This window comes from Lytechinus variegatus, chromosome 7 (genome assembly GCF_018143015.1).
Source record: "Lytechinus variegatus isolate NC3 chromosome 7, Lvar_3.0, whole genome shotgun sequence".
NCBI lineage: Eukaryota > Metazoa > Echinodermata > Echinoidea > Temnopleuroida > Toxopneustidae > Lytechinus > Lytechinus variegatus.
Genome location: NC_054746.1, coordinates 23,225,893 through 23,330,377, shown reverse-complemented (window position 1 = coordinate 23,330,377; position 104,485 = coordinate 23,225,893). Strand labels below are relative to the sequence as shown.

The 104,485-nt window shown below is 34.7% G+C and overlaps 2 protein-coding genes across 20 annotated transcripts; both read right to left on the bottom strand.

Annotated features, from left to right (window-relative positions):
* Positions 1-3,132: 3,132 nt before the first annotated feature.
* Positions 3,133-81,426, bottom strand: LOC121418790 (kinesin light chain). Of its 18 annotated transcripts, none has more exons than XM_041612914.1 (20): positions 81,271-81,426; positions 70,034-70,480; positions 55,753-55,983; positions 51,937-52,006; positions 50,506-50,740; positions 49,954-50,041; positions 46,875-46,976; positions 44,216-44,299; positions 36,934-37,176; positions 29,577-29,644; positions 29,093-29,216; positions 28,133-28,138; positions 27,268-27,471; positions 25,795-25,878; positions 25,081-25,110; positions 16,402-16,520; positions 15,546-15,587; positions 12,130-12,190; positions 8,782-8,833; positions 8,012-8,177 (listed from the first exon to the last, which is right to left on the bottom strand). In XM_041612914.1, the coding sequence occupies exons 2-19, from the start codon at positions 70,298-70,300 to the stop codon at positions 8,819-8,821; spliced, it is 2,073 nt and encodes a 690-aa protein (XP_041468848.1). In that variant the 5' UTR covers positions 70,301-70,480; positions 81,271-81,426; the 3' UTR covers positions 8,012-8,177; positions 8,782-8,818. The 18 variants fall into 18 exon arrangements, with proteins under 18 accessions (XP_041468840.1, XP_041468843.1, XP_041468841.1 ...); XM_041612915.1 differs by having other exon boundaries at positions 12,136-12,190; XM_041612918.1 differs by having other exon boundaries at positions 12,166-12,190.
* A 4,443-nt stretch (positions 81,427-85,869) lies between these two features.
* On the bottom strand, positions 85,870-104,244 carry LOC121418789 (eukaryotic translation initiation factor 5-like). 2 transcript variants are annotated; one of them, XM_041612903.1, is made up of 11 exons: positions 104,134-104,244; positions 103,817-104,021; positions 96,892-97,153; positions 96,537-96,618; positions 94,775-94,947; positions 93,134-93,355; positions 92,373-92,531; positions 89,647-89,808; positions 88,935-89,099; positions 88,243-88,359; positions 85,870-87,254 (listed from the first exon to the last, which is right to left on the bottom strand). In XM_041612903.1, exons 3-11 carry the CDS (start codon positions 96,961-96,963, stop codon positions 87,135-87,137), a joined length of 1,272 nt encoding a protein of 423 aa, XP_041468837.1. In that variant the 5' UTR covers positions 96,964-97,153; positions 103,817-104,021; positions 104,134-104,244; the 3' UTR covers positions 85,870-87,134. The 2 variants fall into 2 exon arrangements, with proteins under 2 accessions (XP_041468837.1, XP_041468838.1); XM_041612904.1 differs by lacking the exon at positions 103,817-104,021 and having other exon boundaries at positions 104,134-104,224.
* Between the last annotated feature and the right edge of the window lie 241 nt (positions 104,245-104,485).

Below are 104,485 nucleotides of genomic sequence, written 5' to 3'. Positions count from 1 at the left end.
CATTCGAGCGCCACAATTTAGCCGTATTCAGACTAAGATGTGACTCAGGCCTCGAAAAAAGTTATAATTGTGAGTCATGTAGGCCTACTACATTGAGGTACAATAATAATCATTGGTCTTTGTAAAGGTCACATTCTGTTAAGGTAGCCGATAGCAGCTATATAGGCTGCATGGCTGAATCATATCATTGTCAGCTATTTGGGTATCTGGAAATATTGAGTGGGCGGGAATGTCCTTTTACTTTCCATATTTCTTGAATATTAGTCATGAGAATGCAGATGCATAATAAAGCAGGTAAACAAAGCCTAATTGCTATGAGTCAATAAGCGGCCTGATAGTTATCTTGTCAAGTCATTGACTATCCATGGAGCTCTATGGACTTTCACTAAACAACTGGATCACAAATGAACAGGAATTACATGTATATTGGCATTACATTCATAATCAGCATCATAATCTTCTTCATCATGCATCATCAATTTTGATATCACTGAGTATAATATTATCATAATTCTAATGAATATCTTAATTATTGTTAATACAGTATAATTATAATTATCAGGCGCGGATCCAGAGAAGAACTTTATAACGGGGGCAAACTTTCCTGGAAAAAAAATGACAAGCCTACCCGCTTAAAAAAAAGAAGTCATCCCTCATTTTACGGGATGCTTCATGCTGCATAAGCCTGCATTAGTAGTTTATGGGGTTTATCTTATCCCCCCCCCCCCCTCCGATTAAAACAAAAAAAAAGTTTTAAAAGTGTGTGTGTGTCCTTTTTTAGTAATCATTCAGTGGCGGATCTACGGGGGGGGGGGGGGGGGGGGCTGCCAAGTAAATAAAAGTCATGATCTACATGTTGTAGCCACTTCATTTTATAGTGAACCCTTTTTTGTATCAAAATGCCCTTCATTTTATTTACCAAAAAACTTTCAGAATCTATTTTTTTTTATCTGCAGTGTAGATTTTTAAAAATAGGTTCTGAAAATGACGGGCATATAATATCATTATGATTTTATTTTCATGATATTATTGTTCTTATTTTTGTTATTATGACATTATTATCATTGTTATTATCATACAAATAATAATCATTATTATCACATCAACATTATTATTAGTAGTTGACTACTACTACTACTACTACTACTACTACTACTACTATACTACTACTACCTCTACTACGACTGCTACAACTGTCACTACTAGTATACTACTATTACTACCTGTACTACGACTGCTACTACTAATACTTCTATTACTACTACTATTCTTTTTAATCTACAGTGTAGATTAAAGAAAAATAGGTTCTGAAAATGAAGGGCCTATAATATCATAATGATTTAATTTTTATGGTATTATTATTATCAAAATGATATTATTATTCTTATTATTGTTATTATGATACTATTATTATCGTTATTATTATAATCATAATAATAATTATCATTATCACATTAACATTATTAGTAGTAATTGACTACTACTACTACTACTTCTACTACTACTACTACTACTACTACTACTACTACTACTACTACTACTACTACTACTACTACTACTACTACTACTTCTACTATATACTACTACTACTACTACTACTTCTACTATTACTACCTCTACTATGACTGCTACCGGGACTGCTACTACTACTACTACTACGACTACTACTAATTACTAGTACATCTACCACTACTACTATACTGCTGTACTTTTACTTCTACTATTACTGATCTTGCTGGTGCTGCATCTGCTATTACTGTTATCATGATAATGCTCTCTCTTTATTAATATCATCACTACTATATCATCTTAACCCTGTCTAGGCCAGCCCCCCCCCCCCTCCATGATTCGTGCAATATTTTTGCCATGCATATTTTTTTTTACCACACTGCCCACTGACCTTTTACTTTTAATTAAGACTTGCATATATTTTGAGACCAATTTTACTATGCAACATTTTGTAAGTGCATGTCAGACCCAAAATTGCTCAAAAACATGATTTCGTGTACAAAGTCAATGCAAATTGTGTTCTCAACCCCAAATCATACATGTATGGTTATTTTAGTTTGCTGGTCTAAATGGATTTATCTTATGCTGTTTATGATCTCAAGAGTCCCTAATGAAGCTCATCGTAAAAACAATGAGAAACAAAAGGAAAATACATAGGAAATTGCAAAAAAAATATAAGAGAAATTGATCTGATATTGCATTTTTTTTGCATACATTTGCTAAGAACCACAGAGTCTCAATACCAAAAATTAGAACATTTGGAGCTTTATTTAAGGAGTTAGAGGAAAAAGTATGATTTTGCATACTATAATAATACATAAATTAGCATAATCACTAAAAATTAATTTGCATGAAATTAATTACTATGCAATTTTGTAGATTATGTCTCGGGCAACCTTTTCAAATTTTCGGTACAATCGATGGTCGAGATCTCCATGGCCATATATGATCTCCCAAACTACCCTGGCCAGATAGGGTTAAAACTGCACTTTTTGCAGTGCAACCAAAATAAATAGGTTTACAAGAAGAATCACAGTACAATAATTACAAACTTTGTCCTACGTATCTCCTTTTCCTAACCAGCCGTGAAAAACAACCCTTTTTACATGTTTTTCTAGATGAGCAGGGTGTCCACCTTGTAATGACAGTAATGATGGTGAATTTAGCTTTTGCTACCAGTTACTACTTACAAAATGAACAATGATATTACTAGCTCAGATTATGATACCAGAAATATTCCATGAAAATATTCCATTAGATATTTGAAGGAACCCTATAAAGTGGCATATTTCTACATCCCATATGAAGAAGAGCCATCCAATATAATAATTATTATTATCTTCATTACCATCTATTATCTATTACTATTTATTAAACCATCCAATATAAAACAATACTGAACAATAAGTCTCATGTATAATAAGCCTGTTTGGGGAATTCATCAGATTTTGGAGCATCGTATAATGCTCTGATGTTGCACAATAAAATCTTGCAGACCAAAATATGCATGTTAATGTACGGCTAATAGGCCCTAATTATAGAGCATACTTGATGATTATTTGATCAACTATTTACAAAAAGATCAAGAGATGACAGTTTAAAAACTACTCAAGAACAAACGAATCAGCATTTACATTTATCTCTTTATTTGCACATTGAACTTAGTTTTTTTTTATTCCATACATTTTGTGTCATCAATGTATTTGCAAGCATCACACATTTATTACACACATATCAACTAAGATGAGATCCTTCATTTACTTTATACAAGTACTCTTAGAACTTATGAAAGGAAATATCTGTCAATATGTTCAAAGATATGCCTGCTGTATGTATACACATAAGTTACACCGCACAGCCACAATCTATATGATTACAAAGGAATGCAGTCTTTGTTTTGGTTAACCAGTAAGAAAAGGCTAAAAGATAACAAGTTGTAGCAGTGTTACTGACAACGTCAGGTACGACATAATGAGCGTCTAATGAGCATCTAATGAGCTGAACAAGATATTTTTGAGAGAAAAAGTTGAACCTCGTGCATATCAGATGGAAAAATAGACCTGTCTAATTCTATTGTCACCACTGGAGAAGATTTATTAAGAAAATGCTATCTCAAAAAGAGACTACTGGCACGGTCTATCTCAAAACTATCTGACATCCCTTGAAATAGTGCATTCAATATATTAGAATTTTTACTGTCAGAATATTTCAAAATTTACTGTCGGAAATCATATGATCCCATATTGAATGAATTGTCAATAGATGAACTTATTCATCAGTATTTTGTGATTACATTACCAAGACTCTTTATTCTTATTTTAAGTAAACATATATAAGTGAACTGATATCATAACTTATTAGGTATTTTTTTTACCCAATGTTTGTAATAGGAAATTATAGACATAATGAGATGTTTGCCCTTCTGCTAACAGATGAATTACTCTTACAAATGGCACAGATAAAACTACATATATAATGTATGTACATTTTCTTTTTCTTCTAATGTCTAAATAATTAAGCATCTTCATTCCAGGCAAGTTGGAACTTCACTCTACATGGAAAGCATAATCGATATCAAGCACATTTATTTGAATTGTGACATCTATCTGTATAGCTCTTTCTTTACATTACCTCATAAATAGGTTCTCTGCACACGATAAAGATTTTCAAGGCACAAAAATAAGAGTATAACACTAGAGCAACAAAATATCTTGAAGCCTTACAAACTACAGATGGACAGTTGATGACGTATACAATACTACCTCATGTCACAGGATCACAGTCAGATATCCTTGATGACCTTGGCCACACTGAATTTATTATTTTTTCCAAATCACAATCATCCGACTCTTCAATTTTATCAATACACAAGTATGCTTTGCTTAAATTTACTGTAGTAGCCATTTCAGAACTATACTTGTTTTTAATTAAGTGCACAACACTGCAATAAATGCAAATCTTAAAACGGTTGGAGGCTCATTTTGCTGAGATCACGGCAAACAAAAGCAGATATACAGATCCTTATTGTGACTTCATGTCTCTTCATTATAAACATGTAAGACCTGAGCATATGCGTATTCCCCTTGTCTTCTTATTTTTCAATATCAACAGAGAAATGTTTGTCTACAAAAGCGAGTGTAGAATGTATAGCATTAGAAGGTTGTACATTTTGTACACTCCCAGTGTCATATGGTTATGAGCAGAAACCGCCCAGTCCCAAGATGCAAAGGGTTATAAATGAATTCTTTAATGAGCTGTAATCATCTTCTTTGTCAGAATGCTGATATTTGATTAAAAAAAATAGCGACAGTGTGGCCAAGACTCATACAAAGCAGACATCACCATGAGTGACAACTGAGCTAATATTCACAAACATGCATTATAATGCCTTTTGACCTTTTCATCTGTGAAAACACATATTAATATACCTATATTTCAATCTTGTGAGAGGCAATACAATCATATCATAACATTTTCATGTGAATATATTGTGTATGAAATTAACATTGACATTAATTCATTTTCAAAAGAGAAAACATGGTATGGTGTATAAGCCATGTGAATTCCTAATGTTTAAGAATAATGGGTAAGCACTAACCATGTAATGGTTGAGATGAATCGTTTTCTGGAAAAGATGAATAGGGGTTTCGGCTACAAAGCACATGATATCTATATTTGTAACAAGTTCATGAATGTAATGTTAATAAGTATTACATCAGAGCACATTTTGAAAAGGATTATGAATGCTGATTCAAGGAACATAAACAGTAATTTACTATTTGTTTTTTAAGAGGAAGATAGTGACACATAAATTGACTATCCGGCAGCATATAAACCACAAATAAAACGATGAAGAAACCATAATACTGGATTGATGGGGTTCTATTAAGTGAAGAACTTGCTGACAATATCAATATTCAAAGTGCAGCGAAGATCATTATCTTCATATTCTACAATAAATTCTGTTATTGACAAAGTTCAAAAAAAGATTCACCAAGAATTTAATTCAGACACAATTTGAGATGTTGAAATACTAGTATCATAAGTGCAAGAAATAAAGAGTGATCAATAAAAAAATTTGATTTGCTTTGTGTATCTGTTTGACAATTAAAATCACTTTCATTTAACAATTGATGATTTCAGCCATACTATGAAGAGTTGACTTACATGAATTTTTACACAATGCAATGCCTGGCTTCAGATTGGATAGCAACTCCGTGTTTGAGAATTATCATACAAGCAAGCATTAATACAAACTGAGTACATCTCATTTCAATATGTAATTCATACTACACTTACGTTTTAAAATAATTGTCTATTATTGGAATATAAAAGAGCTCTTGGTTTATTCTTGAGGAGGTTCTCCAGATTGGCTGGACATTGGGGATGAAATGAATTCTTCAATAACATCCTATGTTATGAAAATATTGTATGGGACAAATAAACTTTATCAGCAACATACATTCCTATTGTCTTGCAGTGTGTCAATCCAGCAGAGTTGCAACATCTCTGGCCAAAGAGAGACGTCAGCTAAACCTACATAGTAGACATTAGCTTCACTAGGTGATTGCCAAATCATTTTGATTGTGTAAAAAAGTAATCTTATTTCTAGTTCTTGGTACAGCTTGATTATAGATCGATTCCAAATGAAGAGATATTTGTATGGTATATAATTTTTTTATAAGGACTAAGGTTGAATTCACGATCTTTTGTTTATTTTGACACTTTTTGTGCGTAAGTATGCAGTAGATTTGTGTTCAATACCATACATATAGGAATGCGACAACACCATAAGACTATACTGCCTCCTTATATGACAGATTTTATAACATGCAAACACAAGTTATTGATTCATATAATCTCATTATAATCAGGACAGAGTTTTCCAACAACTTATGATTCATTAACCACTTCACAATTAAATACTTATTACTTGCTTTGTAAAAATATTGATTTGGATTCTTGCTAAACTGTGCACTGCAATTGCTTCAGGAGAAAACACATAATGTAATATTTTCATATGATTTTTAATATATGATGTGTAAAAGATTATTAGACCATTCTCTCTCTATATAAAGCCATACACTGACAATGCAAAGTTTGATAATGCCATTACCTTTCAAAATAAATTTCATTCAAATTCTAAAATTCATCTTTTCAACAATTTTGGGAACTCATACTTTTAAAACAATAACAGACATTGATTGATGTCACAAACGCCACAGACAGCATACCGGTACTCTTTTAGAGACTGCGTTAACTACTAACACGGAAATCAGCTGATTTCTTTTCAGTTTTATTCATTTTATACATTCTGTACACTTCAAATCAGTGAATGAGAAAGAGAGTATAAATCTCACAGCTAAAGTTTAGATTCCATCTCTATTTTAAGTAAAATCACACCTAACCTTGTATATCTATCACTATTCATCAATCAAGCTATCTCCTCACCCTACAAGAAATCATTCCAGTTATCAAATTCTTGCAAGTACATGTATGTATCTATCAATTATAATATACAATAAATCAGATAAATTCAATAATGTCTAATTTTCTTCTCTTAGTTTTTCTCGAATTTGTACATGTTCTATATATAGCTACATTCAATTAAATAATGGTCACCATCTAATTGTGTGCCACTTTGGTATGGGGTTTCCACGGAGACAAAACAACAATCAGTCAGTACGTGCACTAGTCATTGCACATCACGCCATATTTTGGTAATGCTCACTCACACTTCTTCACAAGATTGGGATTTAAACGTCTTGTCTTTCTTTTGCAAGAGAGAAAGTAATGTTCATTTACATGTGATGTTGGTTGGTAATGAATGCACTACATATTATTCAGTTCAAACTTATAAGCTTTCAAAGCAGCACCCATGGGGGCAAAAACCCCAAAACAAATCAAGCATGTTGTCTCAAATAAATTCATCAGACAATTGACTGGTGACATGCCTGGCACTGCATTCACTGAACAGCAACAAAATCAGAAGATTAATGAACAATAATTTGCAATATATTTTATCAGATTGTCCATATGAACCCAATAAAAAAATGTTCATCTTATTTGCAAAAGAAAAACAAGACCTTTGAAGTCTCCATTCTTTTAGTACATCATGAATAAGTGAGCCTAGGTATCTACAGTTTGTTTCACTAAGGTCAATCTGATTTGGGAAATTCTAGAAACAGGTCAAACAAGTCATGAAGTCTGATCATCCTCATGGCGCTACCATTTTAAAAGGGAAACTGACGAATATGATTTCGACAAATTCTGTGGTCAGTTCTGGTTCAAATATATCAAAGAAATGTTCATCAAAATGTTTATCAGCTCCACATGAAAACTGGAAATCCACATGTTGTGTAATTTTCTTCTCCAAATCCAGGGATTTCATGGCACTTATGATGCTACAAATTCTGATGTTAGTGGAAAAAACTGAAGCAGCACAAGTTATTCCATTGTGCCATTGAAAAATAAAAGAGCTATGCTGGACTAATTCTGCTGCCATCTCATCAGGCAGGGATCATCTCAACTCGCTAAAAGTTTGTGCAATGGATGGAGGTACTGATGAAGGGATCGTCTCAGAAGTTTCCAGATTGCCGACGTGAAGAAAGGTTGTCGTGGCTTCCGACGCGACCACGCTGACTGAGTTGAATGGGTGCCGGTGATGACTGTAGGTATATGAAAAAGAAGAAAAATGAACATCGTTTCATTCAGACTAAATTATCCAGAACTCCAGAATAAAAAAAAATGTATATCTAGGGAGTGTGTTTTATTTGACAGGAGCAACAGAGCAATGGTTCTCAGTCAATCAAAACAAGGGAATTGTTAAATCCAGCAACTTATCAGAAAAAAATGTTGAGGAAACACTTTCGAGATTCAAAGAAAAATTGATTTTTTAACATTCAGGGGCTCATGAAGTTATGAGCAATTTGAATATGGCAACTCATATTACTCAGTCATATTCAATTTATTACATCAAATATATTTTACACTACAGCTACAAATCAGATGCATATGAGAATGAATGAACAATGGCATGCCAGGCTTCGTGACCTGACATGAAAGTTGGTAAATCATGTAACAAATTATTTGTAGCCCTACATATGTAATCAACAAAATTTAAAATCTAATACATTTCATTAGTACTAAATACATCATTTACCCTTTTTTTGGATGAGATTATTTGGAAAACTTCACATTAAAAAGAAAAGGATTTTTTTTCATTTCATATATCATTCATTTATTGATAAAGTTATGCATAACTTGACTTACCTCATCATTCCCTCTGCTAGGTAGAACTGACATTGAACTAGCTCTTTTCATGCTGGGAGGAAAAACAAAAAAAAATCAAAATTAACATTTAAAAAAATAAAGCACAAGAACCAATGAATCACATAAAAATGCATATATTACTCAGATCTCAAGGTAACTTTGTTTGTGACAAGTATTATCCATTAGTACTGTAATGTATATGAAATTATTAGAGACCATTAAATGAATACTCCTCTTAAAATGACCATCCTTATCTTTACTCTAAATTTCGAAAAGTTTTCATTTGGAATATCCCATAGAAATATCCATATAAAAAATATCCAACTAGGTGATAGATAAAAGTAATTTCAGGAGAAAAAATTATGACCTTTGTACATACATGTATACCTAACTGAATCAGGTTTAATCTGCCTATTAATTCTGATGTCATTTTTTGTAGCTTTAGGGTGACTTTTTTCATGATAAATAATCTACAAAAAATGATAGACTGTTTTGATATCGCAAAAGTGGTTATTTTTTGTGGCAAAGAATATATTTAACTTTGTTAACTTTTTGGGGGAAGGCATTTTTATTTCTTCAAATTTTGTGGGTCAATTCTTACATGAATATTACAACTTCAATGGAAGCCTATGTCATGGGGATCGATCCGCTCTCGCTTTCAATTTATTAGGGAGGATGCCGCTTTGCATTATTACATAATATTCCCCCAGATGAATAGAACTTTCTGCGGATCGACACCATTGGCTTATGTATATTCATAGTTGCAAATTGAAATTGCAAAAGTCTGCCTTCACAAACTATCAACCTGGTGCAAACATATGCTTTGTGTATTAAAACAAAGGTAATGGGGATAATCCAAATTTAGAGGCTAATATTCAGAGATTAATGACCATTGTAATATAGATTGGCCAGAATACAAAAGAGCAGCACCTAAAGTGTTTTCTATTGATATCTTACTCGCAACCCTGACACCACAAACGTTTCAATAAATTTATGTGGAAGATGAATTTAGAATTCACTTTTTTGGGCGGAAGGGGGGGGGGGCAAGAACAACTGAGCTGAAACCTTTACGGATGCCTCAGTGGAGTTGGTTAGATTTGTCACTGAACTGAGGAATATGTTAATGATGAAAAGGTTGCTTTTTCCAACTGACTGGTCAGCTCCACTCACTTCATCCACTTTACAGAAACATGGGATATAGGAATCTTATCTACACTGTTGGCTTTAACATTAATTCATTCAGTCATACTCTATGTAGTGTTAGAGGTACAGGTATGATATTTATATTAAACCAGATAAGGAGATCCTGTTTTCAAATTCTGGTAAATTTGAATTGTTATATTCAACAATCTGTGAATGTTGGCCCTATAAATTTGGTTTAACTTTATACACACTGTAAATGTATATGAAATATATGATGCCCAATATACTTTAAAGGAAATATAAAAGAAACTATGAAAATGAATCAAGACTGAAATGTGTATATGATAAAATCAAATAGGCCGATGTGATGGCACTGAAGCAAAATTTTGAGATTATTATTTAGTGAATATTATTGAAATATTCACCAAAGATGGGATTTTATCATGAAATTTATTTGTACAATGATGAATAAATCCTAATCTTGTGCAAGTAAGAGAAAAACATGTAAAAACGTCATTGGGAGTTTAACCTTGTGAATATACATGTATCAGTGATGAACTTGCTGTACACAATACCAGAAAAATGTAAAGCGTATGGCGCACCAAATTGGATGGGTTAGCATAAATATGTGGGAATAAGCAATTGATCTGTTAAAATGTGAATATAATAGGATACAGATGTATATGGTTCCAAATTTCATTTGTAATGTGCATGATGAAGTAGATGATGTATTAATGGAAATATTCAAATGATTGACCGTGTGACAAGGAGATGGAGATTATGAAAGGATAACGTTAATCCTTTCCTTCTTATAGGAAAAAAATAGAATGTCACATCATACTATGGGTATTTCTCGCACAATAATTTTGAAATAAAATGGCAAAACCCCTCTTTATTAAAATATACTGGACAATCTATTGATGGTTGGTTTGGAAAGAATTATAACAACATATTCATGAAACTAGATTGCAAATATTATCAACATATGCAACGGTCTAAAATTGTTTTACTTAATGAATTAACAAAAATGAATGAGGTTAAGAACATATTCAAAATAAAGGAGATTCCGTCAAAAAGAAAAAACGACTTCACATGTCATTACATGGTACATTTACATGTATATAAAATACATGGTAAGCAAATAAGGCAATATAAAGGCATGGAAAGGGATATAATTTGTTGATAATTACTATATATATCTCATGATAAATAATTTGTCAAGTCATGAAATCATAATGGTGCATGCTATATAACATATGCATCAATAAGCCATACAGGGTTCATATCGGATTTATCGAAATAAATGTGATATCTCTGGACTATCGATCCCCCTCAAATTTTTAATCTAATACATGTGTATCTTTGTAGTGGTAGTTCATCACCTATTAATCAAACCAACCTCATCAAATCAAATACAAAATCTTTAATCAAACTTTTTAAAAATCTTATCTGACATAATTTCCTTACATTTATTCATATAGAACTATATATGTTCCTTCACCCTTCTCAAAGCCCTTCCTAAGAGCCGTAGACACAATGCCATACAAGATTTTTTTTCTGGAAAAATAATAGCCTAAGTTTTGTATTAAGCACTCACACTGCTGCATTTTTTTCTACTCTAATTCAGCTTGATAATCGTCATTGGTTTATAACAGTTAACATGCAAATCTGTTGTAAACCAATACAGACTGCAGAAAGATTATGTATCATGTTTGCAATTGTGCTAATGGCAGTGCCACAAGACACGTCAAAGCAGTGATTACACAGCTTTTTTGGGCAGTGTTAACACACCAACAATAATCTGTAACTATAGAATAAGGAATGGGAGGGATTGAGTATATTGGTTTCACTGGCAAAGAGTACAGTTGATCAGCTTTTTAATGGTTACCACAGTGCTTTTGTTAATGTCTAATCTTTGATAATAAGGGTATGGCAACAAGTTGACAATAAATCTATACTAAAACATATATTCTCTATCATCAATGGGACCATTTCTTGTACAAACAAAATATCACAATCAAAGTAAAATCACAAAATGCATCAATTGAAATGAGAAGAAAATACAAATATCGACAAGTTCACAAAATCCTCAAGGAAATTCTTCACAACCATGCGGGAACAAGACATACGACAAGGGTTCATGCACGGTGAAGTGGGGTAGAGAGAGAGATGCGTTGCACAGAGGTAGGCGAGTGTCTTACGTACATATACCTCTACAGGGACGGAGAGACTTCTACACACCTCTATTCCATTACTTCTACGGAAACTGGCCAACCAACGTGAGGAACAAAGAAGGACAAAGATAAGACAAAGATATCAAGAAGATCAGGAGTGTCAGTGAGGATCATGGCAAACAAGATTCACATCATTAAATAGATTGATTTTCTTTTTAAAATTCATCTTTTAAAATCTCATTTTTATACATTCATCCTAGCAGAGCTCCATGTTCCAGCAAGCTGTCATGTTTATAGTGCACATTCCGTAGCAATCATCATTTACACATGCAAATTTTGCTAATGTAATTTGATATCCAAAAAGACATAACTCTGAATAATCTGGTTCCAAGATTCGATGTATATTTTGGTGAAAAAAATCAACATCCAATTCATTGCCATGGTGAAAGCAATCATACGCAATGGCTTTAACCTTAAAAGAATCTATGAAAAATATTGGGGGAAAAAAGGGTTTAAAAAAAATTCATTCGAGATGGGCCAACTGGGAATGTTTTCCAAAATTTCAATAGGTTAACGCCCTTGAAATTTAGTATGTGGTCAAATATTTTCAAAATAAATTATAAAATTTGTAATTCAGTATATCTTGCAAGTCTTAAAACTGCCTAAGTAAGACTTATCAACAATTTGAATATTCAGAAATATAAGAATGCATTAGAAATCTGGATATTCACCCTCATCACATTCGTTAGGATAAAACATGTGGTTGAATTTAAGAGATACAATTCCACTCACTTTCATTTCAAATGTTTGAAGAAAAATTTAGTTGAAAGGAATTAAAACGACTCTCTTTTCAAATGCGTTTTCAATCACTTGAAAACAAATGTCGAAGAAGCAAATATAGAAATTGAGCTTAAATCATCAAAAATTGGACAACCTACCTGCTTTGCAATTTTACCTCAATAAGGTGTTGTAAAGAAGACCTAAATATCTACAAAGAAATTCGTAAATTTTTACAAAATGAATTATCTTTTCAGATATGTTTTGATATAAGCCCAAATTTTCTGCTGTCATTGCATTTTAAGAACTGACCTTGTTTATCACTGAAATTTTGAAGAAATCTCTGGGTTATAAAAGAGAATATTTTTTGCATTTCTTTCATTGAAATTATATAAACAGTCCAGTTTGGCCCTCTCAAGACATGCAAAATTCAAGGAAATTGAAAAGAATCGAGAAGTGCATAACTGAACATGCAAACAAGCAACACAATAGATAATGCTTTATAACATTAAAATGAAGGTCTGGGGCTCAGGAAAGAGAGCAACATCCTATTTCATGCAAAATTGCCTCCAACATGTTGTGGGTAGTCTTCGGGAATTACAGGGTCACTCAATGGCTGACTCCAACAAAAGTCCTGTAAAACAACAACTAGGGGTGCAACATGGTGGTGAGATATATCATTAGCTAACAGAGATGTGAATAAAATTACACTAATGGCACATAATGTGTTTAGAACCATACAGACATTAAACCATATCCATTTGGATGTAAGATTAACGCCCTCTTGGCTGTGACTGACAACACAGAAAAGTGATAGACAACAGTGAAAATTTACAAACATGACACTGACAAGTTACGAGAGTGCTAAAGAGGGTAGAAATTTTGAGTCTCTTGCAATTAAACATAAATTTAGAAGCAAGAATTCCGACACCCACGAAGGCATTTTTTTTGTTCATTGAAACGGACGAGGTTAACAACATGATATGAAAACTAAAAAGCAAAGAGAGAACTTTGCACCAAATTGAAGCAACATAGTAAAGACATATAAAGCACTGTGGAACCAGGTGTTATAGAAGCTGATCAAAACGTAATTATAAAAGAACCAATAACATCACAATGGAGTTAAATACAACTGCAATCAAATGAAAACTCTCCATATAAACAATTGTTTTGCTTTGTTTACACAGACTGGCACAACAACTTTATATCTTTAGCTAACCAAAATACATATATATGTAATCAAGCTTATTAAATAACAATGTCATCATGTTCCACTGGAAATTGTGTTGGTTGATAAAAGTATTGTGAAAATTTGTGTTAAAAATATTAGAATTTGACAAAAGAATCCTGAAAGCATGATTATTCACATAAATTTGTATTTCAAAGGGCTTGAATATCTGACTTTTAGTGATCTAAATGTGATTCATATGAGTTGTGTAAAATATCTGTTTTAAAACTGTGGACATTTTCTTAATCCTGAAATAATTTGAATGTTCATTTAAAAGTCTACTAAACCCTGTTCTCTCATGTTCAAATATTCAAACTTTTGATATTACAATGACTTTCCTATTTGAAAATGTGTAAAATATTGATGTAATTTCTTATGTTTAGATGTATAAATATTCTGTATATATCTTCAATCTGTGAAATGTTGGGGGTTTTCAATGTAGTACTACTAGCGATGATTGTATAAAGTGGTTTCAGATATCTATCAAACTGATTGTTGATGAACAGGAATATACAACATCAACATCATATCAACATCATTGTGTATGTATTTGCCATGTACAACAAATTCCACAGAAAAATGAACAATTACAAGCTCACAAGGTTGATAATTGACCAATAAAACAAAAAACAGCTATAATCATAGGAAAATCAAAGAAAAAGAATGTCATATTTCTTGAAACAAAGCAAAATAATATACAGAAACACAATTTGGGAGCTTGAGTGGAGTTTTAGGAAACAATGATGAACGAAGCATTAATTATGCTAATAAACAATAGTTGATTTGAGAGAGCCAATATAATCAAGCAGAAGAGAGCAAGTATTTGGCCACAAATATGATTATAACAATATACACTGTTCCAAATAGTAGACATATCAGCTTCTTTTGATTTCCCTAGAGTTGTTTCATCATTTACTTGAAATTATAAGTACTGTTTTAAGATCTGCATCCATGAATTCATTGATAAAATGAGTGAACTTTAAATCAAGTTGATGTGTATTTTACAATTTATTTCAATTTTAGTTTCAAATACTTTGCCACATAAAAATGGATTACTTGGCTAAACTAAGTAAAATTCCTATTATTATCAAACCTCCCACAACTAGGTATATAAATAGCCCGAACAGGTCACAAAATAAATACTTTCAATAGATATATTTTCAGCACAACAATGAGAACAATGACTGTTTCGATAATAGAATACATGCAATGCTTGTGCTAACAGCAAAGCAAACAAGACCCTTGAATGCTAGGTCAGAGTTCTTTCAAGACGGCTGGCTAGGTTTCCTTCATATTTTCCAGTAGTCTATTCCTAGGATACGCATGCCTTACTCGATAATAGAGGGCATCATATCGATCATAGAAAGTTACAAAGACTGTATGCGTCCCCACAGGCGGACAAGGCACTTTACGTCTAAACCAGCTGATAAAACCAGACTCACCCACTTTTCACCATATCCATTAAACCATCAAAAATGTCAGACCTTTGAGGTTTTAAAGATTGTAAAAGTAAAAGAGGAACGTAGGGGGAAAACGTAATAATGTCTGTATTCAGAGTTAACTACATATATTCCAACAATGTTCTCGGCCTTTTAGGAAAATGTTGATGTAATTATTTTCTCTACTGATCTATACTCCAACTTTCTGCACATTACTCATCACAACTCTGAAATGACTTTCTTCTTGTCTTCTTTAATTCTGCATTTTGGTTGTCTATGAGAGTTTTAATGATTGATTCTGTTATAAGCTTCTTTCAAAAGTTGTTTATAATTTCTCTCATTCATGAACACAATTATTGACAATCATAGTTTCAGGTGTTGCAAGAATATCTATGAAGTAAAAATTATAGGACTGGCTATCAAGTCAACCACTCTGGAGCTATTCCCACCAAAAAAAAATGAAATCATTTCCCCAAGGACCTACTTCGCATTCTCATTTCTACCCATGGTGTGACAAAATGAAAACTAATTTGGAGATCAAGTTCATATTTTAATGGAACATTGAGAGAAGTCTCCATACAAATTATAAAATTATTCTTATGATTCAGGACCTCTATAATTCTCCTATTGGTTTAAAACATAAAAAAGTTCTAATTTACTCCTATTGAAATTCTGTAGGAATAGATTCAAAGTTTATAAGTATGTTCTACAAAGGTAAGTCTTTAGGCATTAAAAACTGGTTTATCTTTCTATCAAAGTACAGTCTGCAAAATATATAAATATATATATTTATATAAAAAACACCTCTATGTACCCCCATCTACGGCCATATAGGATATATTTGAGAGTAGATACACACCCTCCGTCATCGTCGGACTCTCTTCCTTTGAGCTTGTTGAGAAGTTTAGTGCTGCTACGCCGCACCGATGCCCTGAGTTTTGACAGTGAACCGCTTCTCCTTAACTTGCCATCGCCATTCTGACATGATAAGAAGGACATAACATAGGTTTGGGTTCAACATGCAGGCATGCTAAAGGGCCACTTAAACTGCTCTCTTTACCCCCAAATCTCTCTCTTTCCTACCATTAATGGTGCTGGGGAGACAAAATCTTGTACCTCAAAATGCGCAGGAAAGTGAAAAAGACATGAATGCCGTAACGTTGTATCACTGAGATTGCCTTCCATTTGATGTGACATAATGATTAACACTTTTTAAAGATTGAGATTTTGTAAAAGCGCTGGGACGTCACTTGATAGTTTGTGTAGTCACCAAACTGAAGCAATATCAGTTCCCTAAACTTTGAGATACAAGGATTCTGTCACCCAGCGATGAACTTGCTGCTAGGAGATGATCAGAAGTCACATTTAGCTTTTAAGAGGAACTGTTATGCAATAACATGGATGGAGACATGAACCCTGTACCAGAGATGAAATTATTTTATCAGATCAAGGTTTACCCATGAAATTATTACAAAAAGCAAACAAAATTGCTGAAGATGTATAAACTTTTTCACCAGAATTATGTCAAAAATATGAATATAAACTAAATCTGTATTAAAAAAAACGATCTTCTTTATTTCTCCCCCTCCAAAATATATTAACTTGAATACACACACATCAATGTGGATGAATAATAGAATGGAAATATACAAATGATTGCTTGATATTCATTTTCGGTTGTAATTTGTAAAATTATTTCTCAGTAGGGAAGATTTGATTATTTCCACCCGATAAAACAATTTATCAACTTAAAACTGTTGTGACTTTAGATCATGCTTATTTCTAAGCAGCAAATCATGACTAAATCAACTTCTATGCTATTCAGTGAGAAAGAGAGCATTAGACCAAAACACTTGCTGCATATAGGGAAAATGAGGGATTAAATCATAATGAGACTAAGAAATTACATCTGTCGGGATCAAGAAGAAAAATAAAATAATAAGTTTGAAAACATCATTTATGAAAGCATGGACATTTAAATGAGAAACACAAAACAAATGATAAAAATAAAAGGAAACAAAAGGTTAAACAGGGTTTTAGAAAGGACTGTGTGTGTTTAAATTGAAATTAGAGTATAAATGGGGCAGGTAAATTTTGTGTGACTTTATCTCGGGGGGGGGGGGGGGGAGCATCTCAATGGGCAAGGGGCTTAGTATATCAAGTGCAAAGTGAAAGGTCCAGGGTGGTGGCATTTGCAGAAAGTGTACAGGGAAGTGATTTTACCACAGCTGGGTTGAATTACCAACAATATAATCATGTATAAATCAACATTTTAAATACATAATTCGAAATTCTTCTTGCCATTGCATTTCATTTGACAGTACTGGTATTCAAATGAGGTCCAAAAGATAATGATTAGATTTGCTGTAATTTATGTAGATTGCTTACTGAATTTTGTTTACTTTATTTGGATGTGGCTGTGCAGTGCATATTGCAGTGATAACCATACTCTTCTTTTTGTGAACATGCGTCAATATTAAAACTTAAACACACATGTACATGTATATATGACCACACATAATAAACCAGCCTGCAACACTTTTACATTTGTATCAAAACTAGAACACTATATTGCATGCATTATGTTGATTAATTTGAAATAAAACTTATCGATTTTGAATGAATGACGTACAGAAAAAAAACCACTTAACAAGTGAAACAAATGAAAATTGGAATGGGTTCAACAAACAATTTCATTGTCAGAAATGGCTGAAGGAAGTTAAAGAAAATTGTATCAAAGATTTCACAAAGGAATTGAGCTTAATTTTTAAGAAGTCATATCAACATAATTAGAGTAATATTTTCTGAGACTAGACTAGAACACTCTAGTTATCTAAATCTGAAAAGAGTCTCTTTGAATTTTCATGCAAATATTGTGTAACAGGAGCTACATGTATCACCTAACTTGTCATAATATGGAACGTACTTATTACCACTGACCAACATGAATACTCTAAAATTGCGATATTTGATAAGAAAACTAACTAAATATCTACAATATCAATATAATAGTAATAAACATTATGTTTCAGACATTCTATGAATCTCCAATTTTCATCAATCTATCAAACTATAAAAATATGCTTGCATTTGTTGTACAGAATTTGCTAATTTTGCTTTCAAGGATGTCAGAGTTTAGGAAGGAAAAGAAACTTGCAAGAAACGTGACATTTTCACAAAAATACTGATTCATGAATTAATTTACAGAGTACTTGTTAAGAACCATCTGTTTGGTCTGAAATAACTTAAATGGACAATCTACTGAATTACCTCAGCAACAAATCATTTTAACACTGATGTATATATGTTGTAACCATTTAAATGCCCTGCAAAACAAAAATGATACAAGCAATATTGTCATCAATTGTAACTCTAAATCAAATCATCTGCCATATCATATGATTGATAACAATTGTTATATCAATTGCATCATTTTAGTTAAAGGGCATAATCAAACATGTTTACATCAAAGAACACACTTCTTAGACATGAATGCTAAGCTTATTTATCATTACAATGTGGCATGATTATTTTTTTTATCAAAGTTTCCAAAAGCATATGGCGCTGTCACACCTTGGCGTTTTAGACAGCGTGTGCCCGACGTATGAGGAATTTGGCGAATACGCTGGCGTACGTCAAATACGTTACTGGTAAGTTTTGCATACGTTAAGAGTACGCTAAAACACGCTGGTATACGTCGTCATACGGCGAGGTCGTTGAAAAATTTTGTGCAAGCACAACATTTTTCGACGTATGCCACGTATGGCTCATACGTCCCGAATACGCGGGCCATAAGTTGTAGGCAAGTTACGCAATCGTTGATACACGTTGACACACGTTACTCGTAAGTTACTCATAAGTCGATGTACGTCGAGATAATGTCCAGCGTACCCTAAAACTTACTTCTAACCTATGAGTAACGTGCTTTGAACGTATGTGTAACTTAACTCCAACGTATATTGACGTATGAAGACGTGCTCCCGACGACCACAAAACTTACTGAACGTGTTTATAACTTACAGCTACCGTATAATGACGTATTGACAACGTTTATAGGAATTGGTATATAAAGGTGGGGTTCACAGGAGTTTTCTTCGGCATGGCGGTGGTGTTGATACGGTGATGTATCGTGCGGTTTTGATTTGAATAGTCGAGCGGCAGCCTTTTTATAGGCTACGACACGTGTTCATCAGCGATACGCTGCCTCGCGTAAGTTAGGCTATCGTAGGGCATAAGTTGTGTACGCCAGCAATACGCTAAGCATTCGTTGGAATACGTTCCTTATAAGTTAACAAAGCGTTCGATATAAGTTACTAATACGTAAACGTCTGCATACGCTGTCTAAAACGCCAAGGTGTGACAGCGCCAATACCAAACAATTGATGATATAGATTTATATCTCTTCAAAATAGATGTATTCCATGCCATTGCTTTGATTATTTGATTACACAATATATTATTTTTGTATGATATTTGCTACTGTTTTTACAATAATTGTCTCATATCTATATTTTTCCATAATCATTGGGTCTGGATAAGAGCAATTGTGATGAAGAACATTCTACAGATTGATGCAATACAGGTGAGGAATACAGTTTGGTAGAGTTCAGTTTTATGTTTGACGTATCATGCACATTTGCATGAGAGCAATTATTGTTGGAGCAAATGTCAGAAGCTTTGCATGTCTTCTTGTTTACCTTTACATTCCTTAAACATCTTAAACAATAACACTTATAAATTACAATTTTGCATTTTATAATCTTAAAATCTCAACAAAAAAAACACAAGAAAATTACTGTTGATCCAAAAACATTTGCAATCATTTGAGTGATATGGACGCATCATTTCAAGAACATATGAAAGATACCTTGGGCCCGGTAAAACAAAGGTGAGCTATTGATCACAGTTGATTTTTTTTTTTTTTTTTACTTTTGACTGCACAGAGAGATCAACGTAATCAAGTGCTTTACTGGGCCCTGGTAATATCAAATCCCATGCTTTTAATATCTTTGATGAATTCCATAATTGTATGAATGCAAAAATGGCCAAAAAATCAGTTTTCTTTTGTACATTTACACAAATGTGTTTTAAGATATTCAAACATGGACCAATTTAATGAAACTATGAACTATTTAATTTTTTACTTTTTCATACCATAAAACTTTTCTGACTCAGACCAATACCTGGGCTAACACCAGGGGAGCATTTCATGAAAGGACATGTCAGACGTTTTATCTGACAAGTCCCATTTTATCCGACAGTTACCATAGTTACAGTCCTTCTCAGCCAATTAGAATCAAGGAAAGATGTCAGATCTGACAACTTGTCGGACAAAAATGTTGATGAAACGCCCCCCCTGGACTAGCAAATGTACCCCCCCCACTTCATTCCAGTCAATAAGTGGCGGTTCTTCAAACTCAAGATGAAAAGATATCCAGGCTCTTGGCATCACTCTCTATAAGCTTTTTAATCCCTTTAAAATCATATGCTATTTGATAGGCTTTGGTGAAAGAACCCCAATCAGTGATCCACAATACATTACATAAAACCAGAAACTTTTGACGTTTTTGTACAAAAGAGACAGCCGTTTTCTTGGCAAAAGTATCTATATAGCAAATTAAGTGCAGTGATTGACATGTTGAAGCGTGTTCCTTTTCACCTGGACCCTTCCTGGAATTGTTTCAGTTTAATATGAACAAAAGTTTCTGGTGTGACACTAATAGCATATCTTAAATCCCTAATGGGGAGATATAGATATTCTTCATGGCTAGGTTTCTTGAAGTGCGCATTAAAACATCCATGCACATGTAACATCACACATGGTCTCATACAAAAAGCATGATCAAGAGACAACAAAGACACATATAGAGCAAGGATATCATTGAGAAATAAGAAATGACCTGTAAATAAAGCGACGATACAATGACAAAACACCATAACGTTAAATGAATAACACACAGTGTCTATTACCCGACACAAGCCTAAAACACTTTCCAGATTCAAAATACTGCATCCCTTTTATTTCAACTATGTAGAGAATTATGACAACATACATGTAAATTACCAAAACAATTATTATTGAAACTATGTAGGTAGCCTAGCTATGTCTTTTTATGCCAGCTGTGAAATCCTTTTTACATTCTTTTGACCTGTCTGACTCATTAGTATGCATTAATTTCCGAAAGATGCTCATGCAAGTGCTTGAAGGAGTTAGGGAAAGTGCAAAAGAGGAAAATGCAGACAAGCTATTAGAAAGAACTTGTTGAATACATGCAGGGCTACATGCACAATCACATATTTGCACGTAGGGACTGAGGAACCTGCTAAAAGGGGATCGAGGGAGAGAAAATACAGATAAAATACATGAACATTCTGCATATATATTCATTTTAGAGACATGTAAAAGAGGAACATGTTTGATAAATAATCATGACAAGACTGCTACACAATACCCATGGGCATGCACTCTGCAGAGAAATGAAAATAGGCCAAAGAAGCAAAGTGAAACAAAAATTAATATATTGATCAAACATGGATAAGAATCAATTGGAATATAAATGAATATAGATCCATATCTATTTGATACAACTCTATTGTGCCTCAGAATAAATCAATATAAGGAAAGCAGCACAAGGGATTTGAAATCATATATATATATAGTGCCAGACAAATCATTAATTGGTATAGCAGCATGCAAATCAAACTCAAATGTACACAGTCCTGCAAGCTTTTGTACAAAATTTCTATATCAAGTGCCTCAATCAGTTATCTTTCTTTATACCATATCCTACACATGTTTGCTGTTTGTCAGTGTGACTTTGCTTAAATAATCACACAAATTATTCAAAATCTTCTCAGAATATTACAAGAAAAATTTGCATTACATCCTGTTCATACTGATTCCTAAGATATGCTTTATTTCAATCATTTTTCCGTTTTCTCAGTTAACCTTTAAAGCAACAGCAGAACACAGCAGCACAATTAAAAGAAACGTTCACTAAAACCACTTCAATCTCAAAATTTGCTGAAAATCACATCCAAAAGCTTGCAGTTTGTGTAGAAAATTGGACAGAAAAGAGTGCCGTTACTACTACAATCACAAAAAATATATAAATAATGAGAATACACATGTTAAGTTCTTTCTCCATATCCCAAATAGACAGGAACGAAGACAGTGAATATAGCAAATAAATAACAGTGTTTGACCCAGTGAAAAGTGTAGTGTATATGATCCTCGTTCAAAATTACTACAAACATTAACAGGTTTTGTCAAGAATCTTGACATCCAAACAAGATTAAAAGAATGAATAGATAGGACACTGGGGAGGGTAGGGTACAAGAAATACACAGACAGAAGTCAATATATCAGTCCTCACAAGCAAAAAGGAGATAACTTTGAAAGTAGAATTATCCAAAATATTGAACAGATATTAACTGATATAAACTGATATTAACATAATCTATAGCTAAACCCAAGAAACGTCTTTGGCTCTGAAAAGTTATTTGGAATGAAACCCTGAACTGCGAGTGGTCCCTTTCGACAGGTTTTTAACCAAACTTTCAAAATGCTCCTCATGCACCACTACCAAAGCAAAAGCCAATAATGGAATGGGATAGTTGCATTCATTGCATCCCATACCAGGACCCCTTGACACAAAGGTTTGCTATCAATTGCAAAATGTTGATGACTAAACATCATGATTGGTAATGCATGTATTATTATGTATTATTATCAATCATTGCTTGCAATTTGCAACTGATCACAAATCTTTGTGTTATACGACCCAAATCTATTCTATGGAAGCATTGGCCCTGATCCCCAAATAAAACAATAATAAATGCTTGTGAAACAGGAAACAATGTTTGTTTGTATATATGAGCACATGTATCAGAGAAACAATTCAAAGACATATTAAGACTGAAGACAAAATCCATAGAATAAATTCCAATTATTCATTAAAAAAATATTCAATAATCGCACTACAGGACAAAGTGGGCATGCAAAATTCTATCATTTTAAAGTAAATTATCAAAAGTGCTAAAAGTGTTTTTTTTTTTCAATTTATCAATGACAAGAAACAAAAAAAATTGAGCGTTATTGAGAAAACAAATAAACATAAAGGCATATTGTAAATCAATATTCTTTTTAAAGAGTGGGTTAAATATATTCTCAGTGCAAACTATTTTCTTAAATTGTCAAATAATTTCACAAAGCACTAAAGCTTTCTTCAAAAGTAAACAAAAAAGAAAATCCTAGTGAAATAGTAAGAAATAAACAAACAAGTGTTTATTTACAGTTAAAGATGAAAATGCTCTAGCATTCCAGTGAAGTCTGTGTAACCAGCAACTGGTATAGGAATACACATGTGCATACAGGAATATTCTGGATAAAGTTTGCTGAATTTATGGGTTTATATAACTACGAAATAGTGATATTGTTTCCCTGATTGATTATAGCATTTTAAAGGCAAGGGTTGTTTCACCCTGTTTGTGCTTATCTGTATATGTTAGAACTATCTAATGGTGATAAAGGTTATTTTTAAACTTTGTTTTGAATTGGAATTGTATTTCTTTTTTATCTAACTTTTCAAAAAAAAATAACAATAAAAACCCCTTGTTTGTTACCATTCAAATCACAACGATCTTTTACAGATACAATGCAAATATTGGTGTTTTACGCATGGATGTCGTAATGCAATTTTATTAATGTTAGGAGATATGTCTAACAAGTGGGAAAATAGAGTGAAGATGGGTGAATATTATTAATATTTTCACACAGATGACTCCATGAAAAATGTCTAGTCAATTATACTACGATGTCATTACATGAGAGTGAAATAAACAAATGATAAACATGCTTGAACTTCAAATGTTAATAAACCATACTAAATCACAATGTTAGGAAAATATTTCAGAGCATATGCAGTAATTTACTTTATTATGATCTTTTAGATTGTGTAATACTGGACAAAGAGATATTAATTATTAAAGAAAATATGAATCTTTTCTGCTCGCAGATTATTTGATATGTCTCAAGTATTAATAACAGGAATCTGTTTAAAAAGAGTTTCTTGGTTTCTTTTATTCTTTTGTCATACCAATATAACTCTATTTCTTAAAACCTTAAATTAACAACCCAGTTTGTCAAGGAAAAACAAAGTTTTATGTACAGAAGTCTTCCTACTTAAGATATCTTCATAGTACTTTGGTTTGTATATCAGAAAATTTCTGTGAAACAAATCCATGTGTGTGGATCAATTATACATCCACAACATTATTAGTAGCCCGGTCTGTGCATTATAACACAGAATTGCATGCTATCTTTCTGTTGACATTGATAACATCTAATAGCTAGAGCAATGTTAATGTCACTGCACCCATAATAAACAATTCTCTTTCTAATCACAGGAATAATATATGGTTCTAATAATATTGAACAGATTTTTAAAACAAGAAAACAGCGCTCTGATAGATCTACAGAATGCTACGTGGGAGATGCACCAATGGCTATAAAATATATAATATAAATAATGTTTACCTTTCCAAGTTGTGCATTTTCGAACCCTTTCTGCAAAAGATAATGTACCAGTACATTGTTTTGCATTTTGATAGCAAACATAAATTCTCAGGTTGAGACTATTAAATGGTCAACTTTACTACTTTTCTCTCAATTACAATAATAATTTAAGTCACAACTATCTGTCAGCATCTTAAATATAGGCAAATTAATTATTTTAACCTACTAATAATACTGTAAATATTGCATTAAATCGCTTGCACCTATCTGCATTTAAGACTTACAATTTTATCATGCCAAACTATGCAACGGATAAATTCATCATTCATAGATTTGTTTGAACATATGCTTGTATCTTTTTCAAAATAATTCAAGTAGTTTCATGTTTCACAATGGGTTGCACAAATGTCCTTCACCAAAGCAGATATATTCTTGGGATATGTAACAATATTGGGTGAAATTGGGAAGATGGTGATGTCGTTTTTAATCTATCTGGGGGAAAATGGTATAAATACGGTGCATGATGAAATAATGTTAAAATGAAATAACTTATATAGCATGTTGTTGATTTTAAAATAAAAGAAATACTAGTGATAAGCACCCTTGATTGTTAGTAATCTTTAACAAATCATATATTTTGAATCTGATTTGAGAGGAGAGCTATATATGTGGGTTAGTGTAAATGGTGTAAAGGATTGGACATCTCTGATGGCCAGGGAGTAGATAATGTCTAACCTCGACAAGTACGTGAGGTGGGCTGCGTGGAATCTCTACATAACCTTCGGGGATCGTTCGGGAGCGATCTTTCGGTTTCCGCTTCTAAGGGAGTTTGAGGGATGAAGTAGAAAGTGGTAAGAAACTGCAAAATCTCATGATTTTTATGTTGAAAAAAAAAAACATGAATCATTGTCAAATATGCAGGTAAAGTAATATCATGACACGGTAATTTTTCATATTAAAAGGTCTGTTTAGACGAAGAGCCTTAATTTAATCAAAATATATATTAGAGTCCGCAGAGATTGTTCAAAGTGTAAGTTATTTACTTTGTACAAAGTTTAAGATCCTTTACAATCAAGTAAAATCATGCCATTGTTAAAATGCATGAATGAGCTGATGGAATTCTAATCATCAACTTATGGCGCAGTCACATTTCACCTATAATGGCTGAATGGTGAGTCAAAAACAGCCGTTTTTATCATTTCTGTACCAGCTTCCAGTATATGGTTTGTATAGAAATCTGCAAAACGGCTATTTTCAACTTGCCTTGCAGACATTGTAGGGGATATGTGACTGCAGCGTAAGCTGTTCACCAAGGTACAAAATACATGTATGTAATGCTAAGCATAACCATGAGTATTATATCCCCTTAATATTCCTCGACCTAAAATAAATATATCCCATTATACAGGGAATAAAAACTGATATAAGTAAGCAGAGGCAAAATTTTAGAGAAATAACTGTAAAAACTTATTTTCTAATGAGCTGAATTACATGAAATTAATTCATTACGATGGATCTAGATTTAAATCTACTTATTCAGAGAATCTGTGTGATCACATTTTTCATGGACTTCATTTTATTAGACAGAATTTTGAGATTTGGATTGTAGGCATAGAAATTTATCAAACTAGTTTTATGATCTTTGATTTTTTTTTACTGTAATTTGAGAAATTGCTGTTTTAGAAAGACAATATTTTGTACTTATGTGCAATGTGCCTTTAAAAAGATGTTGCTGTGAAACACTCATCACACTCATACTTTTTATTTCTTTCTAGAATTAAAAAAACCGGGAGATCTAAATCATGCAATGTTTCAGATTTAGCAGGTTGACCTATGTAATTATGTCAAAATATAGGTCACATGAAAGTGGAAAGTAAAAATAGAAATAAAAATCAAACAAAACAATAGAGAGACAATATTCAGAAACTGCATAATTGTGTTGGATAGTGGACACAATTATTATGTCAAAAACATCAAACTTAGAAAGTTACAAACTCAACTCAGTTAAAAGTGGGATAAAAAACGTAAAAATGGTTTCACTGTAAATATCACATCAAACAGTAGTAAAGGAAAGGAAATCAGAGAGGGGGGGGGAATTGACACCGGAATGGAATACCTGTATGGCCTACCCTCCTCATGTAATTGCTAGCTAGATCTTTTAAAAGAAATTGGTCAAACACTGTTGGTACATTTATTTGCTATACTCACCCCTTTCCAAGCTACGCCTATACTCACTTCCTCGCTCCCGTCTGCCTTCTCATATGACACACTCTCTGTGCTGCCATGCCTGGGGGTCCCACTACTGCGTCTGTGATGTCTCTCCTTGGCCATGGCCTCGGACCGTGGTACATCGGTGGACAGGTCTTGGCCTAGAAGCTCACGGACCTTGGTCTCACGCACCATATCCAAAGCCTGAAGGGGAAGGAGGGGGGTGGGGTCAAGAGGAAGACGGGGAAGGGACGGAACACATACGGCAATGAGATGAAAGAATGCACTTGCAAGAAATGTAAAGTAGAAAAGATAGTAGAAGGCTTTGCTCTTATAAATCTACCATGGTGAAATCTATGCCAGAAAATGATGAGAAGGATCGGCAGAAAAATGAGTGAAAGTGCGTAGAAGGCCCTGATTTGATCTAACATATTTATTTTGAAACCCTTCACCAGTTGGCTAAAATCTCTCAACCTTCTTGCGCTATATTTTAAGTAACTAATTTCAATGTTACTCCTGCATGATTAAATGCATCTTATTATAAGGTAATTCCATTTGATTGTACTGTTCACAGACCAAACTAAAAACACCACAAAACACTAGACCAACATTAAGCAACATCAAAAGGCTTCATGCAAATTGCACCATTGCAAATTAAAGTTCCCCTGATTATTTTTTTTTATCAAAGCCATGTACAATCGATGGAGAATGGATGTTGCAGAACGATTAATTAGCAAATGATACTTGTCAAATTGTTCTGAATTTTAACCATCACCAAACTTGAATATAATCACAGTTCAATGCAAGTATTTTTTTTTTTCATGTGAAAGGGTATAAGTGTCACACAACTGCAAACACAACTTACCTTTGTCTGTTTAATGGAAAAGAAATTATATTTAATGCCTATTCTCTTTCATTCGTATATAATGAAACACATCTAGTGGAGTCAAAGCATGTATAACTGGTATGGAAATGCTTTTTTTTACTTGTATATGTCCCTATTCAATAAACGGCATATCATGCCTGTCATCATCCGGCTAAATTTGTTGGTTTTTTTTTTAAGAAACAATGACGCTGCTATAATCATCACACTACACTGAACAGACATACTACACATAATTACAACACAGAATAGCTAAAAAGTACTGATGGATGAATATATGTGCATGTATATAGTCCTGTTGAGCTAAAGTAACATGAAACTGAGCTAATACACAGACCAGATACATGACATGAATAAGGCTCAAGACTTGAGTGATATTGGTAATTCATGAAAAGAATGCATTAAAATGGAAAATCAGATTTGTGAAAGAATTTGTAAGGGGCATAGACATGGTCAAATTCATGATTTAATTATTACAAGGGAATGTCAAATTTACTACTTAAAATTAGTATATTACATGTACCTTCCATCTTCATCTCCATAAACGAACATCAGTGACGTATACACTATATTTGTATCTACTTTATATACACCATTTACTTGGAGAGAATAGAATCAAAGTCTAACAGCAAGATCAAACTTTCCAGCTAAACCACTGCTAAGTATCCTCCAATCCCATGATGCATGTTAAAGATCAATATCCGCTCTACCATACAATATTTGCAAAGCTGAAATATGTAAAGAACTGAAATACTGAATCTATATTATCATGAGCAATATCAGAATATTAACACTACAAAACTAAAAACCCTTGCCTATCTATACTACCTAACATCATACTGCATTGTAACATACATAGAAATATACTAAGATCTCAAGCTTCTATCCAACATTCCTTTCCTTTTGGCAGAACTGTCTGGGCAGACCACTCTAAATACTTACATTTCTTCGAGACTTAATGGCACATTCCTCCAGTATCTCTGCAGCCTCATACTTTCCTTGTCTCCTGTATAGAGCTCCAAGGTTTTTAAGAGTAGTCGTGACCGTAGGGCTACTGCGGGACCGACTAGTAAAAAAATAGAAATTAAATGTCCATTAGTATCCAGGTTTATTGTCTATGAACAATTAAAAATTAGAATCAGAATTATTGAATTAAATGCTGTTTTTATGACTCAATGCCATTTTCTGTTATAATTTCTGTAATTTCATAATTTGTATGAGTGATCTTGATGGAGAGTTCAGAATTCCCTTATAAGGGAACACAGATTTTTCTTTTGCTATGATTAAATAGTATTAGATATAACTGACTCAAAAGTATACACATTTGTGTAATATAATAAGATATTAAACTGTTAGTCAACTTTCTCAAATCTGAATTATAAACTATCAGTCTTAATCAATAGTGAGTAGACCCTTAAAAGCTTACCTGTCAACCTTAGCTGCTTTATGCCATCCTCCATAATCACCGTATGGTGCATTGTCCTTAAATTTACCCTGAAGATGGAAGACAAAAATACAGGAAAACACATCATTGCAAAGATTTACTGGAACTTATATTGGTGATACACAGATATAAGCTGGAAGATTCCGAAAAAAATTTGAGAAGTTACAAAAGTAAAGAATTTGTTAAAGGAAAACAAAATACAAGAAGAAAATCCACCTTATCGGAAAGAATAAATTAATAGCAATCTAACACTAGAATAAGTTATGGAAGTTTGAAAAATCTTGTTGTACTTTCTATGGGGATCCTCAAATCGGCAAATGTGCTTTAAAATGGCTGATTTTGTGGACAACTTACTCTCCATTTGTTTTGAACACAAATTTTCAGAATTTTCCCCATTATCTTTCAAAATACATCTTGCCTCCTTCTGAGCGCAACATATGTCATGGGAAAATATAATTCCAACAAGGCGAAATATGTAAAATAAAGGGGAAAATCTGAAAATTTGTGTACAAGACAAATGGAGAGTTGTCCACAAAATCAACCATTTTGAAGCATGTTTGCCAAATTGAGGATCCCCATAGAAAGAATAAGACCTTTTTAAATGTCCATAACTTGCTTATTTCATAACCAATTTTGATGAAATTTGTTTTAAATTGTTCTTCTCATTTACTCTTTCCAATGAGATTCCTTCTCTTTTGGGGATTTGGTTTCCTTTAATGGCAAAGAATACCAAAATTGTCAATCAGTGCCACATGATAAACATAGACTCCAGTTTAATCTAAATCATCAAAATAACTAGTATTTCTTCATACCCTGTCAAGGGTGTTAAATTATTTGATTGATGTAGATGTTGGTAATACAGTACGGATTTCACAAAAATTGTTTGAAACCACATATTATCACACAAAAACAATGTATTCATTATTCTTGTATTTTAAGGTAAAACAAATAAATGCTTTGGTCGAAAATGCTAAATTAATTTTTGTCGCTATTGTGAAAGACCAAGTTGTCTTAATCTATAGAAACAAGTTTTTTAATAGGTATCTGTCACGAAAGCACTAATTTATTATTATATCTTCTTCACAAGGTGTATCGAAATACACAAAATAGTTACATGAAAATTACTGAAACCATGATTTAGATCATGGTTTTATAACTATCAAATCTTTGTGAAATCAGGCCAATATTGCTATGTAATATTACTGATGGGCTAGTATGTGTCATGGGTTATGAGTTTGATTCATAATTTTGCATGAACATTTGATTCATCCTGAAATCTGAACTCTGTTCAATTCATTCACAATATTTTATACATTTTTAAAAAGTTTATATTTGAAGACTAAATAAATCTTCAGCATTCATTTATTTATATGATAATAACATACTATGTCCATTTACCCAACATGACCTTTGACTATGATCATGTGACCAAAGATGTGTGCGAAACATATTTGATAACCCTTATGTCTATGTTTCATGAACTACATGTGCACATGTAGATTAAGTTACGATGCCAATTCAACAAATACCCCCAACATAGCCAAAGTTCACTGACCTTAAATGACCTTTGATCTTGGTCATGTGACCTGAAATGCGCACAGGATATTAAGGGGTACATGGCTACTATTATGTCCAAGCTTTATGAACTAGGTCCACAAAATTTCAAAGTTATGACAATTCCACAAATACCCCCAACATGGTCAAAGTTTGTTGACCCTTAGTGACCTTTGACCTTGATCATGTGACTGGAAACTCAGGCAGGATGTTCAGTAATACTTGATTACCCTTATGTCCAAGTTTCATGAACTAAGTCCATATACTTTCTAAGTTATGATGACATTTCAAAAACTTAACCTTGGTTAAGATTTCAATGTTGGCGCCGTCGGAAAAGCAGCACCTATGATCTCGCTCTGCTATGCAGGCGAGACAAAAAAAATTATCTCATATTTTTAATAAGTAATGTACCTTAGTGATTTTTAATTCATTTTAAAGTTATTATTCTAATTCAATTTAAGTGAAACATCCTCCTGGATACACCATGTACTACTTGTTTGGGTAACGGAACAGAAAATTGATCAAAACATAGAGTCAACGAAATTGTTATCCTTTCATAAAATAGAATCAGTGATATCCTTAATAAACAGACAGCACTGATTGACCAATAAAAAGCTTGAAATGTGTCTTTTAAAACATTAATTAAAGCTTGTCATATGAAGGGTTCTGGATAATATGACAGATTCAAGCTCTTTAAACTTGTTTCCTTTTTCACTAAGCAAAAGTTAATCATTTTCATGGGCTCATATATGTTAAGTTGAACAAAACACAAATGTCTATTAGTGTACATTAAACACTCAATAATGATAAGTATCATAATTCCAATGAGTAATCAAATTAGTTGATGTAATTCTTTGACCTGTGTGTATTTGGCTTAGGGAACTAGACATCCATTCAGTGATTATCACAGTCATAGCCACATTAGAATTTTATATCTAACATGTTTCAAGCACAGCTCCCTCTGTTGGCAATCTTGTTTTAGTGCAGCAGTACAGACAGCAGTGGCTGTGGGACAACTGCTTTAATCCTACATGCAAATATTACTTCTTAGAATTATATCACATGAGCTGGCTTTTTTTTTTTTCTTAAAAGTTTGAATACAAATTATTGTACAAGCCATTAAATTTCCATACATTATACTGGGAAAACAACTTTTCTTGTATGCATTTGAATGTGATTAGGCTAATTGTAAAACTGATTGACATCAGCTAATATTTGTCGATAAAAAACAGAAGCAGAATTTGATTCATGAAGCTAGGCTTCACTATGTCGCCAAATAACACTGTGTCATACCATAATACAAATAATCGTGCTAATACATAGACTATTGCTGAAGACTGATCACGAGGATCAATGGCCCTCTATTGGCTACACAATAACTGGAGCGTCACTGCATGCCCTAGACTAGAAACTGCAATAGAGGGCTTAACATACACATCAGCCGTAGGATCAGTCTTTTGTCCAAATTTTTAAAAAGCTTATGGGAATAGCTTTTGACATTTGTGTTTTGTTCAGCTGTATTTTCACACAGATTAAACTAAATGCACATGCAACAAATTCCACAGAGAACTACAAGAAAATCAGTTTGCAATTGGTCTGTTGAATTTATTGCACATGCACAAGACTAATAATAGTACAACATAACTTGCATGCTACAAAATCATATTACAAGAACATTGTTTCACATACATCAACATGAGAAGTTTACATGCATTTTTAAAGCCTAGGAGGTAAATAAACAAAAAAAATATTCTATTATTGTTTTACTTAAAAACTATATGGAACCTAATGATCGTTATATTTTTTCAAATGGTAAATCACTGGTATGCATAATTTGCTGGTTATATTCATAGTCTTTCTATAAGGGTAAGCTAAAACTTGATGAAAGGGTTTAAGTACAAACTAAAAAAAACTAACTCAAACATGATCACATGCAATGCCATGGAAGAACTGATATTTTTACCAAGAATTTTGTACCATCAGATAAAATTAAAGATAAGCAAAATTAAAAAATTATTCTAGAAGCATTCTGACCAGCATTTACTTTTCTTTCCATCTTTTATAGATTTTCTTTCATTGTAAAAAAATATCTAAAAATTTATTTAGAGCTATGCTCATAATTTCAACTTGAAAATATCTGAATAAACATCTAATGGTAAGGTCCTTCTTTAGTAACAAAGAAGCAAAGTCACAAATATCATGTCTTTATGATCAAGTATAAATGTATGTTAGCAACTATTTTCATGCATGTTAATGAGCACAAGCATTCAACAAACCAATCATATATACAATTTAAAATAATAGCAAATGAATTTATCTAGAAAATCAAATAAAATCATAAATCTAATGATGTAATAATACTTAGAATAGTACTTATTATCAATTTATAGTACCTTGAATGAAAAAAAACACAATTGCTATTTCATCACACAACTTAACCCTTACAACATCAGACTGTATCTAAATCACAGTGGCTTCAATCTTTTTAGCACACATCATATAACATGATCTCACTATGTGATACTCATTCAGATTAATTAAATCAATGCTTACACACTTCAATACAAACTAAACTTTGTAACTGACTTTAAACAGTCTATTTTATAGACCTCTCACATGCCCTACACTGAGGACCTTTACATATGGCAGTTTAAAACTAGAATATACAATTTTCCTTCATTTGATAATTTGACCTAAAATGAATCAATTGTTGAACAAAACAAAACATTAGTATTTATGCAAATAGAGAAGTTTAGTCATGTCACACCTGATCAATAGCTGGTGAGTGAAGTACTTGTAGGATATGGTATACCCAATTACTTAGCACTCTACATTAAATTGATTTAAACCTTAAAAGCACTTCAAAAAGTTCCAAGATAAAGAAAAGAGTAACCTTTTATGTATTTAACTAAGTGATCAATAAGAAAGACGTAAATAATAATTCAAGAATTAAATTCTCCTATGTGACATGACAATCATCTTAAATAGCATTGGATTATTTAATTCCAATTTGGCATGGATTTTAATCCTTATACTTAAATATATGTAATCCACACAAGATTTGTTCAGTAAATCTAACTGATTAGAGATCTATGAGATAATAGTAGAGATAGTCTGGCTTTATAAAAAGTTACTTTTTATTGAAAATCATCTTGCATGAATGACAAATCATTGCACAACAATCTGAGTAGTATATGTTTGTATTTTGTCCCATACACTTAATCTGTTGTGAAGATTTTTAAAACTAAAAGCCACAAGAGTATTGTTTAAAAAGAAATGTTTGTTTTCTTTCGGCTCATGCATTTGTGAGACTGTCATCGTCTATATTTTTCTTTAACTTCAATACACCCAGTGGAAAGAACAAAGCATGCAGCAGCCCAATGTTTCTATAATAACTGCTATTTATGTTTGTGATTCTTTACTTGATTTTGTTGATTATGTATGTTCTTTAAGAACTCAAAGAAATGGTTGACATCTGTCCTGTGTAGATTTTTACATCAACAACAGGCCTACATGGATCCTTTTTTATAACCCATCACTCCCAAGTATGTGGGTTTCTGTTTTAGTGTGTTTGTGAACTTTGAAAAGTCAAAATTTCACTTTTATTGTGTGCTCACACATGCAGACTTGACAGATCAATTTATTTCTTTGTTCATCCAAAGGTGTAGGAACAATTTTAATAAGTTAATTTACTTAAAACTTGTCACTGAAAAGTTACGTCATATTGATTGAGGGGGAACCTAGTTTTGTGTTATGTTCAGTAAATAAAACATAACAGTTGAGGGGGTATAAGCGTGCATGAGAAGGACAGGCTCAAATCATTTCATGGCATGCTGAAAGCTTAATTTATGATAAATCATTTTTTGCATAAAATTTCCTGATATTTTGAGAGATGAATGAGAATTCTGAAAGTACACGGTAAAAAGCAAAACAATAGTGAAAGCTCATGGTTGAAAGCCTGATTTAGCTCGGGAATAAGTCTATCGTTTGATGCTATATAAAGATGTCTCGTTGGTCACACCAAAGTTTGTTCTGTTGATGGTCTTAATATCCTGGAGAATTGCACCCATGCTTCGTCAACGTAATACTTAACTTGCCCTGGCCACAATGAAGACTAGTTGATACAATCACAGAAAAGAAAAAGGGTCATAACACAAGGGAAAGAAGATTAACTATGTGTTAGATTATTTAAAAGCCCTGTCAGCTAAAAAAATGTTTGTGTACTCGTTTGGTTTTTTTTTTTATTCATTTTTGTTTGATCTCTCTTGCAAAATAATATTTTATCTTTAATAGAATTTTCAAAGAAAGGCTTGCTGAAAATATATTGTTTTGAATGAAATCACCCTTTCCTTAAAAAGGTATTGAAATCATATCATACTCTAAAGCACCAGAATTATTTATAATTACTAATTTATTTTTTTCTACTTGCATTTTCTGAAATAAGTGAAAAAAAAAAAAACTTCCAATTTTAGGGAGGGATGAAAACATGATTTTGTTGTTTTAAGTGCACCAATCACCAAAAGATATTTTAATCTGTGTTAGAAAGTCCATCCCATTATAGGAAAACTCCAACAGGGTGCCAGATAAAATCTAACTAGAGTTCATTTCATTATTTTTAGCAACATGCAAATAATCTTTTGGAGTGGTTTCTTGTACATGTTTTATCTGTAATATCAGGGAGATCATTACTTTGTGTTAAGGATGCAAGTTAAGTGTTGAGCATAAGTGTCGTGATTATGTAGCTGATGATTAGAAGAGTGGATAGCATGCAATGAAAAGGAGAAAAGTGATACAATAATCTTGGATCCCTTCAGTTTACTATGACCAGAATATCTGTTTTTCAATTAAGAGGTTTAATTTTAGGTACATTTTGATGAATCTCAAGATTATAATGTAATGATGTATATATATATATATATGTATATGTATATGTATAACTATCAATGTTTATTCAGGCTGTGAGTGTATATTGCGAATACAGATTGGCTTAAAAGTTTCAGGAATATTATAGATGAGATAGGGATATTAAAGATAGGATAGCAGTTATGTGGCAGGGATAAGTTTAATTCTTAATACAATATGATCATGTAAGGGTATATTTCAGATGTCAACAGTAACTGATGTTCTATGAATACAAATCATTTCTATATCACAGTTTACAATGAATACAGACAAAAATCTCTAGATGTGAATTGACTTGACACATTTTTCCCCTCAGCATAAATATTTACAAGCACTTTGGTAGATTAAAAAAATATATATATGTTCCTTTGGATTTGTGTCATGGAATATTCTAAGTTTCACTTATTTTCTTTAATAATTCAAATGGTATGATTTCTCACAAATCGACCTTATCTATTTTTCATCAAAGACCAACAATCCTCAGAAAAATATTCTGTTAAATAGTTTATAAATTGTGAGATATAAAGATAAATCAATTTTATGAAAGACTGACTACAAATATGAATTACTTGCATTTCCATTTTCGAATACAAAAAATTAGTAGAACATTTATCCAATCACCATGCTTGTAGTACATAAAAGAATAGGAATACAATCACTGAAAATTGTACACATAATTTCATGCTGTTATACAGAGACAAGACATGACCACAAGAGAGTATATAAAGCTATACATAGAAGGCGTAAGGGAGGAGGGGTAGGATCAAATATGCATGATGATTTGGCGAGCTTGTTAAAGTATGCGTACAAGGGAAGGATAGGGTTATTATATATATATATATATATTTCATGATTTGGCTGGCTTGGGTTTTCGTTTCTTCACCTTTTCTTCCCTCTCCTCGGCCTGCATCCAGATAGGCTTGTTGTCCTTGTCGTCGGCGCTTATACCAAACTCTCTCTCGTGGGCCCTAGTTAGGACCTGCTTGTAGAGGGTCTCCGCAGCCTTGTACTTGCCCTGTTTGAGGTAGGCTGCTGCGAGGTTGTTCTTGGTCTTGGCTACATTAGGATCGTCAGGACCAAGTTTCTTCTCATAGATTTCTAAAGCTCTCTGGTAGTACCACTCAACCTGACGAACGAAGAAAGTAAGGTGTCAAGGGGATCAATGGGGAGAAAAAAACATTAATGTCATATTAGAAATTAACTTTTGGAATGAAATGAAACTTTTATCAATCAGTAATCTAGATAATACAGTTCATCTTTGCATAAGATATCATTACAACCAAGATTTTCTTTTCAATGATTTCCAGGCCTTGCCCTAGGCATCACTCAACATGAACATTAAGCAATTCCCCTTTTTTCCTTATCCATTTTTTTGTTGGTTACCTTATACCTTTTATTCACTTTTTTTAGGAGGGGGGGGGGGAATTGCTTCTTTGATGACCTTTGACCTCTTATTTTTTCTTCTGATAGGCAGAATTTTTATTACACCACTGCCCCCATCCCTGTCCAACTGACCAATGCTGTTTCTGCCCTGATTGATACATGAGTCATTATTTATTCCTCCATTATCAGTATTTGATAGATGCCCATGTCACACCAAGGTGGGATAGTAGTAAATCCAGAAAGATATTTCAAGAAAGGCTCTCAGTACAGAAAGTAACGGTGTACAGTAAAGATTCAAACATACAAACAAACTGGGAAATGCCATTTCAGCTTGAATCAATTTATGAGTTTAATTTCATGAGCTAATACTTCATAAAATTTATATTAGCTGACAGTTATTCACCCCTTTTGTAGCCTATGAGCATACATTATGAGTTGGGAGGCACTCGACTATATTACTGTACACACGCATGACCACAGGTTTTACAAACCCACCCTAAACCAGTTTTATCCATTGGTCAAATTCATACTCTATTCCAAGTATTTTTGTGTGCTTTTATTTTTTTACAATTTTGCCTCCTAAACAAGTGTAAACCCTAAAACATACCTTTATACAAGTACAACCCCCTAAAACATACCCCAAAACAATGTTTAATTAAACAATTTCTCTCAATTAAAACTCTAAAAATTATAGAAATGAAATAAACACCTTAAAACAATTAACTTTAAGCAAGGTCTACCTTAGATTAAGTCTGGAAAACAAGTTTATGTGTATTTGTATTACTCAACAATCATACCCTTTTGCCAGATTTTCAACTTTTTGACACCCTAAATTAAGCCTGAGTCGAATCGATTTTAAAATCGGTGTTCGATCGATGTCATCGAACACCGGTGCAGATTTTGCAAAATCGGTGCATCGAAAAAAAAAAAAAAAAAAACGTCGGCCGGCCAATTCGTTTGGTTTACACAATCAATCATCAAAATATCAGTAATGTCCAACTTTACTACTACTTACTTGATTTCTATTGCCCCCAAAATGAAACCGATTGAGTAATTATGATGCTATTCACCATTAATTTGAAGTTTATTTCGATCATAGTTCGAGTCTTACTCGTCTGCTCGTGCCGAGATAATTTATGCACGATGAATTCATGAATGAAAGTCATGGCCGTCGATCGTGCATGCGCAGTACTGTTCTTTAATCAAACCAGAAAATGGCCGGAAATTGACGCGATCAACGTAAAATAAATCTTGCTTTCATGAACAATATTAATATCATGACCATAGAACATTATTTAATCGTAATATTTAACAATAATTTGCATATGATAATCATTAATATGAATTTAGAGCTTGATGTGAAACGTTTGTATTTCGTTTCAATTTTCAATGGCGGACATCTCACGACGATCGACTTGACTTCGAGCTAGTGCACTTGTCTAAAAAAAATAATCATCACATCAGGATTGATTCTCGAACATTGTCTACATGCAAAAACTCTGTTCAAGTTCGTAATATCACCATATAATAACATTTTACATGACAAAAACAGAGAAAATTGCGTTTGATTTTTTTACCCATCAATTTGAAGCTAGTTTGTGCCCAACTTTGGGCTCTGATTTCATGAATGGGAAAATATGTCATACGTCATCGAACACGCATGCGCATTGTGCTTATTTTCTCGGAGCTTGGAGGAGACGTCCAGAGATGGAATAACAATAGAAATAATCGGGCCAGTATTAATTCTTCCATATGAACATAACATACTTTGCTGACATCGTCAATATTCTTAGTATGACCATAAAATCTTGTTAAATCGTAATAATTTAGATGAATTTAGGGCTCGATTCGAAACATTCGTATTTATTTTGATCGCATGCTCAATTGCGTCTAAAAAAATGGATTGTCATTATCAGGATTAATTCTCGAACATCGTCATAACTCATATTCCACAAACTTTCCTCACAATCGTTATATCAGCATTGAATAGCAATTCAAATGACCATCCAGAGAAAATTACGTATTTATTCCCATAAATTTATTTGGAGCTCATTTTGGATCCAACTACACAATCTCAGGCAAGTTACAGCGCTCTCCATTGATTGCACTCGTTTGCTGGCGCTGACGTCAAGCACGCCTGTCGTCATTACGAAAATTTCCCGTTTGATTCTCGACCTCACTTCGGACTGCAAACTGCGGTTTTATACCCCGATTTGCGTTTGTGATATCTCAAACAACTTTTCCAACCCCGATAAACCCATCTTGGCCAGGTAATCCCCTTGTCTCGATTTCACCACCACGGGCCAGCTAAATGAGCGTTGAGCCAAGGACGAAATGATAAACAACAGCTGTGCTATTACGTAAGACTTGTCTGCCTGTAGAAGGATCTTCGGAATGAAATTATTGTATTCGATATTAATCACGTTTTCAAAGGCATATTACATTCAGACATCCAATACTAGTCCATTTTCAATTTCGAACGAAGAAAATCGACCTTGAAATAAGGAAAGTAAGCGAATAAAAATTACGGTATGCTTCGCATGCAAGGACCGCGATGCATGCATAGTTTCTGTCCGTCCAGCAAGAAAATGGGTTCACTCGCGCAATGATACAGTCTTAACGTTCGAAAAATAGAAGTAATGGCATACCAACATACAAAGTATAATAATCATGCTGCTGATATGCACAAAAATATGAAATCATTATTTTTTTTACCCCGAAGTCTTATTCATAATTTAAATACAAACTATGCCTGTAACTATTTTTTTAATCGCAAACGTATTATTGCACCATACGTGGTTCTCTGGTAAACTGCCCATGTGCGCTGCATCCATTCCACCGTTTGTTTTGGGTCGTTTATACTTTTAGTTTCCACCATTAAATGTCTAACATAGAGCTATCTCTGTTAGCTCCATGATTAAATGTCTAACTTAGATATGTTGTGCTAATTTTTTTGTAAGTCAAAATGTTCATCGTTGGAGAGCGAGTTCAGGCGATTGATGAGTTGGGAAGATGGAGTGTTGGAAAGATCGTTTCAGTAATCGAAGACGAAGTTCAACTTCAAGAGTTTCTTCAGAGTCAGACTGGAGAGGCAGGTCTCCGAGCCGGCCCCAGCAGAGCATGTGTACGAAGGATAGGGAGAAGGGAAAATTCAAAGAGAAATACGGAAATATTGAAAGGAAAGAAAACAGAACAGAGAGAGGAAAGGGAAATACCGTGTGATTAAAAATGTGAGGTTTTTTCAACTAAATTGTGAATCCAAGGAGCGTAAAATCAATGCTTCCGTCATGTACCAAACTATAGATAAGGTCGGGAAGGCAAAGATAATAATAGGCAGATCAAGGTGGTCAAAACGACCGCAGCCCCGAGGAGAGAAAGGGGGAGAAAAGAGAAAAAGAGCTAGAAGGGGGGAGGGGTAAACGCCAATGGAGAGCTAAAAGTAAAGAGGGGGAGGATAGTTAGGCTGATGGTAATGTCACAGTTACTTTCCCCCACGGTGCAAAGTCGAAAACAGTCGTTACAACTATACAAATCATTACATTGGTATCAAAACGGCTGTTGTCAACTGCCCTACATGTATATAACGAGCCTCTTTTCACTTGTGATGTTCTTGTGCCAGTCAGCCGCCGAGGTCAAACTAGGAAACACGTACTGACCTTGTCCTTACATAAGGACGAGAACAGTCTCTCGTAGTCGTTATAGGGGTCTCGGCTAGTGAAGTCAGTTGATCTCTGTCGCGTGCGACCTCGCTTGACCTCAGCCTGAGGACAGATCTCATTATTCTGCACTGAGAGCCTTTGGTCATGTTGGTGTAGGCTCGCTCGTCAGCAGACTCTGCCAGCCCTTGATACAGTTATGGCAGCCGTTCAGTTGTGTGTGGCCCATGGATGATCCGAAGCCGGGTCCATTTTTTTCTTGGAAGCGAATATCAGTCTCTAATAAAAGAATGGGATTCCTATACACAGGGCCCTGGAGACGATTTGAATAAGGTGTGCAACTTTCTTCCCGGTCCTATCTTCTTATTTTTCGCCTCACCTTCCGCCGCTTCGCCCCTTGATCTACCTATGATGACCCCTCCCACGGCAGGAATTTTGTGTAAAAATGGAGTATAAGTCTCGTTAATAGAGTGTTTAAAAACAAATTTTGGGGATAAAGCATAGTTAAAGTTCATTGTGAAGGATTAATCATAACTCATGAAAATTATTCTTTATACCGAGTACGCAAACAATGAAAATATTCTCAGTATATTCCAAGTAAATTTGGAATAAAGGGAAAGTGAATTGGATTAACAAAGGTATGATTTTACTGGGTATGGAACATTCTCGTCTAACCGTCTATGCACTAAATTCAGAGGCGATTTTCTTTTTTCATCATTTTTATTAGTTATGAAATTGACAATGGCCATCGATGTCATCAATGTCATCACTCTTTGGCTGGTATATAGGGCTAGATGAGAGTTGGAGAATAGTTGGGCCGGTATGCCTTTTCTTTTCCTAACCAAGTTCTTAACAAAAACTATCTGTTTATTTCTATTTCGAAATTCGAGGATACATGTGTATAATTTCGATTTTAAATTATGTATTTTTTCCATAATAAAAGAGCACAAATAGTAGGGGGACATTTGATATTATGTACCCCCTTTCCAAAATGGTAGGGGGACGCGTCCCCCCTGTCCCCCTGGGATTTCCGCCCATGGTGATGGGGGAGCTTTTGCATTTTCTAGAATAAAATTGAAAGATTTCGTGCACACTTTGGGTGAATTTTGTGAATTTTGCCCTCTCGATCGGCGGACCCCGGATGCATACGGTCATGTTTGTCATCTTAAAGTCTTTAAAAGGCCTATATTACATTGGTTTGAAGCAATAGAGTTTGCAATAAGGCTCGTAATTTGCTGGAACTGCGACCCTGATCATGAAGAAACACCAGTCTGGGTCAGAAGGGAGGAAACAGGAGCAAAAAGAACTCCAAGACTGTTTAATTCTCAAGAAATTTATTTTTGAATGCTCTTAGAAACGCAACTTTTACACTCAATTTTTACACCCTCAACCACACCCTCTCCCGCTCGATCGCTTCCGTATGTCACGCTTTCAAAAATATTGTGCCCCCTTCGGGATTTTGCCCCCCCCCCCAAAAAAAAAAATGAAAGTGTTCCGGCGCGCCTGGGTGGAAACAAATCTGAAAGAAAACATGAAACCAAGAAAGGTATTTCAGAGGGAGGTTTACCGTATACACAGGCTATAGGCCTACAAAATAAGAATAATGGGAGATAAAGAAGATCACCTGCTAATAACGCATGTGAATTAGAAAACGTTCTGAATAGATATGAATAGAACATTGAAATGCTATCCAAACATGATTCATAATGCTGGTCTTTGTATTTTAATGTTCTATGTATAGGCCTACACCTCAACTTTGAGAAAAGGACATTTATAGGCCTCACTACAGATATGATTGGCAAATGCACATTCTTTAGAGGTGTAGAAAGGGGGTGGATGAAGAAAAATAAGTCTAGAAAGAAAAAATTAGACAGCCAGACAGAGAGAAAGAAGGAAAGAAAGAAAGGAAGGAAGAAAGAAAGAAAGAAAGAAAGAAAGGAAGAGAGAGAGAGAAAGAAAGAAAGAAAGAAAGGAAGGAAGGAAGGAAGGAAGAGAGAGAGAGAGAGAGAAAGAAAGAAAGAAAGAAAGAAAGAAAGAAAGAAGGAAGGAAGGAAGGAAAGAAAGAAAGAAAGAAGAAAGAAAGAAAGAAAGAAAGAAAGAAAGGAAGAAAAAACTTTCTATCAACGCGTGTATACATGGAACTCCATGCGCTCGCCGGAACTACACACATTGCAATCCATCGTGTGTGGCCCCCTGCTGTGACCGTAGATGCTGGGGTGAATTATCTTCGGACCGAGGTCAAGAAACAGGTGTTTCTATACTTAAATTTCATGCTTGAGGGCAATAGGATTTGTATTACTGGGAGAAGAGATATGATGATAAGGAAAAATGGGGTATACAGCTCTCAAACGCGAGATTTTCGTCATGGTTTCGGGAGAGTGAGTGTACGGAGATGCGGACGGGGCTGGTGAATGGACTGCGAATGCTAGTTGACCGAAAATCATTCGGATCGACTCTGCGTGATTCATGTCTTTATTATTGTTTCATTTTAAACTTATATGTTGTCATCTGCAAATATCATTGTTGAAGATATTTTGGGAAGAATTCTGCTTTGGTCCCCGGCCTTTTTTTGTGTTTTTGTGATCTTGGAAAATACAAACGAACTTTGCTGTCATCTGCTTGTGCAACGCTCACCCGGCCAACGCCAGCGCATACCGTCAGTGCGTAGTGCATATATGCAAAGCGCATCGCATCGACGCAAAAACAAAAGACTAAATTTTCCCCGCCTTCAATATTCGATGCATCGATGTTCGATCGAATTAGAGCTGTCGAACACCGGTTTTCAAAATAATCGATATGACTCAGGCTTACCCTAAATCATGACACTCCATGATCAGCCAAAAAGTTCACCTTCACACAAGTTTTTTTTTATTGCACGTGTATACAGCAATATAGTTGTGTGCCTCCCCCCAGCATACCCAGTGTCCCATCTGACAAAGAGTTGCAATAGATTAAAATCAAACTTAAATTGACCTTGATCTCAAATTGTGCAATTAGAAAGAGATAGCAATTTAGATCTATCTCAGTTTGAGTTAGAATTTAACCAATCACATCTCTATGAAAGACTGTAAGCCAGGATAGCTTCAAAGAAAATTCTTGAATTCAGAAAGAACCTAGAACTCATACCTCTTCATATTTTCCTTGATTTTGGCAGAGCAGAGCTAGATTATTTAGTTGCTTAGCTACATCAGGATGATCTTTCCCAAGAACCTGTATAATGAAACAGAAATTAAAAATATTGTCAAATTGTGCACATTGGATGAAATAAATTATGACATTAAAGCAGATATGAACCAACAGCGCCATCTTGAGTCCTCAATAACTCATACCTGGCCAGTTTCCTGATCCATAATCGAAGTGTAGTCTAGTAGTAAAGACCCACTTTAATGATAACATGCTAATAACATGCTAATTAACTACTCAATACATTTATGCTGCAATGATTATGTTACCAAGTAGCAAAAAATTTACTTTTCCTCTCAAAACATTTTGGTTTCTCTACATACAAATACGATTATAGATCAATTTATTCTCTTTAGTATTATTAGATATCTGAAAATATATATTTTAAGACTATGTATTTATAACACACAGTCAATAAGAGACCACACGGAGTTCACTCCCCTTTAATATTGGGAAGAAATCAATGAACTACATGTAGAAAAATAAGTAAGTAAACACAAAGTTTTTGATCTATCTCACAATAGAACTAGCCAATCAAGATTATTGTTACAAAAACATGTATCTACTATAACAAAATCAGAATCATTGTTTAACATTTGCATTTGCTCACAAATTTTGTATAACTGGGCCCAGTACATGATTTTAATATCATTGCAAAAAACTATAAAAAAAAACTGATGAGAGGATACAGCACTAAATCTATGCAGGTGAATTCTGAAAACTTGTTAATGTTTCTGTGAGGTGTGACACCATGTTGCTATGTTGTCATCGTATTACTGGTTGTAATTAATTCAGCACAGTCTGAGTCATCCTAATCAAAATGGCTGCCAGTTGTGAAAGTTGTGTTATATTCTGAGTCAACCACACGACCTGCCGGTAGTGAGATCCGGTGACCATGACTATAATACATGTGCAAATGTGACGTCAAGACTATTCATGTTTGCGTCCACTCACATGGTACATACACTAATGGAAATGTACAATACATCAGTCAATTAATATTCCTCTCGCAGGTAGACCTAACCATGGATCCAAATAGGCATAACCAAAAATAGAATTGAACACCTTAACTCAAGTTCACTGTTTATATATATATATATAAGTGTATTCTCCTCAAACATATTCTTTATCATTTTTGTTTATATGAACAGATTGAAAGCTATTGTAAAGGGATGCAATATGTGAAGTGACGTAAGGGTCAAATTTAATGAAGACTAGATCACTAAAAAGCAATGACAAAAAAGGCATATTAAAGCATTATATATATCACGATATTCAAATAATTCACATCAAGTGGCGAGATAAGATTGAAGAAAAAATCTTTATACGTGTACATTCAAACCTAAACCAATATGTATAACACTTTTACTTTTCTGCAACCAAAATCGCAATGGTATCACAAATAATTCAGAAATTGATTTATCCCCCGCCCACAATTTTTCTTTTTTAAAAGCACAAATGAAACAAAAGAAAAAACACATAGTTAAAAAATAAAGAAAACAGAATTAAGAGAGAAAGAAAATAAGCTACTTTTCACCCATGTGCATTAAGTGGAGATGAATGCTATCTTAATTGTGAATTTTTCAACAAATTGGAGCAAATTGGAGCAGCAGTCCCCCCCCCCCCCTTTCCCCCAAGTTGATGTACCAATTCCTATATCCATTATCATCATAATGATACCTAGAATTAACTATAGGAAATTAGTACATTCACTCTCTATACTTTCACAGTTACCCCTACAGTACATACACTAAGTACACTCAAGGTTACAGTGTAATAAACAGGGCATTTGTACAGCCATGCAAATTTAATTATATGATAAAAGCAACATACTGCTGACAATGACATTTCTATTGGCAACAAAATGAAAACACATCATTATTTATAATGGAAAGGGGAGGTATTAAATAATCAAGACAAGATTAGTTAGCAGAGTGTGCTGTACATATGCATGTAGACTGGTATACACACATTTATATGAAAGGGGTGTGTTAAATCTAGATGTATCTTTAAATATCAATTCAGTCACTTTTGGGTAATGCACTGAAACATATTGTAGACAAGCTTACTATACCATAGATACATTTATATTCAGATGCAAATGTACTCATTCAGATTAAGAAAGCTGAACAATTACAACAACAATAATTATTACTATGTAATCTAATCAATCGAATTATTCTATTTTCAGATTCATAGGGAATTGTTAGAAATTAGAAATTAATTAAACAACAGATCAATTGAATATAAAAGTTATGAATATTACATATTCTCAAATGATAAAACATGTTATGTACAGAAGTACAGTCTAGTGTGTTAAGTAATAAAGAGTCTCAAACAGACTTTATAGCAGGTTATTTGAATATCTATTCTCTATTTAGTATGAGGTTTGTGAGATAGGGTCATGAGACCATTAGTGGCATTATGACAATGAGACTTTAATGAAATGACAATAATAGAAATAATAATACCAATGCTTCAAGTGTAGCCCAGTGTTGTAATTTACTTTCTGCTACATGTATGGTAACATTTCAAACTGATGATAGTGAAATTAAAAAAAAGAATGAGATGAAATTTAAAAAAAATGTAAGAATAATCTCACCTTTTCCCTGATCTCCAGGGCTCTCTTACATAAAGGTTCTGCTTCTTTGTATTTACCTCTCTTACCATACAACACTGCTAAATTATTCAATGTAGCTGCAACCTGTGGAAACACAAAACAAGCAACAAACAAGTCTTGTTACAATTGGGTCTCATACAACATTGCTCAATCTGGCTGCCATACTTGGTATAACAAAACACAACAACAAATACAACTTGACAAGTAGATATTACAACAGTAATCACAATATGATCAATACATAGAAGAGATATAAAGTCCAATGGGTGAAATGGTAGCTCAGTCCTTCACGTTTATAATTTTGTGGAGCTCAAAAAATTGCTCTCATTTTTTTGAGGAGCTCAATTGAAGGAGCTCAATTGAGCTCCTCAGAATCGCTCTCCTAGAGGAGCTCAAATCAACTTAATGCAATACATGTATGATAAATTGTAGATTTTCCTTAACATCGTATATTGAATAGCTGTGTAGCTATTAATTCATCTGTAGTGAAACTAGGCCTGGTCAATACATTTAGAAAATATCGCGCTCCTGCTAAAAAATGAAAATTAAAAAAAATTTGTTGCTAAAATTTCACATTTTACATCTTTAAATCCATGAAATGGCCATCTATTTTCCCATAATTCCTTGAAATTGTTTTGCTTTAGTTGAAAACTGTCAGAAATGAAGAATTTTCACCTTTTTCCCCGACTGATTTGAACTTACTCTCGGTAAATATTGTAGTCCCACATGTAGACTTCCATGGTGTTGCCATGAAAATCTACATATGGGACTACAATATTTACCAAATTTAATTTTTTTTTTAGGAGCGCGATTTTTTGTTCTCCTTACTTTTTTTAGGAGCACGATAAGAGAGCCGGCGCGATCGCGCTCCTCAAAAATGAAGGTCTGGTAGCTATTCCTACATTGTAAATTACGTTTCGTATTTGATTAGAGATATCAAGTACGATAGACATCTGTTCTTTGTGACATTCCAAACCAAAATTCTAACAAAAAAATATATATATATATTTCTTTTTGAAATCCAAACACACTAATATTGCAATATAATATGGTGATTGTTACTTTCTCACCATTACAAACTGCTCTAAGAGTTTGTTATTACATTTCCATGTGTGAAACAGTTTCAACTTTAAATTGAAAAAAACATAAAATTTTGTTGAAGATCAACTGATCCTAACTAGAGCATAATATCAAATTGGCTTTGGATCTAAATTCATCTTCACCATCTGTTTAAAGATGGTGGATCATATGAAAGGTTCCAACGTTTTAAAACTTTAACTACCTCCTACTACTACACATAAATTAATATAGACAGGTCTATAGTAGTCCAATGAGAATGGCAACTCATGAATCAGTGAAATATAACCACTCTTTTGCTATGACAAACCACCATATAGATGTAAACAAAACATCAATCTCACATACATAAACATTTAAATTCAAACCCCAATATCCACATACCAGCTGGAGCCATGATGCTGATATTCTCAAGTCTAAACCTGAATGCATCACTGATATATCATGTTTTCTAAATTTCTAGCATTCACAGTGAAAGTGAGAAAACTTACAGAGTATCTTCTAAGAACAATGAACCAATAGTGATGAAAGGAATTTGATAATAAAAATCTTTTATATTTTTATTATAATCTTTAATAATACAGCTGATATTTGATCGACTGACACAGAATGGACAATCTCTTGATGTGTCAGTTGCTAAGCCTGTGAATATTTGGAAATCTTTAAAGGGACAAATAACAGCAGATAAGATGTATGCATTTTAATCATTATTATTAAGGGGGAGGGACATTTCACTTATCAGCTTTATTACATGTATAATCCCTGTCCATAATCAAAATTAATAGGCTTTCTCACATTCAGATATTGATCATTCAACATAATTCAATAAATCAATTGAAAAATGGCCAACTGAGGACATATAATTTGAGTAGATGTCAATATGTACAGCCCATGTGCCACATGAAAATTCTAAAAGCTATTTGTACATTGGACATCTTTATGAGTTCAACCTTTCGAGCATATGGATGAAAGGAGGCTGAAAGGTCCATCTCCCACACATATCAAGATCAGTGATGATTGTTATCACATTTGGTAAGATATCCTCAGAAAACACTTATTCCCCATTTTACACATGTGTTCTTTATCACACAACACCATGACAGACATTCAGTAAAACTGTCATTATACTTCACATTTTACACTAGCTTGGACAAATTTACAAGAAATTTCATTAGGACAATATACAAAATCAGGGGATATTTATCAAAGTTACACAATCAAATATCTAATGTGTTAACAGTACTAGTATACCAGCAACATAAGCAACTGATGTAAAATGATTCTATCATGGCAAACATTCATATCACTGTCCCATCATAAATCATGTAATACCACTTAATCATCATATTCATATAGGATTAATATATGAGATTAGAGGTTGTGATGTTTACTATGTCACCAAATCTACTAAAAGTGGACACTGGTCTCCAACAAACGTTTGGAATAAATTGCATTTTAGAATTGCAAATATTTGCTAAAGTGTACTATGACATCAAAGATCAAAATTTTGATATACATGCAATATGGACAGAATGGTGATCTGATCCTAGCATTCCCCATGCCCTCTTCTTAAATTTATGTTCATGTATTATGACATCATGGTTAAATATATCTCTTTGCAAGGTGATCAAAAACTATTCATACATAAATCACCAAACAATATCTTGTGGGGGATGGGGGTCTTTACAACAATGGAATAAACAGTTTCAAAACCCACTTTTTCCAAGACTATCGAGAAAAGAAATATTATAATACATATGAATCATCAGCCAAATGTTATGTTAAGATTTCGTAAAAGATGCATTGAATTGCTGAAAAACAATGCTGATCTGAGTGCCACTTAAAGAGTAATTTGATAAAAATAAATGATTATTTCAGATTTTCTAGAATAAAACCAACAGAGCTATGATTTTCTGATTTCCTGCTTCTGAATTTTCCCCCTTTTTTTCTAATTCCTATGGCTTGCTCCTGTGGTAATACTTACAGCAGGATGATCTGGTCCTAGTGTTTTTTCCCTGATAGCAAGAGCATCATGCAACAGGTTACCAGCCTCCTTGTATTTGTTTTGATCCCTGAACAAGAAAAAACAATATGATTACTTCTTTAAACATAATTTTCACACGTACAATCACAGCAGGAATCAATAGGTGGGTGTGTGGGTAGATGAATGGATGAATAGATATTTTTCAATTGATAGGTTGGTGGATAGATGAGTGGATGGATGGATGGAGAATGGATGAAAAGGTAGATGGACAGATGGATGGATGGACGGATGGATAGATAGATCGATAGGTTGGTGGATGGATGGATGATGGAAAGGTACATGTAGATGGACGAATGGATGAAGAGATCAATAGGTGGGTGAACAGATGGATGGATGGATGGGCGGATGAATGGATGATGGATTGGACAATGGGAGGATGGATGAATGAATGAGTGAATGAATGAGTGAATGGAATAGAAAAAAATATGACTCCATAAAATACAGGGGTAAAAAAGATTACCCCAATATTGACCAATGACCTGCTATACTGACCTGTAGACGAGGGCAAGAATGTTAAGCATAGTGGCTACATCTGGATGATCATGACCTGATGTTTTCTCGAGATCTTCTAAAGCCTGTTTACAGAGTGGTACAGCTACCTCATATCGACTCTGTGAGGCATATTGTATAACTAGGTTGTGTAATGTACGTAGGCGGGCAGGGATCTCATATCCCCCTGCTGCTGCTGATACTGAACCACTGCCTGATTGTGGCTGGGGGTAACTCTCTATAAATAGAGGAGGTATAATAGGAATATAGAATTAAAATGAGGCAACTATGCATGGAATAAGCATTGATATAAGCAATATGTTGTCCATATGTATGTGTTCAAGATACCTTATGAATGAATAAGTTATGGTTTTCCAGTTTATCTTTTGATTACAAATCATCACACAAGATCTACCATAGTGAACACCGTTCATCTGCATAAATTACTATTAAGAAATGATACTTTAAGCTACAATCCGGATTGCATTTCATAAACAAAGTCCAAAAGTACTTCCATTGATAATTAACATAAACAAACCTTAAAAAGACTTAACAGATTTCAACAAGAAAACACAAGTAATACATCCATGAACTGCTTTCTTTATGGAAGCCATTACAACAAAATCAAGGTGGGCCGTCCCTCTTGCCCATTCAATATTCATGGTTTTCCAGATGACATCCATTTCTCTTGAAAGATGGCACACACTATATGACAAGTTGATTGATGAGTGCTCCTTCTCATACACCTGATGTGTTTTCATTACAATGGTAATCTGTTCACATGACCAAGATTATTCGATTTGTGTGTCTAATTTCATATGGTTTGGTCACAGCATATGTCACAAAAATATAAATTTGAAATAATTCACAAGCTGATATATTGGGGAACCTTTAAGCCCAGCATGGCCCAGTGTAGTTGGGTGTGGGCGCCTTGGGTGGCTGATGAGCTAGTGGTTTTGAATCTTGCGCCTCACTTGCTTATCAGACTATACTGCGCATGCTCGTAACTTCAGGAACTTATCCCGAAGGGTATGTTTCAGGGCGTTGTGAATGCAGAAATAATTAATGGATATTTTTTAGCCTAAAAAAGTTCTCATAATTTAACAGGGATTCTTATGAAGGAGGTTTGAAACCGCCTACTGTCTTTTGTACAGGCGGGAACAAACTAGTGACGGTAGAGAGGTCACCACAGGGAATATCATATGGAGCACTAATCATCTCCAAGACTACATTCAGAGGCACTCCCACGATAATGACAGTGGAATGCATTTGCACAACCTTCTAGCAAACCAAGAACTAGGGACACTAACTCTAACATCAACATCAATAAGAAAGGAGGGTAAGAGACAGAGAGAGAGAAAGAGCATGTAGGGAAGGCAACTCAAGAGACAATCCTTAATGAGACAGTCAGTTAGTATAGCATCAAGATCTTACCATCTGCTTGAGAGCCATCATCATCTTCTGGGAAACCTAGATCTAAGGGATCTGACGATGTGTCCTCCGCCTGCATCAATTATACAACATAGAATATGATTATAATTCTACAGACATCAATAATGTAGATAAACATACACAAATAATTCACAAGCTATCTGGTAACATTTACAAGCACATGGGATGAGAATATGCATGAAATACCTGATACAATGGATATTAAATTCAAGTACGTCCTCGTGGTGATAGTTTCATTTCTTAAAATTTCCTGAGATTTATTCAGTAGCATGTCCCTTCAAGACTTATCAATTCATTTTAAACCTAAGATGAATAAATTTCAATATGATGGCAGAACATGCTCTATGCAGTGACCATTTATTCTGCCTCAATGACTCTTGAGTCATTGAAGATGAACACTGCAGTGAAAGAGCTGTAATATGCCCTGGCTCAGAAAAGATAGATAATCAATATGATTTAGGATTATATTTTATGTCACATTTCATGTCTGATGTAATGTGCAAATTTTTTTTTTGTCATATGTACCAGGATCAAATGGCATGGAACCTTTGAAATGAAGTCCTTGGACTGCATTCAGAAGAATCCATAAGTAAGTAAGTATGTAAATTCTATGATCAGTCAATTGCTAATGTTATGTATGACAGGATCATGGGGAAATGTACTTTCAGATGAATTGTATGGAGCGATGTATGGAGCACTTAGAGTCACTTTTATTCATAAGATACTAGTCATCATTTTTTGGGGGGGCTGTATTTGTTTCACCTTTCCATTGCCTTTACATTGTGAATAAAGAATTGATATGATCATCTCAAGTAAAGTGGATACTAATCTTAGATGTCCAGTATATCATGCAGTAAGATAGCTGCAGTAATTGAGGGTACCATGAGAATGAAGTTAGTGAGTGAAAGTGTAAACGTGTGTACAAGTGTAATGCCAAACCCATGCAAACATAGATTTTGTCAGAACTTGGAGGGCAGGATAAATATCTCGCATAAGATCAACGTTTGTACGTGATCGACTAGAAAATTTAGATATTATCCAAGAGACAGAATGCTTACAGAGAAAGGTTTCAAGGTTCAATACTTCCTCCATTCTAATTTACTTCTTAATCAAAGACTTAAAAGTTGTAATTTCTTACAAGCTGGCTTTTACAAGATTCATTAAATTAAATTGAAGGTAATATTCCGAATTCATGAAAATCAAATCATTAATAGTGATAATCACCAATTGAAAACATTACATTTTTTAGCATAAATCTGAATTTTGTTTATTATTTTAAAAAATATAAAGGAAAACAAAATGGTAGGAATAAAATATGTTGTATGTTACAGAACATGTCCCTGGGTATGATAACATAATTAATCAGAGAGATCTCTGTCCAGATTCAATTCACTCTAAAGCCTTGAACACAATCAGAATTCTCTGATGAATTCATGATATCAGGCTTGCAACACAGCATACCCAACATCAAAGCTACAATCTAGACCAAAGCATAACACAGAACCTTGTAAATTATGATAAATGAGGTAAGCAAGAAAAACAGAGTAATTTTCTTCTCCATAAATCCACATACACTGTGAGTACTTGAAAATAATTTTCCCTTATTTTTTTTCTTTGGCCAGGAAAAAGAAATGGGGGGGGAGCTAATGGCATTTGTATGGGTTAAGTGAATCACTGCTGTCCTGTTCACTTCACTTTCCCCATCAATGTCGCAACAATAGTCTAAAGGATAAACTTCCTCCGATGCCATTTCGCAATCTTTCATGTCCTGAATGGTATTGGTCCATGACATTTCCACATATTTTTTTTTCTTGAAGCATCCACGGGTTGACATTTAAATCCCATCTTCCCCTCTCCCTCCAGCTTAATCCAAATCCATATTATGCACTATTCCAATTCCTCATGCAAGGCCGATACTGATCCTTGCAATAATTACATGAATAGAGAATCCAATTATTTCCCAGAATTTCAATTTCATACCATTTTCTTTATCCCTGACATGTTATAATGGAGATAGCAACATGCTCTGCATAAAAATTCATCATTTTTTTTCCTACATGTACATTGAAATTTGAGAGCCTCTGCTGTCGACACATTCTTGATGTAGAAGTTTTAATATACCCTGCATGATTACTACAACCTAATGTATTTGTTAACATGAGAATCTAAATTGAGAAATTCAGAATTGTTGACAAATGACTGTTTTTTGCCTCACTTTAAAACCTATCCTATTATTAAATAAACATGTAACACTACACAAATGAAATGTGTGCTTGATGCAAATGAAGTAATAATTAAAAAAAAAATTATTGTTACACTTGTATTTTTACAGAAATTGAAAACAACCAGTACTTATATTATTTAGGACATGGATTTGAAATGATTCCCTTTAATCAGCCAGATGGTTCTAGGTTTTGTATAAACTCTCTTTAATGGTAAACAATAAAAACAACCCTTTCATACATTCTGAAAAATGACAATTTTTACTTAAACTTACAGAGGTCTTCAAAACTACAGGTAATTCTGCGCATTCTATTGTCTCAATCTCAGTTTGGAGCTTAATGCTTAGTCTTTTTGGCCATAACTTGGCTGTTTTGCAGTTATCTATGTTTCTTTCGCCATCTTCGTCAAACATTTCATTTATCCAGCAGTTTTCTTGTGTCCTGTTTTTTGTTTTTGTCCTGCTATGTGTTTATTATTGCCTTTGTCCTGTTTTATTTGTTCTTGTTCATTGCTATCAGTTATTTTTTGTAGGCATTTACCAGCTATGATGTCTTTTTTTAGTTGAGGGGAGTACATAATACAAGCTATGCTTTCGGGTGAACCCCCCCCCCCCTATTTCCGCACATACTCACATATTTTTATTGAAGTATTATACATGGTCTCCAACTATTTTCTCTCATTGTGTTTTTTATAAAAAAAATAATTTTTATTTCTATTATTGAATGTAATTATACATGAATTCAGACATGTAATTTTTCAAATTGAATTTGAATTTGAAAAAATACACCCATGTAAAGATATTTTCAGAGTTTGAAGAAAATATTTGAACATGACATCACAGTCACAAATACAAACACTAACAGATACAGGTTATTGTGAATACCACTTTTGTAATACAAGTCTGAGTCTTTTTGTTCTTTTTTCTCACAATGTTAAGCTCTTGGGCAAATAGAAACCCTGAGAATTGTTCAGACTGATTTGCAATACTATCATTGAATCAGGGACTATTCATATTGACTTAAGTTTTCAGCTTTCACAAAGAAACACAGTTTTGAAAAGCAATCACGCTTTAACTTAATGAAACATTACCACTAAGTTCAAATTATTCAGTGCTCACTCCCGAGACTTAAAAACTCATTTCAACTAACCAATCTTGTATCTTTTGAAACAAGTTTTTTTTTAGGATTTGAATGAAGAATGTATTATCTGTGTTAATATGTCACAATATCGCTCTTAGTTTAAAAAATCAGTTATAGCGCTATAACTTATTTCTTAAACTAAGAACAATATTTGCTTTTCTGAAAAACAAATAATGATCATGTGTTATTCCTTTGGTAAATGTAATAATGCATTAAAATGTTTGTCTTTTTAGTTTTTTTTTATTGAGAATGCATCATACTTTTTATTTTCAGGTAAAAAAAATCTAATGCTACATGTCCACATGTATGTCAAAGGCATGTAAGTATGAAGAGCATTGAATATTGTAATGAAATTAAAAACCAATTTCTGTTTATTTCAGTTATATCTTGCCCTGAGTACCATCATGCAAAAGTTTGCAGACAAAACTAAACTTACATCTGGTGTTCGATCCTCATCAAACTTCTTGATGGAGTTCATGTACTCTAGGTGTTTGTATTTGACCTCCAGGTCAGCCAGGTTCTGTTCGCTGGTCTGTAGTTTCTGTTGCGTGGCAGCCAGCTCATCTCTCAACCACGTATTCTCCTGGACTAACCTCCGAACCTGAGCTCGTAACTTCTGTTTCTCGGCCTCCACCATGTTGAGATGGTGACCTAATGCCATCATAACCTGTATAAAGGAAAGCAGAAAAACAATGTGAAGGAAATAGGCATAACTGAAGGAAACACATGCTCAGAGGAAATAACAGTTTCACAACAATGGAATCCAATGTACAGTATCAATGTGCATATGAGACATTCATTGGGAGAGAATAATTTGAAGATACATTATAAATATAATTCTTTCATGTAAATCTCTCTGTATATCTCTATTTCTCCCTTCCTTCTTCATTATCTCGAAACACTTGTCTGCATCACAAATTTTATGCAGTTATCAATTTTGTGGAATTACTTTTAAATATGTTGGCCTGCACATATATATGCAAAGGTAGGCCGACACATGTAGATGAATACTTTACTGATGTTCAATATAAAATATGCTCCTTCCATGCTCCATCTTTTTATTTTGGCTTTTTCTCTCCCACATGTCTCTCTCACCCTCTCCCCTCCCATGACCAGTTTCTACCACCTCTCTACCCTCACCCCATCCCCAACTATCTCAACCCTCTCCCTCTGCAAATCTCTGCTTCTCCCTTCCTTCTTCAATCTTAAAACACTTGTCTGTATCGCAAATATTACGCAGTTTCTCTCCATTTCCACCCCACTTCTCTTCCGTTTCTTTATGAATGCAAACAGGGAATAACAGAAAGGCAAACTCCGGGGGCATGCTGTTTATCCTCTCCAATACCAAGGGTTACTGCAGAGTTTGTCTTGTACATGATTGCAGCGCCTCAAGATACAGAAGACCCTTCGGGCGAGAGACCATTGGAAGTATGATAGAGAAGCACTAAGACGATCATGATAATGATGTGAATAATTAACCTCATTCAAGGAAAGAAAACCTAGATCCCAAGGAGAGAGAGATTGTAAAGGTTTTTCCTACAGTAATGCCAAGGAGGTAACTGGTACATCTTTGGGCCAACCTGGCACATTTTGGGGCCCATAACACAAAGCTGAGCAATGATCGTAGAAACACCTTTCTACGATTGATTCCATTGACTACAATACACAATCAATCATGAAAATCAAGCATACAATTTAATTGCTAGCCTGTGTTACGGGATCTTGGAGTGTAATTGGCAATCATTTGATCAGCCTGATTTCCTCCTCAATTTTAACAGACTTTAATTTTGATTATACTTGAATTACTGTATTCTTCTAACCATATACTTTTCAATTATTAATATACCTATTTAAGTATACAATTTGAGCAGATTAATATTTGCTAACTCGCATCCCAAGTTTATGTACATGGACAAAATTTAAACATAAAGTTTTATTAGGCATACAGGTACATAATGTACATGTAGACCACAGATCCTATTAGTCACATACATGTACATGTAAATCCTGTTATTATACACGTACATTAATTTATATCAGGTAAATCTCTATGAATATAACTAAAGAAAAAATGTGCAGTCTAATCAAGTATTTGAGCATATATATATATCAAAATGCATTCAATCCATGAATTATGCATATCATACCATGTCATGGTTGCATTCAACCTATGAATTATGCATCATATCATATCATGTCTGGGAGATCATCAGATCATCTTCAATGATACAATGCAGTGCATACATGTATATAAATGGGACTTCAACAAAACCAGGCAATATGAATTCCTTCTAAAGCAATATATATACAAAGCCCTTTCTTCAATTTCCCAAGGGGCATGATGAGGCTATTTTAAAGCTCATTAATGATGAGCTTATACTCGTATGACATTCACAGGTATCATTCCCACGCTGCATACTAACCATCTTCAGATACATGTATTTGCTTATATTAGATATTCACACCAAGCCAGCCAGCATTCAGCTTAGAAACAGTCTAATGGCAGAAGAGATGTGGTGACATTTAGACACCGTTCTCACTACCTTCCAAAAACTATTTTACTGGAAACTACTTTAATGTGTAGTGAGAACAGTCGAAGCAATCTTGGAAGCGATCTTCCAAACCAGTTCAGAAAACCACCTCGCGATGTAGTTTTCAAAATTGCTTTGCTTTGTTAAACTGGTTTTAGCATACATGTAAAGTGAGGAAACAACCGTTCTTCTGGAAGCAATCTTCGCACATTTTGAGCATGCTACTCCACGACCAGTGTAGAATGCCTATGCTGCAGTTTTGAATTTCGCACGAAACATGTCACCCCACTGAGAGCATTTTCGTAGCAACATGATTGCTTTACGTGAAATGATTTTGAAAACCACTTTCGTGTGATCAAGTGGGAATGCTAGCTAAGCGATCTTCCAAACTGGTTTCCTGAAAAAGTTTTACAAAGCCTAATGAGAACGGTGTCTTATTTTATTTACAGTTTACTCAATACAAGAGTGAATATTGCTAGAGGATTTAAGAGAACAGACTGAGTGATGGAGGAGATAGCCGAAAATTAGGAAAGATGAAAAGGAAAAAAAGGATAAATGGTGGTGTACTTGTTGGGACATTTAAAAAGTGGCAGGAGTTATTTAAAGAAAATGTCAGGTTGTTGGAGCTTTAAAATAATTCATCTTGTAAATTTGGGATAAATTTTGTATAAGATGTCAACTGCAAAGGAGACTGAACAATCGTGATAGCTGAAATCTTCCAGTAATGTCTCGTCTCAGAGCACACATGACTCTTCGCAATATTTCTTTTAAATTCATTTTAATTTTCCATAATCAACAAATCTACAGCAAATATCAAGTTTTCAAAGATTTTTATACATTATTTCATTTAAAGTTTTTGTATACAATTTATTCTCATGAACTGAAACTGAATGTCATCTCTAAAGGTAAAAAGAAGAAGTAGCACAGTTCTCAAAATAGTGGCCAATTCAAGAATCAATCAAATAGAGAGAGGGGAGATAACCATTCCCCAAAGCACAGTTCAATGCAACAGTCCCATCAATGATGAAACCAACTTCATACTGACAGATACTACATTATTCAAACTTAAAGGTCAAGTCCATCCCAGAAAAATATTCATTTGAATCAATGGAGAAAAATCAAACAAAAATAACAATGAAAATTTTAGCAAAATCGGATGCAAAACAAGAGTTACATGTATGACATTTTAAAGTTTCGCTTATTTTTCACAAAACAGTAATATGCACAACTCAGTGACATGCAAATGAGACAGTATATGATGTCCCTGTCTCACTATTTCTTGTTTTTTATTGTTTGAATTATACAATATTGCATTCTTTACAGATTTGACAACAAGAACCAACTTGACTGAACCATAGAGAATTAAACAATGCTAGTTCCACATGTTCAGGGAGGATTATTGTTTCACTTGCCAATGAGCAGAAAATTAGAATATTTCATATTTCATAAAATGCAAAAGAAATAGTGAGTGGATGAAGTAATCAGTCTCCTCATTTGCATACTGACTAGGATGTGCATATAAAGGCCTGGGGCGGTATTCTAAACATTGTCTTTTCTCCATATTTTATCTTATCTCAGAGATATGACAAAATCGGTATTCTGGTTTATGTCATAACTTTTGTCACAAAAATTGTCATAAATTTTGTCTCTTCTCTTTAGCGCGCACCAAAAATATGCGGCTTTAATGCGCGTAATCCTTTTATACAAGCAAAAGATATGACAAAAGTTATGACAGGGGGTACCAGTCATAAATGTTGTCATATCTTTTTCGTACCGAATATATCGATACCCTGACGACAAAATGCCAAGCATATAATGATATCATTTAGATTAGATTGTGGTATTAGTTTCACTTGTCATCCATGAAAATTTTCAAAATTATTTTTCATGCTACAATTAGTTAGGCCCCACATATCTATTCCTCCCTTTTTTCTGTTTTCCTTCTTTTTCTACTTCTCCTCTAAAATCATTCACAGCTCCCTGTCTGTCTTTGTAATTAAGTGCATCAATATTCGCGTAGTTCCTATTGGTTGGAAGGGCTCCTACTAGGAACTAACAATGATTTTGATTGGATTGCTTCTGAAAGGATGGACGGGAACTTTGACAGATATGACAAGGAAAAAACAATGTTCAGAATACCGATTTGTGACAATCAAAGCAGTGTCACATCTCAGAGAAAAATGACAAATTTTATGACAAAAATTATGAGTGTTCCAGAACACCACCCCTGGTCACACCGCCCAAGCGTTGTTGGAGCGGTCATGGAGCAGAGAGAAAAAATCATCACCGCTCGCTACCATTCACCATTTTTCGATTTTTTTATTTATTTCGATTTTTTCCCCAATTTTGTGAGTGAAATCAACCCTCTCTCCCTCCTACTCCACGACCGCTCCAACAACGCTCGGCGGTGTGACCAAGTCTTAACTGTTTTCTGAAATTAGGGCCAAACTTTAAAAAGTCATATCTTTCTTATTTTACATCCGATTTCAGGGCTCGAATTAAGAATTTAAAGGGGCAAGGCCATTTTTTTAAAGGGCACTTAAGGGAAAGGGCAGGCAGTTTTCACTTCATGGGACATCCAAGGCCACCAAAAAAAGGGCATCAATAATAAATGCACTTTTCAATGGGGCACATGCACTGGATTACCGCAGGGCACCAAGGCCACAGCAAAAAAGGGCAGTTATTTTGGCCTTAAGTCTACAGATATTTGAAAGGGCATCAAGGCCATTTCTGAGGGCATCTAAGGCCATGGCCTTAGATGGCCTTGGATTAATTCGAGCCCTGCGATTTTGATCAAATGCTCAGTGTTATCCTTGTTGGATTTTTTTCTCTTTATTCAAATCAACTTTTGGGGGGTGGACTTGTCCTTTAACATACAAGGGCCATTCAGTCTGGAGCAAGTTCCACTAGTCTGACTGAGGCATGAATGTACACATCCATGCGAAGAACCATATTGAAAGCTTTTAGTGTAATGAATGTGTCTGGTTTTTCAGTGAGCTATGGTTGACAGTTTCAGGGGTTTTTAGTCAGGGTAACTTATCCTGAAACCAACAGCCTGTCTCCTTGCCAACAGGTTCTCTATGAATGAGTGATGAACATGCTGCACAGAGAGGTACTAAATGAAGCCCGTTCAGACATCAAAACATTCACATTGGAACTTGGCAACGAAACATCATACAAGACTTTAGCATAGTTTAGGAACCGTTCAGACCCTATCAACTGCTATCAATGTCAGATGAAAAGTTTTCCAATGCACATGTTGTAACTGTTGGCTGCTGGACCTCATCAAGATGCATTATGTTCTATAATCATGTGTTCAAACAACCATGCACAGGTGACTTACAATCAAATGCTCTGGCAAAACTATTCTCTGACAAGTGTTATATACATGTATATCGTAAGTCTGTGTTTAAAGTCAAACCATCCATGTTCAAACACAGGAAACCATTATGAAGCTAAGGTGCATGTACCATTTGAATAATAAAATCTCGCTTTTGAATAGCGCTTAATACATCAGAACGTCTTTAAGTGCTTTTATAAGGATATGCCTACATTACCATTGTCATTGGATACCATTCTAGAAATGTTTCATGCACCTGAACATGGGGTTAGAATGAACTTGGTTTGGTATCTCATTACCTGGAAAGCTAACAAGGACTGAGGGGTATTGCTCAAGGTCTCACAGTAAATGAATGAGCTGTCTACATGTACATACATGTATATCTACCAACCAATCAACCTCCCCACACAGTTTATAGAGAGAACCTGAATTCTGTTTTCATTCTATGACAGAGAATTCAAAATTATATGTAATAATAGAAAATACATATCAACTTGAAACATTTTTAAGGACTTCAGGTTGAGCATTATACACTCCTGAAAATCTTATAATATGCTGGCTCAAAAATTCATTTCAATTTCATTATAATATATAACTTCCAAACTTCTTGACCCCCCTCCCCCAAGAAAAACAAATAAATAAACAAATAAATAAAAATGAGTAAACTGAGACTTCAGATGAAACTCATCCTAGAAGAAATATTTTGTTTTAAATTCAGAAAGCAAAATATTGAGAGGTACAGGACTATGAAATTTTCAGCAAATTTTGATTAAAAACAAGAGAGTTATAAATTTTAAAACTTTTAATCAATAGGCTTTAGGGCTACATGCTTGAAGCCAAAGCAGAGTAGAGCAAAATCAATCATTGTAAAGTTAATTGAGCGAAACAACAATAATGTTCGGATGTAGGGAGCAAGACATTTTTCTCATTTACTTGCAAATGTGAAAGAGGGCTTGTGGGTACAGATAATCCATGTTTCTCAGTCCCCAGGGGCAGGGGCCTCGGTATAAAAGAGGTTCTCAAAGAATAACACATAAATTGTGCAGAGACATATTCATAGCATATGAATGAAAACATATATCTCTCTGAAAATTCAGAAATAAAGTTATTCGTGAAACAAAGACACACCATAAGCAATTTATGGACCTTACATACATTGTGAGCTTGAAATTAAAAATTATACAACACAGCTTTGGATAACTTAGATATACATGACGTACATGTATAATCAACTATTTTGTTATGATTCTGTATTTGATTCACTGTACTGTATATTTCAAACATAAGGAACCATTTCCCATTGTATTGAATTAACTTTTTTTTCATGAAATGATAGCTTAGAACAGTTAAGTGAGCAATGCACACTGCCCATCCCATCACACTTTCACACACGGCTGTGAGAAGAGAAATTTTCACTTGCAAATTTCTACGAGTTAGCCAGAGGCATATAGGCCTGATTATGTGGGCACATCTAGAGGGCTGCATGGTAATTTGTGTGGAGCACTACTTGTCTCTTTCAATAGTACTGCCATCTCTAGAAGAAAGAAAAGCCCTTCCTCTCGACATGTTCGCGCAATTTCTCTGGGTGCTTTTTTTTCTCCTAATATTCGATTCTAGCTCACTTTCTGTGAGAGGGAATTACGGAGGGTTGAGGTTGTACTTTCGAGCAGATTATAAAGGTTACTTGTCTTCAGGGATAGATGTTAAGTTAGAGATTGATTCTAAAATAAATCAAATGTAAGTTGACACCTGATAAAATACAAGGATAGGCATGTATTTATAAACTCATTATCATCACAATAATATGTAAATTGCCCAATGTATCCAATATTACAGCTTCTAAGGGCTTTTTTCTTTAGGAAAATACAAACTTGCATGGAAATGTAAACATAATTGGGCAAGATTTTATCTGTATATTGGTATATAATATCCATGTATAATAGTAAATAAGAATTCCTGTTTCAACAAATAAGCCTACTCTTTCCTTCATTGTGCATCTCTTATCAGTTGACTTTAGTGTTGTCCACGTTTAATGACAAGTAATTTGGAAAGATAACTTTTAAGGTTAAACAATGAATCATGTTTATTCTTACATTAATTCATCTACTGATGATGTAGACTCATTATACAGTTGGTTTGAGTAGTACATGTAGGCAAGCATGACTCACTCAGTCACAGGTAGAAAAAAATACACTAAAGAGTGCAAATTAGGTGTTGCTGTACATTTGAAGATAAAGATCTCCAGCGAATATAACTTATTTCAACAACTGAAAAAGAATGTTCCTCACTTCTTGACACTGCAAAAAGTCGGAATACCGGTACTAAAATGCATACATTCATAGTATTTCAGTTCTTAGAATAGAAATTATTTTTAAGTGTACTGTATTAATACATAAGTTTGGTACATATAATGTCTAAAATATTTTCCATTTCAAAAAAGCAATCTGGTAAAAAGCTGATAATGAAAGGCGGTGGTCAGTGAAAGCTCAACAACTGTAAAATATCTAAAATTAGTCTTGTAATAGGAAGAGGTAGCAAATGGTTAATGTAAGAATGGATGAAGTGTAAAAGAAACATACCATAATGTTATTCATGTGCTTGCTATTTTTTGTTGCAATATTGATACATCTTTGACAGAGTCAATGTATGATTCACAGTGCCCACCATGCTTTGCTAGCATGTAATAAAAGATTCAATATTGGGAGCAGCTGGTGCCACGAGGTAAAGACAGTTTCGTGAGATTGTGAGGGAGATGGCGAAGGGTTGATTTGATTTATTTACCAGGTCTACTCTAGATGTGGACATGTTAGAGAGTATCAGGGTCAATATGGCACCGAAAGTGATACATTACATATACAAGTAGCTGAAGATAACATATTATAAGAGTGGCCATTTCTTTTCTTTTTTGCAATATCTTTTGTTGTTTGCTATGAGGGATTATTCATTTCAATAGGGTTGTTATCAAACAGCAACATACATGTAAATGATTGGTCAGTCAAAATAAGTGGCTTACAAGTTACAGCAATCTGCTTAGAAAGATAAATGAGTACAATCTCATTTTCTGAAATCTTCCAAAGCACATATCCTTTTCAAATCCTGTTTAGGATATATTGAGCACTGAAATATCCTGTAAGCCTAATGTACATTTAACATTGTTCTTGCCTTCCTGAAGAGGGGATCTATATCACAACAGAATTACAACCCATAAAAAAAATCATAACAGCACCGTACTCTTAGCGTATAACTATCTACACTTACTTAAATCCAACTTCAATTTTTACGCTGACATACAAAATACATGCACGATGAACAATTTATATCGCCTCAGTATTCAAATGACTTGCCTGAAAAACAGCTACCAAGTCTCACGCATTATGCGTGAGAGTCAAGCATTTTGGACTCTTGTTCATCCCCTCAAATCTCTGTCTCACGCAACTATCACAGCCTATCCCCATACATTTGTACACAATGTCTGTGATCTCACTCAGATTCACAGAAAATCTCACGCATAGCTGATATTTGGACTTGGCATCTCTGGAAAAAAATGCTATAAACAATAATAGCATTATTTATCATGAACTCTTTATGTATGTATTTGTCTCTAAAATTTATTATGTTTATTATTGCAATAATTTCTTGTAAATGGAATACTTGCTACATGTATCAACATTCCTAATTCTTTATATACAGTTGTTTTGTCTTAAATCTTTTATGTTGCTAATGCACATCTTTCTTGATGGACATAAAACATGTTTAGAACTTTACATCAGCATTTAATGGAATTACATGTAATTCCTCATTATTACTACCACACTAAATTATGATCGTGCAGTTGCCAAGTTGCTCCCCTTGCCGTAAACATGTAAAAGATTGATTGCATTAGTGTTGGCATAGAAACATAGTTTGATTACTCCCACTTTGACTCGGTTGGTATGGTGACCTGGAATAACTGCAAATTTGCAAAGGAAAAAAAGAGCAAGGGATCATTTGCAAACCTCTCAGTTTCATCTAGACTGTCAACGTCCCCAAGGTCCTCATGTCTTACTAAAGAACATGTTAACAATTCAATTTACACTAAGAATTTTTTAAATGAATTTGTACACTTGTTTTGTGCACAAAAGGTGACTATCAACAAAATTGTTGCATGCACTGTACTTCAACATTTATGTAACACACCTCTTTAATACTATCAAACACTATACTTTGCTGGTCCAAGTACTTCTTAAATCATAATATAAGAAAAGTTTGAAAACATGATCAGACATTTTTTTTTCGACATGGAGTCTGAGGTCAATTCAAAACATAAGTACCTACATGTACATGCTTTGTAATTGTATGGATCATGCAAAAGACATTGTAAATTAAGATCTGATCACAAGTGGTTGCTTTTGCTGTCCTGAGTATTATGATAAATTTTGTTTAATCTGCTCAGTAAAAATAGACAAGCAAAAACAAACAGAAACAGGTAATCAATAACTTCTTGTTGCTTCAACCTGCTTTGACTCCATTATGTCTATCACTTCCAGCTTGCAAATCAAATAGTAGAAGCAACAGGAATATTTTCCTCATCCTCATGTTTCTAGAACCAGGAGGAGAAATTCAAGAGGATGACAACACGGAGAGAGAAGGGCCTCATCATCGGCTCCATCTCGTTGAGGTTTTATTTCCATCTCTGTTCGGCCGCATGCCACGGGGCATGCGCATTGGCAGGTGGGCTTACGTTACTCTGACGCAACCGCCTCCCCTCTACTCCACACATCTCGACCAGAAGCATCATCACTGGTGAGATGCGTGTCCTGAGAGAAGCAAGCCGTACCATGACTCATAGAAATGAGGCACAGAGTAGGGGGAATCAAACATCACCGTCAGGGTTTCTTGTTGATTTTAGATGCGACATACATGAAAAATCATTTGCTGAATCATGTTATTCGCACACTACACTATTCAACTTACTATAATCATTAAGAATTATTACTGTTCATACATTATACTGTTTTATATACATGTATATGTATTCTTATTCATTACCAAGAGTGAAAAGCATAAACTATCAAGAACTATTGAATTGTAAACTCTAAATGAATGCAAACTATACATTTACATGTACATGAACAACATGACCATACCACAATTCCAATTGAAGAGTTGACATTTAGATGGTAGCCAATGAACTGACTTTTTAATACCCACACTTAAACAACATGACAGCATGTATGAATAAACCCCCAAATACTGTAGGAACAATGCTATGACAAGATCAGAAACTGAAAAAAAAAAATCAGGCCTACATAATTCATCAACTCCATGGCCTGCCTATCATCAATTTCTTCAGAGCCTCCATTGATGAATACATAATAATGAATCCTAATTTGTCGCCATGGATACAATAATCACCCCGTGGAATAGATCTGTGTACCGATAACCATCAGAATTCAGAATAAAAATGATCTTTATTTGGCCTTAGCACAGAAAGTTAGATTTTTGCTCCAATTAGCTGGGGGAATAATTACTAAACATCCAAGCAACCCCCCCAAAAAAAAAAATAAATAAATAAATAAAACAAATGAATAAATAAAAATAAGAATAAATGAAAATTAATTAATAAAAACATGACTCACATCATTCAATTTGCCATATCAAATGTGTATGGTTATTTTGTAAATGAGTGATTTGATGTTTTCTTAATAAATCATTCAAAATAAAGCAACTTAATTCATTAGACAAAGGATGCTACAAAATATCATAATAGACCTGTGTACATGTAGGTGTACATGTACATCATAATATGGTGGTATAGGCCTAATTATTCAGAATATAGTTCTTTGATGTATTTTTAATGAAATGGAAGTAAATAAAGATAAAATATTGTATCTACAGTAGTTTGTGCAGGCCCAAACAATAAAAAAAAAATTATGTTAATATTCCCCACATGAATGGACTTTAACATGTGCTATGATCTGAAAGAATGGAAAGCTTTAATTATTCATTCACAGAGCCCCTTTATAATACTTCCTATTGATAAAGGTAGTGAGGAAACTGATGTACCACTTCTCTATTCAGCCATGACATGGAATGCATAGAATGCTATGTGAATTTCACTGTGCATTCTTCAGGGTTGAAGAGGTGTGTTTACAATACATGTACAGCACTGTAGGTATTCAATAAAGCTCCATGGACTTCTCTCAATCACAGATTAAACAAAATGGACAGTTAATAGGGGTAACGATCCCTTCAGTTGATTCCAGTCCAGTATGAACAACATGCAACCTTTTTATCAAACTTTTTAAAATTATTTTTTTGTACAATAATAGAAATAGTGATTTAATTTAATAAATAGTCACTCTATAAAAACCTGTAAACTGTGTAAGTAATTGCAGTTTCAACAAGCAGACTCATAGTAGGCCTACAATGTATACAAGTATTAAAGCTCTACCGCTCTATTGCAAGTTTCATTGTATTGTATATTGTAAAGGACAATGTACAAGCAATCTACCAACATGCATGTAGGTCTACATGTACATGTATTTGGCAATTATGCAATAATCATTTACGATCAATTATGAAATGTACTATGTTTCAACATTCAATTTCAGCAATGTATAGTCAGTCAATGCCTCAAAGAGAAAAATAAATCCTTGAATACTGGAGGTCTTTAGCTGGGATTTCCTCCTAAGTTCAATTTTCCACTGACATGCATGTTTTTCCTGTACAGGGGAAAACTAGTGACACAGATTACATATGTAAGTAGTTTGACTACACATGTACAAAAATCTGTGTCGGTACAGCAGAAAGAATAACTATCAGTTGCACTAAAAATGGAACATGTAAAGTGCTGATTTATTCTAATTAATTTTGATTAATCATTTTATTTTATTTTTATTGTTATATATATATATGTAGGCCTTTTTACGTATTTGAAAATATTGTTTCCGTGGTGTTATAGCTACAGTGGACGGCAGTGGTCGGCCCAACTGGCAGAGAAGAAATAAACCTGTTTGCAAAATCACAAGATTTTTTTTTATCACTATATAAATTGTTATATCAAAACGTTAAAAGACTGAAAAAGTGACAGATGAATAGTTTGAAACTCTCAAAGTACAAAAATACAAATACAAAAATTACAAAGTTTAATTTCTTTGGCAAAAAAATTAAAGTTCAAACTTTTCATATTTATTAGGCCAATCCAAAATAACACCAGTCACTCTTTGCTTTCATGTACATGTACAATGCACATTTGTACTTTACAAACAAAATGAAGTGGGTGGTAATTGGGCACCCATATATAACCCCAATTAATTTTCTTATTACTCTCATATGATTTGTTCCTTTCTCCACATAATACATATCGTTTGATATGTGAATCTTAAAATACCGAATGTAAATATAAAATCCAGATCCTGATCTTCTTGGCCGAGAAGGAAATTTAGTGTAAACAAATTTTATCTACAGAAGCAGAAGGAACATACTGTACATGTATAAGGTCAAGAAGTACAGCAATAAATCTTGCTCAAAAGACAAAGCTAACAATCAATGCATGGACTCTGGAACCTGAATCTAATAAAATAATAAAAATAAAGCTAATAACATTAGAAACTGAGGAAATGTACTCATGTATCCCTTGGCTTATTTTGTACTTCATGTGAGCACAGCAGAGCAGCATTTGGTCTATATGTACATTCATTTCTTCTTGAAACAAAAAAAAAATTACAGAAAAGCCCCTCAAAGATTTCCACTTTTATTCTGTAAGTTGCACTGTGGCTATATCTTACCAATTCTAAAATAAGAACTCTCACTGCTGTACATTTATTCTATCAATGAATCACCAAAGAATATCCAGCATCTTTTTTTTTTGGGGGGGGCATTTTTAAAATTGAAGGTGGTACAATAGAAACTGCTTGGGGATGGTTTCTACAGTATGCCTTAGAGTTGACGCCTTCAACTGTGTGAAAGCACACACTATTCTGACACTCTGTTCCTAAACAACCAAGTACACAAAATAGGCCGACAACTACAAAGAGTTTTCAATCTGGAACTTGCTCTACCTCTCAAGCTCCAAGTGGAGAAGGTGGTCAAAGTAGGTGTCTGGATGTACATGTATGTATACATGTACATGTATTAGAAATTCATGGTTTACTGTCACAGCTTTCACTGAATATGGATATTGATTATTGTGTGAAAGGACTGAATACCCCTGTGGTAGGTTCAGTGCCTCTTGGCTATTATCTCAGTCGCCACAATACTGGAGCATGTTGGCACCATATGACACTGTTTATTGGGGTCGCTCCAAATCAATTGCAATATATCTTCTGATTTGATTACATGGTCTTCAAAGCATCCTCAACTTTGAGATCATCCGACAGTTTATTAAATATAATTCTAAGCTCAAGAAAGTAACAAGGCAGAAGGGTATAAAGATTCACTTTTTTTCAGTTTCAACAATATCTAATAACTATTTCTGTTGAGGTTAAGGTCAGGCGCAGTTTGATAAACATCAATGGCAAATGAACTTGCATGTTGTTGATGATTTCCAAGTTTTACAGACACCAATCTTCATCTTGCATTTGACTTTGTCTTTCAAATCACCAGCATAATAATACCTTTTATGAAATATACCAGTATATCAAATATCGATCATTCCTGGTTCCAGCAGATTGATTCTACAATGTAGGAATCGGTTCTAGAAACAACTGCCTTACCAAAGGCAATTGCGTAAACTTTATTCCAAACCACAAAGTTACATGCTAGTACAGCTCTACTGAGGTCACTGCACTTAGCTCATTTTCAAACTTTAAATACAATAGAGATCTCCTTTTTAAAGTGCCAATGAAATGTTTATGAAGACTCACCTTAGCCTCACCCAAACCAAGCTCAAGACTCTCAAGAGACTTCTCAATGATATCAGTCTTTTCCTCCACCAGGTTGGAATCACCTGGTTGGTCTTTCTTGAGCATCTTGAGGCTCTGGTAGAGGCTGTTAAGGATGTCATTATGTTCATTCTTGAGCTGTTCCAGACCCTTGATCACCTCCCTGGTGCCTGTGATGATCTGCTCCTGGGACAGGTTCTGCTGACCTCCGCTGCTGTTGTTGGGAGTGGAAGGCTTCGACCCAGACATTGCGGAGATGTTGATGGCGTGACTTGATCAAGAAGGAGCCAGGGGATGGGAGGTGACAGGGGTAAAGCCCCAACTGGTCCGTTTGGTACTACCCCTCTTGTGTCAGGGATTGGTAGTTATAGCCGCTTTGAAGATACAAATGAACAGTCTGATGCTAAGCAAACAGGCACTAGTGATTTTCTGTAGATTGGAAAGTAAGTTTGGAAAAAAGACAAGAATAAAACATAATGTTGGCAAACATACAATAAATGTTCTATACTGTAAATAAGTAATGAAATTTCAAGTCTTCAACACAAAGAAGGGTAGTTAACATTATCTGACAAACATTCCAGATTAGTGTGGCTGACACAGAGCATAATATCAATTTTGATTGATACTGGTACATTTGATGTTTTGCATTGATTGAGGGATAACATTACACTTTTTCTCATGATTGCAATAATGCATTTCACATGTAAAAATAGAATTGCCACTCTATATATTTCAAAAATTGTTATAGTTTGGACAATTTTAAGTGGCATCCTGCAAGTAAATAAAACTAGAATAGCAGACAAAGGTCAGTACTGAACCAGAGATGCAAAGTTCAAATACCATAGGGCAGGGAGCCATGACTGGAAGTAAGACCACCAATCGTTGAGTACAACGTGTATGGGGACATGCTGTGATGTAGATGAGGAAAAAGATTTTGATGGATGAGCAAAAACCCTTGATGAGAGAGTCTTACTAAAACAAATACACAAGTCTTGATAATAAAACAACAATAATAATTCTGATAAATTGAACTTCTATCATGCCAAATCCTTTCTGTATAGTGCTCAAGAGACTGAATGTAGTTGGTATATACATGTATCTGCCAACTAAAAATATTTCCAGTTTTCTATGTATTTGGTTTGGAGAACAGCAGTATAAGAGACGGGCTTTGGGAAAGAGCAGTCATCAAAATATATCCCTTAACAAAATGATAATTTGTTTACAAATGTTAAATAATATCTCTTTTTTTCATGTACTGTTTGCACTTTTGCAGCCAGCAGGTGATCAAAAAGACAGCATAGACCTACGCTACTACACATGAACCCTCCATGTTGGATTTATTTAAGTGTGTATAGACTCCCGGGATACCTCAACAACCTGTCAAACACAGCCATCAAACAATGAACAAATACAGCATATGGCAGAGCGTGGTCAAAGATTAGTGCAATCAACATGCTCCATGATGATCCATTATCTTATTAGAGATTTAATCTATTTTAGCTTGGTACAAGGTCAGACAAGTGCATGTAGATACACAAGCCAATGTAGAGCATATATAGGCCTAATGGCAAAGCCATGTACAAAATCCGTACGAGAAAGGATATCTCATGCAGTTAACTAGTACGGATGGGCACAAAAAGAATTTGCTGTTACAGTAGGCCTACAATTGCATATAACTGCACTCCTAGTATCATTTCAAATTTCTTGGACATCCTAAAATGCATGTGTACAGGGAGGAACATAAAATTGATTTAAAAATAAAACGGTTACGTTCAATGGAGCCTATAAGGCAGATATTTTTTTAAAAGCAGTATTAACTGTCTGAAGAATGACATCCCACTTTATAGCAAAAAAAGGCAAAAAAGAAAAGAAATGGGGGGGGGTCATGAAATGCAAATTTTATCACAACATTTCTCTTACAGTAAAGCCATATCCCAAAGACAAAGACACAATTTACAATTCAAATTTCAGGAACCTCGCAACAAAATCTTAAAAGGTTTCCTATCGTCTCATAAAGATTCCACTTCCCAGGAGAGCAATCAATGAAATACATCGATCAAAGATATGATACAGGAATTTCTTTTCAGTCCTGTATACATGGCTAATAATGCTCCATTCCTAAAATGCCAATAGTATGTAAATCCTACTACAAGTTTATTCTTCTAGATCCAAACTTATGGATGCAGAATACTTGGGATTTGTATTTCCTGCAATCCAAGAAATATCACAATCATGCTCGATGAATGTAGAGCGCATGAAACACGTAGGCAACGAGTACACAATGGATATAACATTTTCTAACGGAAGGGAAGATTATTTTCCGTTTTACATCCTCGATGCATCCGTAAGTGCAGTGGGACCAAGCCTTTATTTGATCACTGAATTTTTTAATGTACAAACCACCATTTTTTATTATTAAATGGTTGCAATGAGCGCCACATGGGGTTTAATTCCTTATGACCTTACGTAAGATTCCTGTACCGGCTGCACAGAAACGTTCGTAGCTCTACGGAGCATTATAAGAAGGCCCAGCCAGATCTTTTGGACTGTGATGTTTAACATTGATCAACGATGTAAATGTGACATCAGGCATCGCTGTGACATTACTGGTTGTAACAGTGGCTCTGTTAGAGCATTGCTGGCGCTTCCATGTACAACGTTTCTGTGCAGCCAGCTCTGGTTACTTGATTTAACAGAATAGAAATAAAAATAGAAATGCAATATCATTCTATGGCATAGTTGTTTTACATAGCTACGTCAGATATCAGCAATACTAAAATGAAATAACTCTTTTTTGCGTTTCAACAAGTTTACAGGAGTGGATCTCCCAACTGTTCTTGCGAAGGATGACACCAATCTTTCATGATTCGTCTTCATCAGAAAGACATGAGCAACATGAGTAATGAAGAGGGAGAAACTTCATCCAAGGCCTTAGAAGGCTGAAAGGGGGGTAATTGAATGATTATGGAAACACTGCATTCAGTCACTGCAAACAAGAATCTTAATTTCTTGCATTATTCATTCTATCAATCAAATCTTGCAGTATTTCTCTGATGGCTCTGGCAAACCCAGCCAGTAATACAACACTTAAAGGGGAAGTTCACCCTGACAAAAAGTTTATTGTAAAAATAGCAGAAAAATTTATGAAAAATATTGCTGAAGGTTTGAGAAAAATTCATCAAATAATTAAAAAGTTATTAGAATTTCAATTATTTGATTTGTGACGTCATATGCGAGCAGCATTCCTACATAGCGAATGGTAAAAAATCAATGAAATGTCATTTTCTCAGAAAATTGAAAATGGTTTTCACTGTAACTTTTGTAAATCAAAAGACAAATCGTTTCACACCCGATCATGAAAAGAAAACAAAATTAAGTCATCAGGAACCATACAAAATTTGAAATTTATGAATTTTTTATTACATAACACATGGGACAGCTGCTCGTTTATGACGTCACAAATCCAAAACTTTGAACTCTAATAACTTTCTTACTCTTTAACGGATTTTCCTCAAACCTTCTCCAATATTTTTTACTATTTTTTCTGCTATTTTTACAAGAAAGTTTTCTTCAGGGTGAACTTCCCCTTTACAGGAAACCAAAATACAAAGAGAGAACCCATTTTATCAGAAAGAATAAAATGAGAGGAGCAATCTAAAATCAAATTGGTTTAATACATGTAGAATAAGAAAGTTATGGACGTTTAAAAAGTCTTGTTGTACTTTCTATGGGGATCCTCAAATTGGCAAACATGCTTCAAAATGGCTGATTTTGTGAACATTTCTCCATTCGTTTTGTACACAAATTTTCAGATTTTCCTTTACTTTACATATTTCACATTATCTCCTCCTGACCTTGACATGAGGTTTGAATTATATTTTCAAGATGCAATGTGAAAGATAAGGGGGGAATGTAAAAATTTGTCTACAAAAAAAATGGAGAGTTGTCCTCAAAATCTGATCCTGAAGCATAGTGGCCAATTTGAGGATCGTACAACAAGATTTTTTTTTAATGTCCATAACTTGCTTATTTCTTTAACCAATTTTGATGAAACTTGTTTTAAATTATTCCTCTCATTTTACTCTTTCAAATAAGATTGCCTCTTCTTGGGTTATAGTTTCCTTTAATATAAAAGCAGTCTGAAAGGGTTACTGTCCCAAGGATAGAAAGGGTTAGGATGAACTACATGTATGCAATGTGCATAGCTACAAGTAATTCATCAGAGTGGAATTATTTAAAATTTATTGAAATGTTCAATTTTCAACATTTGGCATTTCCACAGTTGAATGGATGGATAAAGCAGAATGTGCTACGATCACAATGATCAATACACAACTAAATTTGTACACGTCAATCATCAAAGCAAAGAGTGATTTTGTTACAAAGATTTAAAAATATGCTTATTTTCAGACAAATCTCATCATTTTTAGTCATGTTCTTTCTTCTTTATGACTTTCGTGTGAAAAAGATTACAGGATGTCATCTATCATCAACTCAGCTTCTCAAATAACATTTCTGTTTCAGAAAGTGTAAATTTGTAACAAATTTGTATGAATCTTTTAGCATACAAAATGAACATGCATTTCAAAGAATTAATTCACAAAATAGTGCAACTGCTATCATAAATATTCAGCAGAAGCTACAGGTTTGCATAATTGTAGATTTCACCCCCAAAATGTGACTGTGCTTGTATTTCTCAAGGAACACTGCATGTTACTTACCATTTATTGATACTCCAGTTGTATAAGTCCATTTTACATGTATTTCCAAATTACTTGGTTTCCATTTGGTTTTCTCTTTTTATGACATCATTAAAAAAATACTGTAATACTTATAGGTTGACCAAACAAGCCATAGTGCACTCCTCACGAAACATGTGTAGTTGTCACATTCTGAAGACTTTCTTGAATTAGAATAATTGCAACATATCCATGTTCACCCATGAGCTCAGGGATGCTAAACATCCCAACTTCTGCACGATGATGAGAATAAGTGATGCCTTCCCACCCACCATCTATGCTCCTACTATGACTCGGTGCCAGGAACGGCGCTCACCCTCTCTCTTGCTCTCACAACGTGTGTGCATTAATTGTGTGTGCATGAATTAGATGTATGTGTGGGGATATGATTCTTTGCCGCTGCGTTGGAGCGTTGGTGTTGTGTGTATTCTACCAGTGTGTCTGTGAGCGACAGTGTGTGTGTGTGTGGAGCAATCCTGTCATGAAATCAACCTCTGCGTTTCGTTTCGCATGCTGAATCAGAGTGCCTCTTTGCCGATTCTGAATTTCCAATAACCTGCCTCTCTCTGTCTCTATCTCTGCTCCGAGAGTGAGATGAGAGATGCATGGAGTAGCTTAGCAGCAGCCAACTTCCTCATCACTTCATGAATATGTAAAGATCTCTCTGGCAATGCTTCGGTTTTACAAGGATATTCGTAAGATACCCATCAAAATCCCCCAGATCAATACAACCTGGAGAAAGAAATTTACAGGGACCATACAGACATCATTTTCCTTTAATTTTCCTAAAATTTCCATTAATCCTTCTACAGCATTGGACAGCTGTCATTTTCTTACACCCACAATCCCACAAACACAATATACACAAATTTAAAAAAATATGTGAAAATTACTAGGGTCTATATTTCTACTAAATAGACTTTGTAACAAATCCAGTAGCAAACTTCTTGGGGTTTATTGCACCTTACAAGAGCTATTTTGGGCACATGGTGGGCAAATTTCTCTATATGCTATTTTTTTGTGGGGCGGGGGGGGGGAATGCTATGAAAAATACAAGCCATTGTTATAGATTAGGGTAGTGTTGGAGGTTAGATTTTATATTTGGCTTCATGTGCAGATTTTCCATAGGAGCAATTGTTGCCAGAGCAAATGTTATGGAACCGTTAAGATATTTACTTCATGCAAGCCATAAATGTCTCAAAAATTAAGATATAAAGAAAAGTATTTTTATGTTTTCAAACCTATATCCAATACATAACTTCAACTTTACCAAGTACAAGATATCTTGCAAATCAGTTTTGATCAATTTTGCTCTTCCCTCTGTCATTTTTTTTTTTGGGGGGGGGGACTTTTTCTATTTTACTATTGTTGCATTAACCCATTTGTCTTCCATTTTACTAATTACAAAGCTTTCAGTAAAGTAAAATTGTATAATTTATTTCCATTTCCATCCCTTTCCAATCCTGCCCACATTAATGGAATTGATTTCAGCCCCCACCGAAAGACACGATGCATTCTAAGGCGACATGACTCAAATATCAGCCATGCCTTCAGGCTGCTTCCTAAATTAAATTCAAGCTTTCTACTACTTACCCCTACAAAACACAATAAAGCATTCAGTCAGTTCAAAAGTGCATATAATGAATAGGATCTCTGGAGAAAATTCCAGCACTTTCTCTTTCATTACTAGTAATCCATTCATGTTCCTTCTTCTTTACTCAAATCCTTGTCCCTCACTCTCATCCAATCTTCTTCTTGCTATTACAAATAGACTACAAAAGTATTTTGACATTTTATAAGAACATTACCAAGTACCCCCCCCCCCCAGATGTCTTCATCATCCATTCGGGATGGATAGTGCATCATTCTCTAACATCACATTCTAAATGCTCCTTTAATGCAAATGATGATTATTCACGACTTGTTATCTATCACCACACTGCACATTTGTACAAAGGATAACATGCTACTGGTAGGCAGAACTTTGCAATCTACAGCAAGCAGTGATGTGAACGTCACATGTGAATGTCACATTACTGATCACTACCGATGACTTAGTACTGTAAGTAGTTTGGTCGCTAAGTGTGAAAGTGCAAATACTATCTTGAATACGGTACTAACAGGACATGCATGTAGTCCTACATGTAGTACATGCCCAATTTTACTTCAGATCCACCTTGAAGAGACAGTACACAAATTTACCCAGGACCAAACAAAGGGCTGACAATCACTCATTTCTGTTATCCCTTTTCCGATTTACCAAATTGAAGACCCTCCAATATCTGATCTATTATTAGGTAAGCAAATATCACCCTGAATGATATAAAGCAATAGCAAGCTATTGTATCAGATACAATAGATGGTACATGTACATGTATAATGAAGAGACATACAAACTGTGACTATTTAAAGATAAGTATCCCAAAAAGTCAAATCTAGATCTGCAACTTTTCTCTCCTCCACTCTCCAGACTAAATGCATAAATCAACATTGTCCTGGAGGTGCGTGGTGTGTGTGTTTGTGATTGAAAAGGGGGGTGTTAGCTACAAAACAAAAATAACTTGTAAAAACTTCAAGGCACTGAATGTGTATGATAGGTTTAGGGTGTCGAAAATGCCGGGAACAAAGAGGACACACTTCAGGAATGAAGACCATCAATAAATAAAAATTGGTCTTTATGGAATTTATAATAATAATAGAGGATACTTATTAAGCGCATAATAACTGGTCTAGTTCTCTATGCGCTTTACAAATTATGAATAAACAGAACACAAATATATATACAAGAATAAGTAAATGATTCACAATTTAATTACAATACATGTATAAGCAGGAATATAACATGGGGTACATAACCAAGTCCATCATATATGTGTATATTGGAAAGTATTTTTGAGTTGGATGAAGTTTAAAACCATTAGGGTAAAATTTTTAAAAGTACTTAGAATGGAGAGTCACATGTTTAAACATTTGTTAGGGGTTAAAGAAATGCCAGTTATTTCAGAGTAACTTTTGATATTCCAGTCTTGGAAAAGTGTTGTAACCATTCAATTTTTTATCTATCGACTCCACATATGAAAAATTTGAAAATCTATTGGGATCTCTCCTAGATCAAATAATTTTCATATAAAATTGCCAGGTACATGTACAGTACTATTTTTATTTTTAAAAAATTACACCAGTTTCAGGTCATACGAATTCATATTCAAAGTAACGAACTAGTAAAAAGAAATTGTGACAGACCATATTTTTAGGACTTTACAACTTATTAAAGAGGGGGGGTTAAGGATGGATTGAGAGTTTCTGGTCATGCATGTGTACATGTAGAAGTAATCATCCCCTTACATATCGTCATTTGATTCACATTCAAGTGCATGTATTTGCTGTAATCACTGAATAGTCTTCACTGCTTTGACCTCCAACTGCATTCCATTTCTATAAAGTATTGTGTAAACTGTGAACGTTAAGTGCCCTTGGTTCAATGAACAAATGGCACACTCCCACAATACCCATTGTTCACCAAGCATGCTACTCTACCATAGGGAATATGCTGGTTTCTAAAAATACAATTACTCATGTAAGTATTCATAGTGAATATCTTTATAATTTTGAATGGTACAAATTGACTGAAGATAATATGTACAAAGGAATGGCATTATATGCTCAAATTTCATTAACTCAAATAACTGCAGTGACCAGATAGTAATAATTTTAAAAGAAAGTCTTTGAAATTCAATTCAATTTATTTTTCTCAGTATAAAAGAACAATATAAATAGTACAAACAAGAAATAAATCTGACATAGACATACATAGTATTATACTGAAAGGGTAGCAGCCAAAAAGAAATTAGCCTTTTATAAAATGTAAGTGAACTATTACCATACCTATACCAATTACCAAACAGGCCTACAAGTAGAATTAGTAAAGGCTTGTCACATCGTTCTGTGCAAGCCTTGACTTGTGTGTGATTTGTGGATTACTATATTTGCTACCAGCAAGTCGCCCTCATTGACAGTATCTCACATGCAGTAGCCCGCAGAAGCGCACGCAAGTCGGATTTGCACACAGAAAACTTTTTAACCCATGCTCAAATCTTTGGTGGGTGACTTGCGGGCAATGATCGCAATCACCCACAACTCAATCGCAAGGCTTGAAAGGAACGATGTGACAATGTCTTAATAAGATTTGACATGGTTTTTATAAGCTATTACACTGTAATAATAGCATAAAACATGAGTGTACGTACACTGATAATCAGTGACAGAGATACATGTATGTAGTCATGTCATTATTGCTTGGAAAACAAGAATCCTTTAATGATGGTATGACATGTATGCAAAAATATTAATATGTAAATTGCCCTGAATACAGATAAAATATACAAGGCATGTTGTTAGTAGATGGGTCTTTTGCTCCAAGGCACACTACAATACAGGACAAGCCCATGCCTGTTTATTCACATTGAGCATTTTCAACATTTTCAGCCTACCAACTTTACCTGCAGTAGTGCTAGAACTACAAGTGAGGTGCCATGTTCCAGTTTCTTTAAGCTCTTGCTATCAGTTCAGCGGGTTCAATGTTTTTCCCTAAAACTTTGGTCCGTTTTGGTTCACAATGTATGTATTACCAAATAAACAAAATATTAATAAATATTTTTAAAATGACACAAAGTCACTAGAATAAACCAACAAATGTAGACATTTTAAAACTGCCGCAAGCTCTGTAATACACATTAATTTGTTTCTGAAAGAATATGTACCAGTTACGGTTGTAACACAAATTTTCGAAAGAAACTTTATTTTCATTTTTTGATCAAAAATTGTTTTTTAAGAAGCCTGAGTTAGATTAATTTCAAAGTACCGTAGATGTTTGATGCCATCGAGCACCTGTAGGCCTGCATCAATGAAATTTACTTATAAATTGCCATTGATGTTGTGTATAAAACATCTAGGGGAAATAATAGAAGTGTTGAGGGTAGGGGAATAGGAGGACAATTTCAACTCCTATTTCCTAGAAATGCAAAAGATATTTGTTTTTTTAAGAGCATTTTTTTAAGAAAAAAAATTGCCCAGATTGCACTAGTTCTAAACTTCATTGTCAGATTCAATGGTGGACAGCTTTTAATTAATGCAGTGCCCAAAACTGGAATCCTCAGTCTTAACCCCTATCAGCGACCTGCATCCCTTCCAGCTTCCATCACATAGCCATACCCTTGGCTATTCTCATCTACATGTACATGTACAACTGTGTAAATAAAGGACTCCCAAGAAGGGGAGGGGGTACAAAAAATAGTGTCAGTAATTTCATAAATTTAGAATCAATTCACTTTCAACATTTTGACAGTTCGTTTTTCAAAAAAGTTCAAACAAATTTGAAATGAATATCTTGATTACAAGGGATAGATTCTGGAAAAGAGGAATTCTTCAACTGCGCTTCCCTTGTGCCCCCTTCTTCACTCCCTACATGTATATCATCACAATCATCATCATCGCCATCAATGACAGATCCAGATAGGGGCACATCCGGCCCATGCTCCCCCCACCCCCTTCTACCCCTGTCTCGATCGGCCATTTTGTTACAATTCATAACAAAAATGGCCAATCGAGACGGGGGTATAAGGAGAGAACTTTTCGTTTTTTGAGGTTCCAGTCTGTGCCCAGATGTCAGAAAAACTGCCACTCATTAGACCATCATCCATATAATCGTGGTAAGTACTTGATTTCTGTTTCAACTATTTATTCGGAGAATTATTTTGACCATACTTCACGCTTGTCAGGTGAGTATGCCAAATTGCATGTACGATCCTGGGCTCCCGACCACTACGCGGCCGGGAGCCCCCTGGCCCTGGGTTAGGTAGCTCTGTGCATTTTGAGGCCGTCACATGAAATGTCCAAAAATGGGCACCATCTTGAGTCCGATTATTTTTAATGAATATCTTTCTACTTTTTTTAAGTTTGTGCTCATTATCTTCTTTTACTTGAATGGTGCAGATACGCGTATGCGCAGACAAGGGGGACTGCTCAAACTTAGGGGACCTTACCATACTTTCCAACGCCTCCTCAACTCTCAGTTCAATTAACGTTAGACCTCATTCTCATTCACACAATAAAAAAAATTGCTGCAGCTCAGCAAAGTTTTACACTATTTTCTGCACAATGTCAATGACTGCAGATGTATATTTGAAGTCACCTTAATTTCGAAGAGAAATTTGTATGAAAATGTCTGGTATGATTTTTAATAATTTCATGTGTTCGGTAATTAATAGATCTAACGTTAGAGATACACTTCAATACATTTTTACAGCAGATAAACTTAGATCTAACTTTTCCATCGCACAGCTCACACAGCCAGGCACAGTTATCAATCGCAGAGAGCCACACGGGCAGCCAGAGACGTTCATTAAATATCTGCCCATCCGCTTTCGCAGCAACATTATTTGCAATCAATTTGGCCAAATTGTTTGAATATATAACACTTACTTTCTTGATTGTTGTACTTCATTGATTCTTCAGGCATGGTGATAAAAAGGATGAAATAAAGAAAGATATTTCACATTCTGTGGTCACAACAAGATCGACATCTGTCTTCGGTTTCCCGATATTGCCAACGTTGATATATGCGCCGGTACGGTATTCCTGCATGAATTACATTATGAACGAATGGGTGTGTGCATTGCCAAATTTTCGTCAAAAGAGGTTGCTGTGAACAATTGAATGGCCACCAAGATGTGAGTGAAGAGCTCATGCAAATACGAATCTCATTTTATTTTTGGATTATTGAAAATGGGGAAAGAACATTAAAATGAAAACTGACATCCAAAACACCAACAATTTACTTAAACAATTGCCATGTTTAAGGTAGTAAGGTTAAATTTGCTCAGATGACATCAAGCAGTAGTACTGAACAAATCAAATACCAACCAAGATACTAACATTTATCTCTTTCCTTCCTTCCAATATTACTTTTTATGATCTTTAAAAAAAAATATTTAATTATTGTTCTTATTATTCAATCAACAAAATAACTTGTTGCAATTCTTTCTGGTGTCCCTTCAATCAGGGTCTCTGGAAAATTGTTCCAACTTGGGTAATTGTCATGACAGTTAACTGCTCTTCAGTATCCAGCTTCAAGGCCAAGGTGCAGAAAATCCTGTTGCGCTAAGACCACGCTGATTCTTTTTAACTGCAAACAGGGGCCGCGAAACGGTTTTCAAAGTGGGGGGGGGGCTGAGCCAAAAGTGGGGGGGGGGGCTGTCCATGCTAAAAATCACATTATATGGTCATTTTTACGTTTTTGTACACGGTTTTGGAAAAAAGTGGGGGGCTGAATCCCCCCCGGTTCCGCGGCCCCTGGAAGTAGAATAGATCTTCCACAGCACTGTACATACTCCTGCACAATTCTACAAGCATGATGATACACCAATCTCGTGGACTGTACTTTCACGGATGATGACGAATTATAACATGGGGTAGTAATAAATCTGTAAGCGCTTATATATGTATAATGCATGTTTTAAGTGTATTATAATTAACCAGATTATCATTTATCATCATTATTTGACTAACAGAAATCAAACTTCATTTTGAATAATTGATAATTTTTTTTAATGTTTGTAAATTCAGGGTAACATATGGTGCTTTTTAGACCAATATTATTTCTACATTAATAACTACATACATACCATCAATCATCCACAGAAGGCATAAGTCCCCCCCCCCTTTTTTTTCTTTTTTGTTGTTGACCTTATGTCTTTTTTATCATATTTCTACCGCCCCCGGGGGGGGGGGGGGCCACTTACATTGACGAGTGGATACCATGCGCGACCAAAAAAACATGTAAAAAGGATGTCTTTTTCACGATAGGGCACGTTACGTACGTAACGTGATAAGGGTGTCAAAAACACAAAAATAATGAAAAAAGGGTATCTATTTGGCTAGGAAAATTACGTGTTTAGTGTCGAATTTGCGGGGATGATAAAACAAAATTAAAATGTTCTATAAAGGATGTCCTTTTTGCCCCAAAACTTCGTGTTTAGAGTCCGATTTGCGCGAGGTGTAGAAGGTGGGATCGTACTAAACCAAATAAGGTAAAGCCGACGACCGAAGGACTCGTAACAATAAAACATTCCTGTACTTGTTTAGGGGTTCATTTTAGGGAATATTTGCCAAGAGTATCGTTTTGTTTCCAATACTTGTTACGGGTAGGGTTTCACACGACAATACTTGTTAGGGGGTGCATTTTCAGAATATGGAAATTACATGTTTAGGGTGCTTTTCGAGACCCCATGGTCACGCATGGTATCCACTCGTGAATGGAAGTGCCCCCCCGGGCTACCGCCACTACCACAATCCTGCAAATCACCATCACCAAAGACCATTACCTTCTCTTTCATTATTCACCATTGCCATCACTATCACACTCATTGTCATCAACATCACTATCATCAACATCACTTTCATCATCAACATCACCATCTTCAGCATCACCATTGTCATCACTGTCGTCACCATCACAATTTTATCATTACCATCATCATCTTTACCATCACTATCATTACCATCATCATCTTTACCATCACTATCATTACCATCATCATGTTTACCATCACTATCATTACCATCATCATCTTTACCATCACTATCATTACCATCATCATCTTTACCATCACTATCATTACCATCATCATCTTTACCATCACTATCATTACCATCATCATCTTTACCATCACTATCATTACCATCATCATCTTTACCATCACTATCATTACCATCATCATCTTTACCATCACTATCATTACCATCATCATCTTTACCATCACTATCATTACCATCATCATCTTTACCATCACTATCATTACCATCATCATCTTTACCATCACTATCATTACCATCATCATCTTTACCATCACTATCATTACCATCATCTTTACCATCACTATCATTACCATCATCATCTTTACCATCACTATCATTACCATCATCATCTTTACCATCACTATCATTACCATCACCATCTTTACCATCACTATCATTACCATCATCTTTACCATCACTATCATTACCATTATCATGTTTACCATCACTATCATTACCATCATCATCTTTACCATCACTATCATTACCATCATCATCTTTACCATCACTATCATTACCATCATGTTTACCATCACTATCATTACCATCATCATCTTTACCATCACTATCATTACCATCATCATCTTTACCATCACTATCATTACCATCATCATCTTTACCATCACTATCATTACCATCATCTTTACCATCACTATCATTACCATTATCATGTTTACCATCACTATCATTACCATCATCATCTTTACCATCACTATCATTACCATCATCATCTTTACCATCACTATCATTACCATTATCATCTTTACCATCACTATCATTACCATCATCATCTTTACCATCACTATCATTACCATCATCATCTTTACCATCACTATCATTACCATCATGTTTACCATCACTATCATTACCATCATCATGTTTACCATCACTATCATTACCATCATCATCTTTACCATCACTATCATTACCATCATCTTTACCATCACTATCATTACCATCATCATCTTTACCATCACTATCATTACCATCATCATCTTTACCATCACTATCATTACCATCATCTTTACCATCACTATCATTACCATCATCATCTTTACCATCACTATCATCACCATCATCTATAACCAAATACCAAAAAGCTGTGGTCAAGAAAGTTGTTGACTATCGACAAGACTCAAGTACGACTGAATGTCATGCTTAGGCACCAATGTGTACATTATTTTATGCACAATTTCATTGGCAGATGGCAGAATTACACATCAGGTAAAATCAATTTCAAGAGCAGAGAAAATTGCACTTATATCACATGACATATGAGAGAGCTTATCACATATGATGTCCCACAATCCAAACTTATAAAACCATTACACTATCATCTTTTAGAAGATTGATCAAACATTCAGGCTTTTAAACAAACTTGATGTAAGGATGAACTTTCCCTTTTAACTTTGCAACAAGTAATGTTGAAAGTTACTAGCACATTGGCACGGTTCCTGAAACTGGCCATACTGTGTATTCTGAAAACAATGCTATTTTAATAAAGTAAATTTATCTTACGTTAGGGCCAACTCATGCCAACGATTGAAATACTTCTACATACTTTAGCGTTGATATACCTCCAACAGACCTCTCAATGTATGTAACTGGAAAAAAGAATGGTTTTACACAAAAATTGGGAAAAACAGTACTTCACATAGGATTTTAAATTAGGTTCTCAAGAAGAATCATTTTGGAACAAGAGGTCAGGTGAGCGTTTCATGAAAGGATTTTATCCGACAAGTCCTGTTTGATCCAACAATTACCATAGCAACAGTACCTCTCAGCCAATCAGGATCGGGGAAAGTTGTCGGATCTGACTTGTTGGACATAAATGTTGATGAAACGCTCCCCTGAATGGTTGAAATTAGTATTCTTTCCTCCAAAATCAGAGTGGTTGAGAGGTCTGCTTTCACTGTACCAAGACCCCTCCCAATAAGCTTTCTACCATCAAATATGACAAGAGTGATGGTGATTCAATCATTTCTGGTCTTTTTAAAGCCTTATACGTAACAAAAGCTTAGCAACATTGCTTTCAGACATGGCAAGGCAAATCACCTCTTTTCTGTGAACAAAGATGCAAATAAGCACTTCAATGTCCAAGGTAACACCAACTCCATGTAATTCATGATATCATAATGACATCACTTTGTCACAACTTATTTCATGTCAAGAGTTGAGATAATTCAGCTTGTTAATGTGTTTAAATAGCCTTGAAATTATTGTCAGCCTATATTGTTTGTTACTGTTATTTTATGAAAACCAATAACAGAAGAAAAAAAAAAGAGTTAGTCCACAAAAGTGCATTTAGACATAGGTTCCTTCAAGTACTTGACAATATTTGGAATTTGCAGTTGTACAAGGACACTGGTCATCGTTTTAACAATACAACAGATATGAATATTTTGGACTGAAACGAGAAATAAGGACAATGTAATGCATAAATAATTAGTTTATGACACAATTCATCTGCATTTTAATAGATATGAGTAGCATGCAATAACAATACTCATGAACAAGACATTCTCAGCTTGTATTCCACAGTAAAAGGTTTGCACAAAATACAACAACTTTAGAATGACTATTCCATTTCAACAAACATGGAAAGCAATAAGCAAAATACGATGTAGTTTTCCAAGAAGTTATAATTTTAATTTGTTTCGGTAATATCTATAATATTCAATGGTTTGATTGTCTTGATAAGAAGCAATACAAGGTCCTACTGTATAAGATTTTGATCCTTGAATTCATTTCTTGATATCAAGTAAACTTTTGACAACTGTAACACTCCTCCCCCCTCCAAACAGTTCACTTCATTCACCCATCCACTTAAATATTTGACCCTATAAAAGATATAACAATTATAGGCAGCATAACCACCTTTGCAGAAGAAAAGTAGTAACATTTATATCTCTGATATGCATTACATAAACAACAAATGACAAGCTGATATATGACAAAATTTCAGTTACCTTGAAAATGGAATAATATACTGAGTGATATATATCCAATAGGACTATGACAGTAGCATTTCTACAATGTACATTTCCTACACAATGTATTAAGTGGTATGCTCTGAGGTTTCAATAATTGGCTGTTTGTTTTTTTAAATTTCAAAGCATGCTTTGCAACAATAAATTCAACAATTAGTGCACAATAGATTATAAAAACAATTCCGAAGTTTGATCTTACTATATTGAAAAACAAAAATTAAGATCCATAGAATCAGTCTCCAATATGAACTATTTTGGACTCACAAGTCAAATAATCATTTTCTGATTTTAAAATACCATCCATTTCATCATTTATTTTCAATTTATTTCTACCTTTTTTTGTCATTGAATGGTAGCAACAATATAATCACACGTTGATAGGTCATCAAACTTAACTTACATCTACCCATAATGTATTTTAATATAATATGAACTGTATATTTACCATGAAAATGAGAAAAATGCCTTTAATAGCATAAGAAAGCAAATGCATCCATTCTTGTTGTGGATCATACTGATTTCACTGTGCAACCTACGACTAAAATAAAATTCCACCACAAAATACCCGGAGATAACACACTTACCATAGCACAAAATCATCCCCTTTCTAGTGAAAGCCAGAAAATAGAACATATCTAAACTTGTGAGAAGATGGTTACTGGTATGCAGATGTGTATAATAAAGACAGTTTTTTGACAATGTACACAGTAGAGACGGTATTTAGATATCATCGATGTCAAGGTCATCTTCTTCCTTTGCAGGTGGTGGAGCAGCAGGTGTCTTGTTTGGTTGAGCACTCTCCACCTTGAGACCAGCTCCTCCACGGTTACTGAAAGCAACCTGTAAACAGATATCAAACAATCAATATTCCAATGAAATGAAGAATAAAAGGAATCTCAATACTATAAAAAAGAAACAGTACAAAAATTAATCAAAAGGACAGGAAGCGTTGTTTCCATGACATTATTATTACTATTATTATAATAATATAGGGTATTAATATCGTGCACATATCCACCTTGTTAGGTGCTCAAGGCGCTCCTATATTACCCGGCTAAGCTAGGCGTTCATAGCGCACACAGCTTTTTAAGGAATTACTTCCTACCAGTACCCATTTACCTCACCTGGGTTGAGTGCAGCACATTGTGGATTAATTTCTTGCTGAAGGAAATTACGCCATGGCTGGGATAATATTATGATTATTATTATTTATTATTTATTTGGCATTTCAAAAACAAACAGAACCATATGTGTTTACTTGTGTCATAAACAATAGTATACTTTACTGCACATGCAGGGAGACTTGTATTTTCAAAAATTTTAAGTTTACTTGTGGTTTTATCACAGGCAGTCTTTGGTTAAATGCCAAAACTAAGAGCCATTCAGATCGTGATCAATATTTCTTGAGGTGCAGGCACAAATACGCTAAACTCAAAGACTGCTAGCTTGTAAGTGATCTCTTTTTGTTTTCAAATTTTTTTCCAGATATAAGGTTTGAAAAAATAGAGCTTTGTAAAGCAGATGTGCAGTGAATACTTCTAAGATTTTTAACGATTGCCCAACTCATTGTATCATGAAATAGTTGCACATACTTTTTAATTTATGGGGAAATCTGAAAAATTCAACCTTTGTTAAGATTTCAACATTGATGGCGTTGCTGCCGCCATCGGAAAAGTGGTGCCTATAGCCTCGCTCTGCTATGCAGGCAAGACAAAAATTGTGTTCTTTATGATGCAAAAGCAGGATTTCCTTTACATTATTATTTGCGTTTTTACTGCCTGTTTGAAAGAGATGTCAAAGAACTAAGAATATCACAAGAAATACTAACCACGACTTCATCCTCACTGGACTCTTCTTCTTCTGCCTCTTTGAGCCATTTGATGAAAGGAGCTGCTTTCTCATGAATCTGTTGCATTATCTCCTTTGAAACATACTTCTTGGATGGCTAAAAGAACAAACAAAATACCACTAATTCAGGATGCATAGATCCATTGCAATAGTCAAGTACTTTCATAAATGATAGAATGGTGGCATGAAGAGAAATTAAGATACTTTAAAAAGAATGTTAATCTTATTGAAAAGGTAGAACTATTATACAATTTCTAACACAATATATTAATAGTGTTATGATATACTTAATTTTGATAACTATTTTTATTTGGTGATTTGTAAACATTTGTTTTTTTTAGAGGGGGGGGCTTTAAGTAATGAATACAATAAAATTGCAAACAATTGACTGGCAGATAAAGTACATGATAGATTTTTTTAAAGAAAGACAAGAAATATAGCCTAAGTTTTCAACTGTTGTAACTAAAAATGTGAGTTACTTGACAGATCTTTTAGTACCTGGTTGATTGAATCTCAAATACTCAGAGGAAGATTTGCAAAGGAGGTTTGCCAGAGAGAGCAGTCTAGATTATGAGGAACGAAGCTTAAAACGTAAACCCTTAAATCTAAAAACCTGAGGTTCTTCTATGGTTTCTGAGAGGAGTCCATTCCAAACAGTAGACGTAAGCTTACCTTTGCAGCCCAGGTTAGGATGACCTCTTCATCGACAAGGTCAAGATCATAGACAGCCTTGAAGATTGAAGGTACCTTAGGAACCAGAACCTTGGCATGTAGAGCGATCAGCTGTTCAATACCTCCAAGGAAATACTTCTGACCCTTAGGATTGTCATTCAAAAACTGAAATTTAAAAAATTAAATTCATTTATTTGTTGTTCACCAAGAGGTGGACTGGGGAGAGTTTAAAAAAGAGTGGGAATCGGCTGCGGCTCAGAATATCAAACAAAACTTAATTTTTAAACAATCATCAGTGTCCATTTAGGATTCGCATTTGATTTAAGATAAGTTTAAATTAAACTCTTTATACAAAAAAACAACAACCTATGATTTGAATTGATTGGTTGGAATAAAAAAAAATGCTAGTGCCAGGGTCACTTTTGCATATACAGAGCTTTATTAGATATAACTGACTTATATCTTGTGGGTGTTTCATAAAGTGGTTCATTAAGTTACGCACGCCTCTACGCACGATTGGAACATGTTCACAGGTCATAAATCAATTACATAGGGAAATCACATAGCACAAGAAAGTATCACCAGTCGTGCATCTTACGAACAGCTTTATGAATCACCCACCAGCTTTTAATAATCCAATATGAAAGAATAAAAATCCAATGTTAACATAACCACCAATCAGTAAAAGTGCAATATAATGAACAGTATTTACCCTCAAGAAATGATACTGATACTGCTTGAGCTGTTTCAACACTTGCTCATCAAGGAGAAGTTCAGCTAAAATAAGAGCTCCTTTGTCCTTTATGTCAAGACGCTCTGCTTCTACCAAAAACTCCTTGTCGCACCCCTTTAAGTCACCTCCTGCTTTCTTTGCCTAAATTGTTATTCAATGAAACAAAATGGTTAACACAATTTTATATTCAAATCTGGGGCCCGTAACACAAAACTTAGCAATGATCGTAGAACATTTTTCTAAGGTTGATTCCATTGACTACAATGTACAATCCATCGTGAAAATCAAGCGTGCGAACAATCGCCAACCTTTGTGTTACGAGACCCTGGTGAAATTCTAAACACATATATTGCTTCACTTAGCATGTTATGATCAAACAACCTCTTTACAGCTAACTTTACATTATATCAAATTAACAGACTGCACTAACACAAGTGTGCATGGGCTGAACTCTCGTCTGTAACTAAAATCAAATTACCTGCCTAACTAAAAAGTCAAATTGTTAGCAATTTCTTTTTCAATCGGTTGAAAAATCAAAATGTTTTACATGCACATTTTTTTCATGCATTGCTAAGTACAGGAAGATTGCTGAAAATAACTTGATACCATCTAACCTATTGTATTGTATCTAACCTGTATTACAAAGAATATTCAACATTTCAATTTCACTTGGTAAATTGCCTTCTCAATGGAAGGATGCTCTTATTATCCCTGTCCACAAATCTGGTAGTGCATCTAGACAGTGTGTCAAATTATCGTCCAGTTGCCTTGACAAGCATCGTGTGTAAAATGATGGAAACTTTGATTGATAATAGGATTCGAGAACATCTAGAAACATATGGTTTGATAAGCCCCAACCAGCATGGGTTTAGCCAAAAGAGGTCCTGTGTAACACAGCTAATTAATCTAACTCATACATGGTATACTGCCCTTGACAAATCTCCTACCCCGATTATGGATACTGTGTTCCTTGATTTTAGCAAGGCCTTCGACCGCATGCCCCACGACATTCTTCTTAATAAGCTCTCTGAGAATTACAATATACAAGGTAGTCTGTGGAATTGGATAAAGTCATTTGTCTCAAATCGTTACCAGGCTGTGCAATACCGTGGTTCTTGCTCAGATCCTGCAATTGTTACTTCTGGTATACCCCAAGGGAGTGTCCTGGGTCCGAGATTGTTTAATATGTTTATCAATGATCTAGTAAGAGTTGTCCAATCACATTGCCTGCTTTTTGCAGATGATACATTGATATATAGATTGATTAGAGACCCAGCTGAGACCAGATTTCTTCAGGAAGATCTAGATAGGGTTGTATCATGGTGTAGTCTTAACAAGATGCAGTTGAATTCCAGTAAAACCAAAGCAATGAGAATTGCTCCTCGCAAAAAGAATGTTGGTAACACTAGTTACATGGTAGAAGATGAGGTAATTGAACAGGTCAGTTGTATCAAGTACTTGGGGGTATTTCTCAATTCCCAGTTGAACTGGGATGACCATGTAAATCATGTTGTTTCAAGGTGTAACCGTATGCTTGGGCTCCTAACCCGTATGTCGGCTGGCCTCTCTTCACGAGCGCTTCTGACATTATACAAGTCACTTGTGCTGCCCATCCTTGATTATGGAGTGCCAGCTTGGATGGTCTATACTCAGAATCATATTGATAAGCTTGAGCACATTCAGAGAAGGGCAACACGAATGATACTCAGACAGCGACGTCAAGAGATGCCATATGACCAACGTTTGCGATTATTAAAATGGCACACGTTAAAATCTCGGAGGATTTTCTTAATGGTGTCCTTTTTTGCTAAATTGTTGTATGGCTTGATAGTTTGCGAAGTCGCAAGAGATAATATTGTAATACGTGTAAGGCATTCTGACGTAGACGTTAGATTTGTACACCTAAGGGCAAGAACAGAGAGACTCCATCAGACTGCAATTCATAGATATCCCATAGTATGGGAAACCCTGCCCTATGAATGCAGAGTTGAAATGGTCTCAGGAAATATTAATCATATTTTGGGTGTCCTCAAGAGGGATATCCTAAAGTTCCAGCTAGATTAAAATATCAATAAAAATATGTCTAAATGGTCCACAACACATTTTCAAGTTTTTTATTTTTTATATTTTTATTTATTTATTTATTTATTTATTTTCTAAACGGTTCCCAATATCCTGATTTTGTTACGTCCTTTATCTCATGCGTTATAAAGTTATTTACTTCAACTGATTTCTAATTTTGGCACAATTATTTTATTTTAATCAAATATTTGTTCCTCCTGGTTTTCTATTGTTATGTTTAAACGTAAGTTGATTCCTTTTCTTGTGCAACCTACCTGTTTTATATTTCGTAACTGTATTATATGTAATGATCTTTTTTCACCCAATCGGGTGTGGGAGGGAAGGCCTGTGGGCCATGGCCATTAAGTTGACCTATTCCCTACCCAGGCTACCTGGTTGGGTGAGAAAAGGTCTAAACACTATTTGTATTTTTGTAATATTTGTCAATCTTGCATTGTACATGTTTTCTTTTCGATTAAGTGCCGAATAAAATAATAATAATAATAATAATAGTATACAGACTTGTTTATATTAACAGATGAACAGTTTCTTTCACTTACTATCATCCAATCAGTTTGAAAGGTTTCAGTAGCTTTTAACAGTTATTGCATACTTGTTATTATAATAAATCTTGGGGGGTTTACCTTTACAAATTTATAGAAGATGTCGAGTCTCTCCTGTCCCGTCTTCTCCAAGTCATCATTGAGGGTCAAGCCCTTAGCACCACTGCTCAAGTCTCCCATTCTCTCTCGGATAGCCTCTTCACTGGTATCAACTGACCACTCCTCATCATCACCATCATCCTAGATGGACATAACAAGAGAAATACCTTCATGACTAATACCTACATCATGCATCTCACAATGCATAAGATACATAATACGGCTGAGAGCACCATGTGAATACTACTACACTTAAAACCAAATTTGCACAAATTTTCTAAACATTTTCCCTCAAGAATGCATCTTGGAAGCAATCATCACTGTTTCAACATCTTCAAGTATTCAGCAAAGGCTATATTTCAAATAGTCCAAATTCAAATATTGCCTTTCCAAAATCACAAAATGTACAAAGCATGTGAATATCAAGAGATTACCTACCATTGCAATCATGTCAATGGCATTGATTTACATGTAAATTTGGAGAAGCTTCCTGTACACTTCCCAAAGCTATCGGATGATATTAATAAATATTTTAATAATTTAGTTGCAGCTGCAAGGGCTACACACAAAGACAGCCATCTATTCTGCTTTTGACTCTTCTCCCTTTGAATTCATAAGTCTTTTAAACTCTACATGGAACTCTGAGACCATCATATTACACACAGACAATGGGTGATTTCAAGTTTCAGTGTTCATTCTATTATTGCAGCCTTGAGTACCCCATAAGAAATGAAAATGCTTACTAAGTTCGCATCTTCCTCCTCTTGACAGGCATCACCCTCTCCATTCTGTTGTTTACTCTGGGACTTCTTCCCCTTGCGTTCAGTCTTTGACGATCCAACGCTCCTTGGGTCATGTTCAGGAGGGTTCTTGATGATGAATGTACTCAGCTTATGACGCAGGTCCACAATACCCACGTGACCGCAGGCAATACAACGCTGACCAATGTTGCCTTTCTTCACAATCTGGTGGAATTATAATGGCATGGCCAACAACAAAAAATTAACAAATGCGAAAACTCCAAATCACAATGTTCTAAAAGAAATACCTGTATGACATTTTACATCAAATCTCATTTACAAATATGGCATAGTACATGTCCCCTGAGCATTACTGAGCATGGCACAGTAATGCATTACAGAACACAATCAAATAAGAACCCAAGTGTGATTTTATATCACCCATAAGTCTTACCGACTAAAACTAAAACATACATCCCTCTCAAAATCAAGGTAAAATAAGTGCACAAGTAATTAAAATTTGAAATAATCAACACCAAATATTGGCTATAAACAGTCAAGAAATAATTCTGGAGACTTACACATGCATGCTAACCAAAACAACTGGGCACTCACCGTCTCAGCCTCAATATTAGACATTATGTGAATGCATTAAACTCATCATTTGAAAAAGATACAGGAGAATTTCAAGAATGAATTCCTGTTTATTATAATACTATTGGTTGTATGACATACGTACTCTAGGAAAAAGTCACAAAATCATTTTCCTATTTGCATCTTTCATCCCTTACTAACATATGGCATAACACTCTTTCAAATTTCAAAGTACAGGCCTTAAAAAAGCCAAGGGAATATGAAGGCAGATGGAATGACCAGATAAAAATGTCAAATGGGAAGTTTATCCTGACATCAAGTTAGTCTAAATGAAAACAGAAAAATTAGAGAACAGAATGTATGAAAGTTTAACTGAAATTCATCAAAAACTAGAGTTATGAATTTAAAACCCTTTCTATTTTGTGATGCCGCCTAGGAGCAGCTGCTCATTACGTCATATAATATAAATTACATGAATTCCCACTATTTCATGGTTCAAGGCGAAAAATATCTCTCATAGAATCAATAGGAAATTACTTGTCAGATGATAAACTCACTTGATGTACTAGTAAAATCAATTTTTTATTTCTGAGAAATCACGTTTTAAGTCATAAGAAATACACGTACAAGGGATTTTTACAAAATGAAATTCTCAATAATAATATTCCGCATTTATATAGCGCTTAACACATCGGAACGTCTCTAAGCGCTTTACAGATATGTTACCCCGGTCATCGGATCTTTGCATGCCTGCATACAATGTATGCACCTTCTCCACTCCCTGGGGAGCATTCCAACCAGAGTTCTAAGACTCAATTGCTAGGCATACTACATAGGCTTTCGCATCCTACCGGGTACCCATTGAACACCTGGGTGGAGAGTGGCAAATTGTGGATTGACGCCTTGCCAAAGGACGCTAGGCCATGGTGGGATTTGAACACACGACCCTCTGATTACAAGGCGAGAGTCAGAACCGCTACACCACGGTATATATCATTACTGAAACCAACTATGGGTCAGAATGAACTTGAAGAGGTGTCTTAGTCTTACCAGAAAGGTTTCGGGATTGTCACACTCGGGACACAGCACATATTTTTTGATGAAGACATCTAGCATGTCCTGAAGTTTGTTAGCATCATGCGAGCCATTTACAATGAAGCGATTATTCTTGAAATCAAACTGGGTTTGGGCACCAAGCTCACAGCCAAAAAACTTTGTAGGGTCTGTGCACAAAAGATACAATGAGAGGAAGTTGGTATAAATAAAAGATGCATTCTACAAATACTGAAGTGGTTGATATCAAAACAAAGTAAATATTTGCATGGATTCTACATTTTCGAATTGAAACCATTGTGGTACTTTTAAATTTTATGGCGTAACAAAAAAACATACAGGTGTATATTACATCTTTTTCAATCCACATGTGACTTCCTGTACCCAACCATTTTCCATTTAAAAGAATTTTCTTTAAGCATACTGTTTAACATACATGTATTGTTAATTATGTCCTCATAATGAAAAATACCATATGGAGTCAAGTTAACTGTTAGTATTGTAATAATACTGTATGGAATTTTGATTACACTGTACATGTACTCTGTATAAAATAGTAGAAACAAGATTATCCATGACTTGTTCACATCATATTCAGAGCTGTTGGGATAACATAACTGATATTTACAAACTGCATACCAGCAATAGTCCATTCCACATGGAGAATGGTACAATGTACACTCATATGCAGCCCACTTTTAAAACAAATTTTGAAACAGAATGTATGAGGTTCTTCCACAAAATAACAAGGAGTTAGAATACCAGCAAACGCACAGTACGTCTGGGTCGTGTTTACATGCATTCAAACTGTACTTACCTAGCTGAATGAAAGTACAAGGTAGGCATAGAAATTCTCCTTTTCTCGTTCCCTGTATTTTACTTAACTGACATACGAATACCGTGATCAGTGATGAAATGAAGCTTACAAAAAACTTCATTTCACTGGTCAACTTGCTAATACATGCGCTGCAAAACCAAACTCTCGCCAAATTGTTGGATATATCAATAGGGATCTCACACGCTACCACTCAAATTGGATTTATAACTAGTGGGTTGCGAGTGCTACGTACACACGACTTCTATGGCTTGATATTTCTGTGAGTGGCGGCATGTAATGAACCCTTGAGTGGCACGCTATAACATTGACTGCTCCAACAAACAAAAAAAAAGTGAGGACAAAAAAAATATGGGACTGAAGTTGGGTGATGACATCATCCTTTTCAGTGGGCTGACTCGGCGTGAAAATTATTTCCAAACATATCCGTATCCCATGTTTACAAGAAGTAACCTGGTGGACTGTACTTTAACAGATGATGATGAAGTGATTTTTCACACAAAGTTACCTTAATAGTTACTTTCTGACATATCTCAGTCTCGTTCATGCCAAAGACTTAAAAATGTGAAATTTAAGCATTTTTTTAAGACTACTTCTTTTCATTTTTTTCATGGAGAGTTTTTGACATATTTTTTTATTATTTTTACTCCACAAACAACAAAACTTAATTAACAGTCAAAGTAATCATTCTTCTTTCCAAAAATAAAAACATCACTCAGATTCATGGTCATTTACAAAAGTTATGGCAGTTTTGCTGCGACATTTTCTCAGTGGTTTCAGGAAACCCTCTTGTTAACTTTGAGCGTTTTCAAGGTCAACTCAAAACAAAATCAGCCGATTATTGCACCTCTCCACTTCACCTGTGCCTTCTAGGTTTGAGCAGGACATTGATATCATCTACGCATTGCTGAATGTGATACTTACATGTAGGTGGTCTACATAAGGACTTGCCAATCTCCACCATGTTTATGATGACAGTTTTAATGCCATTCCCACTTCCCTCAACCTGAAAACAAAACGGATCAATGTAAGAGAAATAATTAGGATGCTACATATCATCGCACCAAGAAACTACACTATAAGAGGGAAAGCACTAAAATCAAAACAGTAAAATACAGTTTGCATTTGAGGATAGTAGCCCCAATGGTAGTTTACATGTATTATTTAAGCAGACCTGTGATACTGGCACATGAACTGCATTCTTTCTTTTAAAACACAATACACCAACTACAGAATGATTTGTCCTTTTCATCTATGTTCTGTCGTTCGGTCAACATACCTTGGCTAGGAGACGTGGCATCTTGTAGCGGTAGAACTGGTCAGTGACCGCTCTGTTGACATTGAGAGACATTGTGATCTCCCGTTTCTTCTACTACTGGCTTTGTGAATTTGGTTTTTATTGGTCCGCCTGGAACAGCGCAGATGTGAAGGATGTGTGAAATTATGCGCCTGTGAAGACATAAACCTGTCTGGGGGTTGCTTTTGTATTCTATATGGATGCCTTTGGCACTGGGCACAGGTGAATCTCACCGACAGTAGTTCTGTAAAATAAAATACATGTAAAGGGTATAAGAGTCAGATGAGATTTTACACATAAATCACACTTGCAATTGTTGCAATAAATAAAAGTTTAGACCCTCCGTAAAACTTTAATAAACTGATATTGTAGAATTTTGGCATATAGTTAACTATGAATTAGCATACTGTGTGAACTGCCAGTATATTGTTTTTAAAAATATCTTATCAATTTTGGAACTAAATTAGTATTCCAGGATATCAGTGAGGATCATGTACTTCCTGTCTTCCTCCCTTCCGACCACACATTTTAATTTGATGCCACACATGTCTGCTACATGTGCTTGCTTTCCAAAAACTGCACAAAGGGTGACTGACAATATCCATGCATCATCAAAAGCCAAGTTGGTTGAAATGCAGCAATATGAAGTCTTAGTTTATCATTTTCAATGTTTTCGGAGTTTGGTATAATGGCAGATCCCAAGGGATGGATGGGCCAGGCTAGTGACTAGTGAGGCTACCATGCTCGCTGGATGAGAAAAAAAAATGAAAATTCTAAGAGGTGACAATAAAAAAGTTTTTCTTTTTTTTCTAAAGGTCTGATTGAAGTGATGTAATTTTTGAAGTGGTTTTTCTTGTGACCCCCCCCCCCCCTCGAAGCCAATACTGGATCGGGCATTGTAATGGGAAAGGCAGAGTTGGAAATTTTACTCTACTACATTATATTCAATTTCTTTCTGGCATTACTATTCAAAACATCCTGCATAAATCTATTGCCCATTGCCGTATAGTTGTTTATATCACCATATGTCCAATATACATGTATTACAGGGAGACCTTGTATGAGATTAACAGCCTCACAAACATTTTATATTCAAACATATATATTTTTTTTCAATTTCTTTACTTTCTGATATATAAAAAATGCACTTGTAGTTGTAAACCAATCTGTACCCCTTCATGATTTCATAAATCTATATTTGGTTTCATCTACTTTCACTAATCGGCAGAAGCTGGTTCTAATTCCAATAAATCCGGCCAAGATCTGCTTAAAATTTATTGCAAACCATGTACATTTTAATCCAGGCTGGGATAGCCTTGAGGATTATTATAGACTCTTTGGAGAGTACAAATCATGCTAGTGAGAGACAAGTCTCTACAACGCCAGACAAGTCCCCACAACGCCTGACAACTTATCTCTCTCAATCACCACACACACACCCAAAGCCTGGAAAATCACTTTCTTGCTGGCCATAAGTACCATCCACACCTATATTATGTATAATGTTCAACATGACCATTCCTAATGTTTGACACAATTTTCATCATAATCTCACTTTGCCACCTGAAATTCTAGATCTATTAATTACTAGTAGGAATGGTAGCGTAAAGATTTGCTGATTTTCTTGCAGCCATCTATCTTGCAAAATGTAATTTAAAGTGATTATGCAATGACACACTACATGTAGTGATGCATGCAGTGATGCAGGTGCAAATTACATGACAATCCAAACCAAAAGTTTATTTTAATTATCTTGTAAAAGCAATGGCCAGTCTAATCAAATGCATGTTTTAAACAGAATTTTTTCCCCTTGCCATTCTTTAAAACTAAGGACACAAGTTTCTCACAGAAAAGTTACAATTTATAATGAACATTTGAAATGGTCATATTGAATGTTCACAAGGTGACAAGACTGATGGTAGGATGGGTTGTTGGGTGTCAAGACACTGCAAAATTTTGAAGCCTTCATTATTGTTTTTGGATTACACTAAATCATGAATTCCATAGTTGCAATCATCATCTAATTTGTTCTTTATGATATTGCCTAACATTTTGTACTAAAAAATGATGAAATTTAGCTTGCTAATTTCTCCAAATGGCTGCTTAAAATATTGATTGTCTGGACACACAACCTGTGCAGACAACTGGGTATACCAGTACCTGGTAGGAAATTGATTTTACAGACCTTTTTACATTGTGATCTCTGGCTCTGTGTGACTAAATATATGATGCAAAATGCACTCTTATTAGAAAATGATTTTAATAGGGGCAATATAAATAGGCCTGGAGCCTTCGCTTCTGGGGAGTAACTTCAGTTTGAGCAAGGCCACTAGCAATGTAGTAGCAATCTAACATATGAAGGTGGGCCCATGTCTGCGCACTTAACTATTTAACTTAAGATTTAACATAAATTTCTTTTTATTTCACAACAATTTTTAGTTGATAATGTTTGTAACATTAATAAGTGAGCCAAAAATCTCATTAAAAAATTGAAATATACAATTTTCTTGGAAAAAAACCGGACTAGTCATTTTGAGATCAAACAAAAAAATGGTGTCCCATGGCTGCACACCCATTCACTTTACACACAAATCAGGGATTATGAGGAGAAAAGACACATTTTGAGGCTGTCACATGAAATGCCTAAAATTCCTTATTTTTCCACCTTTTTTTATTCAGATTTTTTAATAAACACCTTTCTATGTATTGCATTGGTCGGTAAAAAATTGTGGTCTGTTGTATATCTTCTTTTACTAGATTTGCACAAATACGTGAGTATGCCCGGGGGGGGGGGGGGCCACTTCCATTCACGAGTGGATACCATGCGCGACCATGGGGTCTCGAAAAGCACCCTAAACACGTAATTTCCATATTCTGAAAATGCACCCCTTAATAAGTATTGGCATGTGAAACCCTACCCTTAACAAGTATTGGAAACAAAACGATACTCTTGGCAAATATTCCCTGAAATGAACCCCTAAAACAAGTACAGGAATGTTTTGTTACGGGTCCTTCAGTCGTCGGCCTTACCTTATTTGGTTTAGTACGACCCCACCTTCTACACCTCGCGCAAATCGCAAATCGGACTCTAAACACGAAGTGTTGGGGCAAAAAGGACATCCTGTATAAAACACTTCAATTTTGTTTTATCATCCCGACAATTTCGACCCTAAACACGTAATTTTCCTAGTGAAATAGATACCCTTTTTTCATTATTTTTGTGTTTTTGACACCCTTATCACGTTACGTACGTAACGTGCCCTATCGTGAAAAAGACATCCTTTTTACGTGTTTTTTTGGTCGCGCATGGTATCCACTTGTCAACGTAAGTGGCCCCCCCGGGGAGTACGCAGACAAGGGGGACTGCACAGACTTGGGGGACCATACCATAACTTGCATTTGTGAGCAAAATTTTCATCCAATTCATTCTCCAAATATACTCTACTCTCCAGCAATGTCTGGAACTTGATCAAGAGAAAAATCAAACAAGCAAAATGCTGAAAATCAATCAAAATTTTGCAGTGTTTTTGCTTGATTTTTCTGTTAAATTTTGCTTATTTTTTTAAGTCTTTATTTTCATTAGGCCAGGTAAATACAGTATTTCAATTTTTACAGATTTAAAAATAAGGACCAACTTCACTGTTCACCACAAAGTGTTATTAGGCCTACATGTATGCTCAGAGAGGAATTCATAAAACTTTCAACAATCTGAATGAGGACCAAAATAGACTAAAGGCTAGGCCTATATTAGACTGATAAATAGGTCTATTTCTGTCAGGGATATGCTCCACTGAGACTTTGTCTGGCTCAGCATCCCCTCCGTCAGTAGACCAGTTCGTAGTTACTTCATGGGCAATTTTGGTCAAATGACCTTTCATTTCTTTCATCATGATAGGCAGTTTTCAAAGCAAGATGTTACATAAGCTTGCCTTACATAGCAGGATGAAGAAATTGAATAGACCAGGTGACTAGAATAGCACACCAATGAACACTTAATGAAGGTATTTGTTGCAATCCTACTTTGAATGCATATCTTAGCATGTTGCACAATGTACTTGACAAACTGAAATACCAGTCGTTCGTGGAAGCATTGTTGTTTTTTGTGGATGTAAATGAAAACGACAATTCAAAAGAATATATGAATAATCAAGACATCAAAGTTGGTGCTTATCTCATTAGATTTTAAAGCACCATGTCACTTTAGTACAAATGACCTTCTCCTGATCATGCGTAGAATCTTTTGATCATGCGCAGAAAGGAACTACGAACTGGCTTATAGACTGATGACGGCCACTGGGTTCGTAATGGTGGAGCAAACAACCACCGCGCAACTACAGTACCGTATCTATGGAAAGGGTAGGCTTTTGCACCCTCCTCGATTACTCCTAAATTTTGCTTCTTGACGGGGTAAAAGGGTCTTAAGAAATGAGATAAATTCATATGAAATAAATTCAGCTTGCCACCTTTCTGAAAAATATGCCAGAAAATAGCGAATTTTGATAACAGATCAGAATCAGCTAGGTTCTTCTATCCGCAGTCAACACAGCAAAAGTTGAGCATACGAACATACCAGCCAATCTGCTGGCGCGTCCGTACACTCAGCTGTAGCTAAAAGCGATCGAAGAACCTGGCACTGGCTGATCTCGATCTGTTTGTCATAAAAATTTGCTATTTTCAAGCATATTTTTCAGAAAGGTGGTCAGCTGATTGTATTTGATATAAATTTATCTTTACTTTTTCTTCTTTTTGCCTCGTCAAAATGCAAAATTTAGGGGTAATGGAGGGTGCAAAAGAACACCCTTTCTCCATAGACACTGTAGTTAACCGGCAGTTGGTTGCTCCATTATGAGCCCAATGGCCGTCATCCGTCTGTGTAGTAGGACAAAAAAAAAATCAGAAAATGCTGAAAAACCCCTCCAAAACAGCGGATTTATCAGTCTATGCCTACATGTGACGTCATTAAGCCACATGTAGTGTTACACATTTTATAAAATGAAGTTCAAAGAAATAGTAAGTGGGTGGTGTCATCAGTCCTAGCAAGGAGGCTTCTAGAGAGTAGAATTGATTTACTTCCGGTAGGAAGGAATTCCTTGAATACTCGTTGCACCAGATCAGGGTAGCCGTGCTTAAGCCGGGTAATAGTATGCAGCGCTTAGAAACATTTGTATTAAGCACTATATAAATGTTGCATATTATTATTATTACCAACATATGCTTACTCTCCACGGAGCCAGGGATTCCATCCCATTCATCTGCGTGTACTGCCAAAAAACCTGAAGCTTTCGCCCCCAAGATTTCTACTTTCCTCCTAAAAGATCTAGCCCTCAAAAAAGGCTCAATCATGTAAATGGGATACAACTTCATTTCGGACATTTCTACACTATCAATTTTATTTTTAAACAAGAATTCATTTTAAAAATGTGAAAAATATTATGAAAAGACGGGGAGACTTGCTCGATGTTTACACCGCCACCTTGTTTCTCATTGTTCTTCGCCAACATTATGGACGCCCGTCTTTTCATAATACTTCTCTCATTTTTCTTATGAATTCTTGTTTAAAAATGAAATCAATAGCATAGAAATGCTAAGTTGTATCCTATTTACATGATTTAGGGCTAGATCTTTTAGAAGGAAAGTACAAATCTCGGGGGTGAAAGTTTCAGGTTTTTTGGTGGTATGGCAGCGAGTCCAAACTTCGCGGTGTGTCCATACTTCGCGGACGGTCATTATTTTAAAAACTAGCCAATATCCTTAAAATCTGACATCATCAACGTGAAAAGCAACCTAAAATTACTCTTTGGTGAAAGTTTCCTTAGGATGAGTTCAGTATTAATGAAAATATTGGCAAAAGATCGGCAAATATTTCACAAGCGCCCGTTTTGAAGAAATCTGATATTCTCAACAGGCATCACGATATCACCATTTTGCAAGCAGAAATCATCAAAAATGTGAGTTAAATTTGGTACTAACCGATTCTATAGCATTTTGCCAACAATCTGATATAAAAATTTCACTTTTTGAGCTTGAGTTTTTGTTTAAATCTCCACAAAAGTTTTGGTGTGCGAAGTTAGGTCACACTTATTTTTAACGGTTTTCCAGCACAGCCCGCATTCGCCGATCAGAATAGAATTTTGAGATTGCGATACTGGCGAGACCCCTTGACCTACATGCACTTTACATTTTCGTCCATGATTTTGTTTATGATCTTGCCGTTAATGTGGCAACTATTTCTTAAATTGGTTTTGTATAAATTATGAATATTTTGTGAAAAAAATTAAGCCTGATGAATATTTTTGAAAAGTGCGAGAAGTTTGGACACCCCATCATACATGTAGATAAATGGGATGGAATCCCTGGCTTCAAAAAACTAAGCTGAGCATACATAGTATACCCAGTTGTTGTGTATCCGGACGGGTTGTGTCCGGACGATCAATTTTAGAACATTTGTCATTTAGAAAAAATTTCCCAGCGAAGTTTCATCAATTTTTAGTACAAAATGTTAGGAAATATTATAAAGAACAAATTAGAAAATGATTACAAGTAATGGATTCATATTTTTTGTGTAATCCACAGACAAAAAAGGCTTCAAAAAGATAAAGTGACCGGACACCCGACCCCCCCCCCCCATCCTAAATGATTTTTAATTTTACTCTCTAGGACCCTCCTGCATGGCTAATCAGTCCCCTCATTTTCATACCGACCAGGATGTGAAAATAGGCCTGAACTATTTTGTGAAATTAGGAAAAACTTTTAAAATGGCAAAGTGCCTCAATTCTTCAATTGTTTTATTTCTCTCTTCCAAATCCAAGTTCCAATTCTTCATGACTGTCTTGACTCTTATTCATGTCTAAATTTTGTTGTTGGATTGGAACTGTCCTTTGAATAAAGTTGTGTTGTGAATACTTACTGTTTATATTGCAAAAAGACATAAACACGACGAGGTGTGGAAGGTTTAGAAAGAAAATTTGGCAAGACCAGATGGCTTAATTTCAGCTGAAACGAAAAGGCTACACAAAAACGCAGCACCTCTGCTGCTGCCCAAGGCAATGGAACTCGTGTTGATTGGCGATGAACAATCGACAGACGTTTGCTTGTAAAGTGGAAATCTCAACCTGTAACGAATGAAAAATTAATGAAATACAGAATTCAATTGCAGAAAATCCATGAGCATGAAATACTTCAAATCATACTGCGAATAAATGATACTCAAAATGGATTTCTTACCACTCATTCCAAGAGAGCAGTAAAAATTTTCGCCAACAAACGCCGCAACAGAAAATACATGCGTGGAAAAATCTAGGCTATTTAGCAGCGCATTTGCGCAATATCTTTGGCAATTGCGTGTACGAGAATTAAGAGCTCAATCCACCACGCACTACAACAGTTGCGTCATAAGGCTTAGTCTTAATCCACAGACCTTTCATTCAACCTCGGCAAGATATTTTTGTCCCTTTTCGTGGATAATTTAGAGAGGTGGTGAGACGTGGGGGCAGAGCTACGGGGGGGGCATGGGGGGCACGTGCCCCCCTGAGATTTGGTGTCCCCCCCAGGTGCCCCCCAGAAAAAATTGGCAGAG

Bases quoted from the DNA above. Each gene is read 5' to 3' on its own strand.
- LOC121418790 (XM_041612906.1), bottom strand. From the start codon at position 70,300: ATGTCTGGGTCGAAGCCTTCCACTCCCAACAACAGCAGCGGAGGTCAG. The intron at 44,300-46,874 runs GTGAGATTATTC...TTCATTATACAG, and splicing joins CCCTGGAGATCAGGGAAAAG to GTTCTTGGGAAAGATCATCC. The intron at 8,178-8,781 runs GTAAGTCAAGTT...ATATACCTACAG, and splicing joins CTAGCAGAGGGAATGATGAG to TCATCACCGGCACCCATTCA.
- LOC121418789 (XM_041612903.1), bottom strand. From the start codon at position 96,963: ATGTCTCTCAATGTCAACAGAGCGGTCACTGACCAGTTCTACCGCTAC. The intron at 89,809-92,372 runs GTAAACCCCCCA...ATAACAATTTAG, and splicing joins TCTTCTATAAATTTGTAAAG to GCAAAGAAAGCAGGAGGTGA. The intron at 89,100-89,646 runs GTAAATACTGTT...TTTAAATTTCAG, and splicing joins ATCAGTATCATTTCTTGAGG to TTTTTGAATGACAATCCTAA.